We start from the raw sequence: 144,179 nt of genomic DNA on the forward strand, positions 1-144,179 counted from the left end.
GAATTGAAAGAACAAAGCTAATAAAAACCTTGAGGAAAACTTTGTGTAGTGTGGCCTGAAAACACTTAGGTAACCTTGTGTATGATTGTGTCTTAAGTAAACAAAGCCGAACACAGTTTATGTCGATGTCTTCTGCTCAAATGTTGCCCTCTGCTTAGAGCACAGTTGCATATGGTTACATTTCAAAAGATTATTTTCCATTTGTTTTGCTCCTCTCTTTTAAAGGTACTTTCCCCATTTCTAAGGATTTTTTAAAATAAAAAAACCTGTTGATTTTTGCTGAGTGCTTGATGCTACACCACCAACAAAGCAGGCAGAACAGCAACCCTTATCTGAGCCAAATTGTTTTGGGTTGTGTGAAAGGGCTTTTAAATCCTTGCTTGCATACTGATGCTTTTGTAGACTCCTGTGACCCGTTTTCTAAGCACTATGTAGTACACAAACTTGTTCACATCTGTTCTGATTTGAACTCTAAGCCATTTGACATAGAACAGAGCTAGCTTTAGTATCATCTTGTCAAACTGTTTGGATGGGTTCCATGTTATTTAAACCGAGGATGGGAACAGGTGGGGCAAGGAGCGCTATGCATTCACCTGTGGTCTGGATGCTTGCCAGCTCACAAAATCATGCCAGGTGACGCTAACCTTTATGTTGAAGGTAGTTGTAAACGCTTTCTTAGTAAGGAAAGGAGCAGGCAGCAGCAAAAAATGTTGTCCTGGAGGCCCTTTTTAAAAAGTGTGTGAACAGATGAAGCGGCCTTATACTGAGTCAAACCAGTGGTCCATCTAGCCCAGTACTTCTTTCATGGGCTGACAGAAGATCTCCAAGTATCCCAAATGATGGGGGTAGATTTGAAACTGGAATACAAACTCCTCCAGTTCAGAAATCCATTGTGAACCCGGCCTAATTTCAGAGGAGTTGGGGAGTGCCTATTAATGGGTTTTGAATTTGCTTCCCTGCCAGTCTCACATCCATCCAATGTATCCTTGTTTTACTGTTTAAAATAAAGTTATCCTTGTGTAATAGTGGGCAAATTGATGAAAGGGTTTTTTGTTTGTTTGTTTAGTCGTTTAGTTGTGTCCGACTCTTCGTGACCCCATGGACCAGAGCACGCCAGGCACCCCTGTCCTCCACTGCCCCCCGCAGTTTGGTCAGACTCATGCTCGTTGCCTCAAGAACACTGTCCAACCATCTCGTCCTCTGTCGTCCCCTTCTCCTTGTGCCCTCCATCTTTCCCAACATCAGGGTCTTTTCCAGGGAGTCTTCTCTTCTCATGAGGTGGCCAAAGTATTGGAGCCTCAGCTTCATGATCTGTCCTTCCAGTGAGCACTCAGGGCTGATTTCCTTCAGAATGGATGTGTTTGATCTTCTTGCAGTCCATGGGACTCTCAGCAGTCCATGGGACTCTCATAATGAAAGGGTAGTTCACTGAAAAGAAGGAGAAGCCTCATTGTGTTTTCCTTGGCTTGGATGCTCCTGTCATTTCCCACTAGGAGCTGTACTTCTCTGTGGCTCTTCATTCAATCAATTGAAAAATCTCATGCACCACCATAGGGAATGATGCTCCTGAACATGCAGCTAAGCATGTTCAGGCATATCCGGGTCAATAAATGAAAATGGTGGTGAGGTGAGGTCAGACTCCCCTGTGTTTGGTGCCCAACCTTCTGAAAGGAATCTTGAAAAGGTCTGAGCTTTCCCCAAGAATCCTCATAGAAATCTCAGGAGAACTGGAAAAAGATCCCAATTGTACTCAAAAACTCAAGGCTCAAGTAAAAACAACAACAAAATATATGCCTTTGCCAGAAGCCTAAATGGCAGAACAACTTTTACTTGGTGTGCTTCTTCCAATATAACGATCACAATCTTCTCATATGATTTGAGTTTTGAGGGTTTTTTAACATTCAAGCAGTGTTTGAATTTTATGAATTATTTTTTTTTAAAATGTGATTTCAGCATTTTTACAGTAGCATGGCTTAGAATCCTGGAGAATTTGCCAACATCATACTCCCATAATGGAAGAATCAATGCAGGGTCCATTTATAGAACTGGAGATGTAAAAAATGAATCTTAAAGATTTGAAAAAGATCAGTACATACACCCATGGCCAATGTCTGTATTTTCTTTTTATTTCCATGGTGATACTAACTTTTCACATATATGTTGGATTTCCTAGGCTATCTGTGCAAATCAAGAGACTCACAGACAGCTAAACGAATTGGCATTAAAACAGTAACAACAAAAACTGCTGTCTCCTCTGCAGAGACAAAAGCAAGGTATTCAAACAAGGTATTTTCCTAAATATGAGTTTGATCCTAATCAAGACTTCATGCATTCCAATACCAATAAACATAAAATGAAACCAATATTGGACAATGTTGCTTTGTATTTATTTTATATACTAGTACTGGAGTAAATACATTGTTTTTAACAATGTATTTACAAAAATAAATTTATGTTTATTACATTTCCTTTTTTAAAAACAACAACTTTTATTTATGCAATTTTAACAACTTTTATACACACATCATACAGTATCCATCTCATCTCTTTTCCAAAGACTTCCCAATCCATCTCTCTGTGGCATTCTAGGGAACTCTTGATCTGCTGCATATCCTGATATTTCACCATTATCATGTCAAGTCTTCCTTTTTGATGTTATCTGCTGTTCATATGTTAACTCCTACTTGTAGATTAAATTGTATATTGTACCCTCTAAAACAATTTCCAAAACACCTCCACTCTTCTCCTCTCTTTAACTAATCCTTATTCCTTAGTTTCACGGCCATGGTTACTAGATCTATGTATTCTGTCAATTTGTTCTGCCAAATCTTCTTCTTTCCATTTTAAAATATATTGTGGTACCTTGCTTCTTGAACTTAATCTGTTCCAGGAGTCCGTTTGACTTCCGAAACCGTTTGAAAACCAAGGTGTGACTTCCAATTGGCTACAGGAGCTTCCTGCACTCAAGTGGAAGCTGTGTCGGACATTTGGCTTCCAAAAAACATTCACAAACCAGAACACTTACTTCCAGGTTTGCGGAGTTTGGGATGGGAGCCGATTTGTTCAACAGCTAAGCTGTTCAAGAACCAAGGTACCACTGTACTATTCTAGCTGCAGTGGTTGCATACAAAAAGATATTGAGTGCCTTTTTTGGAATGTCATTACCTATTATCCCTAATAAAAAGGCCTCTGGTCTTTTGGGAAATGTGAGTTTTAGAATCTTTTTTAATTCTGTATGAATCATTTCCCAATACTCTCTAGCGTACTTACACGACGACCACATATGAATCAAGAGTTTCCTCTACCTCATGGCACTTCCAGCACAAATGAGCCCCCTTTTTGTACATTTTCACTAATTTGCTGGGCGTCAAGTACTACCGGTATATCATCTTTTGTAAGTTTTCCTTAATAAGATAGCAGGCAGAGAAATTCATGCCCCCCCCCCCTAGTTTTTTCCCATGCAGACAATTCTATGTTGCCTTTACCATCTCGTCTTTGGTCTCTCACTCCAGTAACAGTTTATAAATTTTCGAGATTAATTTATCATCCTTTCCTATTGCAATTTTTTCAAATTCTGAACTCATTTCCACAGATCCCTTTTCCTTATCTCTTTTAAATAACTTGTTCAGGGAAGCTTTTAATGTATGATATTTTAGTGTTTTTTGGTTTCTGTGGAAGCCGCCCAGAGTGGCTGGGGAAACCCAGCCAGATGGGCGGGGTACAAATAATAAATTATTATTATTATTATTATTATTCACTTGAAAATACTGAAACCAATCTATAGTATCCGAAATCTCTTCTCTTTTTTCAGGTGAGCTCCTTCTTTAAATTCTATAAGGTCTTTAAAAGTGGTCCACTTCTTGACCATGTTCAGCCTTTTCACTGCCTCCGTTGGTGATACATTTTGGGGCTTTGCTCTCTAAAAGATCTTTGTGTCTCTGCCAAACCATGTATATATTTCTTCTAATGACATGGTTTTGGAAACCTTTGTGCACCCTGGATTTGATTTGCAGATATGCATGCCATCCAAAGCGTCGGTCAAAACCTTCTCAGTTTAAAATGTTGGTATCCCTTAGCTTCATCCATTCTTTCATGCAGCAGAGGCACACTGCCACATAATAAAGTCTGAGGTCTGGAAGGGCAAAACTCTCTTACGTCTGTCATATTTTTATAATTAATTTGGGGTTTTTTCGTCTGCCAGATGAAGTTTGTCATGTCTTTCTTTCATTGTTTGAAACAGTTTGGGCTATTTATCACCGGCAGTGTTTGAAATAAGAACATTTTAGGCAACACATTCATTTTGACTGCGGATATTCTTCCTAACAAAGAAAGGTTAATTCCACTCAATTTTTCCAAATCTTTTTTTTATTTCATTCCAGATTTTAACATAGTTATCCTGGAAAAGGTTTAAGTTCTTAGCTGATACCCATATCCCCAAATTTTTATTTTTTAAAATAATTTTTGTTTCAATTCCCATAATATTTTCAAGTCTTCCTTTTGCCTGTGAGTCTAGATTTCTGACTACCATTTTTAGGTTTATTACATTTCATTGAGAGAGTTCAAAAGCTGAGGTTTAAAGTATTACTTCATTTATTTGAAAATGTATATTCTAGACAAACTAGTCTGTAAATAGAACTGTCATAGTGACCTACAGTGAGAAAAACAGATAATGTAATATCAGTAAAATCTATTACATTAGAGTTAAAGAAAACAAACCAGAGGGCAACATAAATGCCGCAGAACAGCCACCTAATGGTGCACATGCTGTTCTACAAAGCTAAATATATTCTAAGCGAAAAAGACCAGCGAATAAGTAAGCAGGCCTCAACAAAATGATTGTGCCCAGAAAGCCTGTTTTATCACTATTTACTTGTCCTTTAAAAATAGGACCAAATAGAAGATTGTAGAGGCTTGGAATATACAGTGTTATGAATGCTAGCCTGCTTGGCCAGCCATCTTTTTTGTTACACAGATTTTGCTAACACAAGGCAGCATGAATTTTTTGTAAGAAAGCCAAATTCTTTTCCTTTTAAGTTAGTTGGAACCTCTTTCTTTCTTCATTTTACTACCAACAGATGTTTGCTGTAACTTCTAAAACTCTGTGAGTAAAAGCTTCACTTATTTGCAAAGCTAAGTATCTGTGATTTATTCTAACCTAAGCCTTTTTGTGGAGAACATTTAAAGGTGGATGAGGGTAGATGTAAATCTAACCAAGTTTTAATGTGCTTGGAGCAATCGTGAAGGTGCTAACTTTGCTATGAGAGAGTAAGGATTTCTTTTCCAAACCTCTTTTAGCAATACACATCTCCTCATTAGCCTTGTTATGTGCTCTTCCTGAGTGTTTCTGCCTGGTTGGAATGTGCTCTTCAACTCTGATAAGGCATATTGCTTGCCTGGATGGAAAATAGAGAATGTAACAGTATGAAAACAGGCATCATGTTGATGCTTAAAAGTAAAAAAAAAAAAAAATCTTTGAATTGAGTCTGGGAATTAGCAGGAAGTTAACCACAACTTGAGATACACCCAAAAGGAATGCATTAGTTGGATTTTTTAAAAAAAGTTTTATTCTCTCTGAAAATTAAACCCCTGTCTCCTTAAGTCTTCTTACAAACAACTTTTGAAAGCCCCCTTTAGCTTCTAGGTGGTCTCAGATTTGGCATGGGTGGGGTTTGTTCTTGGTCTAAAAGCTCCCTTAGCCACACAGAACTAATTGTACGATTCTGTGGATTTTGGTCAAAGACCTTTTGCATATAGACTGTAAATGTAACAGTTTTAAATCACTTGAAGCATCATTTAAAGTTCTGCTTTTTCCACACCCCACTTATCATTTTCACATGTAAATGATTTTGTGCTGAATGAACTGCCAGAGGTTTGTAGAGTAACTAATATCTATCAGGTAGATAAAATTATGCAAAATGTAAAAGAACATTTTAATGTTCTGCATGAAAAAGCTCTTGGCTTTTCATGCCTTATAAATTTGGAATTGAACATTGTCACAAAATGATGCTCCCACTATAAAAAAATCCACTCATTATGGAACCTCAGAAACAATAGGTTTTATACCATTTTTCAAATTATGAATAATTACTCAGCACTTAATAAGCAGATTTAAGTTTCTGCCCACTCGCCTTATTTTATTTGTACCAAAAGGAGTAGTGAGTTCCCCTGTGTCCCCCCTCAGGAGTTAACCAGGTAGCCTTAAAGGTCTTGTTTGAAGGAGGTGCTGGAAGTGGGGGACAAGGAAAACAACTGGCATTTAGTTCCAGACTCTCTCCATTCTTTCAACTATGCACCCCCCCTCCTTTCACATGGGATTGTAGTCACAGAAAATGGCTAGTATAGTTTTATTACAAATTATTCCACATCAGTAAGTATAGCAAAGGCTGTGTACACATTACATTTTATTCTAGAATCAATGGAGACTTGTTTTTTCTCTTGGAATCCTGGAAGCCAAGATCCAAGTTTTGGGCAAGAACTCTTGGTGAGAGAACCCCAGCAGAGATCTAATTTTGCAAAACATGCAGCAAAGAAAAGCACAGAAATATAGTCTGTAAAAACTTTAAAATGTGTTCTTCCAGTGAGTCCCAAAAATGTCCTCTTTTAAAAGCTCTTTCCAATTTATTCCACTGTGGGAAATGGCAAGCGAACCTAACTATGTATGAGTGCTAATTAGTGCAGAAATGCGTTCAGACCAGAGAATTCTGTTCCTAGACTCAGCTAGGTCATGCCTCCTCACCTCTGAGGGAGGAAGTGGTGCTGTTTCTTTCCCTTTCTCTCCTTCTCTTCTCACCATATAATCCACTGGGGCGGACATGTCTGAACTTGCTTCAGACTGCAGGTTTGAAACAATATGTTGTATTTTGCACCCAATAGTAGATTTCGACACAGGAATAACACATGAACCAAACTTTTGGATTTAGTAAGTAAAGCATTTTAAGCATACTTAACAATGTGTAGGTCTGTCCATTGTCAGAGGAGGAGAGAAGCGGAAGGAAGAGCTTTAAGGCAGACTAAATGGAATATGCAAAAGGGTTTAACAACCTTTATTCCATGCTATGCTGCTAGTTAACTCTGAGAGTGTTTCTAACACTGCTGGGGGGCTCTCTCCTGCTGGAGGGTGTGCAAAGCCCCATGTTTTGACACTAGGCGCCCAGCTGATTCTGACGTGTGGGTCAGATCTATTTTTCCATCTCCACACCCACTTCCCTAGCATAAAGATGCTACACAGAAGTGCCACATGGACAGGAACAGCCTAGGAAAAGGTTGCACCAACCTGCGCAGTGTCTGGAGATGCCGCGCTGCCCTGCACAGCCTCCACTTCCTCCTCCTCCTCCTCAGGTGCCACAGATTGAAGGAGCAAGAAGATTGGCGACACATAGGGGTTTCCTTCTGTTTTTTGGTTCCACTCTCTGGTGTGAGCCAACTGACTTGTGCCACAGTGTGGGACCAAAAAATGCCCATCTTAGGGTCTTGTGCTCTGAGCATGCAAGCCACAATGCAATATCTGGGGTTGGGATCAGAATCTGGGGCAGTTTCTGTCAATCTGCGATGTCCCTCTTAAATCGGGACGCTTGGCGTGTATGCAACATTAGTTTCATATCATTACACAGAAAGACACACTGGCTGCATTCAGATGTAACACTGACCATTAACTATTGTTAGGCAAGTTAATCTGTGCATGAGCTCATGCAAGGCCGTGCAGTCCAAGCCCACGTGCTTCATGTCTCCCTTTCTTTCAGCAGAGAAACACACCGTGGAGTTGCTGGCTTAGGGTTGCATCCAAAGCACCACTTAGAGTTTGTTTATCCCAAACAGCCCATGATTGGGAAGCCAAGTATGGTTTGTTTCTCCCAGATATGAACACTGGTTTGTACTAAGGCAGCCACTCCATCGTTTGTTTCCCCACTCAGAGGAAGAAAGGAGCAGAGTGGGAGTCCTTGGGCTGTGTGACCTCCTTCCATGCAGCTTGTATCTAAACTAATTTTCCTAGCCATAGTTAACAGCCAGTATTACGTCCAAACACAGTTTGCCATTGCTTTACATTCAGCATTTATTGATGGATTTTTATTCAACTGGATTTATGTGCTGCTTAATCGGCAAAGGAACACCAGGCGAATAAAACGTTAAAAACAAGCTGACATAAAATTTGTCAAAATGCAATAAAACCAGTAGTTTTAAAAATAAATAGATATAATAAGATCACACATTAAATTTATTTGTCTTGTTTTGCCCAAAGGCAAAAAGTTCTTAGCAGGTGCCAGAAACAATATTGGGGTCTGCCTGATATGAATGAGCAGGGGATTCCAGACTCGGTGCTGCCACAGCAAAGGCTCCATTCCTTGCAAGGGCCAGAAATTTGCAGATGTGCCAGTTTTGCAGATGGAAGCACATGAGTGGGCACATATGGGGCAAGTCAATCAAGCATTCACATTCAACAGCAATTGTTTAACAGGGCAACATTTTCATCAAATTGTGCATCTTGTTATTACAAATTGAGTCATCAGATCATGATATAATAACCTTTACTTCTCCGGTGCTGCTACCTTAATCCACCTGGTCTGCCTTGAGAAATGCTCTGCCCATTATCAGTCGCTGTCTGGAGCTTGCTTCCGGGACATTATGCATCTTGACGCTGCTGTATGAACCACACTGATTTTACAGCTTTGTGCCACCTACTCACATCACTCTCTTGCGTGTTCATCCAACCAGCAAGCCTTCACAACTTAATATCACTCATACTTAGCTTGGCACTGGATTGCAAGCTACCGCTTTTAATAGACTTCTGTTGTGTGACGCCACTGAAGACGGAACTCCACGTGGCTTTGGGAAGTGTATGCTTGCGCTTGTAGAGAAAATGAGCAGGTGGGAGAGAGAAGGGATCAGTGCCCCTTGTCCCCTCAGCCAGACTTAGTCTGCATGCATGCCATGAATTTAAAGCATATGACATCCCCCCAAGGATACTGGGAAGCGTAGTTTGTTAAGGGTGCTGGGAATTGTAGCTGCGAGGGGCAAACTACACTGCCCAGCATTCTTTGGGAGGCATTATGTGCTTTGGTTTAAATGCTTGCTGTGTCAGCGAACTTACTTCCAGATAAGGAGTTCATTGGGGTGGGGGTGGGAGAATAAAAATAGCATTTCTAGGGAAGATGTGGTCAGTGGGTCTACTTGTTCTCTCCTAGCCCTGCACCTGCCTTTTGAGGGAACACAGGGTCCGTGGCCTCAGGTTTCCTGCCCTGAGAGCATGTGGCCAAGCTTTCATGAATCACATGCTTCCCACATCCATCACCCTTGTCTTCTGCATTGGGGGTAAGCAGAAGGTAGATCAGGATCTACTGGCAGATCTGCAGGTGATTTAAAGTAGGTCAGCAAGGATTTTCTGTCCAATTGTTTAGAAACAAAATGACATTCCCCATTGTGCTGCTGGAATGAAGAAAGCTGGTGGGCAGGCAGTCATTGGGACAAGATTGGGTTTTTGTGTGGAAGGTCTGTGAGCTCAGTTCAGTTTTGTTCCTGAATGCACGAGGGAGTAAAACTAAGCCAATAAACCCCATGTCTGAATACAGCCTAAATATGCAACATTGTTCTTTATTTTAACCCTCTCCTGGTTGTTGTTTGTTTTCTGCCCCTCAGTTTGCGACAAAGTGAATCTGTTCTCTTCAGCTGAAAAGACTATGAACAACAAAACACGTATTTTGAACCTCTAATTTTCTTGCTCTGATACCACAGCAGTGAATGGGATTTAAACACCCGCTGGCCCAACGTCTTCACCAAATGCTGTTGCAAGCTCAGCTGATTGGTACCATTTATCCCAATGTCAAATTGTGCATTGTGTGATTTTGTATTCACATGCTCAAAAACCATGTGATGTACTCATTTTCGGTGATGAAAAATAAATTAAGCGAGCAACCATTCAAGAGGATTCAATTGCGCCATTGTACAGGCTGGGTTTTGTGCACAGAATGGTATTCTACAAACACAGTCAAGTAGGTTTCTATTTTCAAATGGTACAATTGACTCAGCAAAAGCTTCTCTCCCCCCCCCGCCCCGCCCTCTCCACTAATGATCTCTGTCAACAAAAAGGGCCCATAGCAACACAAACTGGTTGTCAATGTATCAGAAAGTGAGAGAATTGTAGGATGAGGCAATCACTCTTGCCTATTTCTCACATTAAAAAAAGAGAGAGAGTCCACTGTTATACTTTGCTGGAAATCTGTGTGCTCTGCAGTTTAGGAGCAAATTCATGGGTACCAAGTTAAGCAATAGGTCTGAATCTGGAAGGTTATTGCCTGGGAATCCCATGTATATTGCCTTGGGTTCCACAGCTGAAGACAGGAAGCTTATAAATGTCAGATAAATCAACACATACAGAAGCCAACATACACCCACATACTCTGCGTGCAGTACAACAATATCTCCTGCTCCAGAGGGGAGGACTCCAACCAATGGCTTCAAATTACAAGAAAGGAGATTCTGACTAAACACCAGGAAGGACTTTCTGACAGTAAGAGCTGTTCCACTGTGGAACAGTCTCCCTTGGAAGGTGGTGGACTCTCCTTCTTTGGAGGTTTTGAAGCAGAGGTTGGATGACCACTTGAGAGCCAGTGTGGTGTAGTGGTTAAGAGCGGTAGCCTCGTAATCTGGGGAACCAGGTTCGCGTCTCCGCTCCTCCACATGCAGCTGCTGGGTGACCTTGGGCCAGTCACACTTCTCTGAAGTCTCTCAGCCCCACTCACCTCACAGAGTGTTTGTTGTGGGGGAGGAAGGGGAAGGAGGATGTTAGCCGCTTTGAGACTCCTTAAAGGGAGTGAAAGGAGGGATATCAAATCCAAACTCCTCCTCCTCCTCCTCCTCCTCCTCCTCCTCCTCCTCTTCTTCTTCTTCTTCTTCTTCTTCTTCTTCTTCTTCTTCTGTCATGTATGATTTAGTTGAGATCCCTGCATTACAGAGGATTGGACCAGATGACCCTTGGGGCACCTCCCAACAATTCTACTATTCTACGCTTCTGTGTAGGTAGATCCCCTTCTCAAGGTTGCCAAATGCATGGCTACCAAGAGGTATGACTAGCGGTGGCAGTGGATGGGGCCAGTCCACATGATCACTGACAAGTGCTTTTAATGTAGGGGAAGTGCCTAAACATCACAGTGCAGTATAGAGAGGGGGGGAGTGGGGAGTGAAGCAACCCCTCTTCAATGTCTATGGATATTGAATGCACATCTTTGTGGGATGAGGGTGGCAGCCAGCACCTTCCCAATCTACACACATTTATTCAGACAACTCTGTGTGCTGACAGTTTATTTTCAGCAGGCAGTTTATAGCACAACCGTATTGATGGCTGTTCAGAAGGAATTCCCACAGTTCAAAGGGGCTTATTCCCAGCTAAGTGGGTTTAGAATTGCAGGCTCAGTTTATTGTGTAATCTTCTGTCTCCTACACAAGTGGCAGAAAACCTCTGGCCTGCAGGTCATGTACTTCACATAACGTAATGAAAAACCCTGATTCCAAATCTCCAAGTTGTGCAAAACAGACACCTTCTACCTCTAGATTATTTTAGATATTTCTAAATCTTCCTAGGAGGTCACACAGACCCTGAAAACAGTTAAGAGGAAATTTTCCAAGAAACAGTTAAGACCTGTTATTGACACTTCTTTTCTTTTTTAATTCTTCTTCTTCCATTGAACAGTAACATTTACTACAAGACAATTGATGTTTGCCTACCCAATGTTCTGCTTAGATCGCTAGTGTATATTTCTGGGACATTGAAACACTGAAGAATATACTTCAACATATAATTATGTTTGGTTTTTCTTTTTACAAGGAGTAAATATTTACATACAAATGTAGGGAAAGTGTCTTTATTATTGGCTTCTTGCACAATAGCTGGAAACGAAAGAAGGGCTACCCACGGTTAACTCAGAAAAAAGTGTTGAATATTTTATCACCATCCAGGGCTGACTGGCTGTAGAGATATAAACAAGCATACAAAGGAATAGACTGCCTAAGCAAACACACTGGGGCTTTTGTAAATATCCTGCGAATTGCTTAACAAGAGCTGTGGCATCATTTCAAGGAAAAACAATTTAATTTGCTTGCTAACAGAACTGTGGCTCAGCTCCTGCAGTTCTTCCTCATAACGATACTATCCAACCTTTTTCTTTTACCCACAAATACGCAGGGGTGATCTGTAGCCTTAAACCATCCAGTGTGTGATTAGAGTCCTGGCTCCTGTCCCATTTCTGATTAGTGTGGCAGCATAAGATACCGTATTTTTCGCTCTATAAGATGCACCAGACCATAAGACACATCTAGTTTTTGGAGGAGGAAAACAAGGAAAAAATATTCTGAATCTCAGAAGCCAGAACAACAAGAGGGATCGCTGCGCAGCGAAAGCAGCAATCCCTCTTGCTGTTCTGGCTTCTGTGATAGCTGCGCAACCTGCATTCGCTCCATAAGACGCACACACATTTCCCATTACTTTTTAGGAGGGAAAAGGTGAGTCTTATAGAGCAAAAAATACGGTAGTTTTTCTCTTTCATATGCTTTGAATGGCTTCCCTAAAGTAACACTGACTTTAGATAAGTGGTTGTCATTTCTCTCTAGGTCAGGAGTAGAGAAATTGTGGCCCAATGGATATTGTTGGACTAGAACTCCTATCAGATCCGGTCAACAAGGGCAATGGTCAGAGATGATGGGAGTTGTAGTCCAGCAACATCTGGAGGGACATTAGTCCCCCATCTCTGCCCCAGTTCAAAGGAAGAGTAGGCAAGATCCCTAGCATGCTATGTTTTTGGGAGAAGACTTTGAAGTGTGGGAAAGTATGCACACATTCTTGAGGAGGAGCACTTGGACTCAGCTATCTTTGTTGTTCCTTCATAGGAAGAAGACTTCACCTCCTGGTAGAACCTACACCCTTATTCATCAAGGTGACACTCTTCCGATCCAAATTAATTAATTCAGATAAATACGTATGATTCACTTGTTCTCTGTTTACCCACCAAGCCGAGTTTAATACCTCCTTTAATCCATTAGCATATATTTGAAAGAGTGAAATAATCTGCCCGAAACCAAACTGGTGAGAACGGTGAAAGCGTCTGATGGGCAAATTAATCATGGGCTTTCAGTGTATGAGCAGACAGGCAGGAGCAGCAAAACAAGCAGGAATAACTCATGCTTTTCCATTCTTCTGGTAAAACATAAAATATAACTCATGGCTCTCTCCTGTGATATTCAGGAGGCTCAGATGTCTTCTGGAGATGGAACAAATGTTCCTCATCTTTCTTGAACTGCTGGGGGTGGGTTGTCTACTTGGAGGATCACTCTGAGGAAATGATGGTTTGTTCTCAGGGAAACTAAATCCTTTCTTTAAAAACTCAACAGTTTAAACTCCAACTACTACTACTACTACTACTACTACTACTACTACTACTTCTTCTTCTTCTTCTTCTTCTTCTTCTTCTTCTTCTTCTTCTTCTTCTTCTTCTTCTTCTTTCTTTTCTGAATTTTCTGAATTTTCTGAATTTTCTTTTTTGCCAATTATTTTTATTTATTCCCCATATTTTAAACAAATCGTCACCAAATTAATACAAATTTAAAAGCTGACTTCCCGCCTCACCCCCAGATGTCCCCTCTATTTTCCTCCCTCCTTTTCTGCTCCCAATAAAATAACTTCCCTAACTATCATTTCAAAATACACTCACCCCTTCTCCGTACACATCGCCTGTTCAATTACCAATTTCTGCTATGGCTGTTATACATAGTTATAACCTGTCCTCAAAATAGTTGAGTAGAGTAAATCCTCTTTTACCTATAATAGTCATTCCTCAATTTTCAAACATTTCCTTCTGACACCTCTTGAGCAACACTTTGCCTGAGAAAGACAGTTCTTGTTTCCTCCCAGGCATCATACACACATTCCTCCCTAACATGGCCTTGAACATTGCTGTCTGACATCTGGCTCCAGCCTCACTGGTGCTGCGTGCAGAGGGTGAAAATGAAACCCCTAGAATTTTTTCCCTATAAATATATAATACACATTACCCCCTCACACACTGCCAATCTCCCAGTGTCACCCACCCCTCACTTTTCGCCAAATTTAATCCTCAATTTTACATACAAACAGCTCATTAATAAATGATTAATAAATAAACATAATCCATCTCTCTTCTTCTCTGTCTGAAAGTCTCAGAAGCTGTCAAGATGGTATACCCTGTGGTCCATCCTATCGCTTTCACTGTTCTCATTTCCAGCTTCAAGGGGTGTGTGATGTAATCTCAACAAAATCCATGTTTCCTCTCCATCCTTCCCCCCAAACTAATAAATCTTCCTGCAGTTCATTCTACCAATCCTCTGTTTACATCCAGCTCCACAGTTTATTGTCTTCCGAGTGCTTTACAGACAGTCAATCCAGTTGTTACCAATATTTTCTTCTTTATTATTTTAATTTCACAATACAAAGTTCCAAGGGGTGGTCAAAATCCCTCAAAAGTCCTTCAAGGTTGTTACTCTCAGGCAAAGTCCTTAGTTATAAAATAAATCCATCACAAAGAGGTATCTTTAAAGTCCACTCTTCCTGAAAACTTTACATTCCATTGCTTTAGGGGAGGATAGATAACGCAGATTCTGAAAAAAAAAACACTCCATGACTTAAAATATTGCCTCCCCTCCTTCCACTGTTCAAACAAAGCAGAAATTAGTGTCTTTCATTCTTTCCAAACCTTTCCAAACAGATTATTTTCTCCTGCAGCATAAATCAGGATCTTTTCAGGGGGTGCCTCTTTGCTTGCCAAATATATCCGAATTCAAAGGTATTCCACAACTCACATGGTAGCTTGTTGGGGCTGTCCTTGGATGAAGCCATTGAGCCCAGGGCCCTTGCCTTTTCGTCTGGGAGACGGGGATTTTCACCCCTGCTCACAGGCAAAAAAAGAGACATGAATGGACGACCTTGAGTCGGCAGCGGCAGCGGAGGGATGATGAGCGGCATGTGAAAGGGCTCCAGAGAGGGACTGCTTAAAATGGTGGACACTCAAGTGCTGCTGCTGCTGCTGCTGCTGCTGGCACCAACAAAGTCCAGCCCCCTTCCTCCTCTAGGCAGGACGGGGAGAAGGAAGGAGGGAGGGAGGAGGTGCCACCACCGCCGTGTGAGCGAGAGGGAAAGAACATGCACGCTGGTGAACCACACGGCAATTCCCGGACTGTCCGCAGGCTGGATCCAGAAGGCAATTGGGCCTGATCTAGCCCACGGGCCTTAGTTTGCCGACCCATGGGTTAGGGGAGGCATGCCCTTTACCCTCCCCATTAATCTTTGTCTGGGATTCCTACTGGGCACTGGAGTTCCCAAGAGGATGACTTGCCTGGTTCACTGCAAAACAGAAAGTAAGCCCCTCCAATTTCAGTCTACTCTCAGCCATCCCCTACCTCCCTGCCTCCCTATTTACAGCCAGTAACAGACCCTCCAAGTGTCCCTATTTTCCAGGGACGTCCCTGATTTAGAGAAGTCACCTTGGTTTCTGATTTGATCCTGGAATGTCCCACTTTTCCTTAGGATGTCCCTATTTTCATTGGAGAAATGTTGGAGAGTATGGAGTTATCTGCCTCCGAGCCGTCTGAAGGCAGTTTAAAAAAAAAATGTTTAATGCTTTATTATGTGTTTGTGTATTTTGAAAGCTGTCCAGAGTGGCTGGGGCAACCCAGTAAGATGTGTCAGGTATAAATAGTAAAATTATTGTTATGGAATGGGACATCCCTATTTTCATTGGAGAAATGTTGAAGGGTATGTGATGGTGTGTCAGCTTCCTCATCCTTGGTCTCAGTGTTGCCCTTCTAGGACTCAACAAGGAGGTGGATGGGGACAAAAACAGAACAGTTGACCCTGCCTATAATGGACTCTGGCTCCACCTACTGTTGGCTTCCCTGTCCTTATGCCATGCTAGTCCTGATGGGCACCAGCTACCACTGCAGGCCCTTAATAAATAACAGATTTATCAGTTAATAAATGGAGACAAAATGTGTGCATTTCTCTATACTGTTGCTATCCTGAAGTTCAGTGTTCCTTTCCCTTGAATAAAGCACCCAGCAATTACATGCAGTCCGGTTGCAATAGCCAGCTGGAGATTTCATGTGCTCCCTCACAGCAAGAACATGTGCTCAAATCAGGGATTTCCTGGGTCTGGGACGCTGCATCCTATCCCCCCACCCCAGCAGTCTCTGGACAAGAGCTTCTGCTTATGTACATATCTTCACTTAACCTGGCATATTTCAGATATAACCTTGAACTCCTGAGTAGAAAAGAATTCCTCATCATTGGGCGTATTGGCTGGGCCTGATGGGAGCTGTATGTGGAGGAGGAGGCCAGACTGGGAAAGCCTGTTTCACATTATTAACAGACTCTTTTGACCCTTGTGACACCATAAAGACCGCTGTGCCCGTAGCCTGCGTGGCACAGAGTGACTGAAAGCAAAAGGATGATCAGCGTTCAATAATTCCTCCTTTCTATTAGATTAACATGTCTCCAAGAATTGCACACAAGCAGCTACAGAGGGAGAGACTTTGGAGGAAAAAACACCAGTTAATGCATTATATTGGCACTTAGGTTTAAACAGTTGAGGGCCATAAGCAGGGGATCCATTAGAGCTACTGAAATTAAAGTCTAGTGCTAGAAGTCTGTAATGGGAGAAGGCAAGAAGACTCCTCTTTCCCTGAAAGGTTAAACACATTAAATTTTGGATAATTAAATTTGTCACAATCTGTTAGAAGAAGAACAGCACACTACCCAAAGTCTTCTGTTTTTCAAAAGGGGCTCAGCATTTATCCAGCTCTCCATCCACTGACAGCAGAATTCAGCCACTGGCATGACTTGAAGCTGAGAGAGGCCATTGGTGAGCCCTTTTCCTAAACCCTGCTTTGAAAGTGCACATTTTTTTGCCCATTGTCACCATCTGACTCTAATCTTTGCAGAATCTCTAGAATATTAATTAAGAAATGGAACCGTCAGAGGATAACCAATTTTTGATTCAAGGCACGTGCAGTCAGCGTCGGGATATGAAAGGCAGCTGTTCTATTGTGTATTTTAATGCATTGCATGGAAAGTTACTTTTTGATTTTTTTCTGAAGGAAGCAGTTTCATTACCTTCAAAGCTTAGGAAAGTCACCTTGCTGCTTTGACAAAGATAGTCAAACTGCAAGGGGGCAGGCAGAAAAGGACCAACCCCAGACCACATTCTCCTCTGATCCCAAATCATGTTTTAGCATGATGTGCAGGAGCTGAAAGGAGCCCAAGCAAAGCCTCAGGCTTGAGTTCTCTCTCTCTCTCTCCTCACCTCCTCTCATGCAACCGGGAGGAGGACTTTACCAGCATTGAGATGGCAATCCTCACTCCATTGACCTGGCAATAAGCACCACTGAATTCAATCGGACTTACTTCTGAGTGGACATGGTTTGGATTGTATTGTTCATTTCACTTTCCCCTAATTCTGGCTTGTCATTGCACTCACATTAGGGACCGTAATTGACAACAAATTCTAGTCACTTGAACAAGCCACCTTCATAACTGAGGGTTTGAAGTTAGCCTGTTTTGAAACTGGCTGGAGTGTGTGATAAATGATGGTCCCTAATTCACACGCAGTTAAAAGCTTAGTTTAGGAGACAGTGAAACAAAACACTGGTGAAGTCCTCTCCCTGTTGCACAGGAGGAAGAGTCCAAGGTTTGTGGGGTATCCAACAAAGTCATCCTGTTAGTTCAAGGACACCTCCCTGTGCTATGCCCCAAATCTGCTTTAGAGGGTTGGAGAAAACCCCAAAACAGATTGGGGGAGCGGTATGAGAAAACAGAAAGTTCAATTGCGCTGGGAGAAGTCTACATGCCAATGGGATAGCTAGTGTAGCACTATGCCCGAATGCAGCTGTTATCTTTCAGCTTCTCATAGTGGAATCCTGCTGTGTTTCAAAACTAAATATAGAAACACACACACACAATTAATGAGCATGAGAAAATTTGAGTTTTAAGAATAGCATGTTAGTTCTTTTATTACTTTACTCAACTCTGCCATTTAGTTGCTATTTTAGCTACAGGTGGCAAAACTATAATGTAAGAATCCACGGGAATCTTGCATGAAAAATGCAGATTTTGTCACTGACACTGAAGTCTGTAAGCATCCAACTGATGGTGAATACCTTGTGCTTGTGTCAGCCATGTAGGCTTCTGTGTAAAAATAGATACACACATTTCATTGAAAAACAAGAACTATGTACAAAATGCAAATCCCGTCCAAACTGCTTCCTTCAAAGATTGTGTGAGGGCTGAAAGGAGAACCTTGATTTAGAATGAAAAGAACTGATCTAGGAGAGCAGGGCAGGAGAGGGAGCATCAATCCATGCTCAACTAAACAAACCTAATCCATAGTGGCTATCACAGAATCAATAATGTAGTAGCTAGCATTTTTGTCCCTGGGGCTGGCCCTACCATTAGGCAGAGGGAGGCAGCAACTGCAGTGGTGGTGAGGTATTGGAGGACAGAGCTTTGTGTGCCATGCCAGTGTATGTTCTGTGTCTTCAGATGTGCTGGACAATGCTGCTCAGTTGCCTATCTGGTTCACTTCTCTATGTGGGATGGGATGGGTGCCATCTTGTCCTTCACCTCAGGCAGTAAATGCCTTGGGCCATCTCCTAATATTGTCCAGAAGAAGCAGGCATCTGAGCTTGACATGTGGCTCTACTAATGGAAGGGTCCTCCTCTAGAGGAAGAAGTCTCTTCTGAATCTCCTTCTGTCATGGGAAGGGACCTTATCTATCCAGTCCACTGAGTTTAAATACCTTCAGATCGGTTGGCAGTCACATATCCATGAGAGTGTGTGGGAGCAAGATTGAGACTGAGCCAAACAGAATAAGTTCCCATGATGCTCTGGGGACATATCAGTCGGCCCCTGACTGGCCCTGCTATGTAGGCATCCTTCTTCAAGTAGTGCCATGATGGCTGGGGAGAAGAGGTGAGATGAAATCAGGAGCTGGTGTCTGAATGATTTAACAAAACCTTTAAAGTGTTCATATCCCAGCTGGCAGGACCCTTGTGGAAGCAAAAGTGAGTTGGTGAGTTGAGGTAAATTCGGCAGGTGGCCAGTGTCATGGGGTGTCAGTGAAGTAGACCAACTGAAATTAATGGGCCTGGCTTAGTCATGTTTATAAATGAGTCTACAATGGGTAAAACTTAGTTGAATACCACCTGTGATGTTTAGGTGCCTACCGAAGATGCTTTTGCTCACGAAGACTTTCCCTTTTACATCTGTAGAAATGGTTTTAATTGTTTTTAGAATGTATATTATTTGCATTTTATTTTAATTTTATCCTCTGGTACACGGCCTTGATGACCTCAATCAATTACGATTGTGGAATATCCCCCCCCCCCAGTGTGACTTTCTCTTTTTTAAAAAGTTGCTTCTAAATTGTAACACTTTCTCCCCGCAGACAGGAAAGGAATAGTAGCATTTGTTTTAGGACCAAAGCATTTGAAAAGGTGAAAGCAGACTGCATGGAATTGTTTTTGTAATGATAATTCTAAGGGGTCCAGTGGGTCAGAATTAAGCTTTCACTGGAAAATTTAATTTTCTCCTGCCTCTTCCTTTTGTGTCATCCTGCTAAATAATATATTTCATCATATTCATCTGCCTTAGGAAAGCTGCCAGTTCAGAGGCTCCTTGTTGGATAGAGCTCCATGAAGGAACCGCATAACATTAAAAAGAACAACCCCTGATGCAATGCTTGAATTTTGAGTAGAAATATTAACAGAGCTGTCATGGTAAAATGTTTTTGATGCTAAGTTAGACATCACTCTTGCACCCAAGACGGCAGGTTCCTTTTTTTTTAGTATGAATGAAGTGAAAAAGCAGACTATGAAAAAATTATTGTTTTAAATGATTTATCCATAAAGAGGAGCCTCGATATCTACTAAAATGTTACTGAATATTTTAGAGGTTTCTAATTCAGCTATTCACAACTCAAACAACTATGCAGCAGAAATTATTGATGGCATTTTCACTTTATTTTATTTATATCCTACCCTTTGTCCAAGGAGCTCAAGTTGGTAAAAGTGGTGTTTCATCTTGCTGACGTTTTATCTTGCTAACATTCCTTGATCTTTGTGGCCAAGAGAGCTTCTGAACCCAGGTCTCCGCAGCTCAGATCTAATGCTCTGTCCTCTGCACCACACTGTGCAGCTCTAGAAAAATCCCTTTTTATATAAAGAATATGAAGGAAGCAGGAAGTTTCTCTAAATAAGGGCTAGATGATGGTGATGATGATGGTTTTTTTTTAAAAAAAAACCACAACCCTCAGAAAACTAGCATGGGAGCCCTCCAGCTGGCACCAAGTGTATGACATGAAGGAAGAAATAAGTTACACTCAGTGGGGTTCAATATTCTCTTCTCTCCCTGCACCAGTGCAGATCCAGTTCAGCAGAAATTACGGTAATCCTCTAGGAAAAGCAATCAGATTCCCAATTTTAGCCACCTAGTGGTGGGAAATGCCTTCAGAATTAAATGCCCTCTTATTTCCGAAGAAGGAACATCCTGGCTCACTTTGGTCTTCCTTGCAACAGAAAAGAATGAAGGAATCCAATATTTTAGCGTAGCTGTGACGAAATGATAGTATGTCACTCAGGCAGTCCCCCCTCCCCCTGTATGCCACCCCTACAGTGGCTTCTCAGTGAATAGGAAGGTGCTGCTGGGGTCTGCCATCTGGGGTCTCCTGGGCTCTGCACCCACCCAGCGTCATTCAGAGTGGGCTCATTTCCTCCCTGCAATGGCCTCTGATTTCCACTTCATTGGCCACATAAGGCTGATTTGGTCTGCACCCTGTTTCTGATGTACAATAGAACTTCACTCACCCTTTCTTCCCTGGCAGGGAAGCAGGGCTCTATTTTGTGATGTGCCTCAGGTGCCAAAATGGCTTGGGCTGTCCCTGCCTCCAGTACAGATAGAAATACAGTGGTACCCCGGATTAATAACTTAATTCGTTCTGGAGGTCCATTCTTAACCTGAAACTGTTCTTAACCTGAGGTACAACTTTAGCTAGTGGGGCCTTCCGCTGCTGCTGCTGCCGCCGCCACGCAATATCTGTTCTCATCCTGAAGCAAAGTTCTTAACCTGAGGTACTATTTCTAACCCTGAATAATACTGTACATGTGGGAAGTTCAGATGCTTTGTCTTATAACTCCCGTCAGTCCCAGCCAACAATATGGGATTATGAGGACTGTACTCCCACAACATATGTGGGGCACCAGGTGAGCAAGCCTGGTTTAGAAGATGGCTCCAGGTCTCTGTTTATTGCTTTTTTAAGTCTGATTTCTTCCTTGAATTTCTTTGTTTTCTCTGGCAGAAGATTCTACCAATGCATGGCAGCTCTAAATACAACAGACCGACACACCAATGGGGAAAGCCAAACCTGTTGAACTTCTACCTGACCCAAAGTAGCTAAAAGACACAGCTCTATTTTAAGGTGTGGGAGTGGGGACTCGCTAGGCTTTACCCAGTCCTATATCACATATATAGCAGAAACCATTAACCTTAGTTAGTCAACCACAGAGGTCAAACTGCATATTTATGAGAAAAGCACGGGGGGGGGGGAGGCTTGGAGGAGTCTCCACTTTTAACTGCTGCAAGATGTTTTGAGAAAAATGCCAGGCAGACAGTTTTCTTGTTTACTCGGCTGATATTATGTGCAGGCATCTTGGTGCAGGAATGCAAGCAAGGATACTAATGCAAACAAATGAAAAATTCTTGGCGCGCAAGGAGTCACCTGGAGGCTCCTGTTTATTGGCAGTGGGAAGGCAGACGTGAAATATATTTGTTAAACCTTGTGGTATGTGAAAAAGAGGAGGTTACAACCGCTGTGCTCCCTCTGGATCAGAGCACTTCAGACATTCATCAGAATGATGGTGCCATTTCCCAGTTGAAGGCACCATTTCTAGAGGATGTTCTGAGCCAGACAGTTTGCTTATCTATTTCATTGATATCTTGCCTTTCCCCCAAAGACTTCAAGGGTGTGTGCATTTTAGTCCCCACCCAATTTAGAGATAAATATTTCTGTCTGTTACATTAAAGGGAACTTGAAATGTCTGCAATTATTTAAGGATCACAAGGGAAGTTGTGACAAAGAATTGAAAATATTTCACAGTATTAGAGAAAAGCTAGACTTTTTTTTAAGGGGGAAAAGTTACCTACTGCAGACATAACTACGTAATCAACAAAAATAGATTTCATAAACAAGTGCATTTGAACATCCTTCATACATGGTACCTTGAAAGCTAAGCATGGATCATTGTTTCCAGACTTTGAAGTGCACCATTTCACATAAATCCCAGCCCCAATGTCACCAGTGAAGCAGCCGTCCTGCTGGGATCAAATAGTCTCTATCTTGTTCTCATCAAGGACACCATTTCTGATTTCAACATGCTTGTTTGGGGCTCTAGCAAGCCTTGAGCAGGGGATCTTCTAAGGATGGGGGGTGGGTGGCAGTTTCAGAAAGGGAGGGAGGGGAAATTACAGTCTCTTCTCCTTTCCCACCTTCTGGAAAACACCTCCGCTGTTCTGAAGATGTGAAAGACCCTCTGGAGATAGAGATGAATCTATCAATATCAGTTTCTCTCAGTTTCTCTTTCTTCCAATCCTAAATTCAGTTCTTCAGTTCTCCACATCAGTTTTTGGATTTTTTTTCCCTATAAGAAAGCCTTCATGAAAATTTACCAGTATTTTAGTTCTTATTTCTACCAATAAGAACATTTTTGTATGCAATTTTGCCAAGATACACATTTTTGCAAGTGGTTTTCCTTAATACAATGCATTTGTGAGTGTTATTTTAATGAATGTATGCATTTTTCTGCGCACTTTATCCAAGTATGTTTATTTGTTTTTCATATTTACTTGGCAGAAGAATTGCATTGCAAAATTCACAGAAGAATTAAGATTGCAGAATGGTGGTGATCCAGTTTGGGTATTGCTTGGGAAAGTGCAAATTAGGTAAATTTGCCTTTGAATGCAAACTCATGGAATTCCTCCCCCAACCACTACCACAGATTGTACCCAGGTTGTCTCATGATCCACAGGTAGTATCCAGCCTTTGTATGTGTGTGTGCATGTCATCTGAAGGCTCTTGCCATTTTTAAAAAACTGAATTGGACTCTCTTCTGCTTTGTCATTGTGGAGCTTTTCTGCATTACTCAGCAATAACTCCCTCCAGGGCTCTAGTAAGATTGGGATACAATATGTTGTCCTCCCATTTGCAAGATCAATCTTCTGGTGAGCAAGGAGTGGGAAGATCTGAATCCTCATAGTCACTCTGAGATGGGTGGAAAAGTTCAATCATTCCATCCATTGAGAACATAAGAACAGCCCTGCTGGATGTGACCAATGGCCTATTTAGTCCAGCATCCTATTCTTACAGTGCCCAACCAGATGCCCATGGGAAGTCTGAAAGCAGGATCTGAGCACAAGAGCCCTCTCCTCTCCTCTCCTCTCCTCTCCTCTCCTCTCCTCTCCTCTCCTCTCCTCTCCTCTCCTGCAGTTTCCAGCAGCTGGTATTCAGAAGCATCGCTGCCTCTGACTGTGAAGGCAGAACAGAGCCAACATGGCCAGTAGCCCTTGATAGCCTTATGAATGTGGTGGCACTGCTGCAGCCCCCAGCCTTGCCACCCCCATTTCTCTCATGCCGCCCCACCAGGTGCAACTGGTGGGTACACCCTCTTGTTTGGGGGAAGTCTGGAACAGCCACCAGCCTCCTCTTATGCTATGATAGGCTTGGCTCCAAGCCCTTTTCAATGTCACGGTCACTGCCGCTATCACTAAGTGAGCCCATTTCCAAGCAAGAGAGCACACGGTGGGCCGAGGGGCAACGGTTGCTGCTGTCTGAAGAAGTACTGCCAGGGGCCCATGAGCCCTTGCAAATGCCTTTGCAAATGGCCAGGTATGGTGGCTGCTAACTGAGCTGTGTTCTTTTTTCTTTCTGTCAACATCAATTTGACATGGGCAAAGAGTTCCAGAACGAGGCCCGTTCTCCTGCAAAGCTGAAACTGTCAACGTGCCCATTTCCATCTCAGCAACTGACAAATGATAACATTTAACTTTCTAACACTAAAGCCAAAATATTTAACTTGACAATACACTTTTATTTTATTTTTAAGCCATTCTTTATCAGAAAGGTCAGAGAAAAGAATGTCTAAGCTATTGTATTAATCCTTCCTTGACAAAGCTTTCCATAATTTCTGGAAGTTAAGCAGGAAGGATTCCCTCCTTCTTCTTTTGACATTTAGAAAGTAGAATGGCTTAAAGGAAAGGAATAAGAAATGATGTGAAGATCTCCACACGGGCAGCAATACTGAGAAGCCATTGATTTCTATGAACTGATTTATAAGTATGAAAAATGTGTATTTATTGTGTGCCCTTGTAGATAATGTAAGTAATTGATTTATTGGTTGTTGGGCTTACCTCATTCCAGAGTCATGCCGTGTTTTCCCCTTAACAGAATGCCGTCTCCCAACAAATTGGATGCAAGGAAAGTTTGATTTCAAATGCATTTTATGATGTGCCAACTGAAGCTGATATTAAATCCTAGTCCTGAGAGAGATGTCTAATCAGATAGAATGCGCTCCCACTCCTTATTTTCACCACTTAAATCATATTAACGTTAAATAATATTAAAGCACAACAATAAAGTAAGAGTAGATCAAAGCAAAGTAAAGTAGAAAAAGTATAAACCAGTTATTAATATTGCTTTTCAATCTCTGTGTTTTTGCTATACAAGAAAAAACGGGGAAAACTTTGAACATGCCGCATATGTTGAATGATAGGTGTTCCACAAGACAATGAGTACATGGAGGGCAGTCAATAATAGCAAAAGAGTCTGGACCATGAGAAGAACATTGGTGTTGTAGAACATAAGAAGAACTTGAGGTCTTCCCTGGGGAACCAGACAAAAGGACCCTCCAGCTCTGCATTCTGCTGCCCACCAGATGCCTCTTGCCAGCTCCTAAAGAAGGCACAAAAGGGAGGCCTCCTGTTTGTCCCCAGTAGCCGATACTCTGAGTTATAGGTCTGGATCCAAAAGTATCATTTCTCCACTGCACAGAGCTTTTTGCAGTAGGAGGTGGCTTCTTCAGTCATTTGAATGCTCCTTGCACTGGAGGAAGTTTCTTCCAGCAGAGGAAGGGAACCCTGGATCCAACTCACAGTTCCTGCTCACCAAAGCCCTATGCTGCAGCAACAGGTTTTCTAGCTTAGGAAGCCCCCAATATGAAATAAATGAAGCATTTGCTGCTCTCTAGGCCTTTCTGGGCCGTAGAGACCATGGCACCATCGCTGAATCTGTCGGGTGACCTTGGCCTAGCAGTCACTGTCCCGTGGGGCGAATGGCTGCTTCCCTGCACTCAAACAGCTGCTCTTGAACTGTAGCATGTGTCCCTGGCAACTGCTTGATAGTGCCTGTGAGGTGCCACACATCTCTTGCCTACCTGTACATTTGTCTATTTAAATTCTTTCTTTCTTTCTTTCTTTCTTTCTTTCTTTCTTTCTTTCTTTCTTTCTTTCTTTCTTTCTTTTGTTTTTCTAGAGCTCACACACAAGCAGAATACATAGGCAGAGCCAAGGTGTGTACACTCTGTATGCATGTAAGGACTCCATACACCGCTTAATGAATGTGCTCTTGCCAAGACAGGGCCTGCCAGGCGTATTCTCCCCTCTACGAAGCATTTTTCATCATCATCATCATCATCATCATTATTATGCCTAATGCCAAATAGACTTCTAAGCCGTTTACAAGCATAAAAACCAATTATACAAACATTAAAATATATGCATCCCTAATCAATATACATGAAGCAACAACCCCATTGAACATTAAAATAAAAACATATATAATGAAATTATGCAATAAAACAATCCTATTAAAGCAGCATAGTAATTAAAACAGAAGACTCGGGTCAAGAGATCAACAGAACACCTGTGCAAACAGGTGCATCTTCAAAAGCTGGCAGAATAGACAGCATACAAAGCAAAATGGCTAACTTGACCCAACAATCCCTCCCCACCCCATGCAAGCAAATCTTACTGCAACCAACTAAAGACAACCAGCCAGTTGGATCCAATGTATTTTTAAACAAATTTAATTCTCGTGTGAGCTCCTCAATTAAAAAGCATGGTGGGTGAAGTGAAGCCATGAGATATGGAAGTTCTGTTTGTAGTGGCCTGTTCATAGATGTGGCTCATCATTTTAAGCTGCATTATATAATAAACATGCACATTGAGTGAACCAGCCCTGGTTGACTTGGAGCAGAATGAACTGACACCATCATGTTTGAGGGCAATAGGAGAGTTCCAACTGCAGGATGAAACCTATTATGCCACCTCATGATGCTGCAGTCAGGTGATTATTATGCACATAGGAACCACCCCACTGCCTCAGTCCTAGTTTCCCCCCTAAAGGCATCTGCTTGGAAGGAAGTACAGTACTCCTGATTTCCATGGGAGTAAGAGATGAGGCACACGTTGCACAGGCCACCTGAGTGCTGCCCAGACTGTCATTTCCCATGGCTGTAATTCCTCCAGCCTCTCTCATAGGGAGCAATGTAAACATTTTGCCAAGTAGGTCACCATCACAGAATAGAAAGTCTGTAAACGATCTACATTTTGGGCAGCTGTGGATGGGGTGTGTGGAGACTGCATGGCAGCCATCTGCACAGTTATGATCCTGTGTCATGGAGTACCAGGCCTGGCAGGATCAGGATGACCTAGAGAAGGGCACCAGCAGCTACTGGGATGTCCAGTCACATCCCGTACTTGTTTAAGTTTGCACCTCTAAACTGGGGGAGTGTGTCACAATTTGATCTGATGTGCATAAGAACCACTTGGGAAACTTATCAAATGCCAAGTGTCCAAATCTGAGGACCCCTTTGATCTCAAGGCCCTGGGTCAAAATGCCTCCCCCCCTCCATTGGCTCTGGCTGTATGCAAGTGTTCAGGCTGCAGGGAGGATGGCAACGTGGGCACTAAACTTTCTCCCCCACTTCTCATTACCATCCAATCTGCGGGCACCCGACTTCTGAAGTGGTAAGTCTCCTGTATGCCTGGAGATTCCCCATTGTGATTTAAAATCCCAATTATGCAGGGTTCCAAAATACACCGGAAGTTTCCATGAATATAGAAGCACGCTTTAGAAGTTTATGCGTAGCATTTACATTTCTATCCCACCTTTACTCTAAGGAGCTCAAGGTGGGTCTTCTCTTTCCCATTTTATCCTCTCAAGAACCCTGCAAGGTAGGCTAGCTGAGAGAAGGTGACTGGCCAAATGTCACCCGTGAGCCTCATGGCTGAGTGGGGGACGTGAACCCTGGTACCCCCGGTGCTAGTCCTACGCTCCAAACACTGCACTATGCTGCACGAGGAACATCTGCATAGGCTATGTACTAAAGCTTAAACTGAAGTATTGAAAATGTGCCTCTGGAGCTGCTTTTAGGGGCATCTTCAGACATTTAGTCTAGTTCTTAGTAAATGCAATCAGGTTTGAGGCGTTAATAGGAAAGACAGATATGGTGGCATTAGGATAGTAGTTCGATACACACAGCACCTTGGCTGTAGTTATTAAGGAAGACTCATATTAAAGGCCAAGCTTTGTATGAAAGAGAATTATGGATTAATGTTACAGTGCTCAACTTTTGAAAGAAATCTATGCTCAGATGAAAGCACAGAGGCATTGATTTTCACGTGAACATTTAGCTTACATCCATAAGCTATTTGCTGCTTGCACTGAACCTTGAATAAGCAAGCTGCCTTACATTTCCGTTAACAAGATGCATGCTCAAATTCTGAAGCTTTTGCAAAGACAAACCCTCAGGTCTGTGAAAATAGTAAATAATATCCAGCAGTCACATTTTCATCTATTTATTTTAATGGGGATGTTTTCAAGCAGCCAGTTTATTGCTGAGCAGTTTTGTGCTACACAATCTTTTCAGGATAATAGCCGACGCTAAATTGGGTCAAAACATTTAATATTAAATGGAAATGAAAAAGAAACACATTGTAGGCTGAATGCGTCAGAGAAAGCATGCAGGCTAAAGCAAGAACCCAACATGTTTAGACAGCCTTGATGTGAATCGGTACAGGAGGATGTCCAGGTGGAAAGATGTCAGGAGCCCTTGGAAAGGTGCCCCCTTGGGGTCCCCAGTGCTTCCTAGGCACCAGCTCCCAGCAAACTTACTGGGTGATAGGAAATTGCAAAAGTAGGACCAGGAAAAGACAACTGCAACTGCCCGTGTATCTTACTATGGAAAGAGCGGTCGGGGTGGACAGACTAGGCTGTTTTTAGGCAGTGCCACAACATTGACGTCCAGAAAGGTCATCACATGGGCCACGCTGGTTTCAGCTGGTAAGCTTAACAGGCACAGAGACAATGATCTTGCCCAAGCCAGCACAACTGCTCCCAACTTTTTTCCCAATGGCCTGCAAGTGACTGTCGCCTTTCTTGGGCATGCCTCTGCTTCATTTTACGCTTTCATTAATGTAGATCCTGCAGTACCCTGTCATACCCCAGATCAGAAGTGACTGCTTTAGACCATTCAGAGTGTACAACACTTTTGTAACAAGGACCACCTCTCCGCCATATAATCTTACAGCAGGCTTAAGGGCTAGTCTACTCTTTATTTTCATGGTGAATCAGTTGCTATCCATGATTCTCTTGTTTCCACCATAGCGTCCAGCACGGAATACATATATCTTACTTGCTTCACATTTACCACTCCAGTTGCTTACGGTACTGTTAGAAAAGTTGGGTTCCTGCCCTCTCTCTGCCAAGTGGTAGCAAGAGTTCATGGGGTCCCAGGCACTCACCCAGGGTTTGTGTTACTTTGGAGAATTGAAACATGGTGGAGACTGTTGTAGCTTCAAGAAATATGGTTTATTCACTATTTACACCTTTAGTCTGCATAGAGGGAATTCAGATCTTACAGCATGGTCATTCCAAGCCTTGGAGTCCTACAGGCATCTCTCCCAGCTAGCCCAAGATGGATCTCAGTCCTTTTCTCTCTCCCATCTTCTTCCCAGCACAACTTGCTCAAGAAGACACTCTTTCCCTGTCACCTCACACCCAGTTACCCTGGCAACCTTCTGTCTGCCCAGGCCCGAGATTCCTCTTAGTTGGGCCACCAACCCCTTTTGTCATGTTAACGCCTCTATCCCAGGTGAGGCCCTGGCTTGGGAAGGAAGCTTAGCCTGTACTTTTCCAATGACCTCCAATGTTCCCTCCAATACCCCAAATAATCAAGATCCAACCACTTACCGTATTAATTTCTTGGGTTTAAGGGGGGCATTCCCCCAATCTATAACAGTACTTTATGCTGGCAGCACAGACTTGGGGTACTGAGCTGTTTGATGGGAGAACAGTGAATGAAGCAGACCTCTGTTGTCACATGTGCCAAGGCCACACAAATCCGCACAGGGTGACATTTCCTTGCTATCATCCCAAGGCAATTTGACCCCAAAACTTTCTCCAGCTTCCTTATACCGCTCCTCATCATGGAATTACCCATGTCAAATGCAGCCATTGAAACCTGACAAATGAATTTCCTATGGTTGCATCTTGATTTCACCACTGGGGGGCACATAGCACATGCATGCCTGATGCTGATATAGCATTTTTAATTTTATTTTTAAACACCATGTGGTTGGCAGTATTTTTTTTGCTTTCAATGGAGGTTTTGTTTGATGATGCAAGTTTGGCTTTTGACTTGTTTTCAGCTTGTCTTTGGCACATGCTTTTTATTAGCATAGCTATCTTATTATCATTCATGCACTCCCCTCCTTTGCCAAACATTTGGGTTTGTATATGCATGCCACATTGGACTCTACTATGAAACCTGGCAGGTAAGAGGAAGAAGACATCCTGTTCCAAACTCACAGCTGGTTTTGATTAGAATTTCCAGCTCCTCATATAGCCAAGCTGTATACTTGATGCCTTCAGTACAAACAAGGTTCTGCAATCTTGTTCTTTAAAGGGAGCTTTCAGTCTAGTATCCCTCCTGGAAAGAACTCATAAATCTCTGTGTGCTGATAGGTAAATACATGATAGGTTATTGGTAACTGCAGAACAAGAAAAGAAAATCAATTGTGCAGCAACATTTTAATAGACCAAAAGCTAATGAAACAGACGTAGGAACAAAATGAAGGAACAAAGCTTCTGCAGTGGTAGACTATCTAACCCCATATTGTTGACTCGGACAGTTTTCCAAAGTGCCAGGCAGAAGTCTTTCTGTGCTTGCTACTGACTCAGGGATCAGTAACCTGTGCCCCCCCCAAATGTTTGGACTCCAGCTTCCACTGACCGCCATCTGCATTGCCAATGTACAGAGGAGGGGAGGCAGTCTGTGAATTTCTGGACATACAAGCGATAGAGGGCTGAAACCACCATTCTCTTGGTTTTAACTGTCAACAAGAGCTTTGTTAAAACCAGGGAAGATGCACAGCAACATTAGAGAGTGATCTTTAAAAAGAAGGATTTTTTAAATTTTTAATTTTTAAAAAAGCAAATTCCATGATTCCGTAATCCATTTATTCACCTTTGAGTCTCCTAACGTATTCTTGTCATGGATTATCTTCCTTGGACAGAATGATTTATAATATCTGCTTTTCCCCTTCCTCAAGTTTCTTGTTATTAAACCTTCCCTTGAACAGAGATCCAAAAGCTGTTTCAGAGGCTTTAGCTGGAAGTCTCTCCAGCGGTCTTCAGGAACACTTGCTACGCTTAAAGTTTACGCTTTGTCTACGTGTAAAGTGCCGCTTGCAACAAATCATGCAAGAGACAAAGCAAGAAGCTAGCCTTGCTGGCATTTTGCCAATCAGAGGGGTTTATGTGCTCATAATTCATGACAGCTCTTTAATTTTATTAACCGAATTAAGTGGTGGCTTGTATTTCCCATACTCCAAAACCACATCCTTTGATAACAGATTTAGCACATTTCTTTGCTGTATTCACACCACACTTTACAATTCTAATGCCGTGATCTTATGAAGAGTTGGAAGGGACCCTAGGGGTCATCTAGTCCAACCCCTGCAATGAATGCAGGAATCTTTTGCCCAACATGGGGCTCAAACCCACGACCCTGAGCGTCTCATGCTCTGCCGACTGAGCTATCCTGTGTTGCAAAAAGCACTTCTGAGGCACATTTCCCACCCTCAAAGAATTCTGGGCACCATAGTTTGTGAAGAGTTGATGAGAATTGCAGCTCTGTGAGGGGTAAATAACAGTGTCCAGAATGTGTTTTAAAGGAATAGTGTGTGCAGCCTGCATGCAGCTGTAGTGTGGCACACATGCACACACTCACACCCACATGTGTGCCAAAACCCTACCAAATTTGTTTTCAGACAGTAGGAAGACAGAAACTTCTATTCTTCAAGACATGTAACCAGAGACAAGTTTAAAAAAAATCAATTTTAATCCAATAAAACACTGTCTGGTCCAATTGTTGTGAAGCTACATAGAAAGAGGGGGGGGAGCTCTAAAACTATAGAAGTTGGGATGAAACAAACAGAAAAGAATGTACTCTGATGTTATGGAAGAATGGCCCACGCATGAGGAACACATCACCATTTACAACACTACTCTGTGTGGATGGCTGTTTCCTTATGAAAATATGGTGTGTGCTGTCCCCTTTTGTAGAGTGAGATGTTTTCCTCTGTTTTTTAATATGTCTTTCTGTCATCTATTTGGACTTACAAAGCAGAGAGAAAAACAATAAAGATTAAACAAATAACACAAGTTCAAGGGCTGGGTGTGGTCCCTGAGCCACAGGTAGACCACGTTTTTAAAAGGTTCATAGGTTGCTGTCAGGGAACTGACATCAGAGCTAGAGGCGGAGGGAAGGCTCTCAAATGATGCTGGAGAAGGGCCCAGCAGGGAGAGAGGCAGCTCCGCAGATGGGGAAGCAAATCAGCGCAACACCAGGGATATAGAGGGGCTGATGGGGGAATCGGCGAGAGGGCTCCAGGACTCTTCACCGGACACCAGCGGGGAGAGCACGGGTCCTCCGCTACCCACGCCCATCCTGCGCAGAAGACTTCCACGCAGAGAGAGTAGGAGGAGACTGGGTGTCAAACAACTTTTATGTTGGAAAAGATTTAAGAAACGCCCACTGACGGATTCTGCCAGTGACTGAGGCAGCCACCATGAGAAGGGGCTGTGCAGTCAGAAAGTTTTAACAAGGCAAATTAGCCGAGAAAGGCACCAGTTTACGCACGAGTAACTCATACCCATTACAGTTGCATTTCCAACAGTATATTATATTTGCAAGGACCGATTTTTAGATAAAAATGAGCATCCTACTTAAAACAATATTAACACTTACCTAGTAGACCCATAGAAGTTGGTAGGTCTTTGTTCTGATGTAGATTTGCACTGTAAATATTCAACTTTTGTTGGTTTTCTACTCATGTCTTACTCCCTCCAGTTTCTTAAATGTTAGATTTCTAAACTGTAGTTACTAAATGAGGTTTGGACCTTGAGTAGCATATTTTACTTCATTAAACACAGTAATTTTGCTCCCTTTGAAGGAATCCCACAAATTTTATAAAAGCATGATTCTGACAATGACATCACTTGTTCTTCTGGCACACTAAAATCCTTATAATGCATTACTGAAGATACTGTTGGAAGGGCGGAAACTGACACATCTCTGATTATGCTTCTGTATACTGTATTCTGTATACTGCATTCCATCACATGACTGCAAAAGAGGTTTCCACATAATTTTACCAATAACATTTAATAAAATACACTGAAAATACCATGAATAATAACTATGCAGAAAGAGACTCAAGACAAAAAAATAAATAAATCTACACAATGAGAAAACAAGGTCTTCCTCATGTAACAAAATCCCATCAAGACTGGGGAGTTACACAACTGGGGTGACATTATTCCCAAACTTTAGTAATTTTCACAGGCCCCCCATCTGCCTTGCTCTGAGAACCATCTCTAATGGGATCTCAAAGCTTTCCTGCTCAAGGTTAATACACAAATTATCTATCCAATAGCACATTGCTATTAACATAACAGCAAGGTTGTGCTTAGTTATATTGGGCATTGGCGCACCTCGTGATAAGGTTTGGCATAGATTTGATTTCTGCTTTAGGGGTGTTCTGATACTTTTGAGTAAGTTATCACTGTAAGTTCAGTATTAAGTAACAGAAAAAGTGGCACATCTTGGATCTCACTAAGCGGGAATCTGTTTACTTTCTCAGGCAGATAATGTAGTCATTAACAACAGAACTTGGGTATATCTAATCAGCTGGAAGTGACATCTTATTAGCACATAGTATCTTTCAGACACAGGATGTGATGAGTGTTTTGCTAATCACACCCAAAGAACAAGGCTGTGAGATATAGAAAGTTAGGCTGCACCAAATGCATTCTTATTTCAGAAAACCACTGAACTAATTAGGACTTACTTTTGCTGAGTAAACATGCATAGGATTGGGGTGCAAGGCTACAACCCTATAATAAATGAATAAATGCATGCCATCTTTGAGGGTAGGACTATAGCTTGGTGGTAAAGCACATGATTTGTATTTAAAAGATGCTGGCTCAGTCCCAGGAATCTGCAGGTACAGTTTGGCAAGATCCCTGTCTGCAGCTCTTGAGAGATGCTGTCAATCTGTGCAGCTCAGGGATGCTAGACTGCAACTCCACCCCCCCCCAAATCTCCTGGACATTGTCCCTGCTTGCTGAACCTGATGGTAGTCCAACAGCATCAGGAGGCAGGAGAATCTGGTGGGAAGGAGTGTCGCAGCAGAGCTAGCCTTCCAGCACTGGCAATTCTGCTACAAACTGGTCTCGTGTGGTAGGGGTAGTAACCCTGAATTTGATGGCTTAGACGGACAGATGGTTCAAGTGAGTCTCAGACTGCTTCTTATGTTCTTATGCTCCGGGTGGGTATAATCCACTACACAGACCCAGACTGGTGCAGGAACAACTGCGGAGGAAGTAACCCTGAAATAGGTAAGGATTAATGTGAAGGGGAGCTTACAAACATTGCCTGCAGGGGTGACATAGACAGTGCAAAGCAGTAGCTCTTACACCACTGCTAGTCATATTTGAAAGATCAATCACGCAGGAAGAGCTAATGATTTGGCTCCTTCCCATGACAGATTTCTGGCAGTAAATCTTCTGCCGTTCAGATGCACCCTTGCAGGTCTAATAAACCACCTTTGTGCTTCCTACTATATCAGAGCTCCTAGCAAGGAAAGATATAGACAAATTCCCAAAAAGACAAGATGTGTGGGCAGAATGGGCATTCATTCTTTGGCACTTCAACTGGGGAAATTTTCTTATAATTGTTTTGGACTTTTGTTTACAGTTCCATTTATAGCAGGGCAGCCTTAATCCCCTGGAGAACCTTATAAATGGTATGAGAGAGAGATTTTTGATTTAGTTTGCAACCAAATTCCCAGTTCATTTTTGTTATTAGTGAGGCAAAATCTTTCATTTTACACATAACTGGATAAATTATTGTGCGCTACCAGAGGCACAATGTTGTGTAGACGTATACAGATTCAATCCACATTCCCTTCTACATTCTATTATCATTTCTTTTCCTCCTGCTTATTAAAGTATCTTCCATTCCCACAACCACACTAATGATTATAAAATAGTTGTATGACGCACCAAGTGAAAGACGCAGGAACTGTAATTGTACAAAAGTGAAGATACGGCACGTCTTTGTTGGGTCTCTCTTGTTCTAAGATCTAGTTCCCAACATTCTGTCCCATTTCCCTGCATTTAATTAAAAAACCTAACATGGAATTCGAGGGGAAGGAGCTAGTAGGGATCCACTTGTATACCTGCTGTTTCAATCCCCTCCCAGTCCATCTGCTGGGTACCTGTTGGGAGTTAACCAGTGTAAAAGACCTACTTGTGGTGCAAGCCAAGCCTCGGGGAACCTGCAGGCAACCTGAGGCAGGTGACATCAGGCTCAAGCCCCTAAGCTAGGGCTGGAGTGAGTGATGCTGCTCCTGTGACACACAGGTTTAACACACCAGCACCCACAAGTCATAACAATATGATGAGCTGTTTGCCAAGGCTTGCAGATCACGCTGCACAGAGCTTTTGCAAGCCCAGACAATAAGCTGTTTGCCGCTGTTTATGCACAGGGCTTTACAGGTGGTCCCAATCCGCTGAAGGGCAGCACCTCTAACCCCGCCTCCTGCAGGCCCAGCTGCATCTTTACCTGCCTCACTCCAGGTGCCATATGTGATGTCAGTAGTAGGGCAGCAGGGCATGGCTTGACTGAAATGGCCTTGCAGGCCTAGGGGATCTACTTTGACCTGTGGACTGGTTGTTCCCCACCCCTATTACAGAGGCAGGAGCAGACCTCAAACACTATGTAACTGGATTGGCATTCATACCAAGCTTCATTTTCCTGGTGTGTGTGCGCAAGCACACTCGCATGTGTGTGAGAACAGCTTTTGCAATTTTATTTGTTGTTTTAATGTAGGCATGAGAGAGAAAGACAGGTTCAATTCGAAATTTAACAGGGGGAATTTGCTAATAAATCTCTCTCTGGCAAAAGCAGCTTGCCAGAACCTTCCCTGGACTAAATGTTGCCTGGTGACTATCACTGCCTTTGTGCTTCCCATCTGCTCAGTCGGGTATATTTATAAATAAGCTGAGATATTGTGAAAATACCACAGGTCTCCAGTACTCTCCACTCACAAAGAAGCTAAGCAGCTTCTGTGGAACGTCTTCTTTCTGAGGAAAGGTAGGATTTGTGAGAGAGATATAATTTAGTGCTACAGCCCATAAGCTTTTACCCCCTCTTGAACAAGCAGCCAGCAGGCTATCATCCCTGTAAAACATACTAAATATTATAGTTATGTGATACTAAGTGTTAATGGAGGATCTTCACAAAATGGCTGCTCAAAAATGGAAAGTTGCTGCCTCTAACCAAGTATTATTTAAAACACTGGAATAAGGTGTAGGACACAAATTTATTAATATCACATACCCCTCAACTGTCCCAGTAAAACAAGGACATCTAGTTTTTGTGTGCGCAAGAGTATGGTGACCAGTTTGTGTGGCACCCCAAAACACGTGTTTTGGGCTTCTGTGCTCTCATGTGAGAACATGGCCCCCTCAAAGTGCATCTTTTGGGGTCGCAATCTCACACAGATCACATGACTTGTGCAGGAATCCAGTCCCAGAAGACACACGTCTCAGTAGGAGGGTAAATTCAAGAGGAGTTAATAAATGCCTTTGACTAATCAAGTAATTAGTCCTATAATATACTATTCATATAAGGTTATAAAGAATTGAAAGTAGTTCATATTCATGCTAATTTTCTGCTTTTTATCTTTCTCAGATATTTCTTTTTTAGAAACTACTTAGCTCCTTGTGTGATTCTAAATGCCCAACTGCGCACAAATTTATTTCACACTGCTCTTCTTCTTTTTTTGACATCGCACAAAATGTGTTTAGCTGCATGTCAGAATAAACCTTGCTACAGCCTGAGAAACAGTTGAGCTCCTACAATATTGTGAAGAAATTCCAGTTTGAATTGCAGGCTTCTGAATGGTAGACTTCTCGCTTTGTCATGAGTTGCCTGTTAGAGACATGTGTCTCATGACAGTTGCTAATTCTGGACCTCACAGCAGCATAGCTAATCACAGACTGCTGCTTTGGCAGCTGCCAATCAGTAGTTGAAGGCTACAAGTTTGGACTCTGTTCCATCATTGAGCCTTGTGATGCAGTCTAAACATACAAACCTTTGGGGATGTCACCATTATACATGCAATAGAACAATGGTTGTCAACATTTCCTTCCCCAAGGGTGCATTTGAATACTGTGAAACTGTCCTGATTTTCCCAGGACCACCACGAAAACTATTAAGCCATCACGGTTTCTAAGTTTGTCCCACAAAATCCCAGTTTTAAATGTTTTGCCCCTTGTTTATCCATTGCAATGAAGGCTTTCCACCAACAGGAGGTGCTAGACCCACCACTGCCTTCCCCAGCATCTCCTTGCAAGCCCCCTCTTTGCTCCCTTTGCTCCTCACTCCCCACCTGCAGAGAAGAACAGGAGGAACTTGGGGTAGGGGAGAGAGTTGGAGATCTCAAAAAGGAGCTGCAAAAAGTTTCTCTTTCCTTTTCCAGCCTCAAACACAACTTGTGCCTCTAGGTCTGCCCAGCAACTGAGTTGCAATCTGCATTTGGTTTTTTGATTGGTGGGCACCTTACTAAGAGATAGGAAAGGGCTGCATCCCACCTCCCAGTTCTGTTAAATAAAATGAAATTGAACCCTCCAAAAGTGTGGGGAATTGAAAAAGTGGTCCCTATAGCCTGTCGTTCCCCCTCCAATCATGAAAACACACAGCCCTGAAAACAAGAAACAGGTGGACTGGTTCCCTTTCTTAGTCCCAGTTTAATTTCATGAGGATTTAGGAATTAGTTCTCATTGTCTTTGGGGAAAAGCTCCTCCTTTGAGTCTGCACCAACAAATACTAGACTGCTTGAATCCCTTTCTAATTACATCTTGTACCCCTTATTGGAATTTTGGCACATCCTTCTCATGATTTGTTGAGGATTGCCAGAATGCTAAGAAAACTCTGGCTAAACTTTCTGTAGACAGCATTCTAACCCAAAATCTTAAGTAGCCACTCAACAGCCCATCAAATTCAGATCAGTACAGAAATACCTCATACATTTAAAAAGAGGGTGGGGTGAGGAGATGGTAACGGAACTCTGTGGGAGGCCTTGGGCCTAGCTGCTAGAGAAACTAATTTTGGGATATTGCTGCCCCGGGTCTGGCTGAGACGAGAGGGACTGAGGCCCAGATTCCAGTCAATGACCAAACCAGTAATTTTAACGAATTATACAGCTCTCCATTTCTTTCCCCCCCTTTTGTAGATCCAGAGTTCTCCCTGTTTGGAACCCAGTAATCTCACGTACAGTTAAATCAATGACTAATCTGATTAAAGCCAAAAAGGACCCAGGTGAAGATTTCTTGTCCCCAGAACAATTTAAAACACACTCCAGTTGGTCTGAGAATTACAGACCATTCTCTCTCCTGGATAGTTCTTCTAAAATATACAGTAGTGCCCCGCAAGACGAATGCCTCGCAAGACGGAAAACCCGCTAGACAAAAGGGTTTTCCGTTTTTGAGCTGCTTCGCAAGACGATTTTCCCTATGGGCTTGCTTTGCAAGACGAAAACGTCTTGCGAGTGTTCCAATTTCCCCCCGCTTTCCCCCCTTTTTCTAAGCCGCTAAGCCGCTAATAGCCTTTTAGCCGTTAATCCGCTAAGCCTTTAATAGCCGCTAAACCGCTAATAGCGCTAATCCGCTAAGCCGCTAATAGGGTTGCTTCGCAAGACGAAAAAACCGCTAGACGAAGAGACTCGCGGAACGGATTAATTTCGTCTTGCGAGGCACCACTGTATGCCACTTTTTTTTACTTAATAAACTGCAGGTGTGCGTTTCCTCCCATTGTACTCTGTGTGAAGAGCAAGCCAGTTTTAGGAACTGTTATCCACCATCCATCATGGCTGTACTTTGTCCTACCTCATTGGGGAAATGGCTGAAAAGAATGCAAGGCTCTTTGAGATGTTTCTTGACCTATCACCAGCTTTTGATTCAATAGATAGAAACCATCTGGTGGGCCAGATTGCATGCCTTTGATATAGACCCAAGGCTGCTGAGGCTCCTCCAAAGTCTGTACCAATATGGTACTGCTAAAATCAGAGTAGATAGGAATGTCATGCTGTGCAACTGTCCCATTTTAAATGAGAGATCCTGGATTTACAGAAGCCACCCTGGCTTCTGATCCCAATCCTGGATGTCCCATTTTGGGTCCTGTGCACTGGTGGTGCCAGAGTGTGGGACCAAAAGACGTGTGTGGCACGAGTCAGGTGGACACTCCACACTAGAGGATGTAGGAATGATCTCTGGGTGTGGAGCACACGTCCGCCCGCAGGCAGCCTCAGCTGTCTGCACGCGTGACCTTGGGGTGTGGAGCACACTCCCCCTCACAGACAAAGCCACAGCTGTCTGAACATCATGCCCTCTATCTAACCTTTGCTCTCTTAGTGGTCTGCCGTGCCCTGTCTGTGACCTTTGTCTCCTTTATCATACACTGTGCAAGGGGAAAATGACGCGGTGGAAACAGGTGCCGAAATAACTTTGTACCATCCCATGATCTCAGGATTGGAAGATGTGTAAAGGTCACAGTCCAAAATGTATTTGACTGGTTTTGCATATTGTGCCAATAAAAGGAGCCTCCGCAGAGCTAGCTGGCAGCTTGCCTGTGCACAGCTCACCTGCATTACCAACTCCTGCCTCGTGTCCTTCACTTCATCGGGATGAAAAAACAGAGCCCAAAGACTCGCCTACTTGCCTTCCCCTGGGCATCACCCACTCTTCTTTCTCCTTCCACTGCAGCTTTCCAGCTGACATACTTCTGGAAGCTGGCACTACACTTCCGGAAGTGTGGTGCTGGCTTCTGGAAGTACGGCGGTGGTTGCATTGGCTGCGGCAGCAGGCGAAGGTGCGAGGGAGCTGAGAGGGGGGTGGGGCATAAGTCGTGTTGCCTCACTCTGATGTTGGAAGGTATAAAATGTTACTGACCCAATTCCATCTGGGTAGGGAGTCAAACAGGGATGTGTTTTGGCACTCCTGCCTTTTAGCCTGTATATTAATGATCTGACTAGATTAGTTAGAAAATTGGATGTGGACCCAAGTCTTCTGAGCCCACATGTCCATTTGCATGGCTCCACCATGAGCTAAACTAGGTTTACAAGGAGGAAAAAATGGAGGCCATCAGGTCACTGTATCAAACTTTTATAGTCAATCATGGCAGGGAGAGAACTAGGAGGAAGGCAGAACAAGAGAAGAAGGGAATAGTGCTATCTCAAAGGACTATCTCAAAGCTTCTGAAAGCAGGGCCAAGGGGTTGCATCTGATACACAAAACAGAGGCTGCTGCTCTCCTAGACAAATGTAACCCAGTCTTCTAAATCAGCTCATTCCACACAGTAGATCACCACTGGGTGGCAGACACAAGAGTCTGTGAAATCAGCACACCCACCTGTCGTAGGAAATGAAAGGGTGTGTTTTCTCCTATATGCAGATGATATGGTTATATTGTCTCTAACCAGGGGTGGTTTGAAAAAGCAGTAGACTTGCTGGCTAATTTCCATGAGAATAAGTAGCTTAACACCAATTTTACCATAGCTGAAGTAACATTGGATAAGAGATCTGTCACATTTAACTGGGCAATTTCTAACAGCCCTATTCAACAGACTTAGTTGTTTTTTATTAGGGGTCCATTTCACAGCTAATTCTTCTGTGGTTATAGCACTGGGATTCTCATTAAAGCAATGTATCTTATAGTATCTATCCTTATTTTGCCTTTTTTCATACAAAGGCATGGCAACTGGTTGCTGTGGTCCAGAAGCTGGAAAAGTTTCAAAATTCCTTTCTAAAGCAAGTATTGCCCCTACCTGTATTCCCACTGTGTACATCTGAGAAGAGAGGGTTGGCCTTGTGTCCAGGCTAGTATACAAGTTTGGCTCTTAAACTTTCATAACGGAACGCTAAGTCCATCATCTTCGCGTCTGGTCTCCATGGCTTATAGCTCACCCTTAAATTCTAAGTAGCTAATTACTACTTTACATATACTTCCTGGAGAACTTCATAGTGAGCTGATTATAATCTAAATGTCAAAATTGCAGGTCAATTTTTTTTGTATGACAAAGCTTCTGTGACTTGGTATGTTAACTATCCATTTCTTGAGCTTTTCTAGGTTGTATCCATGCCTTAATACATGAAGGCAGACCATCAGAAAGCTATTTGGAGTCAATTACACTGGCTGCACATAGAATTGCTTCTACAGAATTAAGACGTAGTTTTATGCTCTCTGAGTTTCTGGGTGGCTGCTATGAGAAATTACCCTTGGAACAGTGCTTCTGTGTGTTTTGTAAAAACTTGCAGAGGACGCTGCATTACCTAGTGTTCTCTCTCTCTAAGATCCTTGTGAAAAATATCTGGTTAAGTACTTAATTTGTTCCGGAGGTCCGTTCTTAAACTGAAACTGTTCTTAACCTGAAGCACCACTTTAGCTAATGGGGCCTCCTGCTGCTGCCGCGCAGCCGCTGCACGGTTTCTGTTCTCATCCTGAAGCAAAGTTCTTAACCCGAGGTACTATTTCTGGGTTAGCGGAGTCTGTAACCTGAAGCGTCTGTAACCTGAAGCGTATGTAATCTGAGGTACCACTGTAGTTGTTTTCTTGCTTTAGAGTCCTCCTGCCCCTCTTTAAAAGGTAATGTGTTGACTTACTTCAAGTGGTCTTATGCACCCCCTCCCACCTGTAATGTGCATTATTTCACTTACAGTGCTTCAAAATATGTGAGCCAGCCCTGGTGTATTTGAGGACTATCTTGCCTATTTTTCAAAGGCCTTCTGTCCCTAAAGTCCTGCCCTGAGTACACCACTGTACAGAGGCTAGTGCCTTCACAGATACCACTATTTCCAGTGTCTCAGAAATGTAAAAGAACCTCCATGTCTGTTACTGATGAAACAGAAGAAAAATTCAGTTGCAATAAAGATAAAAGCACAAAGGGAAATTGAACTTCATTGACTAGAGAATTTCCATAACAATATATACAGAGAAAAGGCTTTTGCCTCTGTGGGTTTCATTGTTGAAAAGCAGCTCCTTGGATGAAAGGGGGGAAATGAATTAATCATTTTAAAAAATAGATTTTTATGATCAGCATGCAGTATGAATAACACCTTTCTAGGCAGCAGATGATATAAGTTGTTTTTAATATTAAAGCAGAATGTCAAGTATTGTATCGTGTTGTTTGTGTGGATTTGCAACCTTTTCTTACACCAGGGAGTCAACATTGATCATAGATCTGAAGGGACTGTCGGTCTGTTGCATCATTTACTTTAGATGGAGGTCATTTCAGGATAAAGTGGTGTTTCGTCTATAATTCCAATACTGCGGATCAACTGATACATTAGGAAAGGACCTGTACATACTTATCTAATACAAAGATACATGAATGAAATTATTAGTCTAATACATAAACATTTACTTATAACCTAGCATTTTTTATAAATACTTTCTAACTATCATATGTGGGGGGGGGTTATGCCCTTTTTGTTTCCTTTTCCCTCTTTTCTTTTCTTTAACAGAAATATTTTTACTTAAAAAATGAAATAAAAGTCAACCAAGTATTGTCTGCTCGGACTGGCAGCAGCTCTTGAGAGTCTCAGCAGAGGCCAATCCCATCACTTACTGCTTGGTTACTTAGAGATGCCAGGAAACTTCTGAATGTGAAGCACGTTGCTTTCACTGCATTAGCTTATTTATTTATTTTTAAAATTCTATACTGCCCTTTGTCATATGACCCCAGGGTGGGTTGCAGAAAGAAAACACATAAAAATATCAGCAACAGCTCCATACAATTAACCAGATTCTCAGCCTCTGTCAATACATTATGTGCAGGCCAGCTCATTAACATTCAGCGGCTTGGATGAAAACACAGATATTCAGATAATGTTGACGCTTGATCTTGGATGTTTGGCTTAAACATGCCTGCACATAAATAAGATCATGTGGTGGCTATGACTTTTTGGGTTCGGTCAGTCAACTAGCTACAAATCCACCTAACAGCTACCTCGTTTAGTCCACGTTTTACCAGCTTCACTGCAAGAATGTCATTGGGGACTTTGTCAAAAGCCTTACTGAAATCAAAACACACTACGTTCACAGCATTTCCCTGATTCACCAAGCTTGTTACTCTATCAACAAAGAAAAGAAAAGAAAAGAGGTTCACCTGGCATGATTCATTTAGAAACACTTGCTGGGTCTTAGTAATCACAGCATCCTTTCCTAAGTGCTCAAAGAACGAGTATTTAATTATCTGTTCTAGGACCTTCCCTGGTATCGATGTCAAGCTGGGTCCTCCTTTTTCTCCTTTTTGAAGATGAGGACAACATTTGCTCACTTCCAGTCTGCAGGGACCTCACCTGTTCTCCAAGATTTCTCAAAGATCATAGACAGAGGCTCTGAGATTACATCCACAAGCTCCTTTACCACCCTTGGATGCATGCAGTTCGTCAGGCCCTGGAGATCTGAATTCATTTGAAGTAGCTAGGAGTTCCCTTACCATCTTCCTGCCGTGGGCTGCAGCTCCCTCCTTTCCATCGTTTATTATGTTATCATCCATTTGGGCACTGCTTTCCTTTTGGGTGAAGAAAGAGGCAAAGTAGGAGCTGAGCAGTTCTGGGCAACCTCTGACTCTCCAGATGTTGCTGGACTGCAACTCCCAGCAACCCTAAGGATTGGCTGTGCCGGCTGGGGCAGATGGGAGATGGAGGCCAAAAATTCCTGAGCCCTGTTTGATGGCTTTCAGTCTCTAACCTGAGGATTGGTTTAGCATACACAACCGTATCTGTTAAAACAGTCGGCTTGGACTGAGCGGGAGGATGAGGCAAGCCTCAATTCAGAGCACCTCAAACACCTCTGAAATTTGCAGAAAGAGACCCTCACAGAGAAATTCCAGCAGTACCTGAACACGCTTCCAGCAGCACAATACAGAAATGATAGAACAGAATCCATGCAGAGCCGGCCAGCACCCCTACTGACTGTTATTTACCCCAACCTTCATTTAAAGGAATAGTAATTCCTACATATTAGACCTTTATTTGCATTGCCCTCTACAAGTGTGTTTGTGGAATACTGTGTTTTGGAAAGATGTTCTTCTTATTTTTTAAACCCTCATGGTTGAACTCAGGATATACAGATGGCAAAGAATAATGAAGCTTAATTATGTAAATCAAATTATGCAAACTGGCAAATAAAGCAAGCAGCCCTTATGCGGCAGCCCCCGTTTTGTCCCGTCCCCCCCGCGAGTTTTTGTATGAGCCTAGCTTGTTTGCCACTACAGCTGAACTTCTTCCTGCCTAGCCATTCTGCATCCATTTTCAGTTGCCAGATTCTATTTCTCTCTCTCTCTCCTCCCCCCGGAATAATAAATAAAAAGCTTTCTCTATTTAACATGAATCACATTTTGTTTGTAAATTCATTAATCCAGAATAATGCCAAAAAGATTATTAAAAAGAAAAGGGAAAGCTTTGAACAAGGTTAATAAGATTAGCTCTTCAACATCCTGTGTTTCTTTTTCCTTTTTTTTTTTAAAAATCTTTCCCCTTCTTTTTCCTTGGGCAAGAATTCCAGAACTATCAAAAGGAAATATAAACCCAGATTGGTCACATTGAATGAATTCGCTTCCCTTTGGGAACTTAAAGCTATTATAATGACAAATTTATGAATTTCACTTCTGCTTTTTTAAATCCTTATCTGGGGGTAAGTTATAGTGCAACTTTATTTGGAAGTTAGGAAACTATAAACAAAAACTGTAGCAGTTACCCTGTAGCAGCAGAGAAGACAAAGGTGGTTTTAAAGCCTATGGACTTATATTTTCCTTCCAACTACACCTATGGAGTTAACATTTATTTTCTATCATTGGCTAAAATCAGGGTACATCTCAAGTCTAGAACTAATCTTCTCATAGCTTCAGCCTGTATCTTTGGCAGCTATACATCTGCCAACAAGGAACCCCTAATTTAAAGGAAACGACAGTCCAACTACCCAAAAGAGAACTGGTGATCATTCCCCTCAAAGATCCTGTGAAGGTGCTGAAAATTGCTTGTTGAATGTCATCCGAACCTCATTTCCCTGAATTCCTTGAGCCCCATGGCAGCTTCTGGAAACATTTGCAGGGTACAAAAATAAGTTGTCCCCCTAGTAATGATGGTAATTTCCCTCTGCTTGGGGTCATGATAGCACATTAGCTGACAAAGGTGGCCAGAGATTCACATTGTATCTTTAAAATCGCTGTCACAAATGAGTTTTCTTGTTTATCTGTTTGAATGGTCTGAAATTCAAGGCACTTGGCTGATAAGACAACCTTGATTGATCATATATCAGTGTGATTCTGACTGAGATAGGGAAATTTAATTTTAGAAAATGAGGCATGGTATCCAAGTAACAGGCTGAGAGGAGCTCTTGCTTCATTTATTTTGCAAAATAATTTATTAATAGTTTGTGTTTTATGTGATAGAGACTAAAGAGTAATTGATATAAATGGTAAGTTACTAAGGGTTCCTGCAGATGACCTGTTTATTGAGCGTTATCTTGATTTCCTTGCCAAAAGCTTAAGCAGAAGTGAGATGCTGCCTGATCTTTATTGAATATTCATTCTGATTTGTTTTGGGGGAGGTTATATGATAATGAGCATTCAGCCTGACTTGCTTGGACAGTGGTTATCTGTCTTCCTGTTAATTGTTGGTTCACCCCACAGTTTTCAGTGCCTGCCCCCATCACAAAAACTCTGGATTATTTTTTTTAAAGGGTGACAGACTGCTTTAATCCACTTTAGTTCTGCAAACCTAATTTCTGGGACAACCACCAATCCTTTTTAGAGTTAGAAAAGGTAAAGGTAAAGGATTCCTGACAGTTAAGTCCAGTCGCGAACGACTTTGGGGATGCGTCGCTCATCTCGCTTTACTGGCCGAAGGAGCCAACGTTTGTCTGCAGACAGTTTTTCCAGGTCATGTGGCCAGCATGACTAAGCCACTTCTGGCGAAACCAGAGCAGTGCACAGAAACGCCATTTACCTTCCCTCTGGAGAAGTATCTACTTTACTTGCACTTTGACGTCCTTTCGAACTGCTAGGTTGGCAGGAGCCGGGACCGAACAATGGGAGCTCACCCCATCGCGGGGATTCAAACCACTGACCTTCCAATCGGCAAGCCCTAGGTTCAGTGGTTTAGACCACAGCGCCACCTGCAATGGCGGGTTAGGTGCACCTAAACCTAGCAAACATTGGCAAGGACCACTTGTGGTTCGAGGACCCGACCCCGCAAAGAGAAATGAAAACACGAGGACACGTGATATAAGGTTGATGGGCTAGAAAAGGCCACAACTTTATTGATTACAGCAATGGAAAGGTATTGGCTTAGGCATTGGATCGAAACAAGTGGGTTTATTCACCAGGAGGTGGAGCCTGTTGATGCTAATCCAACTATAGGCTCACCCCTGATGTCACCGAGGGTCGTGCCATGGCCTCCCGCCAAGCAGGCATCGGACAGAATACACGACCGCCAGATTCCTTTAACGGAATACCCCTATAAATTGAAGGCATAGGCGATGGCCACACCTAGCACTTCGACACACCACAACACATTATTCCAATGCCTAACCTACCCACCAATACCACAAAAGTTGTGACGATTGCTACGAGGTAGGCGAAAAAACCAAAAAGCCTAATGCCAAATGGAAAAATTCCTACCAGGCCCCCCGGGCAACCAGGGCGACCAACCTAAGGTCCATAGCAAGGCCAATGACCTAAGCCCTAACTAAGGGAGTGGAGGGTGGGTGACTCGCGACGGGACTACGAAGCGGAATGAGGCTAGGGAGCGGCTGGAGCTGCAGCAAAAGGCTGCTGAACACGCCCCCTCTGCGGCACCTGGTTGGGTGACCACTGGGGGGGGGCGTGAGCGCCAGCCAGGTGAGCCAGAGGCAGGGGGCAACGCCCCCTGCGGGGCGGAGCTCGGGCTCCCGGCCACAACCACTCCCCTCTCTTTCAGGGAGGAGAGTCTTTATCACCAGCTGGAGGGGAGACATGCACTCCAAGCTCCACATGGTCATCAGATACCTGGGTCACATGGCCACAGTCTGTACAGGTAAGCAGTGCAGGTGAGTACTTTGGACTGGGGTATGGTGGTGAGATACTACATTGCCTTACTCTCTCTGTGGCATCCCTTATCCCATGCTAGGCCCCCTAAAAAGGCACCATCGGCTGTGCGCACTGTCTCCCTTCCAGGACTCAGAGTTAGTGTGTGCATTGCCTCATTGCCTACATCCTCCGGGGAATGCTAAGGGATCCATGGAAGCTAGGGGATTAGCTCAGACATCCATCAAGAGAGCTAGGGGATTAGCCACGACAACAGCACCTAGCAGGCCCAGGGCAAGGGTCTCCTCCTTGCAGTTTTGCGCTTCTGCAGGTTTCTGCATTCTCTGCTTCATGTGGCTACCTGTCCCCCAGACATCGAGCACAAGGCACAGTGGCCCCCACCTGTTGCACATCCAATACGTGTTGCAAATGCAAATCAACATTAGTTCAGTAGCCAGCACAACATTTTCAGCTTGTAATCATTGTGGATTTAAAATCTAAGTTCCTGACGTGATTCATTTCCATATGCTCTCAGACTTATTTTTCCAACTTATTTTTCTCTCCAGTGCCCGTTCTCCTGAAGCCCATTTCAAAGCAGACATTTTGCGAGACACAGTCAGATTGATGCCACGGCCCCGAGAGCGCAGACAAGACAGAAGGCTAAAAGCCAAGTGTGTCACTTGGCTGCCTTCCACACTTAACACGTGGCGGAAAATTTAGATCTCAATTACAAGGCACTCAGAGGCGCTTTGTACCTCACAAGGGTTTAAGTTTCAACTCTTGAGGGATATATTTCAATACTGTTATCATCCCTTACCATTTTGCTTTGTGGGGAGTGTAGCGTGATTTCTGTAACTTGACAATTATTTGTGAACCTGACTGTCACTTCCAAACATTCAACAAAGCAAAAATGTGGACCCTTGTGGCTTGGCTGGCAAGATGCTCCAGTCATGTTTGTGACACAAGGGGAGACGCTGTTTGTATTAGGGTTTTCTGGCTAAGCTGCTCTACTAGCAGATCAAGAAGGCAGAGCATCTAATTTACATGGCACTAGGACAGATGCCTTGAAAATGTAGATGAGGAAGTCACATTAGACTTGCAGATGATAAATCTCCCACTGTTGAGACTGAAAAGGAACAGACACAGAGATTCAGCTGTGACCAAGCTTTACCTAAAATATTCAGGTTGTTTTAAAATAAAAACAAAATGTGCTGTATACTTGAGCACTTGGTGTGTGTCCACAAACGGAAAACATACTAATTATATATATACAGAAAATGAATTACTGATGTTCGCAATCAGTTGTGCTGTTAGTTACTAGAATGCAGTTCATAATCTGCTCTTTTAATAGGATATCACTTCCTGCATAGCTTAGCCTTACTGTTAAATCTGTATCAATAAGAGTCAGAACTCTGAATTTAGGTCCAACATGGACAATCTGTAGCCTCACTTGATGCTTCTTAGACCAAAGGCGCCCACTAGGTGTTCTCAGACCACAATTCCCATAATTCAGTGTCTGGATGCAGTAGTGGACTATGTTTAAATCCTGGGAAGATGGAGGCTCTTTGTGTAGGTGGTTCCCATGTTGGGGAATCATAGAATCTTAGAGCTGAAAGGGACCCCAAGGGTCATCTAGTCCAACCCCCTGCAGTGCAGGAATCTCAGCTAAAGCATCCATGACAGATGGCCATCCAACCTCTGCTTAGAAACCTCCAAAGAAGAAGATTCCACCGCCTCTCGTGGGAGTCTGTTCCACTGCCAAACATCTCTTACTGTCAGAAAGGCCCTGTGTGACTAGGAGTGCCTTTTACCAGCTTCAGGACCAGTGGTTAGGGATGATGGGAATTTTAGTCCCAAAGCAGCTGAATACCCAAGTTTGGGAAACCCTGCAAGTTGAGCTTCATTTTGCCTGGGAGGTGAGGAGGAATGAGCACTGCATAACACTTCCTCCCCTGTTTGAGGAGCCCGCCTGAAAACTGCTGAAAGCAGGTGTGTGTGTGTGTGTGTGTGTGCCCTTTTCAAATTTCACTAATATAGTGTGGTGCATTTTCCTTCGCAGAGTCAACACGGTTTATTGGGATGCATTTGTAATGTGCATCTTGAGTTCTTCTTACCGTTCAGGGAGTTTCCACAGGAGGCTTATTAAAAGCTTACAGGACACAGCAAAACCTTTTAAAGTGGAGGCCTGCTAATGCAAACATTTGAAGAGCACAATAAAAGCTCAGGGATGAGCAGCAAGAGACATATCAGCGACTCAAATTGCTGGGTCTCTTCTCAGTGGTAAATATTCACAACCCCTTTCTAAGGGATTGAAATGAGAATTAGCTTTACATCAGTTGTCATTTGCTACCTGCATAGTGTAAACTTTGTTATTCCTACTACTTGCCAGCCAGAGCCGTATGAGAAGCCCACAAGCGGGACCTGAGTGCAACAGCCTCCTATCGTGGTTTCACTCCAGTAACTGGTATTAAGCCCTATGTAAATACACATCTTTCCATAAAAAATGTCTCCATTTCTGCACCTTACCATTCGTATGTGTCAGGGGCTCAGGAACAGAGGCACAGGGGAGGAAGGAAATGGAGAGCGAAGGGGAAGAATCTGAGGGCAGCATAGGGGAGTATGACAGTGACCCGAGAGATTCCATGAGCTTCTCCAGCGAATCGGAAGATTCCCAGAAGGAGGCGCCGATGGTCAGGGCAAGGGGGGTCCCAGGGGGGACGCACCAGAAACAAGGGACCAGCGGGGACTCCCAAAGCAGAAGCGGGAGATCAGGACCAGCTTCCCCACCAGAGTGTAGTGGGGGGGAAGAGTCCCATGTGTCAGGGCCAGCGTCTCCTCCAGCAGGGAGAGAAGATGAGTCAGGGCTGACCACGCCTCTATCGGAGAGTGGGGGAACGGAGGGGAGGTCAGGTCCAGCTAGCCCCCCTGAAGGGGGAAGCAGTGACAGGAGCAGTGTAACGGTCAGGAGGAAAGTTGCCGGCTGGGCGCGTGCGCCAAGTTCGAATGTACAGGCGTGTGGGACAGCAGAAAACCCGGATTGGGAACCAGGTCCTAAAGCCCGCCGGAGGCAGGGGGAAGACTCAGGGGACTCAGCGCCAGAAGAGTCTAGGAAGGGCAAGACCCCAGCGGACAGGCGGAACCAGAGGAGGAAAGAGCAAAGGAAGAGGTGGAGCAAGGCTAGAGTCTTAAACTGGTGTCTGGGGGGAGGAGATTCAGACGGAGCTTCAGCGGTCTAGAGTTTCAGACGTAGAGCTGCGTGCCGCGGCTGTGAAACCGAAACTGAACTTCAATAAAGACTTTTGTATATAACAACGAACCGGCGTTGGTCCTTTGTGAGCTGGGACCTCGGGCAGCTCTGACAGTATGAAATATTCAAAATGGCCTGATTCCACAATTGCTGCAACAGACATCACTGAACTCCAAGGATGCTCATGCTTGTTGATAATGGATCACAACGAATCCTGAAGTTCTGCATCTCGCCGACAAATCAGGTGCCACCAAATTGGCAAAGCTGAAGGTGGTTTTTGCCCACCATGAGAAATCGTGCTGCATATGAGCCTGCAATTGTTGAATGTGAGGCTATTACGGGCAACCCAGCCCCCCTTTACGTGGGGGTTGCGTTCCAAGGCACTATGTGTTTAAGTGAAATTGCGTATATTTGAAACGCCCTTGAAAAAGCCTGCAAACATCCTGTTCTGCTCCTCCCCACTCCCGCCCTGCCCTGTTCTGCTCCTTTTTGTGATGTTTTCTGGGTTCGGTACATTAGCTGTCAACCTTTCCTGTTTTTGTGGGAAATTCCCTTATCCCAGCGCCGTTTCCCATTGCTTCCTGCTGCTATCCCGGATTGTTAGATATCCCGTAGACTGTCTCCAGGACAGGTGAGGCTGCTGATCCCTCATTTTCAAATCTGAAAGTTGACAGCTATGGGTCACACACATATTGTATATGTGTAAATGTGGAGTTGCCTCTACAGTGAGGGATTTAATTGCAGGTGCAAAGCACTGTAGTGAAAAGGAGAAGTGATTATTGGCTAAAGGAATAAACATGTATGGAATATATATGAGACCATATTACTGGAGTATATCTATTGTCAGGAGATTATTGGGGAGTATCTATTGCTGTATGTATATTATAGTGGATTGCTAAGAATAGTTGCTAGATTGCTCCTGTTGCATCAGCAAATAATTCAGATCATTTTGTTATTTTAGAAAAATCTTATATTCTCCTTCAGAAGAGTTACTAATTAACCAGATAATTGTGGTGTGGGCTTTTTTTTGGGGGGGGGAGGGGAAGTGACTGACTTTTATCAGCATTTATAGTCCTTCCTTTGAAAAAGGTCAGTGACTCCCTAGAGATATTCTCTCCCTTCACTGTTTCAAAGTTGCGCCATTTTATCAGTTAACCTTTGAAATGCAATTATATCCATTTTGTTAACTAGAAAGTTCTATTTGCTTAAAGCCTGTGGTGTTAGCTTGACATGACTTTGCCATTTGAAACAGTTACCCAGTTCTTTTCTAACTTGTGACCTCCTGCGATAATGGCAGTGTGTGTTAATCTTCTGGGTCACACACAAAGTACATTGCCTTTTATAACCCACAGGCAGACTGAATAGAATTGGTATTTCCCCCTGTAATTCAAATCATGTAATGGCAGCCTATTATATATAAAAAGGCTTCTACATGTGTTTCTGAGGTAACCTAGTAGTTTTAGCACAGAGGCTTCAATTCCCTTAAGATTAAATACTGTGCTTGAACCCCCTCAATACCTTCATCAAACTCATTTATCAAGATGTTGAAGCACATCAGGCCCAGGACAGAACCCTGCGGCATCCCACTTTTTCAGGATGATGAAAAACTGTTAGTGAACACTCTTTGGCTTCAATCAGTCGACCAGCTACAAATCCACCTAACAGTTACTGGTACTTTGTCTTGTTCACATTTTACCAGCTTCTCCACAAGAATATCATGGGGGACTTTGTCAAAAGCCTTACTGAAATCAAGACACACTATGTCCACAGCATTCCCCTGATCCACCAAGCTGGTTACTCTATAAAAAAAAGAAATGATATTCATCTGGCATGACTTGTTTTTGAGAAACCCACCCTGGGTCTTAGTAATCACAACATCATTTTCTAAGTGCTCACAGACCAACTGTTGAATTATCTGTTCTAGGACCTTCCCTGGTATCGATGTCAAGCTCACCAGTCGGTAGTTACCTGGGTCTTCTATTTTCTCCTCTTTGTTTTTTTTTTTAATTTTTAAAACCTTTATTTTATTCCAACATCTAAAAGCACATGTACATCATCAATAAAATAAAACAGAACAAGAAAAGAAAAATAAGAAAATTATACAAAACCGAAATCAAATTCCAAACCATTTAGATACAAAATCATTATACAAATCTGTTGCGTTATTTGACTTCCCACCACCACGACGTGAGCTATATCTCAACAATATGTACAGCAGTGTCTTTTGCTAACCGTCATTTCTACCTCGCGGTTTTTATATTATACCTACTGTGATTTTGATGTTCCCTAATGTCGTCTCCATGTATGAAAAAAATTTATTCCAATCATTAATAAATTTGGTGTTTTTCTGTTGCCTGATCTTCTGTGTCATCATTGCTAAGTCAATATATTCAATTAACTTGGTTTGCCAATCCCTAATTGTTGGCATGTTGGGTATTTTCCAATTCTGCGCTAACAGTATCCTAGTATTTTCTCCTCTTTGAAGATGGGGACAATATTTGCCTATCTCCAGTCTACACGGCCCTCATCTGTTCTCCAAGAATTCTCAAAGACTACAGACAGAGGCTCTGATATTACATCTGCAAACTCCTTTAGTACCCTTGGGTGCAGCTCATCAGGCCCTGGAGATCTGAATTCATATAAAGTAGCTAAGTGTTCCCTTACTACCTCTTTTCCTATCTTGGGCTTCAGCTCCCTGCTTGCATCGTTTGTTCTGTTATCACCAGGTTGGGTGCTACTTTCCTTTTGGGTGAAGACAGAAGCAAAGCAAGTGTTGAGCAGTTCCGCCTTCTTTCTGTCACCCAATAGCATTTCTCTGTCTTCTCTGTGCAGAGGACGTACTGCTTGCTTGTTCTTCTTACTTTGAACACAGGTGAAGGAACTTTTTAAAATTAATTTTAATCTCCCCTGCAAACCTGAGCTCATTCTGAGCTTTGGTCTGCCTGACCTTCTCCCTGCAACTGTTGGCTACTTGTGTATACTCTTCCTTCATGTTTTCCCCTTTGTTCCATTTCTTATACAGTGGTGCCTCGCAAGACGAAAATAATCCGTTCCGCGAGTCTCTTCGTCTAGCGGTTTTTTCGTCTTGCGAAGCAACCCTATTAGCAGTTTAGCAGATTAGCGCTATTAGCGGTTTAGCGGCTATTAAAGGCTTAGCGGCTATTAAAGGCTTAGCGGATTAGCGGCTAAAAGGCTATTAGAGGCTTAGCGACTTAGAAAAGGGGGGGAGCAAAAAAATATCGGAACACTCGCAAGACGTTTTCGTCTTGCGAAGCAAGCCCATAGGGAAATTCGTCTTGCGAAGCAGCTCAAAAACGGAAAACCCTTTCGTCTAGCGGGTTTTCCGTCTTGCGAGGCATTCGTCTTGCGGGGCACCACTGTACATGCGCTTCTTAACTCTCAGCTCATCTGTACGCTCCTTAAGAAACCCCCATCCATCTTGGACTCCCTTCTCTTTTAGTATTTCTGACCATGGGATCAGATTAAGCTTTTTGAAATCAGCCTTCTTAAAGTCCAAAGTGTGTGTGTGACTGTCATGGTCCGGTCTACAGGCGATCAAAGTCCCAGATGTTGGGACCAGGGGCAAGATGGTGGGGTGGGAGCAGGAACGAGAGTCCAGAAGCCAGGGACCCAAGGGTCAGGAAGCAGAGAGTCACAAAGTCAAGGGTCCGAGGGTCGAGAAGCAAGGAGTCAAGATGCCAAGGATCAGGAAGCAAGAAGCCAAACACAGCAAGGCAGGAAACAAGTTGCTGTGGCAAAGAGCCAAAGGGAAATGCTGACCTTCTATCCCTTCCCGGCTCTTGCCACCAGGTGCAGTGAGTTACCAAGCGGCCTCACCTGTGTGGCCGCGACTTGCCTCTCCAGAACAAACTTAGGAAGGCCCCAGTCCTGCAAAGCCCTACTGGTCACAGGGCCTGGCTCCTGCATGCACTCCTGACAGCAACTACACTCAAAATGCATATTTTGAAATAATAAAGTCTAGAAATTTGCCATTGAAAAGAAAATGAAAGATGAAATGTCTTAGGAAGCTGCATTTTTCAGCCCAGGGCCACTTTCTGAACTTCTCCTGCACCTGAGTGGAATTGTAACATCTAGTCCTGCCAAGATGAGACTGTGTTGAAGACGCATAGGTGGTCCACCTCCCCATTCTTATCCTCCTCCTCCTAGTATAGTTTATAGCTTGTCTTTTGACACTGCTGTATTATAGCAGGGGCATCCCTGTTTGGAAATACACCTGCACTTTCTTGACTTTACTGTAGGGCTGAGGAACCTGTAGTCCTTCATATTTTTAAACTCTACAGCTCTCACCACCCCAGACCATTGCCCACACTCATCTGGAGTCCAACAACATCTGGAGGGCCACAGGTTTCTCAGCCCTGCACTGACTGCAAATGCGCCAGGCAAATATATTATTCTAGAGGTTGAGTCAATCTTGTGAGGCAGAATAGTTGCTCCCTTTGGATGAAGAACATAAATGGAATGGGTTACTACAACACACAGTTGTTGTGCACTCATCACACTATGATTCTTATATGAAAATGACATTGTCTAGTTTAATTACCACACAGCTTTGCCTCTTGTTAGTTTGACTTCTCTCAGCTCATTGCTAATATGAATCAGACGTGCCATTACAAATCTCCTGTTGTGAGGAACCCTTAGCTTTTGTGGGCAAGGGATTCACAGTGACATAGTTTGTAGGCATCTTTATGGTACCATATGAATGCAAAGTTGCTTATCAGTTGTTCAGATCAAAGCACAAAATTCTGCATGTGGGTTTCTTTTCACCATGATGGTTGTGAGCTGGTCTTCTTCATAGGCCCTAACCATTTTTTATGGATTGGAGATCTAATGGTTAGGAACACAGCATGCAAAGGCACAAGCCAAGCCCATTGAATCTGGGATAGCTCGGTTGGTAGAGTATGAGACTCTCGATCTCAGGGTTGTGGGTTTGAGTCCTATGTTGGGCAAAAGATTCCTGCGTTGCAGGCATAGCTGTCAACTTACAGATTTGAAAATAAGGGACCAGCAGCCAAAATAAGGGACCTGCAGCCTCACCTGTTCCAGGCACTCCAGTCTCCCTGTCCTCCTGCAGTCTGGTCAAACTCATGCTGGTAGCGTCAAGAACACTGTCCAACCAACTTTGTAACCAGAGGTTCAACTGAATAGAATCTGAATCACATGCACCACAAGGCCTATGCACCCTCAACTTAAGATGGCTCCCCGGCCTGGCTTTGCACTGCAAAGTTTGCAGCAGCACGTGCAACAAAATGGCGTCCAGCATTCAAAACCCCCCTCAGCTTGCATTAACTAGCCACACACAAGGCATGCAAGCTCCACGCCCCTGTCGTTCTTAGACTTCTTATTGGGTGAGCAACACAGCCAAGCAACACAGTTGGAGCCTCCCTCCTCCCTGGCTGGCAGGGAGGGAGGGAGAGGAGCTGCTTCCTTTGAAATTTAAGGGACATCATTTAAGGGACATTTAAGGGACATCCATCAATAAGGGACAGCAGCGGGACATGGCGCTGGAATAAGGGACTGTCCCTTCAAATAAGGGACAATTGACAGCTATGGTTGCAGGGGGTTGGACTAGATGACCCTTGTGGTCCCTTCCAATTCTATGATTCTATTATTTTTGTCTACTCTGAGATTGTTGGATGTCACTCTTTGTTTGATATGGCTTTGGGAGAGTGCAGCATTTGGGTTTTGCCTTCTTATCCATATAGTGTTGACAGGGACGCGGGTGGCGCTGTGGGTAAAAGCCTCAGCGCCTAGGGCTTGCTGATCGAAAGGTCAGCGGTTTGAATCCCCGCGGCGGGGTGCGCTCCCGTTGCTCGGTCCCAGTGCCTGCCAACCTAGCAGTTCGAAAGCACCCCCGGGTGCAAGTAGATAAATAGGGACCGCTTACTGGCGGGAAGGTAAACGGCGTTTCCGTGTGCTGCGCTGGTGCCGGTTCGCCAGATGCAGCTTGTCACGCTGGCCTCCGGACAGCGCTGGCTCCCGGCCTATAGAGTGAGATGAGCGCACAACCCTAGAGTCTGTCAAGACTGGCCCGTACGGGCAGGGGTTCCTTTACCTTACCATATAGTGTTATCTTATCCACATAGTTGTTTTAAAACCATCCTGTCAAAAATAAAAACAAAACATTATTATTATTATTATTATTATTATTATTATTATTATTATTGGTTATTATTGGGAGTTGCTTAATGAAATCCAGCATTCTCTCTAATTGTTCCCAATTTTAGCCACATCCTGCCCTCTCGAAACAAAATTAAGAAGGAATAAAGGGGAAGGGGGATGATTGTAATAAGTCTTATACCCACATCTCTCAACTCCCCACCCCAGGGAGAGATTTCTGTCCTCCCTGAGTTTGCCTTATCATTCAACCATTCTAGCACTGAATAAAGGCAAAAGAAAGCGCTTCTGAACAACAACTGAAGCCACATCAGTTGCAATACCACAATGGAAAAACAAGTAAAAGGGAAGGATGGTTTAAACAATGGGGTGATAGAAGAAAATGGCTGGAATATCTGTTGGTGCTTCTTGTTGCTGAGGTCCCCAAGTGCTGAAGGCTTTATTTTTGTTGCTAAGCAATGATAATCTAAAATGGAACCATGTGATTATCTCGCAAATAAACACATTTTCCTGTGGTTTCCTTATGTCTGCTGAATATACCTGGGAATTGTAAGTGTGCTGTTCTGAAAACATTTAAATCCCCTTGATTAACAAAGCCATTCAGAGTTACAGGGCTTATCATTCCCGCATTCAGAGCCTTTCATATATCTCTAGATGTTATTGAGTTGACTTCGAACAGAGAGATCGAGTTCAAATCTCTCAATCTACTCTACCTCACAGAGTTGTGATGATAAATGTGGGCAGGGGAGAATGAAGGCTGCTTCCCAGATTCCATTGATGGCTTTTTGTTTTTGGATTGACAAGGGTTCAGTCATGCAAGCCTTCACCTGTGGTACATAGTTTTGCCACCTCAATGAGAACTAGGCCAAATTAATCAGATCTTATGAACAACATCCTGGAGGACAACTAAGCATACTTTTATTTTTCAGGTTCTTGTTTGGTAGTCATATATTAATATCTTGAAGCTTAAAGGTGCCCCAGTAGATCTAGAGTGAGAATTACTACATGTTAATAAGCTATGATGAGAGAAATATGCAGAAGTAGTCTTCTGAAGTATTCTAAAAACAAATTTGTGTGATAGGAAATTATTCCTGAGGGATTTTAATTAAAAAATATGCAAATACTCTTAGATGGAGAAATGTTCCTAAGTGTGCCAGAGATTTTAATGTGGCAATGTACTACAACAGTGCTTCCAAAAAATGCCCCTTTCTAAATATCATAAAATGACATTATAGTGCAAAGAATGATTTTATGACTGTTTTGCAGTATGCTGCTTACAAAAGCTACAGCAGTAATACGTGCATTTTTGTGGCAAGTTCTGTGCTAATAAACCAATTATGCATTGCTTGAATCTAGCAAATTGCCTCATTTATACTTCCTCCTAGAATCTTTGTTTCTTTCTCTCCTTTTGAAAATGCAGGTGTTGGAGCTTAGCTCTAAAACAACTGCAGTAAATAACTTGAGAGCATGGACACTCTTGTGCACCTTGAAAGTGCAGCTGAATGAAACATTGGTGCTGACATTTGCATTTTACAAACTGCTGGGGCAGGGTGGGGAGGGGTGACAATGGAGAAAAGTCATTGTAATCCCTTTTGCTGGTCCACCAGGCCATTTTGTAAAGCTGTCTTAAAAACATTGTGCACGATTATACCACATTACAGTGGTGCCCCGCAAGACGAATACCGCGCAAGACGGAAAACCCGCTAGACGAAAGGGTTTTCCGTTTTTCAATGCGCTTCGCAGGACAAATTTCCCTATGGGCTTGCTTCGCAAGACGAAAATGTCTTGCGAGTCTTGAGATTTTTTTCCGCTTTCCCCCCCCTTTTTCTAAGACGCTAAGCCTTTAATAGCCTTTTAGCAGCTAATCCGCTAATCCGCTAAGCCTTTAATAGCCTTTTAGCAGCTAATCCGCTAATCCGCTAATAGGGTTGCTTCGCAAGACGAAAAACCGCTAGACAAAGAGACTTGCGGAACGGATTAATTTCGTCTTGCGAGGCACCACTGTACAATGTTTGTGTTTTGCAGACAGAAAGACTCCGTTTCCACCTCCAGTTGGAAGAAGGTTTTCAGGAGCAGGACTGGGAAAGACTGCCCATCTTGGAGAGCTGTGGCCACTAAGTAGACAAAAAACCCCAAAACTTTTTGCTGCATGGACTAGGGGTATGAACCAATATAAGACAGTTCCCTGATTTTTCTCTCTCTGTCCTCCCCCTTTATAGAAGTCTCTGCATATATGCAAGAGATTGGATTGCATGGGGCAATGGCTATGCAAAGCTGGACACCCCATATTTAACTACTTCTTGCTCTTTTGCTATCATGTTATTTTGCATTTACTTACCTACCATCTGTAATGAATTCATAGGGAATGATATGGTGGGCTCTGAATCTTAGTCCAGACTGAAGCTCAGGCGAACAAAAACCCACTACGTACATAACAGCAATGTTTCACAATGCTTTAATTCCTTTTTACAGTTTAAATCTACACTTAGGATTGATTCACAAACAAACACATGCAGCGTGGCAGATATTGAAATAATATGGACTTGCATGGATGCAGTTTCATACTGGGGCTTATAGGTATGAAAAAGTGCCCCACGCTGCAATCACCGTTTTCACTATTTGGGGAAAGGGGAGGGGTGAATGTGTTAGCAATGAAACATCTCTTTGATCTCATGACTCAAGTCTCCTGCTTTAATTACTATGCTGTTTCCATGGATTATTTTATTATATATTTTAATCATGGACATTTCTATTTTGATGTTTGAATTGGATTGCTTTTTGCAGTATTTTTTTATTATGGTGCATTTTAGCAATGTTGGTTTGTAAACTGCTCAAAAACAAGCTGGGCATCAAGCAGCTTATAAATAAATAACAACTATATTTTGGGGATTGATCCACACAAAAAGCCTCCAACAGGAAGCAGCATTAATAAGTCCTGCGTTTAAGCAGATTCCATTCCACACAAGTACTCTGTTGCCCCTGCTAGTATCATAGCTCTAATTGTGCAGGAAAATATAAAAGACCATCATCTTCCGGTGCTTTTGGTAAAAACCACCCAGAAGGGGCAATCTCTGTGGCATGTTGAGCTCATGTGTTAAGTTCATGTCAGGCACTGACTTCAGAGGTCTAAAAAAACAGGTCAAGAATGAGGAAACTACCACTTACTACTCTGGTGTTGAACTCCCCCACCCCGAAGCACAGGAGCCAATTCCTAGGGGCAAGGTCCATTCGACCCCCAATAAAATGTTTAAAGGGGCATTGATGGGAATTGCCATTCAAATGGTGTTTGTGTGTTGTAATAATAATAATAATAATAATAATAATAATAATAATAATAATAATAATATTTATACCCCGCCCATCTGGCTGAGTTTCCCCAGCCACTCTGTGTTTTGTGCGGTGGGGCTTACCTGCCCCCAATATTTTATTCAAGTTGGCACCACTTCCCCCAAGAACTACCATTCGTTTACCACTCATTATTTGGTCTGCTAGACAGAAACTCAAGAGATTTTTCTGCCATGGTTCCTGGGTTAATTACAAAATGTGATGTGGGATTGCATCCTTTAAAAGTGATGTGCTGTACTTAATCAGATACATTCAGCAAATGAGCCTGTATTTGCCTATATTAATATGTTCACTACTTAAGAAAAGTTCACTAGGAGCTTTCTTATTTTCTTTAGGAAATGGTGTGCAGCAGATGGTTGTTACCATTCCCCCCCCTCTAATATAAAATCAGTATTTTATATTCATTTACAGCCACAAAGGATTTCAGAGGGGAAATGCATAGTGGAAGTCTTCATAAGAATGTTCTAGGCAAGACCGAGTTTGGGTCATTGTGTTGATGACAGTGTAGTGCAGTGATTAGAGTATTGGATGAGGACATAGGGTTGCCATATTTCAAAAAGTGGCCAAAGTTGTTGAGGGTTGTTTTTTTTTTTTTTTTGCAAAATCTAAAAACAAACAAACAACAACAAAAACATGTTTCTGAGCCAAAATCTACACTTCTGACATGGGTTGCCATATGTCCGGACATTGCAGCAATTTCCAGCTGTGTTCAGGAAATTTCGGGGGTAGGCAACCCTATGAGGACATCTTGGTTAAAATTGTGGGATAAGCAGCCTCATAGAACCAGCATGCTTAAGTCTAATTAATGCATGAAGGGGTTAATACCATAGAGTCCAGCTGTCCTGCCATGCTTAGCTATGTTATTTCCCTATGTCCTGGTATGAAATTGTTAATTGAGTCTATTAAAAGAAGGGGAATGGAAGAATCATGCAGGCTGCTCTGAGCTTTTTGGAAGAGTGGTGGAATAAAAAGATTAATTATCTCTAATTTTGACAGAAAATTAAGTCATAGTCAGTTTATTTGTATGTTGCTATTTGGTATAAATTACACTCAAATCACTTCCTAGCAACAAAATGTAAAAAGAAGAGAAAAAATGAAAGAAATGGGAACAAAAGGGGGGGAATGCATGGAAATATTTGTGTTAAGCCTTTATAAGGGACATTTTCATGTTTAAAATTAAATAGCAACTGCTTTAATAAAGTATCTTATTCTGAGCAGGCCCCATGAATAAAGTGGCCTGTTCTTTCTGGATTTGCAATACTGAAATATCAAACAAAGGCAGCAAAGCCGACAAGCGTCAATGGCTGCAGTTGAGTTCCATGCTGATAGGAAAAACAGTAAAATTAGAAACAATTAGATTTAACATTGAAATTAGGATGACAAAAAGATTTCATTAGTGGAACAGGATCTCAGCTGTAATTTGGCAGTTGACTCACTCCGACAATGACAGGTTACAGTCTGGAGAATAACAGAAAATTGCCTCTGGAAATAATTTTCCTTTGCATCTTTCTGCAACCACATTATCCATATAAATTATTTATCAGCACATGGATCTTCTCTTAACAAACTCCCAAACTCTTATCCAGTGATAGACTACTCTCATCACACCACCGAAGGAGGTAATCATTCTGGGAGCGCCTCTGTGATTAGGCGTCTTGAAAGCTGCAGTCTGGCTTGCTGAAACAAATGTGAAAATCTCCAAGTTGTAATGCCTCCATTTGCCAAGGTAACTGTTAGGCATTCACACCCAAGGACTGACAATTGGCTAGTACCTGGAGCAGATAGTCTGGTGGTTGGGATGGTAGCCAGGTGTCAGATGTGAGCCAGCAGTAAATCACACTGCACAAGATAGAGCTAACTCTTTATTAGCAAAAACACTATCTGCCTGGACCTGGCGGAGTGTCAGGTCAAATGAGCACAGCAACACATCTTGCTCTCATAAAGCTGTTGCCTTGACTAATGGTCCCTGCTTTCCCACAGCCCTCTATGTCTTCTCCTGCCCAGGGTTTTCCCCAAGGAATCTGAGACTGCCCCTACATAGCTCTCTTTGCTCCTCCCATTTCATGCCTCTCTTGATTCTGGGAGCCCAGGGGGAGAGGAGCTTGTTGCAGCAGCAGGGATGACAGCTCCTCTCCCAAGCTTTTCTCTCTTCTCCCTATAACCACACGTCGTTGTCCCACCACTAGTCTCTGGGATCTGAACCTTCTTATTTTGGTGGTTCCCCAGCTGGTTTCTCCCACCATTCCTCTGTGTCCAACCAGTCCATGACATCAGGCGAGCTGGTGCCACGAAACAACAGCCTACTTTAGAAGTGGGGCAGCTTTTTCACCCTGAGATACCCATTCCATTCTGAGCAGCCCTCCATGGCCCACATGTCACTGATGATCAAGGCCCAAAGGTGGGCAGGGCAGCCAATGGATTTTTAAAAAACAATAGGCTGGTTCCTAAACACACCCACTCTTTTCTATCTTCCTCCTTCCAGGGAGGCTGGGAACATTATCAGAGTTCAGGGACAGATTCCAGCCAGGCAAAAAACAGACAAGTAAAAAGATTCAAGGATGGTCCTACTCAGAGTAGATCCATTGAGAATAATGAGCCTACGTTAGCCATGTTTATTAGTTTCAATGAGTCTGCTTGAGGCTACTAGCATTGAACCAGGGATTTTACATTTTTGTTGAATACACCAAATCCTAGATTTTCTCAAACCATGTTGTTGTGGATGATTTTCTCACACCCCTCTTTCCCATTTAGCTGCCACATGACATTTTGCTGTTGTAAGGACAAAAATAATTCCTTCTTTCATTTTCAGGACAACTCTTACTGTCCGGAAGTTCTTCCTAATGTTTAGGTAGAATCTTCTTTCTTGTAGTTTGGATCCATTGCTCCGTGTACGCTTGTCAGTGTCCTTCTTGAACTGTGGTGCCCAGAACTGGACACAGTACTCCAGGTGAGGTCTGACCAGAGCAGAATACAGTGGCACTATTACTTCCCTTGATCTAGATGCTATACTCCTATTGATGCAGCCCAGAATTGCATTGGCTTTTTTAGCTGCCGCGTCACACTGTTGGCTCATGTCAAGTTTGTGGTCAACCAAGACTCCTAGATCCTTTTCACATGTACTGCTCTCAAGCCAGGTGTCACCCATCTTGTATTTGTGCCTCTCATTTTTTTTGCCCAAGTGCAATACTTTACATTTCTCCCTGTTAAAATTCATCTTGTTTGTTTTTGCCCAGTTCTCTAATCTGTCAAGGTCGTTTTGAAGTGTGATCCTTTCCTCTGGGGGTGTTAGCCACCCCTCCCAGTTTGGTGTCATCTGCAAATTTGATCAGGATGCCCTTGAGTCCATCATCATTCCTCTGATGAAAATAGGGACGTCCCATTCCATAATAATGATTTTACTATTTATACCCCACATATCTTATTGGGTTGCCCTAGCACTCTGGGCATACATATAAACCTAATAAAACACTAAACATTAAAAAAAACCTCTTCCCTATTGCCTTCAGATAGCTCAGGGGTTGGATAGCTCAATACCCTCCAACACTTCTCCAGTGAAAATAGGGACATCCTTAAGGAAAAGCAAGATCAAATCAGAAATTGGGACGGCTTCTCTAAATCAGGGACATCCCTGGAAAATAGGGACACTTGGAGGGTTTGCTCTTACACATATAGGATAGACATACCTTGTGACTCTGGTACCTTTTAGATGTCCCTAGACTACCACTCCCATCATCCCTCATTAGCCACGGTGGCTTGGGCAGATGCCAATTGTAGTCCAGCAACATCCAGAGAGCACCTCTGCCTTATTGCATTATGCACCTTTATAATACACCTTATAAGGACCAGTTTTTGCGGCTTCCTATGTGTTTTGTCTAGTTTAACCTTGTGCCCAGCCCAACGAAAATGGACTGCAAAAGCACCAACAAGCACCACTCACCTCCACGGTGAAGCAGCATGAGCTGATTATGCTGATTCTTTTGCTTATTATGACTTGCAGTGGAACACAAAATTAAGAGTCCACTCATTCAACATTTTGCCACAACGTGGCATTGAGTGTCCGTGGTACTTTTTGCTTTTCACCTTGGTCAAGGTGATTCAACAGTTACAAAGTTCTAACACCTCCAAATAAGAGCATAAGAGCCTTTCGAATTTGCTCGGCTTTTTCATCCATCTTAAAAAGTGAAAGTGAAGCCATCCGCTTTAGAAACACCAAAGGGGTTCCCAGTGGTGCTCAGGGTAGATTTCAAGGCTATTTTAAATAGTTTTAGCTGTACTAAAACTAAAGAAGGCCTTTAGAAAAAAAGGACCTAATTATAATTATTACTCTGAGATATGATGATAATATCAAAGCTGTTTCAGCGTTTCTGTTTAAGAGAACAGAAAGTTCAGATATAATTCTTAGTCTTACAGTGAGAAAAAGACCACAGAGACTGTGGCAGAGAACATGGCCGGGAGCACCATGCTCACCATGACTCAAGCAACAGTCACTGCTGCTCCACCATTTTGAAAATGGATACATTAATATTCCCCAACTTGGAAATTTGTATGATAGGAATGAAGGTTTCATCCAACTAAGTCAAACTCAGAGAATACACATTGAAACAAATGGAATGAAGTTAGGCATAGCTAACCTAAGTCCACTTATTTCTATAGGGTTTACTCCAACTCCCTATCTAGCTTTTATAGCAGTATCACACCACTTTAAGCAGCCATTCCTTCCCCCAAAGCATCCTGGGAACCTAAGTTTGTTAAGGGAGCTGTTAGCTGTTATTCCCCACAAAGAGCAACAATTCCCAGAGTTCCCTGAGAAGAAGGATTGACCATGAAGCCACTTTGAGAACTGCAGCTCTGTGAAGGGAACAGGGCTTCACCAGCAAAATGCAGTTTCCAGGATGCTTTGTGGAAGCCACAACTGTTTAAAGTGGTGTGAGGCTGCTTAGTCAAGACACCACCCAGAGTATCTGTGGGTGGGCCTGTTAACATTACATTTGTACAGTGAGATATGCAGTGCAGTCTTATGGGTGTCTAATCAGAAGTGTGTCACACTGTGTCCAATGAGATTTAATCCCTGGCAAGAGTGCTTAAGAAGGCAGCCTGTCGTTAATCATATACCTTTGTGGAAAGATTAACTGAGTAAAATTGCGCTTTCCCACATACATATCCTGAACTTCAGTAAAAAAGAACTCAAATATTTGTAAGTCCCGATTCTGCTCTCAGTTACCCCTTCATTTCATGATATAACTGACGGTTTCAGTTGCTAACTCGTAGTTTTATGCAATGTTAAAGCAGACATAATGTGCCCAAAGAGCAAACCCAATGCTGTTGCAAGTCTAATGTAACTGAGAGTTTTGGGGAATATCGTCAAGTCTCTGGTTGTTTATTTCAGTAACATTAAAAAACATTTTAAAAATGTTTCTGCAACATTAAAAAACATTCCTTCCAGTAGCACCTTAAAGACCAACTAAGTTAGTTCTTGGTATGAACTTTCGTGTGCATGCACACTTCTTCAGATACCTGAAGAAGTGCATGCACACGAAAGCTCATCTGAAGATGAGCTGGTATCTGAAGAAGTGCTGGTATCTGAAGAAGTGTGCATGCACACGAAAGCTCATACCAAGAACTAACTTAGTTGGTCTTTAAGGTGCTACTGGAAGGAATTTTTTTTATTAAAAAACAGACATTCTGTTCATTAGGTGCAGTCCCCCCCCCCCTTGTAGTTACACTGATCAAAGTAAATGCAATTGACTCCACTGGTTCTATTAAGGAGTTTGCAAATGTTACCTGAGGGGGAACTACTCTTCAAAAAGATTTGAGACATTTAGAGTGGCAATATTCAAGTCGCAACATTGTCTATGCAGGAGTGTGTGTGTGTCTGTGTGTGCAATCATTACACTTTTTTTCAGTTACCGTGGTACCTTGGGTTTCAGACGCTTCAGCTTACAGACTCCACTAACCCAGAAATAGAACCTCGGGTTAAGAACTTTGCTTCAGGATGAGAACAGAAATCGCGCGGCAGAAACGGGGCAGCAGGAGGCCCCATTAGCTAAAGTAGTACCTCAGGTTAAGAACAGTTTCAGGCTAAGAATGGATCTCCAGAACAAAATAAGTTATTAAGCCACGGTACCACTGTACAGTCATTTGAATCTAGTAGGAAATAGAAACGAGTGCCTTTTTTAAAAGAATGTATTGGAGCAATTTAGCCTAATTTTGGACACACTGGGATGGAAGGCAGTGCGAGGATGACAGTTACTGTGACAGGACTTCCCTCGCTCTGCAGCTCTCCAATGTGCTCTGGAGGATCAAGAGAACCCCGGGAACAGTGCCTGAGGCAAGGAAAGAGGAGATTGTTGAATTCTACTCACTGGGTTGTGTCCAATACTTGTCCTACTCAGAGTAGACCCACTGAAGTTAATAGACATGACTAAGGAAGGTTTATTCGAGGCATGTCCAACTCCCAAGGGACTGCAATCTACTCCCACTATAAAAAACTAATAATAAATAACAAGATGAAAGATGATTTTTTTTTTATAATTCCAGTGTCACCTTTAAGATCGACTAAATATAAGCTTTCAAGGTGTGAGCTTTTGTGTGTAATACACCATCAGATACTCACTATAAAAAACTGGCAGTGATGTACCCATTGGATTGACCAAAGTTGTCGAGCTTTTTGGAGGGAGGAAGACCCACAGTTGTTTGTTTGTTTTCTGGCTTTTGGGGGGGGAATCAATCAGGATTACGCGATCAACCAGGATCAACCAGGGTCACCCCACAAATAACTGGCTGGACATCCCTGGTTTATTCCTTTCAGTGGGATTACTCTCAGGTTAATGTTAATAACCCCCTTTAATTAAAATATAGGTGATGGCTTGCGTCCAGTGGTGTCATTTTGCTAGCACAAACCCTAGACTTGCCTACTTGGGAAGTCCCATGTTGGTTTAGCCTCACTCAAGATGTTCTCCAATCACTAGCACTAGTGCACATACGAAAATCCTCCTTGCCACTTCATTATGCTGAGCAACATCTGCAGAACTAGCGCTAGCTGTGATGTTTGGCACGTTGGTACTTACACAACCATTGCCACAAACAGAAACTGCTGGCAGAATTGTGGAAGCTCATCACCCATCCATCCATGAGAAAGGTATCATTGGGTATCATTAAATGTTAGATTTATGCAGATCAGCAGGAATTAATATTCTGGAAAATGTCACATGAATGTAAGTAAACAAGCCTATCCCTTATATTATTCTTTTCAAACTCGCAAGCAGCATGGGCTTTTTTTCTCCAGACCTGTCTTACATTAATTCAGTAACATCATCATTAGTTTATTCCAGTGTGCAGATGGTTGCTTTATTACTGGTATCAAAGAATGAAAACATTTCTGGCTAAAACATACTGAATGTTAAATGAAAATAAGTCTTTGAACAAGTTACAAATGATAGTTTTATTAAAGAAATCTTTAAAAAATGCTGAAGTCTTTTGAAAGGCTTGCTCTCACTATTCATAGAATCGTAGACTTAGAAGGGGCCATCTGGGTACTATAAATACACCTAACAATCTAGAGGGCCAGCGCTGCAAGTGGCAGTTTTCTTCTGCCACCATTGGAGCAAGTCCTTCTGTGTTGGATTAATTTCTGTTTCGGCAGCCTGGGAATGTAGACAAGCTGCTTGAAGTGTGGCTGACCACTTGCTCCTTTGACCATTGTCCAAAAAGTCAGCCCTTCTTAAAGTCAGCCCTGGGGAGAGAGCAATTCTTCACCAGAGGAGGGGGAAAGTACCACTTGCCTTGAAGGAGGCTGAGGTGTGCACCCGCCTAAGAAGACCTCCCTGGTCCATCAGCTGGCGCTCCCTCTTGGGGCAAGGTGCTCAAGAAGGTGGCAGTGGCCCAGCTTCATGCATAACCAGAGAAGAGTGAATACCTGGACCCATTTCATTCTCACTTCTGGCCGATCACAACACTGGTCAGGGACACACCCTGATAGCCTTTATTGGGAGAGCTGTGGCAGGGAGTCTGACTCTGCTTGTTCTTCTTGACCCTGGTATCCTTCTGGGCTGATTCAAGAGGTTGGGTTAAGGTCACTGTAGTGATTCTCCTCCTACCTCTAGCACTATTTCCAGAAAGTAGTTATGGCCTGCCCCTGTTTGATGCCATAGACCAGGCATAGGCAGACTCGGCCCTCCAGATGTTTTGGGACCAAAATTCCCATCATCCCCGACCACTGGTCCTGTTAGTTAGGGATGATGGGAGTTGTAGTCCCAAAACATCTGGATGGCTGAGTTTGGGGACGCCTGCCATAGATGTTATCCTCTGCCCAATTCTATTTAACCTCTATAGGAAGCCTCTGGGAGCTGTCACCAGGAGTTTTGGAGTGAAGTGTCACCAATATATGGATAACACTCTGTCACTCTTTTCTGTCTGAATCAGGAGAGCCAGCTGAGGTGCTAGATGGGTGTTTGGATGCAGTGATGAGCTGAATGTGGGCCAAGAAAGCAAAGCTGGACTCTGAAAATCAATGTATCTATTTGTGTCCAATATTTTATTAGCTTTTTTACATGTCCACCAAGCATGATAAAATGTCCCTTCATGTTCTTGCTGCAGTTCTATTATGGATACTAAAACTGCAAATGCCTCCCTTTTAAAATTACCTTCAGAGTGATAATTTATAACCTAAAAGAGCTTCTGCATCTGTCAGCAAAAACAAAGAATGGGTGAGCGAAGAGGACTTACTTCTGAGTAGACATGTATAGGATTCCACTGTAAAACCCAAAAAATACAATAATTACATTTTCAACATTTAAGTCCTAGATTAAAAAGGAAGCGGGGGGAGATCACCCACAGCTTTAAAAAAAAACAGCAGCATCCAGAACAAGCTGTAATTTTCCAGCACTCGGGCTTTATTTATAAGCCTCATTTTTAATCTCCTTTCTGGCAGAGCTAATTTGAGGCTCTCTGGCATCCCTGTTCCTCTGTTGTATTTAAAACAGTTATCATTCAGTGCTGGAAAGGAAACACAGCAGTGATGACAAATCAGCAAAATAGCTCTCCTGATCCTGAACAGGCCCTCCAGCCACTCGCCTCCCACAAGTCCAGGGCAGCCCTCTTCAGGCAGCACAGAAGGGTAGGGTAAGCGCTTAGAAGGGAGTTGGGACCATGGGTGCTGGGCTGACTCATGACCACCATCACCATATTTATTTTATTTTATGTATTGGTTAATAATATTATATTGCATGAAACACATATGAGTATTCAGTCAAAGCCACAAAATTACAGTGACTCATACACAAACAAGAAGCCGATATTAGCAAAACAGATATATATATACCATGTGCACATCACACATAGAGATCATATGCACATGCAAGCTGTAGGCTGTTCTGTCTACACGATCTGGACCTGGTTTTAGTTTTAATTTTGCAGGATATAGATCACACAAAGCTTTTAGGCACACAACATGCCTAAATAAATTCCGCTGAATTTATGGTATAGGTTGGGGCCCTTCATTCTACATGTATCTGTCACCCAGACAGGAATATTTATTGTTCCATGTTTGTCTGAACTTGCACCTTTCAGAAATACCACATTATATTCCATACATCTTCCTCCTCCTCCAGGATTGGATAATGCTCCTTTGAATATTCATATGCATTATTTGTGTTGTCTCCGCAACAGGTCTTGCTGGCAGGCCATTGTTACAACCCGCATTTTGCAGAACAGGGGAGGGGGAGGGGGCTGTAAAATTGAGACAACAGCAGCTTCTGTAATTGTGCTGATGAGTTTTTAATTTTGAAACATATTCCCACGTCATCTCTGTTTTCGTCTTCTTCGATGGACTGCCTTCCTCTTCCGACGGACGTTCATTGTATTTGCGGCAACGAAAAGAGCCTTCCATCTTTATTACGCCTTGCGGCTTTGCTTCTTCCACCTCATCTGCCAAAGCAGATACCAGGCAGCGTAACTCGTATGTTATCTTGTAAGGCCACGGGTAGCTTCTTTGCTCTCACTCACTGCATTTTTGTTGGTGTTCCAGTTATTCTTTCCAGCAGAAGTAGTTGACAAGTTGACAAGCCAATATGTAGTCTCTTCAAAAGGCATATTTTCTTCTTAACCCTGCATTGTGGATAATTTCCTGTTATCTCAGTCACAGTACAAAGTAACATCTCACAATTTTGAATGTGTATGTGAGACAGAGATAGATGGCCTGGATTCCAACAGGTAATAATGACCACCATTTTTGCTGCATGAGAAGGGAACATAGCAAGCTGTGTTTTATCAAGTGAGATCATCGGATCATCTAGCTCAGGAGCCCTACACTGACAATATAACTGACTCTTCTTGATTTCACACAGAAGTTTTCCCCAACCCTAGTAGGAGATGCCAGTGGTTGAATCCAGATCTATTGTATGTGATACATGGAGATACAGCTTTCCTTTGACACAACGAGCTGTTGCACATAGGGATTGGGACAGCCAGAAAATCCTGGGACATACTGTTAGAAAGTACAATTCCAGCATCTGCATCTTTCTTGGTTTTTGTGAAAGCAAAAAAAAAATAAAAATGAATTGCAAGCCTAGTTTTGATTTTCTGTACTCTTTGTTTTACTTATTTGTGCCCACAGTCAAACTGTCAATGCTAATTTTTTCAAAAGGAAAAAAAGGCCTTTGGAATATTGGCTCACAATACATCATTCTGTCCCTTTTTTTGGCCTGTCTACTGTAATTTTCAATTCCTTGGGAAAAACAACTGGATTTCTTTTCTGTGGTGGCAATCACAATGAATTATAGGGGAGAAATGCGCCCCAGCAATGCCCTTTAACATCAATTTGCTAATCATCCTGACCATATAGGGTTACAATCTTTTTATGATGATTATACACCATAAAATCACATCAGTATTCCATGGTTCAATGCTATTTTGATACAGAAACAATGTATTGGGCGGCAGAAGTTGAGGGAGAGGGCAATGGAAGCAGCTGCAATTGCCGTGCAAAAAACAGCCCCACCTTATATTTCTGAACTTAAGTATCTAAGGCTGAATTAGTAAAGGTAAAGGTAAAGGGACCCCTGACCATTAGGTCCAGTCATGGCCGACTCTGGGGTTGCGGCGCTCATCTCGCTTTATTGGCCGAGGGAGCCGGCGTTCAGCTTCCAGGTCATGTGGCCAGCATGACTAAGCCGCTTCTGGTGAACCAGAGCAGCACACGGAAACGCCATTTACCTTCCTGCTGGAGCGGTACCTATTTATCTACTTGCACTTTGATGTGCTTTCAAACTGCTAGGTTGGCAGGAGCAGGGACCGAGTGACGGGAGCTCACCCCGTCGTGGGGATTCGAACTGCCGACCTTCTGATCGGCAAGTCCTAGATTCTGTGGTTTAACCCACAGCGCCACCCGCATCCCTATGGGTGAATTACAGCATGTCAAATCTTTTGAAAGACTTCACTTAGAACAGGCATGTCTGAAGTCCACCTCCGGGGCTTAATCTGGCTTGCTGGTTGGTTTAATCCGGCCCCTGTGGCAGTTTATTTTCTGGGGTAAAATCCTTAAAAAAAAAACCTCAACAATGTCAGTCCTGAAAAAAGCTCAACAACTTCAACCCTAAAAAAAGTTTGGCCCCTTGGTCAGCCCTCACGGCCCTTCACTTCATCAAATCTGGCCCTCTTGGAAAAAAGTTTGGACACCACTGACTTAGAACATGGCAGAAACTGCTGGACCAAAGTCCATTTAGTCCATAAGAGCATAAGAAGATTCCTAAATATGGATCAGACCATCTGGTCCAGGATCCTGTTCTCGCAACAAGATGCCCCAATGGGACATCCATTGTCCTGTTTCCTGCAGAAGCCTGAAAGCTTCTTAGAAAAAGCAGTATCCCTGCCCTGCTGCTTGTCTCTCAGCAACTGATAATCTCCTTTTACGAAGGTTTCATTTAACTGTTATGGCTGATAACTGTTGATGGACCTACCCTGCATGTCCAATTTCTCTTCAAAGCCTGCTGAATTAGTGACCACTATCCCATCTTGTAGCAGTGAATCCCACAAGTTAATAAGGCCCCACCCCCCCATGTGCATCCATTCTGATATAAAGATATGAAGAGAGGGAGCGGATCCAACCCCTAAAAAGTTGAGGAACACCTTAGGCATGACTGGAACAGACGTTAAGCACTTGAAAGGCTATTTGAATGAAACTTTAAACACAGGTGCTTAAAGGTGTCCAGCTGTGGCTGAATTGTGCCACAGTTGATAAATACATGTAAATGAAGAACTAGGATATCTCACCTGGTGTGATATTAATAGGGATTTCTGTACTTCATTTGTGAATGCCTACTGCTCACCACTGAACTGGAGCTGCAAGCAGGCTTACAGGAAATGGGTCTTTATCCATGCAAGGAGAGCTCTCACAAACATATGACCATGTCAAATATCAAAATGAATTGATATTGAACAGCGATGGGTGAAGGGATCAATTTCTGGTCTATGTCTCTTTTGCATAGCTTCACCCATGAATCTGTTCTATCTCATTTCCTCACTAATCTGCAAATTTTCCTTTTTTTGGAGGAGAGTGGGGGGGTTAAACGTGAGGATGTGCATTTCACCATGTGATCCACACACAGATTTCTAAATGTATTTTCTCTCAAAACATACACTTCTAAAACATATTTTGATACACTTAAGCTGCTAAGAACCAACTTGCAAGGTTCAGAAAAGTGCAATCATTGCGTCAGTATGAGAGGTATAGATCAAGTCAGTTCATGTCGGAATATACAAACGTGGACTTTGTCAAGCATCCCTAGTCTTGAATTCTGCTTGATCCAGGTTTCTTTGTCAGCTTTAACTCCCCATCATTAAAATGGGACTATTTCTGCTCTATTCTTTATATCCTTCTGTCATTTCCATTCAGTGTCCAAATTTCTTTGCTATTCCTCTATGCAGCTTCACCAAACTAAGAGCTCTAAAAGGCCAGTCATCTAGTATACTACAACCATAACAACCAAACTTTAATATTAGCACAGTGAGAGAACAGCAGTAGTTTTGAAATATTAGACTTCTGATTTAGAGTAAGGAGAAGCAAATTTGGGGATTCTAGTCAGCAGTTAAAGAGCCATGTAAAATATAATTCACAATGCAGCAAGACTCCCATGCAGAAACAGACTAATATTACATGGTTGGCTGCATATTTATTCTTGTTTTGCATTTCCATGTAAATGTAAATTGCAAAACAAAAGAAATCTCACTTGACTGATATTTCCTTCCCTAGAAGAAACAAATGAAAAACAACTACAACTGCAATGGCCATGAAGACTTAGCACAGGGGGAGCTATAGATAAGATCTGATATTTCAATACCCTCCCAGTAAGTGACTTGGGGAATTAACACATTTCACTACATGCTTCAAACCTGGAGAGAAAGGAATTTTGGAGGCGGAAGAAAAATGTAGCTGACTTCATGATCTATGGATTCATTATCTTCTGCAAATTAGCCTAGGGTTTGGGCTGCTTGAAAAGCTACACCTCTCTTCCAAGAATCTGTGGAAAGGGTAGGCAATCTATGGCCTTCTGGATTTTGCTAAACTGCACCTCAACCCTGACCACTGGCCATGCTGGCTGGAACTTTCTTCCAATTTTGCCTTTCACTGTGTATTTGCAGTCAATAAATGTGTGTGTGTGTGATTTGCAAATATTAAAAGTGGAGAGAAAATTCAGCAAAATTTTCATGGCTGGAGTACGGTCAGGCTTTGGGGAACACAATCCCTCCCACGGTAGCAGCCAAGAAGCAGATAAACAATAAAAGTCCTTACCAATATATTCACACACAGAGAGAGACAAAGGAATGCAGTCTTCCCTAGATAACGGCATTGCTCCATATAAAGTCTCTCTCCCCTCCGTCTCTCCTATTCTACATCATCTCTGTGTCGGCTAATCTGAGCTTTCTGCCTCTGAGCTTTCTGTTCTACTACCCTCAATGCTCACCTGGTTCTGGGAGGGGGAGGTCAGGAATGCTTTCCAAAGACACTGAGTCTGTCAGCTGTTTCTTCCCTGATGCTGCTTCTTCCTGCTGCTCTCCCAATATTTCCCAGCTTCTTTCCTCTGCAGCCTCTGAACTATGAGCTTCTGCAAACCACTGTTCTAAATCTACACTGTCCTTCTGTTCTTGGGAAGATATTACACTTGATCTTAGCCAAAAGGCCGAGAAGCGATTCTTGGGATTCTGTTCTTGGGAAGGTTCAGGAGAAGGGGGGCAGCCCCCACCATTCCTCCTCAGTCCAGCCCCTGACAAGTACTGGGTTTTCATGGCATTTAGCTTACTTTCAAGGTGACTAAGAAACATTGTGAGTGTCTTCCTTCATTCCAGAAATAACCACTCCTGTGATCTGCAGTCTGAATTTTTTCTGGGGGTTTGAACTTCCTGAAAAAACCACAAAGTATAGGAGAGAAATCAGCTTAGATTAAAAAGTTTTGAGGAAGTCTGAACATACTGACAAGATTGGCTATATTATCACCAACTCAATGAGACATTTAAATTAGACAAAAGGAAGGGTTTCACTACAGAACCATCAAGACTAGAAAAATAATTAATACAATCTAAAGAGAAAACACTCTCCAAAATGTATAGACTCCTTGACTGGGAAGTCAAGGAGGAGGAGGTTAAATCAGTGATGGTCAAATGGGCCCAAGATTTTGGATATAATATCCCAATGGAAGCTTGGGAAAGACTGTGGAAGGAAGACCTGAGGTTTACTGCATGCTATACTTTGAAAGAAAATTTTATAAAAATGCTCTATTGCTGGTATCTAACACCATCAAAGTTAGCAAAAATGTATAGAAATAGCTCAAGCAGTTGTTGGAGATGTGGAGAGGCGAAAGGCACAATGTTACATATGTGGTGGAAGTGTAGAAAAGTAAAGCAATTCTGGGAGATAATACATAATGAGCTTAAAAAGATATTTAAGATCTCCTTTGCAAAAAAAACAAAACCTGAAGCCTTTCTATTGGGGATAATGGGCACAGACACCCCCCAAAATGTGAGGAAAATGTTTTTTTTTACGCCACAGTTACAGGAAGAATGTTAATAGCCAGAAACTGGAAGGGAGACTCAATACTGACCAAACTGGAGTGGCAAGCGAAACTGCTGGAGTATGTAGAATTGGCATGAATGATGGGAAAACTAAGAGAAAACACAGAACAAACATTTAGGAGAGAATGGGACATGTATAGAAAATATCTCAGTGAGCATTGTAAAAATATGAATTCATTGGCAGGTCTGGAGCGACTTCTGAAGAAATGTTTAAAACCCTAGGAAAATAAGATAATGAAGATTGATTTGGACTGATAAAAGAAAAGCGTGACACGTTAAAAGATTTTAGGACTCACGATGGGGTGACGAGAAGTCATTATAGAAGCTATTTATGACGAAAGAAGTTAATTTTGTGGAAAGGTGTATTATTCTTTTCTTGACTGTTCGCTTTCTTTTGGAATTCAATAAAGCATTTAAAAAGAAAAAAGAAAAAAAAAAAAGAAAAACCCACAATGTTCTTGGTTGGGCTCTCTTGTAAACGTGGGGAAATGGTGAGCTCAATACTTCACCCAGTGAAATGCTAAAGCACTCTGCAAAGAGGCAGGGAAATAGAAGGGGAGAGAACTTTCAAGAAATTGGAGGACATGTTACACCACGTCACTAATCTATAGACATAGATTACAAGAAGCAGACGTTAACAATTCTTACCATGTTTATATCTGTGTGATGGGAGTGATACAGGAAGGAATAAGACCCAAAATGTTTGTGCGAAGTTATTCTGGAGGTGATCTAGCTAACTGGTGAGAACCAACATCATGCAAGTGGAGTTTGACTCACGAGCAAGATCCTTCCCCTCCCCTGCAGCTTCTAATCTCCCCCCCCCCCAAAAAAAATCTGTTCTGCAGGGTCCCTCAACCCTCTGGAAAAGATTTTGGGAGCATACAAAGACTATTCAGAAAAATGGGAACTCCTTTCCACCAACATTTGTCTGTTCTACTGGTGGACAGCCCCTGCTGGATTTCACCCATTGATTAAAATTGGACTTATAAGTGGTTAGCTTTGGCTGGATCTTATCCCTCTGGTTTAGAGGCTGCACCATTGTAGTCTGTGGGGCAAATTAAAACTGAACAGTCTCAGAAGACAATGAAAGGCAGACCTCTACTGTCTGACAAGGTCAGGCAGAGAGTAGTTTAATTTGCAGGGAGCTGTAAGAAGAGCAGTCTGCATTGCTTGAGTATAAACAAGATCTGAAAACTTCAGGAACTCCACCGCTGAAACAATTAGAATTCAGACAAGACTCAGCTAATTTATTAGTGCCTTGTTGTTCTTGTCAGAGAGGCTCGCGATGCTTTTTCGTTTTGCTGCACTCTGCTGCATGACTAATCGGGAGCTGTATCTGTGCCCTTGGTCCAGATGTTTACAAATCAGGGAGACCAGGAGCATTTGACTTGCTTATCGTTATTGGTAAACATGATGCACACAGGAGTCGGCAACCAGCCATGTCAGCCTAATCTGGTGCTGTTTGCAAGTATCACAGAGGCATTTTCTGTGCGGACAATGAAGTAAAGGAAAAAACCAAAATGAAACAGAAACGGGCTACTCCCCTCCCCACCTTCCCCCACCTAAGAGTAAATATCAATAATATCAATAATTGCAACATATGCTCCTGGAAAGGAGTGCTATTCTTGCCACATTTGCAATGCTGCTGAGTAAACACATGACCGCGTTCTAGCAATTAGAGCCGTCACAAAAATTTAATTCATGGACCTGGGCAGATCTGTGGCAGATGTTAGTAGGGAGCAGGGTAAAGAGGGAGTGCCTGCAGGTTAATAAGACACTCTGTGAGAGAATACCAATGCCCATTTCTTAAGTGGCAAGTAAGGCCCCTTCTAATCTGTTTTGGCCTTAGTACAGTGGTGCCTCGCAAGACGAAAAGAATCCGTTCTGTGATTCTCTTCGTCTAGCGGTTTTTTCATCTTGCGAAGCAAGCCCATTGACGGATTAGTGGATTAGCGCTATTAGCACTATTAGCGGCTTTTAGCGGCTTATCTGCTGATCGGATCAGCTGATAAGTGGCTTAGCGGCTTAGAAAAAAGGGGGAGGGGAAAAAACCCGCAGGAACTCGCAAGACATTTTCGTCTTGTGAAGCAAGCTCATAGGAAATTCGTTTTGCGAAGCACCTCCAAAATGGAAAACTCTTTCGTCTAGCGAGTTTTCCGTCTTGCGGGGCACCACTGTACTGGATGGTAGGACCTGAACCAGTGTATTCAAATTACAAGAAAGGGGGTTCCTTCCTGACTGACAGTAACACCATTTGACAGTGGAATGGTCTCCCCCAGGAGGTGGTGGGCTCTCCTTCCTTGGAGGTGTTCAAGTAGAGGTTGGAAGGCCACCTGTCATGGATGCTTTAGCTGAGATTCCCACAATGCCGGGGGGGTTGGACTAGATGACCCTTTGGATCCCTTTAACTCTACAATTCCATGATTCTATGATTCTTTAAACATTTATATTCATTAGTTGATTTTATACAAAAAAGGTCTAAAAATAACATAATGAGATAAAACTCACCAAGGCTTCCCAAAGGGGCGATCCATTTATGGTGATATATTTATTTGATCTGCAGATTTGTGATGTATTTTGTATTTGTGCACATCCCTAATAAATACAATAACCATAAGCATTCATTCGCTGCCTTTGAGAGAGTTGGGTGTCCTTGGGCAGCGCTTGGGACCCCGGAGCTCAAGCCTAGGCCGTCGCCTGAGGCTGGAAACTAGTTTAGCAAGCTCCCTGAATGTGAAGAGGTGGTGGAATTTTTTGAAATGCTTGCAGATCCTGGGAAGCTGCCTGAGTTTCATCTCAGAAGCTATTCATCCAAATCAAACTCAATTCAATTTGCACAATGAAAGTGGTGCCCAATATTTATATTCATTGCTTTTTAGAACTGGAGGAAAGAAATGGTGGACATGGCAGGGTTGCCCATCAGTGCAAGACTTTTGATCCAAAGGGTTTTTGGCACTATAGCTGAGATACTTCAAAGCAGCCAGACCTCATGCTAGTGCTCATGTCCGTCTCTGATGACTCCCAGCACCAGATTGTGCACAAAGACATCTTTTTATTTTTGTTGCTGCCCAAATGGAAATCACCAGATGAAAACAGCCAAGTGCTGAAATCCCTGCCCTAGGAAAACAACACAAGGCTGGCATACGGAGTCTGGCAAGCAGGGCTTTCAAATAGATATATAGACAGATCAATCCTGTCTTGGAGAGGAGTGAAGGGTGTTACTCATGCAAGCCATATATACGTGAGGGGAGAGACTTCATCAGGCAAGGCCTTCTTCCACCTGCCTTGCTCCAACCTCCAGTCTCTGCTTCTCAAGTTGTATTGTATTATTTTATGCACTGTGGCTTGCCGTTGTTTTATTGATTGTAGTTTAGAAATTATTTATTGTAATTGTTAAGAGTAGATTTCTTTATAATTTCCATATGCTGATATACTATTCTAATGATTGTTGAATGTTACTTTATTTGATGTAGGTTGCTTATTTTAAAGTTGTGTTTTATTATCACATTTTTGTAGATAGAAAGATAAACTTTATTTGCATTAGCCAATGGCCATAGCAACATAAAACAAGCAATATATACAGTTAAAAAGACAACAATGGGTAAAAAGGGCAATCAAATGACCAAGATTATCATTCAGATAGCGGCCCTTAATCTCATTGAACCCTCGATAAACCTTTTTTGTATTGTATTAGATTGTTATAAGGCGTACATTCTTTGTTTCCTCAGCTTGTAAACTGTCTTGGGTATTGTAAGATAGAAAAGACGGTATACAAATTAAAAGCGATGATGATGATGATATATACACACACCCAGTGTGCTGGTTACACAGCTAGTTGCAACGTAATTGCTTTTGGGCCATGATTAAACAGAATGGAAAGGCACCACTATCAAAGGGACTGGGGCTAATTTTGTATAAACATGCCCCTTACAGGGCACACAGAGTTGTCTTGTTTACCAAGCTGTGGCCATAATGAAAAAAGCAAATAAAATGTGTGTGTGTGTGTGTGTGTTTATCAAAGAAGAATGGAAATCAATTGATCCTTTAGAGCCAAAAAGATTGTTACAAAGAAATGCATGTAGCTCTCTTGCAAGGGCCTTTTTTTGTTTCTAAGATGAAAAAATGGGAGCCTGTGAATTGGATTGGAAGAGCAATGAGGGGGAGGTCTGCTTACCCTTGTTGGCCCTGGTTGATTTCTCATGTACAGTTGTTTCATTTTTTACCTTTAAGGCAAAAGATACAGGTACTTAACCTTAACGAATTGGAAAAACCTTAATGAATTCCATCCAGCGTTGGACTTAATGCAAGTAGATGCTTTAAAATGAATAGACATGGCTACTTTGAGTCACACTTAGTTGTATATAACCTTAAACAGGCAGAACACCTACACCACCCCCCACCCCACAATGAAAACTGTGCATGCTCAGTAGTCAAGAAATCATGCAGCTCAGTTCGTTAGAGCATGGTGCTGATAATGCGAAGGTCGAAGGTTCGATCCCCACATTCCTGCATTGCAGGGCTTGGACTAAATCCCTCCCAACTCTTCAATTCTATGATTTTGTGATTCTATTAAATATAGTGTGAAATGTGGAAAGGAAAAGGCTAACATGGTTGGGTGTGAGAAGTGGAATGTCCTGCTTGAAAGGAAGGCCAGCTGCAATCCTGAACAGGAAGGTTCTTTTTAAGAGGGAGGATGCACTGCAACATTTTGTTGCAGGGTCCACATGTTTTTTGAAAAAAAGGGGGGTAATTTCTGGGTTGACAGAGCCGAACCGCTCTGTGAATTGACCCAAAAGGAATGATTTGACTTACTGAGTCGAGGTGAATCTCTAACTTTTCCTTTTTCCCACACCCCCACCTTTCAGATCTGACTACCAGGCAACCTTCCTTCCCCAGTCTCTTTGGAAATCTTACATTAAGCTCACTAAAGTACTCCAAAGAGGCTTCCCCCTCCCCCTCTCTCCTTGGGTAAATTGGTTAATCTTGCTGAGAACAGAGAAGGGAGAGATCAAAAACGCCGGGCGAAGGCATATTGCTGTGATCAGAATTCAAGACACAAACGACACAAGACACAAACATATAGTACATCTAATTACCACTCTTTAATTAAACCCCGGGGGATTTCTCAGCGAACAAAATAAATGGATTCCCAGCATTTTCTCTTGCTTGGAAATTGAACTTTATGACAGCCCCGTTGAAAGCGCTTGCCAAAGAGTGGTCTGGCTCTGGATGGTGCTGAGGATGGTACTGTAATTAAAGAATCAGCCCAGACAGAGATTGCAGGGTTCAAGTAATGCATTATTTATACTTTCAGGAGCAGGGATGGGAAAGCTCTGAAATATTGCTATCCATTAACCCCTAAGGCTCACAAGGGCCAAATGTTATGGGGGAAAACTATGGCTTGCAGAGCCATAAAGCTATAACTTGCAGGTCTGCATGCATGCAGAGGAGCCGACAGACTCCTTCCACCCACTTCCTGCCATTGTGGAGGTGATGTGCTTCCCTGTATCGACAAGTCTGCAATGGGGCGCATGCGTCATATAGAGATTTCTGGGTGCTGTTCCTCTCCTGGGTCCTGCAGGGTCACCTTCCATGACTACTATATGTCTAAAGAGTATAGGGAGGAAACATAGAACTGTCTCTGCATCTAGTCTCTGCAACGCAAGAGCTGGTCCTGGGAAGGTCTTTCTATTCTTTTCTTTTCTCTCTTTGTCTTATTGTTGTTACCCTATCCAGTCATTTGACCTCTTAGATACAACAGCCAAATGACATCCTTCTAGTCTTGAAAAACAACATCAATTACAGTATTGATTCCCCTCCCAGCAATGTTGCATTGACAAAAGGCAGCACGGCGCTCACTCCGGCAGTTATGCTCTAATTGTTGTATGGTACCGAAAACATTTGGAGCAGAGTTCAGAAGACGCAGACAACCATTTCTGACCAGAGTATCATTGGTACCTCCTGCAGAGAAGTGCTTTATTCATACGCAAAGCTACCACCCAACAGAAATCATAGTGGTTCAATGTCTCATCTCCCATAAAGGCAACCAAGTAGTAAACAAACTGGGGAGTATTGGGGGAAATGCCATTGAAGCCTTTGCTGGAGCTTGTCACTTCTACCCTTACCTCTGACCATGAGGGTGACATCCTCTGGCACATTGATAAGGGACACATATTTCAGGATCTGTTGTGGGTTAGACTCTCTACAGCCCATCCTAGTCCATCAAAATCCAGGCCAGTGAAGGGGGAAATGTAGGGATGGTGGAGAATTTTTCTTTTCTTTTCGTGTTTTTAAGGAGTTCCCAGACTTTTACCCAGTTTGGAATGCACTTAATCTGAATTTTGCAATTCAGTTTCAGTTCGTAAAAATGTGCATCAAGTGCACATTTTGTAGAAAAAAATGCATACAAAATGTGTGTTTTTAGAGTGAAAACACACAGAAAAGCATTTTGCTGGGTGGGGAGTCCATGGGAAATGAATACAGAATGTATAGGAAAGGCATATTTTAAAACACTATAATACAAAAATGTATTCAATTTAAATGTGGATTGTTTGTGTGGTTTAGGAAAAAAATATGCAGAAAACAGAACAGGATGGAATTAAGACTGAAAGCAGATTGAAGACTGACATAGAATGGAAACAGGCTGATCTATCCACCTCTAGGAAAACATTACTCACACCCACCTTTATATATTTTTTATCAATTCCTCCCACATTTCCACTAAAAAAAATGCATAAGACCCCTAAGAATCAAATTACAGCATTGATTTTAAAAACTGTCAATCAGTAAAAGAAATAAAAACCACCCCCACCCACATATAAAGTATATTATACCCTTATCTTAGAGGCAGTGAAAATACCAGTCTCTTAATTCTGGTTCCAGCTTTCAGCAGCAGAGCTGATAGCAGAGGCACCACCTTGTTAATGTGACTGGGGGGGACAACATCACACGGGCCAACATTGCATCCAGAAGTCACAAGTGCTGACGTTGCACGTGCGATGCCTGAACATCACACCAGGTTGGAAGAGCCAGGAATGTGGTGGAGGCACGGCTTCCAGGGCTGGTAGCTTCTTCACTGCTGGCTCCACCTGCTGCCTCCTCCGGCTGCTTCCTGCTGCTTCCCCCTCCTTCCCCTCCATAGCAGAGAAGGAGGAGACAGAGCTGGCCACTGAAGCCATGCTGCAATCGTGTTCCTGGCTTCTCCAACCTGATGCAATGAACATCGAAGGGCCCAGCCCCCTGCAAACAAATATGGGGGGAGGGAAGGGTTTGACCTCCAGGAGTCGGAACCCCTGGCTGATTGTGACACTCTGTTTATGTGACAGGGCAGGATAGTCTGGTGCTTGTGAAGTCTGCTGTCCAAATTCCCAAATGTGGCAGGAAAACAAAGACTTCAAACTTAATATGACCAGTGTATGTTGTGCAAATACAATGAAGTACACAAATCGGTGCCTGTAACATTGCCTGAGCTTGATAAATCCCTCTCAGATTTAGTAATTTTAGCCCTCCGTGTCCTGCTGGTAGACTTCCCCCAGGCATCTGTTTGGCCCCCTGAGGAATGCAGGTTGCCAAACTAGAGAGGGCCTTAGCCTGATCCACGAAGGCCAGCAGTAGACAGCATGGTGGGCAGCAGCACTCAACTGACCTCCAGATGGTTGCATCACTGTTGCTTATCAGGAGGTAGAGGAGAGGGGTGAGGCATCAATGAGGTCAGAGGGGTGCACTGGACTGGCTCTGCATCATTGCCCCACCTCCTCAATCTCCCAGTGAGCAGCAGCAAAGTGGCCAACAGGTCAGGTGAGTGGCATTGCTCCACCATGTTCCAGCTACTGAACTGGGGTCTTCATATGCTCTTATGTCTCACATGCTATTAGAAAGTCCAGTGGAAGCATTTGATCAGTGGAGAAAATGGCAAGCCCAGGACATTATTTTGCCAGGACCTAGCTCCCATGGACTTCAAGAAGATCAAAACTATCCATTCTTAAGGAAATCAGCCCTGAGTGCTCACTGGAAGGACAGATCCTGAAGCTGAGGCTCCAATACTTTGGCCACCTCATGAGAAGAGAAGACTCCCTTGAAAAGACCCTGATGTTGGGAAAGATGGAGAGCACAAGGAGAAGGGGACGACAGAGGGCGAGGTGGTTGCACAGTGTTCTTGAAGCTACCAGTATGAGTTTGACCAAACTGCGGGAGGCAGTGGAAGACAGGCGTGCCTGGCATGCTCTGGTTCATGGGGTCACAAAGAGTCGGACACGACTAAACGACTAAACAACAAAGCTCTTAACAGTCCATGAGTATTGCTGTGATCCTGCGACTCTTGTGTGAACATTTCCCAGTCTTCCCTACAATCCTCCAGTTACAGATAGGTAGCCGTGTTGGTCTGCCATAGTCAAAATAAAAAAAAATCTTCCAGTAGCACCTTAAAGACCAACTAAGTTAGTTCTTGGTATGAGCTTTCGTGTGCATGCACACAAAAGCTCATACCAAGAACTAACTTAGTTGGTCTTTAAGGTGCTACTGGAAGGAATTTTTTTTATTTTGACTACAATCCTCCAGTTCTGCTCTAAGCTGAAGAGAGGCAGGAGAATTGCAGAGCATTTTCTATTTATCCATTCCTAACTGTTATACCTTAGTCAAAGATCTGAGGTAGCTAGCAATAAGTGTAAAAGCAATTAAAACAAATCAGTGGGGATGGCTAAAACACTTATAGCAGAGTGGGCAAAATGAAGCAGCAATAAACAGCAACACAACAAGGATGAAGTAGCAATATTAGATCAGACATCCACTAAAAGCCAGAGAAATGTCTAAAGGTTTGATTTAGTGCCTAAGATCTATTGAAGTCACCACTGTACATCCCTGGGAATGGCCCTGTCCCCAGTCACATGTACTGTAAGTACTGGCAGCCTCTGTTAAATATCTCAAAAGATGGGCAGTATCTCAAAAGAATAAATCTCAAAAAATATCTCAAAAGACGCAGAATCCCAGGGTTCCAAATGATAATCTATCCCAAGGATGATAATAGCAAGTATTTACTACATGAAGATGAAGTTTCCACTCTGTGAAACATTTTCATTTACTTTACCCTTCAGACTGAGGTCCCAGGTAATTAACTATTAATTTCTTCTCTAATTGACTGTCACAACCACCCTGTGAAACAAGTTACTTATTTTTTCCAAGTTTCCAGATGGAGAACTGAGGCGGAGTGACTGTGATTTGTCTGAGGCCACCCAACAAACTCATGGTTGAGCTTTAAATGCAAACATCTAAAACTTAATTAGCATTCTTAATATTTTGGAAGTCTGGGTCACATATAAATGGAGCAGCTGAGTTGAAAACCAAGCACAGCACGTTCGTGGTAGTGGCACCCACCCTGTGGAATGCCTTCCCATCAGATGTCAAGGAGTTGAGTAACTATATAACCTTTAGAAGACATCTGAAGGCAGCCCTTTCAGGGAAGTGTTGTCTCGATCAATACATTTCTGTATGAAATATATACCCCTCAGATGGTTTTGTTTATGAGCAGCTACTCACAATTGAAAAGTATCATGAGCTTTGCACTCATAAGGCTGCAGAAATAATAACATGAATGCAGTTTGTTCGCAGTCATGGAATTTGTAGTCTGCATAAACAGTTGTGTGCTAGCATATAAAACATCCCTGGGCCGGGGGGAGGGGGGAGAGAATTAGGATTGCTTGTTGTGCCAAGAATGAGAGAAGACTTTTAGAACTGACATGCAGCGGAGCTGACAAATGTCCCTCTACAGCTTCAGAATGAAACCCCACGTTAACAGAAATCCTAATAATAAACCAAATTTTCTTTTGGATAAAAATTTAATGGCCACCCTACTTCTGAAGTAGGTGTCATATTCTTGGTTTTGAGTATCAGCCCCTATTTCACACCAGAGCTGCCCTACTAAGTCCACTACTCTCTACATGGAATGCTTAGAAAGTTGCTCCAAAATAGCAGTCTTAAGTTCAAAGCTACTGTGGCACATAGTTTATTGCTGAATAAACTGTAAGGGATCTAGTGCTTTGTTTAGTGCTCATACAGAAGCTGAGCTAATCTAAAAATCTGGCTCTAGGGGACACATTCTAATTCCACAGAAGATGATTGCAATTCTCATTGACTTCAGTAGGACAGCGATTTGGCCCAAAGGATATATTACCATTTTTTAAAAGGATACATTATTACAGTGCACAGATATTATGTATTCAAGAAATGCCTATCACATTTGCAATTTAAAATTACACCATAATGATGCTTCAGGAATCTACACAGAGAAAGAAAAGAGCACTGAGCATGCACACACACACACACACACACACACACACACACACACACACTGCTCAAAATGATTGGAAAAGGATTAGGTACTGGGAAGCCTAACAGATACAATAGCATGTCCACATCTGAGTTTCTCATAGGACTGTGTGAAATTCTGCCCAGATTTGCTACCTTGTTTGTATCTGTTGGCAAATTTGGGGAACAATTACAGCAATTTTTGTGGACCGTGGGACAGGGCTCACCATTGGTGGCAAACACAACACTCCCTTTTAAATTATATGCCTGTTTTTAAATTTCTGCACCCACTCACTGGTGGGCACCATTCTTCCCTCTAAAGTGCCCCACAGTGGAAGGGGTGGACAGCGAAGCCACAAGAAAAATGTACAACATGGACTTGGGGGCACCACAGTTGTAAAATGAAGCTGGATTGGAAACCATTTTTTTAATTTATTGAATTCTATCAAACACAGGCTAGAGCCCACCTCCTAGGTCACTCTGTGACAGTGATGACATAGAAGAAAGCTGACTTCTGTGTCACCATTATATCTTTTGTGTGCTTGTAGGCCTCTTTTACCAAACTGTCAGTAACCTTATTGTAGCCTGCTGTGAGAAGTTTGTATTGCCTCTAGTCAATGCAATTGCCAATTTCCATCCATTTCTTTCTGGGCTCAGTTTACTGGAAACAAAAGTCTCCCTGCTTCTGGCACCTTCCATGAGTTAGGGGGGCAATGGCAATACTAATAGAGGGAGGGCAGAGGGCACACGTCCCATCTGCTTCCCACCCCACATGTTTGTTTCAGGGTACTTACAACGCCTGCATTGGGCTGGTGATATGCAGTGATATGGAATATTAGCCTCAATCCAGCCAAATTTAAGCACACAGTTCATGCTTTATCATTTTAATTAATTGTACCTAAAACTGTGTACAGTGGTGCCCCGCAAGACGAATGCCTCGCAAGACGGAAAACCCGCTAGACGAAAGGGTTTTCCGTTTTGGAGGTGCTTCGCAAAACGAATTTCCTATGGGCTTGCTTCGCAAGACGACAATGTCTTGCGAGTTCCTGCGGGTTTTTTTTCCTCCCCCCCTTTTTCTAAGCCGCTAAGCCGCTTATCAGCTGATCCGATCAGCAGATAAGCCTCTAAAAGCTGCTAATAGCGCTAATAGCGCTAATCCGCTAATCTGTCAATGGGCTTGCTTCGCAAGACGAAAAAACCGCTAGACAAAGAGAATCACAGAATGGATTATTTTCGTCTTGCGAGGCACCACTGTACCTATGATGGGATCATGTCTATCATTTCTTTTTTTTGATAGAGTAACCAGCTTGGTGGATCAGGGGAATGCTGTGGATGTAGTGTATCTTGATTTCAGTAAGGCTTTTGACAAAGTCCCCTATGATATTCTTGCAAGGAAGCTGGTAAAATGTGAGTTGAACGAGGTAACAGTTAGGTGGATTTGTAGCTGGTTGACTGACCAAACCCAAAGAGTACTCACTAATGGTTACTCATCATCCTGGGGAAAAGTGACAAGTGGGGTGACACACTTTTATCTCTGGAAGGTTGCCCAGATAGGACTGTGACCCTCAAGCTAAAAAACAGCATTCCTCCTTGCATTACTGGTTTTTAAAGATCCAAGTCTCCTGGTAATATCATGTCAACTACAAGAGAATTATTCTTCCCCCTCCACAACCACTCTCTGCCAGCTGTGGTCAGTGGGAGCACATAGGAAAGTATATGACTGGAGAAAGGTCTCATTCTACCTCCCCCCCCCCCCACTTCTGTCAAACTGTGAACCAGGGATAGTGGCCCTGTGACCCTGCAGATGTCGTTGGATTATGACTCCAATCATCTCTAATTTTGACCAACATCTGGCAGGCCTTAGGTTCCCTTCTGCTGCTGTAGATGCAATACTTGCACAAAGGCAAAATCTGTGCACCAACATCTCTTCCCACCATCAAACATGTAGTCTTCTAACCAGGATGACTGCCAGTGAACCCATCCATAATCAAGATAGATGATGATGATGTACTGCAATTAGTTTTCAGTGAGAATTTTGTCTCAAGGCGTTCCACGCAAGACAGCAGATTCACTTTGATGCCATCCAAAATCCCACATATCATTATACAGAGAATATATATTTTTCTTTTTCTGAATAAATTATTGTTCAACTTTATACATGGTGCCCCCAGGCCATCCAGATGAATGGGATAACAAAGCATACAGATGAAATCATCAGTTTCAAAGTGGTAGCAGTTCTAGTACAGGGGAGTGGAAGATTGTGTTCGTTCGTTAATGCACTCTGCCACCCGCCACACCCCAGATGATTGCCAGAGCAGGAATAGATTCTGCTGTCCACTGCAGCCATTCACAAACTAGCATCTTTTCTGGTCAGGAGCAAATGATGAAGTGGGTTCCAGGATACAAAAGTTAATTCCTTAAAAATGTGTTCATTCAAGACTGGAGTCTTATTCAATCTGGAGTCCTTCCGATGATATGGACTACTACCTCACAGTTGGGGTTGATGGGAGTTGTAGTCCAAAACGTCTGGAGGGTGACAGTTTGAGGTACTTCAAGACTCTCTGGGCTGCCTTTTTATTTCATACTATGGGTCTTTGAAGAATATGAAAAATAAATGCTGAATTATAGGTTTCTGTCAGTATAATCTTATGCATGTCTCCTCAAATCTTAGGCACATCTGCTCCAAAAGGAGTTAAGTTCAAAGAAAGCACATATAGGATTTCTCGTGGCCGCAGTGTAAGCACTCATAGATAGAAGTAAATTGACTTGAATTCATTGGGGTTGACTTCTGCAGAGATCAAGCCGTATAGGGACTCCTTTTACAGTCAGCAGACTGAATTTACATCACTGAAAGAGCAGTTTAGAATTGTGAATAATTATGCTAAAAATCCAGCAAGCAGCATAATTTGTCATAAAAGGAAACAACATCCCTACATCAGTACAGTGTCTACCCAGCATAACATCCAATGGCTCAAGCTAATGTTCCAATAAGGCAATTTGATGTAGCAAGGAGGAGCTGAAATGTGCACACAAGATGTGCGCATATTCCAAATATTGTCTGAAAATATCACAGGCATTGCTGGGTGCATGTAATTCAGCTGTGAGATACTTGTTGATAACATTAAGAACAAGCTTTTGTCAACTAATCAGAAAGATAATAGGGCATTGATTATAGTTTAGAATCTAACCTGCATTACTTTTCAGCTACAGTAAATTAGAGGATTTTTGTTGTGGTGGTGGTAGTTTTATACCCTTGCTGCAGATGTGGATGTTTGGTTGTCCTTTAATGACATTGCCCATTTCACACTACACAGATTGTGTCTGTCAGAATATTATTTTTCAACAGAATGGTACTTCATTACAATCTAGCAGCATACAGGATATCCTTTCACATAAATGTGTACTGCAAATAAACACATGTTAACAATATGCTGTTCATTACAAAATCAATAGCGATGGGGAAGGCGCAGAGCAAGGGACCATATACTGCAAGACTTCCTGTGAAAAGGCACAATGTTTCTCTGTCTGCTCTGTGCACAGAGAGAGGTTGACCTCTCTCCTCAACATTTCACCGACCAGTGAGGCCAGGTTGATCAGCTCAAGGCTCAGGGGGCAAATTCTGGCCCTGTCATCTGTGCCCCGGATTGCTGCCCATTTATTTTGCTTCCACAGACCAAGGGCATTCCATCTTGGTCTTGCCTTCTGCTTGGTTACAAATACAATTCTTACAGCACACAAGAGAAGGCCTAATCAGGCCTGGTTTCATACTCAGATTTCCTAACAGTTGGCTAGGTGGCACTTAACTCACCTCCCAACTGGCTTACTGGGAGGTAGAATGAGTTGGCAGTGGGAAGGTCAGGACTTTTGATGTAAGGGAGGCTCTAGTTATTTATCTTTCTACTTTCCCTAATTTTCACTAATTTCCAGGGGTGGTGGTCCTCCTGTACATCTATTTTAACTTCTTAACATTTGCCAAACCCTTTTTGTGCTACTGAGCTTATGCAGGCAATTAAGAACACATCTATCTTTAATACTTAGTTGATGATCCCTGATTTTTTTAATGCGGTTTTTATTGCATCAATACAGTTGTTGTAAACTGCTTAAAATGGTATAATAGTATATATATACATTTATAACCCCCCCCCAAAAAAACCCCAGAGCTGGAATATTTAAACATTTTAAAGTATCTTTCTGGGCATGGTACAGCTCATTTTATGCTGCTCATATACGCCAACTTGCTTAATTTCCACGATTCACCCTGTTGAGTCTAATCAAAGTCTCTAACTGTAGAGAGAGGAGCACAGTTCAGAGTGCTGGTGGGCTAGACGTATGCTTTGGACTATGAGCAGGAGTTTATAATTTAATGTAGCTGGCTGAACAGAAGACTTCGGGGTCCCACTTCCAACATCATTTAATGTCAATCTAATACATTAAAAATGGGGAAAGTCTGTCTTAAAACAGAAAATCCCCCTCCATCAAAGTGGAGTCATGTCTAAGAAAAACAAGTCTTTATAAATGAAAGCATGATGGAATACATTGAAATGAATCATTTCCCCCCAAAGCTCAAAAATCACAGAAATTGGGTTTTTCCTTAGCAAATGGAAAAGTCCAGCAACTGCATAAGGAAATATTGAGAATACAGAACTACCGTATTTTGCCATGAGTGATGCTTTGTCTCATTTGGTTCTCTAGGTTTTTGTGGGAGGAACCAGCTTTGAAAACTCTTTTGTAAAGTCAATCCCTGATTTAGTGCTAATAAACATGAAAGGGCTGCACCAGGAATTCAGTTTCTGTCTGGTTACAGATTATTTGTTTATGCACCTGTAGTCCTTTGTACCTGTGAAAGCCAATGTTGCATAGTAGCTACGTAGTACTGGACTAAGATTGGCAAAACCTGGGCTCATTTCTCACCTGGGAAAGCTTGTGCCAATTATGCTCTGTCAGCCTAAATTACCTCACAGGGTTGTTATGAGGATAAATGGGGAACAAACCAGGTCTCAATTTTTCGCCCCCTCTCCTCGGCGGTCTCTATAGGGGAACCACCCGCACCACCCTAAATCTGGCACTGTCACTGGGATCTCAGTGCAACTAACTGCATCTAGATTCAACACATAATAAATTATAACTTCACAAGAATGATGCTTTACAGAGCTGGGGCAATGATGGTGGGAAGACTATCCCAGGTTCCCGGCATACTGCATTTCTTGAGTGGGAGGCTTCTGTGTGGCAACACCTTGAGCACACACAGCGATCTAGGAGGATCAGGAATGAGGGTGCAAAGATACAAAGAATCATAGAATCATAGAGTTGGAAGAGACCACAAGGGCCATCGAGTCCAACCCCCTGCCAAGCAGGAAACACCATCAGAGCACTCCTGACATATGGTTGTCAAGCCTCTGCTTAAAGACCTCCAAAGTAGGAGACTCCACCACACTCCTTGGCAGCAAATTCCACTGTCGAACAGCTCTTACTGTCAGGAAGTTCTTCCTAATGTTTAGGTGGAATCTTCTTTCTTGTAGTTTGGATCCATTGCTCCGTGTCCGCTTCTCTGGAGCAGCAGAAAACAACCTTTCTCCCTCCTCTATGTGACATCCTTTTATATATTTGAACATGGCTATCATATCACCCCTTAACCTCCTCTTCTCCAGGCTAAACATGCCCAGCTCCCTTAGCCGTTCCTCATAAGGCATCGTTTCCAGGCCTTTGACCATTTTGGTTGCCCTCCTCTGGACACGTTCCAGTTTGTCAGTGTCCTTCTTGAACTGTGGTGCCCATAACTGGACACAGTACTCCAGGTGAGGTCTGACCAGAGCAGAATACAGTGGCACTATTACTTCCCTTGATCTAGATGCTATACTCCTATTGATGCAGCCCAGAATTGCATTGGCTTTTTTAGCTGCCGTGTCACACTGTTGGCTCATGTCAAGTTTGTGGTCAACCAAGACTCCTAGATAAAGGGCTGCTTTTGTTTAGGTTTAAGAGCACATTGCTAAAAAGCAAGGCATTTCTAAGAGCATTTCTGATGGCAACATTTTAATGCCGCAAAATAACTGAAAGATAGTCCATAAAATAGGATAGTAGGGAGGACTGGCCCTGTTGTGCTCATTGGATAATAATTTCATCAGTGATACATACCCAGCAAAAACAAAAACAAAACACTTGTGAGCTCTTTCTTTACCAGATGAAGAAGAGTCAGCCTGTGGGGCCCAAAAGGCAAGGTGAATGTCCTTCTAGTCTTAAAGGGTCTCAGGTAGAACAGAAAAAAAGAATAGAGGCCATGGGCCAGTCAGAGTGGACATGGCAGGGAGAGGTAAACCAAGACAGTTTGCAGGCTGAAGAGAAGGAATTCCAATTCTCCAATTCTAACTCCATGTGGGCACTTACTGTTCCCAACCCTAACCCTGCGGAAAGCCATCTAATTAGACTTTACTTTGACCTGTTTTTAGGAGGTAATTTAATTATTGTTTGATTGTATATTAATGTTTTATACTAAGGTTTATTGTTGTTAGCCACCCTGAGCCCGACTTCGGCCGGGGAGGGCGGGATATAAATAAAAGTTGTTTATTATTATTATTAAGGGAGAATATGTGTGTATAAATCTATTGTTGTTTCATCAAATATGAATCCCAATTTAAGAGGCTCTGAAGAGATTTCTTGAAGCTTCATTTTGAATGTTAAAAACTCCAAAGTTAAAAAAAGGACAAAGTAATAACTTTAGGATGGATTTTAACTGTTACATTCCTTTTAAATATAATGAGAAGCTTTTTGGACCACAGAAGGAAAGAGTCCTCCTCCATTTCTTCTCTCCAAATTCCATTTTCGGATCATAGAAATGATTAAATGCACGTTCCCAATGGTCTGGTCTACGTACAATAGAGATACTGAAGCAGAACTATTGATATTCTCTCATAAAAATGAAAAGGCATTTAAGAAAGGTTATGGAGATCTCACAAAGAATACAGAGTGAACCTGAATAATGATAAGAGCAATGTATGGAACCAACAAAGCCACCAGAAAAATCCAATAGAGCAATGGCTTTTAAAGGTAATAACATTTATGGATCCAGCTCAATTGTCTGAAATGGTATAAATGGCAAAGCTCCTAACAGTTGAGCTCAGGTTTTTGAGAAGGCATACCATAACCAGCTGGTAGATTTAGGGAGGGGAAAATAGTATTGTGCTAAAATTAAATTGCTTAGGATCTCAATGGCTTCTTTTATAGAGAACAAAAAGCAGTAAGCGTGGCATTTAATTAAAGGACCCTGTGTTTATGGGTTTTTAAAATGTTTTCTCTTACTGAGCAACTAGAGATTTAACCATATACTTACTAATTATACATTATGATCTGTAAGTAATTATTTTATCTACAAATAATTTCAGTTGATGGATGTTCTACATAAATGAGGTGTTCACTTGTTAACGAACTATCTGTTCTAAATTACTACATTGAATCTCTTCATGTTGAAGACAACAGGAGTGAAACACTTCGTTTGAAGGTACTATGAAATATCTGAGAGCTCCACATCCTTTATCTCTCTTGCATCAGACAGCTGAGGAATGGAAGAGGGAGAAGGGAGGATCACTTAAGAATTTCCCTTCCTTTCTTCCAGTGCCCCCAACTTGTTCTTCCAAATGCCCGCTTTAACCCCATCCACTTCCATCTGTCACTCCCCAATTCCTACTTCTCTCCAACATTCTTCCCCTATCACCAGAGCCCTAAAACTGTCTCTCTCTCTCCGACCTTTCTGTTCACTTCCTTTTATTTCCCAAAAAGCCACCTTTACCCAATTTCACCTGCCCCTTCCTCAGTTCCGTCTTTCTGTTCTCCCCTCCCCCGTCACCAGAGGACTAAAGCGGTCACACACAGAAAGGCGTTCCCTTGACCCCCAAGTATCATTAATTACAGACATGAGTCCCTTTCTTTATCTTCTTCCCTGTTCCTTCACCCCCTGCCCCTGCCTTCAGGACCTTGAGAAACAAGAAATGAAAACATATCATTAAGACTGTGTCTTATTGTCCCACAGGAAACATAGTCTGACACCCCTGGAATCTCACAGTACTTGAAGATGGGGCAGAGTGTAATGGTATACGTAGTAAGATTTGCATTTGTCTGTTGCATCACAGCAACCCAAGTTTTCTAGGTGACGTATGATTAGGTTTAAAACAAAAAATAAAGACATAACCTGTGGCATATTCACTTTCTTTTACTTTCGGATTGTGGGGGCTGCTGACTATCTGTGATAAAGTTTGTGTCTCTTTGTTGCAAAATGAGATGGTCATATAATGTTTCTATTATCTGTCACAGGCCAATTCCGACAAAGAACTTCAATTGCAGCAGTTATTGTGATTGAAGTGAATACTGCTAATGACGGAGGTATTTGAGCATGAATACCCTACTACTAGATTAATTCAATCACCAAATGCTTAAATTAGGTTTGCATCCATTGTTAAAGGCCAAGGAAACAGCAAATTAAATCCAGCCTGCAGAGTAGCTGATAGAAAATGAAGGATGGGGTAAAATATTTTCAAGAATTATACTCAATCAAGGGGAAATTGTTTTTATTAACTTCTGACATCACTTTGATTTTCACTGGAATGAGAGTCACTGATGGTGCTTCTCTGAGACAAGATTGTGGGGCACTTTTGAATTAATAGGGTAATATACAGATCACACTGTCTTTCATTGAGGGCAACCTTAGGCATAAATAGCTAAAGAATAGTCAGGCAGGGAGACACATTGCTTGAACAGGAGAACCTATGAGCTAAGCCAAAAGTTGCATTTCTCCCTCTCTCCATGAAAATATTTCCAAGCCAACACATTGGACTCGATGGCCCTTGCGGTCTCTTCCAACTCTATGATTCTATGATTCTATCTTTTCAGCCTAACCAACCTCTCAAGGTTGTTGTGATATAAAACAGGAACAATCAGAGCCATGCACACTGCCAAGAGCCCTTGAATCACAATAATTAAAATCTAATTAACCAAGTTAGTATAAGTTAACAAAAATTCCATGCGGGCAGGTGTCACATGGGCAAATGCAATTCCAAGAGCAGTGCCTGTGATTGCAATGCCCCCCTTGTGATCAGAATGATGGCAATTGCTGCCAGGCCCCCTTGAGACCACAGGATTCACATACTATTTTACTCTGCATGAATGTGCATTCAGGGCTGCCCAGGGCCACTTACAGGACAAATGTATGAGTTGTATTGTGTGCTGCTGTTCTGCTAGTGCAACAGAATTCCACTCATGCAGCGGAACTTCCCTCACCTAAGTCTCATCTCCATTCACCCTCCAAATCAGTTCCAGAGGGTTGGGGAACCCGCCAGAGCTTACTTTGGGGGTGCACAGGGAGAGGGGAGGAAAGGGAAGTCTCATTGTGTGAGTGGAACTCTGTTTGCACAGCGTTGATTACAATTAATTATGAGCAGATTTGCACAGTAGAATATCCGATTTCCTTCTGTGTGTTTGAAGAAGTAGGAACCTCTCAGGCTGCAATCATATGCGCCTTTTCATCATCATCAAACCTTTGTTGGCATCACTTACAAACATTCAGAATAAATAGGCCAATGCAATCTCGTCACCATTTCAACAGTACAATCATTTGCCAAAGGGAAGAAGAGGCGAGCAATCTATTTCACCTCTGTGGGTCTCCTGCAAGGGCAGGGTCCTGTAGTGTACTTTGGCGGCAAAAAACCATTTTCATGGAAGTAAGCCATGTGGAACACAATGGGACTTACTTCTTAGCAAACAGACAGAGAGCCATGCTGTTAATAATTTTATAGATAGATCAAGGGAGAGAGATTTTTGTCTGAGCCACATTGCCTTTCTGGTGTGCGCACACCCCTGAGCATGTCGTCTTGCCTTCTTCAATGGCTTTTGGCAGCTTCCACTTACTTGAAGAGCTGGAAAAGTACACAAAGTTTCCTTCCCAGCTTACATCCCAACTCTCCAAGCAGCTGAGAGCTGCTTCATAGTCTGGTAAAAGAAAAGAATGAGTAACCCTGGTGTTGGTCCTCCATTCTCTTCTAACTGGCACACCTTGGAGTCTCCATGGAGGTGAAGGTGTGGATTTGGAAGGTTTCTTGAACGTCCGGGGATTCATTAAGCAGGCTTAGTAATGCTTTCGCTCTGCTGCAGTGCTGCTGTTTCGGAAAGCTTAGGAGGGATCTTGGAGAGTCTTCATGAATGGCCTTTAGCTGATCTTGAAAAAGTGCTGCCTATTTTCAGAACAACTTGGCTGAGATAAAATGAAAATACATTTAGGGACAGCAGCCAAAACAAGAGACTGCTTGTCTCTGCCAACCAGCTTCTCGTGTCACTGAAGGGGGGAGGGGGTACTGAACACAAGATTCCATTCGGACCTTGATTTTGACATTCAGAAAGCAGCCCAATTTGGCTTGGTCTGCTTTGGAGACTGACCTCAGGTCCAAATCATAACATCACTCAGGAAAACCAAAGCTTTGTGCATCCACATTCATTATGGGTGTGTGTGTCAATGTAGCTATAGTTCCTTTACCTTTTGATAGAGCTGGATAAAATTTGCAGGTGCAGTAGCTTCGCTTAAGTTTATAAAACCTGCCACATTCCAGACAAATTGATCCAGGGCTTTTTTGTTTGGGGCTTCTATCTCATCTCTATCTTCGGCTGTGTTTAGACGGACACAGATGATTTCGTCCATTATTTCCAGGTTATAGTCTATATAATCTTGCTGGGGAAGAGATCCTATTCTCCTGTCTCATCCAACGTTGGTCTGCTTCTCAAAAGCCTGGCGTTTTGCTCAGCTGAAAGGAGAGGACAGTCATTCACAAGGTGGCAATTTGTGCAGCAGCTGCTACAAAACCTAGAGGGACGTTGCTTGAAGCCAGCCTAGTCCCTCTTATGCTGCCTTTTAGATGCAGCATTTTATTATTGTGTTGTTCACTGTAATTGATTTGTATGATTGATTGTTATGGTCTAACCACTAAAGCAATAAAGTTTGTTTATTGACTGTACTGTCTCAGACATTATGCAAATCTGAGTGTTCAGGTAAACTGGTCCTTATTTTAACCTAGCGTGAAAAACTCAACGTTATTATGCTTCTGAGATGCATAAAATTCAGCAAAGTTTTACGTACCATGTAACATTTACTTGAGTGTGCAGGAGTGATAAAACCAGGATCTTAATCATGTCAATTTCCGCAATTCTCAAAACATCTTCCATGCTCTGGGCTTTGATTTCAATAATGCAACACTGACGTTTGTTTGCAGGATCGGAGAATTATATGCTAGCTGAATTATTTAAGTAAACATACTGAAATGGAGGCAAAGTATAGGTTTCAAATCATCTTTGACATACATTTAAAGCAGATGGCTTCCCTCAGAGAATCCTGGGAACTGTAGTTTGCTAAGGGGGCTGGGAATGTACATCTGTGAGGGATAAAATACTGGTCATCGGATACTTTGGAGAAACCCTGTGTTTTAAATGCACTTTAAATGCATGATGTGGCTCTGACCCTGGTCATGATCAAAAAGTACAGAAAACTGTTACCGTACTTTTCGCCCCATAGGGCACACCGGCCCATAGCACACACCTCATTTTTTGGGGGGGGGGAATGAAATGAATTAAAAAAAAAATTCCCCCCAGCCGCGGAGCTGGGGTGGGGGAAGCCCGAAGTTCCCCCGACCCCAGCCCCCAGAACAGGCTGCTATCCGCAAGCCTTACGCGCCCAGCAGCAACTCCCGCTGGGCGCGCAAGGCTTGTGGACACCTGCACGAAGCACGGGGCCCCCTCCGGAGAGGCTCGCAAGGCTTGCGGATAGCTTCCTGAAGCCTGGAGAGCGAGAGGGGTCAGTGTGCACCAACGCCTCTCACTCTCCAGGCTTCAGCGAAAGCCTGCATTTGCCCCATAGGACGCACACACATTTCCCCTTCATTTTTGGAGGGGAAAAAGTGCGTCCTATAGGGCGAAAAATACGGTATTCAATAATGAGTAGGTGGTATAACTATCAAGAAACCCTGACTCAAAATACAGGATAGAGTTTTCTTGGGGGTCAGACGTAACTAAAATCCAAGTGTAAAACGAACCCTGTAAGGCCGTGCACTGCCCACTGTTCCTGCTTTCTTTTCACCATATCTGAGCAAGGAGATCTCAGACTGTACTCTGGATGTCCCAAAGATTTCAAGGAGCAAGAGCTAACCTACCAGTCTCTGCTTCTCAGGCAAGAAATGCCATTTCACACTTGAGCAAATGTGACCAAGAGACCTAAGACATTGGTTTCACCCAAATGAAGAGGTGGATATTATATTGATAATAATTAAAAAAGCAGCATAGCATGAAACCTGTTATCAAACAGGAGGAATAGGAAAGGAAAACACCACTGATTTGAAAATCACAAAACGACAAAAGCAATAAAACTAGCCAACTTAGTCTAATGAATCCATGGCCCCATGAAAGGATGTAACACAGTTGTCGGCCAGAAAGTGAGGCAACTTCATACTTTTCTCCTTAGTAAAGAGCATGAGTCTTCCCAACCAATCTGAAGATGTTTAGGCTGCAATTTCATGTGACTGAGAGTCCTGGGTGTTCGTGTGATTCCACAGTTGTGGGATCCCTATCAGCTATGTGGCCAGCTTGAAGCACTGGTGCAGGCAAGAGAACACAGCTGCAATTAATGAGGATGCTAGCAACTAGCTGAGAGAAATAGAGAGAACTGCTTTCTTATAATCTAACCTATCTACTCAGAAGCCTGTGCTTCTCCTGTCTGTGAACATGCCTAATGCAAGACCCCGCTCCCCATTATCTTGACAAGCTCCAAGAACTCTGGAAAAAATTGCCGGTTCACTTACTGAGATATGTGGGGAGTGTAAAAAAGACAAGCAGATCTACGTTAATATATGGTGGTCACGTTAACTAGGGAAGACCTGCCTGTGCTGTCTTCACCTCCACATTTTAGGTGTAGGCTTACAACATTTCAGGTACTACCACACGCAAAAGGGCAGCTGCCTGTATGTGAGACACTGGCATGTTTGGCAGGAGAACCTCCTGACGCCAGTGTCACTGATGTTTACTGGGCTAGGCTGGGGCAGAGCAACGGAGAGGGCAAGTTGTGGAGCTACCCTGGCAGAGCTGCTACCATCCAATCCACTGGTCCCACCAGCGCAAGAATGCAGCCCCAGACTCATGGCTGCCCCTTCTCTGCCCAGGGAGGGGAGTGGCAGGAGGTGGCTCCCTCTCTGCACATGTTCTGCTAAGGTCTCGTATGTGTTTACGTGACATTATGGGTAAACACCGATTGCACAGGAAAAGCCCCTTTGTGCAACATTTCATTGTTTTGTTCTTGTCTGACGCCAGAATACACAATTGACTCTGTTCATGGATAAACATCACAGCCCACAAAGTCATTACCTGGAGTGGGTTTGATTGATTATGACGACTAGCATCTGGCAAGAGAAAGTCTTCTGTGACTGCAAGCAGCAACAATAATGGGAAGGTTCATCTTATTGTTTTTATAAAATGTGATCTATGGCATCTATCAGAAGAACTTGGGAAAGGAGAGCTATTGATTTTGAATCATGATGAAAACTCAGTGACTGATTCAAAACTCACACTTAATAGAGCAGGAAAGAGGATGAACAAAAAATCTTGCCCACAGCCTTTAAGTATTGCTCCCCCTTTCACAAGCTCTGCAGATTTTAGCGATTCATCAACTGAAAGACCCGCCTCTGTGGCCTCTGCTACACATCCTGCTTCCTTCTCTTAAAGAAAACACCTCATGAAGTGCTGCATATTGTATAGTACCTGCCAGGGGTTACCAAGCCATCACACTGTGAACAAAAAGTGATGGGTTTCTTCAGGACCTGTTCTTACAGCCTCCACTGAACAAATAGCTGACAGGCTAGGAAGAGCCAAGGCAAAAATTTAAAATGAACCAGACAACTGTATTTGCATACCACCAAAGGGAATATTCTGTATACGTATTTCTACATTAAAAATGCCTCTAAAGAACCATCTTTCAAACGCCCTTGAATTTTGCTAGGGAGCCAGCGGTTGCAGACAGGGCACCCAGAAATCTGCCCAGCATTTGCAGGGACGTTGTAAAGGCATTTGTGGGAAGATGGAGTAGCATTTGAAGTCACTGTGGTTCTTTCCAAAGGAGGGATTTGGAGTGCCAAAGGTATGTCCCCCTCAGGTGCATGGGGAGGGGCAAATCTGTCCATTTCAGCCTTTTATGTTTCCAGTCTTAAATTCACTTCTCTACATTTCCACTTCAGTTTTGATTTATTTTTATTTTTTAAAAAACACTCCTGAAAACTCACTAGCAGTGTAGTGAGAATTTCTCCCAATGTGCACAGTTCACATGCAAGTTTTCCGGTGCTGGCAGAAGTGTGGGGGGGGCTGCTTTACCAGTGTCTTCCCCTCAAGGAATGTGTTGGCAAGGCTGATCCCAGCAGGATGGCCCTCTCTGCTCACCAGCTGATGAGTGGAGGGTTCAATCCTGCTGACTGCAGTGCATCCAGAAGAGGATATAGTGGTACCTCGGGTACCACTTCAGGTTACATACTCTGCTAACCCAGAAATAGTACCTCGGGTTAAGAACTTTGCTTCAGGATGAGAACAGAAATCGGGCGGCGGCAGCGGGAGGCCCCATTAGCTAAAGTGGTGCTTCAGGTTAAGAACAGTTTCAGGTTAAGAACGGACCTCTGGAACGAATTAAGAACATAACCAGAGGTACCACTGTACAGGGTTTCTTTCTTTCACCTTCTCCTTCTGTCTGCATGTTTAAAAACTCTGGTTAACCATGCAGCTGCAGGTGGGGGAGGAGACACAGCATCTCCTTCTTCCCCCACCCCCAGTTGATTCAGGGCCCAGATCCATGTTGGGCCAACTCTGGATTGACGTGGGGGCCACTCCAGATCAGGCCCCAAACTGGATTGGGGGAGGCCCTGCACAGTCAGTACATAATCAATTCACCAGTTTCAATTTCAGCCTGTTTTCTGAGGTACTCCCATTCCCTCAACATTTTAACAATTCCTCATTTTTACCCAGTGGCCCAGATCTTCCCCCGCATGCCTTTTCTCTTGAGGGAGCAATGAGCTTTGCAATTTTAAACTGCGCCGACGTACATGTGTAATATTGGCCAGCATTTTTGACATTGGCTTGTTTGGTTTTGGAGGGGACCTGGGGGAGGAATTATAAAATAGCTTATGAAACAGTTAAAAGCTTTCTTTTCTGGTAATGCTTGACCTCCTAGTGGTAAGCAATAGTATAGAGCATATTTGTGGGGCCAAAGTGCACAGCTTTAATGCAATGACAGAGCTGTAGTTGTACAGCTGGAGATGCCAGGGATTGAACTTTAGGACCTTCTGCATGTGTAAAGCAGATGCTCTCCCAAGGAGTGACAAGCCTTCTGCTCCCCCGACATACCCCTTTCCTTCCTGGCACACCTGCTTCCTTCCCCCACCCCTCAGCTTGCCACTCAGGGATGACGAGTGGTAACTCCTTTCCCTTGCTGTTGTTCTACTGAGATTAGTAGTAAAGAAACATTTGACTCACAAGTTCCTATTAGGGTCAGATATTTAGGTTGACCAAAACAGCATTCAACTTAGATATGGCTCTGGAGCCTGGTCTTTGGATCTTTGCACAATGGCCAGAAAATGCTGGCAAATGAGGGGAATATTACTCTTAAACACTCCCCCCCCTTTGGAATCTGACTACAGAAGGAAGCAGATACTATTCTACTTTTGCATTCAAGAGCTCTGGCTTATCATATTTTTGACTTGGCAATGGAAACAGGATACACCTCTTACTAAAAGCCACCAACTGCTTTTACAGGAACCCAAAGGGACCACTGCTTCAGGGCTGCCAGGGGCCTTCTGCCTTGTACCACTGGGCAAGAAAGTGTGTTTTCCCCCAGGGGAAGATGTCACGTCATCTCTTATGTTATCTGTTGGTTCATAGTAGGCCAGAAGAATAAAAAGAAAACCTTAAATGCAAATCATTATCACCACCAACATGGTCTGGATAACGCTGAAGGCTAAACACGAAATTAAAAGACGCTTGCTTCTTGGGAGAAAAGCAATGACAAACCTAGACAGCATCTTAAAAAGCAGAGACATCACCTTGCCAACAAAGGTCCGTATAGTAAAAGCCATGGTTTTCCCAGTAGTGATGTATGGAAGTGAGAGCTGGACCATAAAGAAGGCATAAAGAAGAATTGATGCTTTTGCATTATGGTGCTGGAGGAGACTCTTGAGAGTCCCATGGACTGCAAGAAGATCAAACCTATCCGTTCTGAAGGAAATCAGCCCTGAGTGCTCACCGGAAGGACAGAGCGTGAAGCTGAGGCTCCAATACTTTGGCCACCTCATGAGAAGAGAAGACTCCCTGGAAAAGACTTGGGTAAGATTGAGGGCACAAGGAGAAGGGGATAACAGAGGACGAGATGGTTGGATAGTGTTCTCGAAGCTACCAGCATGAGTTTGACCAAACTGCGGGAGGCAGTGGAAGACAGGAGTGCCTGGTGTCCATGGGGTCACGAAGAGTCAGACATGACTAAATGACAACAAATACCATCAGTATTATTTGTTTTGATAGATTTCAGGCTCACCAACTGGGCTGGAAATAATTATTTGAGCTGAGAATATCTCCTTCCCAACTTATTTTAATAAAAAAGATCTGCTAGCTCTTCCTTGCTTATGTATGCGGTATGTAAAAGCAATTCCTTAGATACTCACAGCAGCCCAACATCCATGAGTGTTACTCAGTTCATTTTACTGAACTAAGAGGGAACAGGCAGGATCTAATCTCCAAAGTAGGATAAGACTTAAAGCTACAGCGCATTACAATTTGTAAGTCAGATATCGACAACATGGCACCCTTCAGATGTTTCAACTCCCATCATCCTTGACCTTTGGCCATGTTGGCTGAGGTGGATGGGAGTTGAAGTCCAGCAAAATGCGATGCTCTTTCAGGAAATGTGGGCTCAGAGTCAATGATGACCATGGTCAGGCAACTCCTTAAGGCCTGTGGATTGGCAGAGGATACAGTGCTAACTGGAGATGGAGGGGTGATCTTCCACTTGCTTACAGGGGTGCTTGGTGGCTCCAGAGAGAGCATCATCTGCAGAAAAAATAAATAGATTCAAATATAGATGGCCACTATCTGCATTGTAATAAAATAAAAATATCATCAACATGAACATTTTTCAAACATATACATTGCCTCAGATACCAGTGACTGCTATGAACCATGAACTATGGATCACAGCCATCCATCAGCTGAGAAAGGTCTTAAGGAGACCCACAGTGGTGGTTGATAGTAGTCCTTGTTATTTGGGGTTTTGCATGCCGTTATAACATTTTCATGTTGATGATCTTTCCTATTAGTATAACACAGATATTATTAATATGCTGTAGATATTTAAGTCTTTTTATTTATTGTGTAAATTGTTGTGAGACTCCAACAGGATGAATCCTTAGCCAGAGGTAGCATAACACGGCAGAGTTGGCCAGAATGAGTAGAAAGGAGTTTGATATATAGTTGTGCTTTGTTGCTGTTACACGTGCATCCCATTAGGAAATGTAAGAAGATCACTACCTGGGACAACAAAGGGTCTGTGAGATTCTCCTATCTTTGTTCCCGTTATGGGTGTATTAATTACAGTAGCTGCTCAGCTGGTCCCAATTCACCCTGATGCTTCCAGGGAGTGAAATCCTAGTGTTGGACCTTCACATAAAGACAGTTCAGATACCAAGGCCAATTATTTGCAATGTTGGTCAGAAGTAAGTGGTACTCCGCACTATGGATCTTCACAGAATTAACTCAATACAGAGTGGATAGAAGGAAAAGGGAACTTGATGCTTTCTTGGGCACAGCAAGAGGCCGAAAGAACAGCGGAAGCTTTTGTGTAAGCACTATCTGGTTTTTGGCCGTGCTCAAAAATGCACTTTTTCACCCACACTTTTTTGGGGGAAATTGATTAGGTAGAGCCAGTTGCAATTGATGAGGTTTTTTTGCTGTATTGATATGGCTGGGATTTTTATATTGTTAGATGCTATTGTTTTAGAGCAGGCTTGGCTAGTCTATGGCCCTCCAGGTATGACTCCCATCAGCCCCAGCCAGCAGAACCGATGGCCAGGGATTCTGGGAGCTATAGTCCAGCAACATCTGGAGCAGGCATAGGAAAACTCAGCCCTCCAGATGTTTGGGACTACAATTCCCATCATCCCTGATGGTCCTGTCAGCTAGGGATGATGGAAATTGTAGTCCCAAACATCTGGAGGGCTGGAGTTTGCCTATGCCTGATCTGGAGGATCTCAGGATCTCCATCCGTAACGCAGGTGCTCTGCCTAGCCTTGCTGAAATACTTCCCTCATTTCCCACAAGCACTTGGCTCAGTTTCTGCAGATCTGCGTATTCTCCTTCTTCCTATTGATCGCTTAAATGGAACCCAAGCACTGCAAAAGGATTACACAAGGCTTTTCCTGGTCCATTTATCTTCTAAATTGTGAGCTCAACAAGGGGAAACAGAAATGATATTTCTTAACACCCTTTGGTTTTCGCTGCTAGAGGCATCATTTGTGGGCATTTTGGCAGCCCCTGGCACACCCACTTGGCATTTCACATCATTTGCTTCCATATTTTCATATGAATTTTTAATCAGCAGCCTGGACCTTCCTGATGTTGCCCTGAGACTGGTGCAGCTGTTTGGTTTTGATGTGTTAAAGCTTTGGTTCTGTGATTGCAGTATCACAACTTTTTATTGCTAACACTTCATTAGAAGACTGGGCCAGTGTTGTTAAAACAGAAACCTTCTGAATGATTCAAAAAATGTGGCATTTCTAAAGGGGCAATGTTCTACAGATGTTATCCCAGGTGTCTCATGCCAGACCGTAATCAGCCAGATCTTTTTTTTTTTAAAAGAACATAGACTTCCCTGTGTTACATGGTCTCTGCAGCATTAGAATAGATTGCATTGTTTTCCTGATTTTTCTCCAGGTAGCTCTTGCTATGTAGTGTTTCAGCACTCTATATAAAAGCTTTGACACAAACTGTTGACACCAGCAACATGACCTTCTGTTTCTTTACTGCAAAGTCAGCAGCTCAGAGATCAGGGACCTGGTTCACCTCCAGTTTTTGCTTTATTTTACTTCTTAATTACAGAATTTTAATGGCTAGGGTCTCTCTGTCTCCTAACACCTTGCTGCGGGAGTCATGATTTATTTGGGTTTTTGAGAGCAAATCTCTTAGGTTACCACTCATCCCTATGAAGGTGTACCTAAGCTAATGAATGTCAGTGAGTTCCAATATGAGCTTCCTAAAGAATACAATGATGTTTTTAAATGGTTGGTGAAAAACTGTGAAATATATAGAAAACAGAATCATAAAACTATGGAACTCACTCCCATAGGGGGCTGTGATGGCCACTAACTTGGATGGCTTTATAAGATATTTAGACTTCCAGACTGAGCACCTTCAAAGTTGGTTGCATCATAGACAATTAAAGGATATCTTTAAAGAGGATAGTAAGAAAGGTTTCTCATACTCGGTTTCCAAATTCCAAATGGAAGTGATAGAAGAAAACACAAAACTACTAAAAAAGGCATATAATATCCTTTTGGAGTGGGAAACTAAGGATGAAGAAGTAAAATTGGTAATGATTAAATGGGCACAAGACATAGGCCATAACATACAATTTGAGGATTGGATAAAATTGTGGAAAGTAAACTTGAAATTTACAGATTGCATATTATTGAGAGAGAATTATATGAAAATGATGTATAGATGGTATATATCACCGGTTAAATTGGCAAAAATGTATAAAATGAAAAGAAAGAGTGTTGGAGGTGTGAAGCAGAAGGTACATTTTATCATATGTGGTGGGATTGCAAAAAGGTAAAAGCTTATTGGGAAATGATATATAATGAGTTGAAGAAAATGTTAAAAATAACTTTTGCAAAAAAAACCAGAAGCCTTTCTACTAGGTATCTTAGGCCAAAATATACCGAAAGAAAAGAGGACTATATTCATGTATACCACTACAGCTGTGAGAATGTTGATTGCACAAAACTGGAAGACTGGAGAAACACCAACTAAAGAAGAATGGCAAGAGAAGTTGATGAACTATGCAGAACTGGCAAAAATGACAGACAGACTATGAGAAAAAGACAACAATGACTTTGAAAAAGAATGGGAACCATTTATATTATATTTGCAGAAACAAAGAAAGTCTATAGAATTGATGGCAGGATTTAAATAAACATTTACATCATTAGTATGAGAAAATGTGTAGAAGATAGAGAAATAATATGGTGTACTTATTTCCATCTTTATGTTTTTTAGGTTAGATGTTATTGTATAAATATGTTATTAGTACTTTTTTCTTTTAGGAGGTAGCAAGGTGGGTGAAAGGAGAAACAAACCAGAAGCGGAAGTTGGGGGAAGCCTAGGAGGGGAGGGAGGAAGGAATGCGTAGTAAATGTTATGGATATGAGATGTATGTAATGAATGAAAAAGAAAACTGACCACCGTATTTTTCGCCCTATAGGACGCACTTTTTCCCTCCAAAAATGAAGGGGAAATGTGCCTGCGTCCTATGGGGCGAATGCAGGCTTTCGCTGAAGCCTGGAGAGCGAGAGGGGTCGGTGCGCACCGACCCCTCTTGCTCTCCAGGCTTCAGGAAGCTCTGCGCAACCCTCGGGAGACCGGCTCCGAGGGTTGCGCAGAGCTGCCTGCAGTCCCGGGATCAGCGCACTTCTCCCCATAGCCAGCCCCACAAGCTCGGGGGACAGCGGGGATGCAGAGCGCGCCTTCCCGCTGTTCCCCGACCTGGTTCTTCCAGCCCCGCACCTGGGGGGGGGAAATAATTTTTTTTTTCTTTATTTCCCCCCAAAAAAACTAGGTGCGTCCTATGGGCCGGAGTGTCCTATGGGGCGCAAAATACGGTAATTTTATTTTTTTTTTAAAGTTATTTAGACAAATTCATGGAGGAGAGGGGCATTGATGGCTACTAACCATGATGGCTCTGCTCTGCCTCCATGGTTGGGGACAGCAAGGCTTCTGAACACCAGTTGCTGAAAACCACAGGAGGGGAGAGGACTCCTGTGCTCAAGTTCTGCTTTCTGGTTTCCCACAGACATCTGGTCAGCCACTGTAGGAACACGATGCTGGACTAGATGAGTCACTGGCCTGTTCTAGCAGGCTTTTCTTATGTTCTTAACCTGTGGAAACCGGGTGTGACTGACATGTTATAGCAGCTAGGAAATGCTTCCATGTGGCAGCACTTCTAAGGTTGCACAGTATATGGTGCCAAAATGGGGAAAATCCATAGATCTATGACTCTTCACACAATAATTATGTGAAGGGACTCTGTGTGTGCAAAGAAGCTGCCCCTGACCCCAAGTTGTGCCCTTTCATGCTGATGATGCCCAAATGTTGAGTGTAAATGTCTGTATTGGTGAAGCCTTTCGGAATAATCCTCTATGTGCACAGGCTTCCTCAAGCTGGAGTCCTGATCTTGTGGAGTTCAACCTTCCACAGAAGCCTACTCACATAGAAGTCTAGGCACATGGATGTTGGATGAACTGCTGAGGAACATGGCATGTATACATAAAGCCAGTGAATGTTTAAAGGGGACACATGTGAGTCATGGCTCCACATAGTAAGCATTGTTGCATAATGTATGGATATGTTTACTCATTCGATTGCCACATGTTCTGAAAGGATGTTGGTATTGTTTTGCATTCCCAGATCCCAAGAGTGGTGGAAAGTTCTAGAGTGGTTGCGCAGGATCTGTTTCCATTAAAAGAAAAGAAGATTGGAGACTTGTGTTTTCATAATACTGGATCATTTTTAAAAAACAAACAAACAAAAACTCTTAGCACCTAAAGACTGACAAGGATGGTCCAGGGTTGTCAAAACATCAATGCAGGTGTGAACAGACCCACTCCCATTGAAGCACTTGCATGCAAGACCAGGCTACTTGTTTGGGGCAAGAACCATCACAGAGATAGGCCTGTCCCACATAAGGAGCACACCAAGTGGTGGTCCGTGCTTCACGTGGTCATGTTTCCCACCAGCACTTTAAGTTATTGTTGTTTCTTTCTAAAACAGATGCACAGATTTGTAAGGATCATTTGAGTTATTTTTCTGTATACCAGTATCTCCCACAATATTACAGTCACTGATTTCTTAATTGTTTTAGCTTCCTTTCATCCACCCTTGAATTCATCCAAGAGCTGGAAGAGAAGAAAACAGCCCAGTCCATCTTGAAGACCGCTGACAACATCCAACACAAAGCCCAGTCCATCTTGAAGACCGCTGACAACATCCAACACAGAGCTCTAATGTAATTAAGCATAGGTGGTTCAGATCTCAGTGGGAACAGGTGTACCATCTATGTCAGCTCATAACAAATAAGCTTTTGGTTAAGTTGGGACTATGGGATATATAAATTGCAAGTCTCAGCTGTAACACTGATGGTACTTTCTCATTCTCATAGATCTACTTAATGTACTTTGCCACTGGGAAATTAAGTTTGCCCATATATTATTAATACAATTGGTGAATTATTTAAAATAGAAATGTACAGTATATGTACAATACACATTTTGGAAAACAAAGGCAAAGTGGTAGCAAGTCATACTATGTGTAAAAAACTGTTGTTTCTTTCTAAAACAGATGCACAGATTTGTAAGGATCATTTGAGTTATTTTTCTGTACACCAGTATCTCCCACAATATTACAGTCACTGATTTCTTAATTGTTTTAGCTTCCTTTCATCCACCCTTGAATTCATCCAAGAGCTGGAAGAGAAGAAAACACTTGCATTTTCACAAGGCTATAGAAGCTCGTTTGAGAACATAAGAATCCTATTCAGAGAGACTTTGACAAAGAGGTGGAATGGGGGAGAATCATATAGTTTTAAACCTTTTGTCCCTAATTGTTACTTCAATCCTTTGCATGTTTACTTAGAACTCACTTCATCCATTAGTGGCTTCAAATGAGACAGATTGTCAAGTGACAGCCTAATCTTAGATATATTTAAATGGAAACAAGTCCCTGGGGTTTATGAATGGAACTTATTTCAAGTAACCCTAATTATGATTGTGCATTTAAACACCAACACTGGATGTGATCAGTCCTTTATGAAACATTCCAAGTAGAAATTTAAGCGCACACCTAAGTCTCCTCTTAACATCAAGAGGATATTAGCAGTGTAATCTTGAACATGCCTACCCAGAATTAAGCTCCTTTGAGTTTAAAGGGATGCATTTTTAGGTAGGTTAAGTGCAGGGTTGCTGCATTCCTAATCCCACTTACCTTCTGCACCACCCAGATTCTTTATCGAGTTCAACTGCGTCATGAGACCACTGGTCCATGTGGGACATCGAGGGGCTCTTGCTGGGGTCCATGCAGGTGTGCTCTTGCGGAGACTCCCGGCTGCCAGGCTCCTACTGAGGTTCGTACCCCAACAGTGATGGCACTTCTTGCTGTTCAGCAAGTAGTAGTTCTTCCTTTTGCTGTGTGACTTAATGTTGCTTTCTTCTCCATTAGGTTTGCACTGGTGATGTTTCTTGCTATGGCCTTCCTACCGATGCTTCTGGCTTTTGCTAGAACTGCTAAAGTCCAGCTTGGGCCTCTTCTCCACAGAGGCCAGCAAGGGCATTGGGTCATCGTTTGCGGCACCCATAGTTGTTCCTGCCTCTCTCGAGAGCTCAGAAAGGGTACAAGCAGGCACCAGACATGGTGTCAGAGACTGGCAGGGTGTGGCAGACACAGCAGGATGATGGGGTGTGTGAGCTGGCAGTGGTGGAGCATGTCACCAAGGCACCTGGTGTGTGCATGGGCACACTGGGGGAGGGGGCAGATGCAACTGGAGGGATTGGAAGGGTGCATGACTGTTGTGCCCTCCTCACACTGCCCTACCAACACAGTCTGGAAGGGTGATGTCAGGAGGATGTTGCAGGCAGGCCGGCCATGAGTTCTCCCCATGCACAGGGGGACATGGCTTACCAGCTGGGGATCGTCCCCTTGGTTCCCGCTTCTGTGGATCTCCAGCCCTCTTTTCATGCGTTCGTCATCTTGGCCTTGCTAAGGACGCTGGTTGGTCATCTGTTGAGGGGGCCTGGTAGGAATTTTCCCACTTGGCAAATTGGCACCAGCCACTTGGTTTTCACCTACCTCGTAGCAATTGTCACAACTTTGTAAGGTTTGGTGGTTAGGCATTGGTAAAACCTGGTTCATGGGAGGGGAGGTTGTAGCCATCACCTGCCCCTCCCCATTTAAGTGTATTCCATTAAAGGGATCCTGCGGTATGGATCTCATCCAAAGCTCGGGTATGGGCTAGGCCGCAGGGGTCAGCAAACTTTTCCAGCAGGGGGCTGGTCCACTGTCCCTCAGACCTTGTGGGGAGCCGGACTATATTTTGAAGAAAAAAAATATGAGCGAATTCCTATGCCCCACAAATAACCCAGAGATGCATTTTAAATAAAAGGACACATTCTACTCATGTAAAAACACGCTGATTCCTGGACCGGCAATTGGGCCGGATCCAGCCCCCGGGACTTAGTTTGCCTACCCATGGGCTAGGGTCATGCCATGACCCCATCGGGGACCCTGGGGGAGCTCGCAATTGACGTACGTCAACAGGGCTCCCCCTACTGGTGGTTGACCCTTACTGGACTCCCTGCATGGGGGGCAGGAGTCAGATATAGTCGGTTCAATTCCAGTGCCTAAGCCAATACCACTCACATTCTGTAACCAATAAAGTTGTGGCCTTAATTTGCCCATTAACCTAAAATACTGGTGTTCATGTGTCAGTCTGATTGGGCTGATTTGCATCTTCTTCAGCCCCACACTGCTTTGCAAGCCTGGGATGTGGGATCAGACTCGCAAAGCAGTGCAGGGCTGGCAGGGGAAGCGTGGGGAGCAAAAGGCGACCTCAAAGAAAATGTGCCTGGGGCAAGAGCCCCCCTCACCCCCGCCCATGCTGTGAGCTGGCAAGTAGCGGGATGCGGGGAATGGTGTGATCCAGCAAGAGGGTGTGTGGGTGAGCTGGCAAGTGGCAGCCACAGGATGCGGGTGGGAGAAATGTCCCAAATTCTTTGTGGAAATGTTGGAGTGTATGGACTATTTGCTCAGTGAGTGATAAATATTTTTGTGATGTTATTTTTACAAATCACCACAAAGTGTCTTTGGGATTTGTAGTGTAGCAGTTTCAGAGAGGACAGGTGCTGGAACACACAAATGCAAAAATATATTTGGGGGGGGCGTCAGGAAAAAGTGGCAGGCAGGGAAATGGTTAAGCATCCTTTTTTTCCTTCTGAGCCAGTTAATTGGCTCCCCATGGAAAAGCAATGACCACAGTAAATATTACATATAGCTGTGTTGTCAGGTATAGCTTGGCCTCAGGTGAGAAACAGAAGTTTGTGTAAAGTGGCCCTTTGTGCTAACGCTTTCTTGTCTTTTAATAGGTGCTTCTGTTCAGACTAAGTCTCCCATGATAGAGTCTCTGCCTGATTGCTCTCCTATGTTCTTGACCTCATTGCAAGGAAGACGAGGCATTCCTTCACAATGACATTATTAAATGAGAACCTAAATGCAAGAGCAGTTTATCATGGTGGACTACACTGTGGGAGAGGCACAGCATAAGCTCTGCTTTGCAAAGACTATAAATTCTTTTAAAATCTTGTGAACCAAATGTACTCTGTCAAATATGTACGGAGCCTTAAAGTTCTTAAACATTGGAAATGCCTCTCTGTCATTCTGGCTGAAGGGGTCATTGTTTTAAGGGGCCAGCATGAAACAAGGCCAAGGTGGTTTTCTCCTCCTCTGGTTTCTGTTTTTTGTAATAAGAACCAGAGCTCAGAGCTTCCTCTGCCTGCCTATCCCTGCATTTCCTAATTCCCACCTGTCATTTCTGCTTGGAAATTCATTTATCATAAGTGGGAGCTGGAACAAAATGTTGCAGCACAGCAACATTCCAGGCATTCCATTCTCCATGCTCCTGTTTCTGATCTCTTCCTCCCACAACAGTCAATTAGCATTCAATGGCCACTGAGAACTCTCGGTCCTCATTGCACTGCCTGAACTTCCTCGCCCTTTGAAATTGGCCCCACATTTTGTGGTGAGAAGCAACTTCTGCAGATTTTGGTGTTCTCCAGAGCCTGCTTGTATCTCCTTCTTGCGTGTGTCATTTTAGCTACATAAGCACTCACAGCTGCGCATAGAAGTTAGGATGTTACAAGCCAGGCTAAGCTAGACACTTCTTGACACTGAATGTGTCTTATCACCTGCAAGGTTATGTGAACTAGGACTCAGGGGTTGGCTTCAAACAATCCACTCAGCTAAAAACTCAAGCTTAGAAGGGGCAATGGAATGATGTTAATGCTGTCCTGCCTTACAGGATCATTGTGAGACCTAAAGGATAGTTTTTATGCAGACTGAATTAATCAATCTGTGAGCTAGAATGTGAGAGCCAACGAACATCTTCCCCAGTGTCAACGAACTAGAAATTATAAAAAACACACACATAAAGAATACTTCTGTACTGTTGATTGTTTAAGAAAAGTAAAACAAAACCAAAAGCTTAGGGCACTGTAGACACAATGCAGCAAATAATAAGCCAATTTGGACTTGTTACATATCATTGTAAGGTGTTGGAATATAAATTTGCAAGGTATTTCATTGCAATGTATCACCAACCCACCAAAAGACAGCTTATGTTTCCCAGAATAGAGTTTTCCCATTAGGCCTGAGTTGATATTTGCAACTGCCTCGTTGAATTATGGGCAAGTAATGGAGGACAACTGGATAATGGATGATTAATTGGTCAGCATTTAAAGTGAACTTTTCAAAGCCACCTAGGAAATCTGCATGCCAAGTTCCCATTAATTTTGGACATCCAGGAATAGGACTATCCAGATGTCCTAGACCGATATGCGAATCTCGGTGGGGAGGAAAGAAATCCCCAGGTGACAAGTGGTTTGTCTCCATTTGCTTCCTAATGAAAGGAGAATTTTTTGTGATAATTTGAGCATACTGTGGAATCTGAAGCTAAAATTGCAGCTCCCACTCCTTCCTCTCTTCACCTAAGTACCTTTGAAGGGAAAGTTATTAGAAGAGATGTTGATGGCCCTCAGAAAAAATCTGTGTGAGTCTAACCACATTATCATATATGTCAGTGATTCCTAAACTGTGTGCTGGTGCGTGCACTGCATGAGAACTCCTAACACACGGCAACGAAGGAAGAAGTTAAGTGGATAAGTATAACAAAAGGAGGACAGAAATGAAATCATGCTCTGAGCGAAAAGCAGCCACTCGCCAAAGAGCCTTTTCCTTGCACCTCTTGGTGTCACCGACTGCTCTGAGCTACGGAAGTGAGATGATGGTTAGATGGTTTTAAAAGGGGATTAGGCAAATCCATGGAGGACAGGTAATATGTCTGACCCCTAAATTGTAGTAGTTATCATCATCATCATCATCATTATCCTTCTATTTATTTATATTGCACCTTTCCCCCAACAACTTACAACAAATTAAAATACAGGTTAGATGAACCAATGGGCTGACTCAGTCCAAGACAGCCTTGTGGGTTGATCTGAACCACATCAGCAAGACAGTCAATATACCATTTCAACATCCATTTGGTGCCAAACACCATCCATTAGCCACAGATCGCTACATCTTCCATTAAGCCATAAATACAATCCTGTTCTTTACTTCCAGGAACTGCAACAACCAACCACTGGATATGGAAATGTGAAATATAGCTAGTTGAAAGAAGCAAGCTTATTAAACTATGGTTTGAAATTAGCTTGTATCGGCTTTAAGGTAAACCACAATTTGTCGGGTTCAGGTGACACAGCGAGCTGTGGTTAATTAAAAAAAACTTCTGACAACACATGACATATAGAGGGCAGTGTGCAATGCCAAGGCTTTATTTGGCTCATTCCTGTCATGACAAACCATGGTTTATTGTGAAGTATGAATGCAACCTGCACATGAAAGAGGTTGAGAGGAAAACGTGACACAAAGCTATAGTTTTCAGTGGTCTTATGTTTCATATAACGAGTGCTTCCCCCCACCATGTTCAGACTCAAACAGCAGGAACACTGCATGTGCTACACAAGAGGATTTGACAAATTCATAGAGGCTGGAACTCTAAATGGCTACGCATCGTGATAGTTGTCTACTGTTTCCCGGATTGGAGGCAGCATACTACAGTGGTACCTCTGGTTACGAATGCTTCAGGTTACGAGCTCCACTAACCCGGAAGTAGCTGCTCCTGGTTTTGAACTTTGCCCCAGGATGCGAACAGAAATTGTGCACCAGAGGCGCACGCGCAGCGGGACAGCCCATTAGCAAAAGCGCACCTCAGGGTAAGAACGGTTTCAGCTTAAGAACGGACCTCCAGAACCAATTAAGTTTGTAACCAGAGGTACCACTGTAGTTCCTAGGGAATAACGATGGGAGAGTTCATGTCCCGTTGCGAGTTTCCAATAGGTGCCTTGGTTGATTAGCTGTGGGGAACAGGATACCAGCCTAGACAGACCTGTGGTCTCGTCCAGAAGGGCTCTTCTTGTGTTTTTAGTGAGGATGCTATCATTTCTCCAAAGGAATAACAGAGGAAGCGGGTACTGAACATCCAGTGACATTCAGCAGCTGTTTGCTTTGTGCCGTTCTGCTGCAGCGAGTTCCGATTTGCTTAGATTTTGAATATGTAGCATATTCCCATGAAAGGCAGAGAAAAAGTAATATTTAAAGTGAATTATCACCCAATTAGTACAGAGAGCCGAGCCCCAGCGTAATTGAAAAAAAAAGCATACATCAATTTATTAAAGCCAGGGTTCTAATGGGTAAGTGCTTACAAGACCCTCCTAGAAGCTGTCCACATGTATGTAAATATATGCTAATTACTGTTCTCCGCAGAATGCTTGAAAGACAATGAGCAGAATATACAGTTGCGAAAGGTCAACTGAATGAGAGTTTCCCCAGTGCGCCTCTAATGGCAGAGTGCCCGTTTTGACAGAATGGATGTCACTTAAAGTAAAACTCATTTTCCTCATCACCATTTTCTTTCAGAAAATAAAAAAACAAGCATAAGCAACATAATATTGCCAGAGGGCTTAAGCAGCAGACTCTCCAATGACTTGAAGGCGAAAGAGAGGCTACGAAGCGCACCAAATGTAATGGGAAAAACAAACAAGGGGGAGAGGAATACGGGCAGCTGCTAATGAATTTAGAATAATGTTATGGGCAATATTTGTAAGTTAATTGCCCAGCTATGTCATTTCACCATTTTGTTCGTTACCAGTGCTAGTCCTGCATTTTAAGTGAGCAGGCGAAGGCTGTGGTCTTCTGCGTGCCTTGCAGGGAGCAAGAGCTCAGTAGGACTGATTTCTGAGCCATTAAAAATATGCAGAGGGGTAGATGGTACACGTTTTCAAAGCAGCCCTTGCACATTATGCCAGTAATCCTTACAACAGCCCTGAAAGGGAGGACATTCTAGAGACACAAAAGTCTTCTGGCACCTGAAAAACAAAGCTGATTTGTGAAGTTATCACTTCATCTGATACATGATGCATTTTGCCAGGTCTCCCTCTTGTTCTGCACCTTATGAAGTCAATAAAAAATGCTGTAGGTTAAGGTCAGTATTTATTAATTACACAAGTGAGACCTGCAACAAAATATTGCAGTGTGGCATTCTCTGGTCAGGGTTGCAGCCAGCCAGTCATGCTTTCTTCCAGGACATTCTTTGCCTCCTTCCACTGGTTTCATGGCCCCTGAGCATGCTGCTTTCGAGTACCCCCCTTAAGATTTCCCCCAAACTTTTGAGGGGAGGGCTACTTCTGAAAACCCAGAAGCAGCTTAATGGGAGGGGGCTGTGGAGCAGGTGGCTTACTGGGTCTACTGGGAGTTTACTGTAGTTTACTGCAGTTTACTGGGAGAAAGAGGGGCAAGGTGGCAGGGATGTCCGTACAGTGACAATGTGTTGATGGAGCCATTGTGGGACTCCGGACAATGAATCTACATTGTGCCAACCTGCCTGCTGCCTGGCCCCACCACCTCTCCCAGTAAGCATCAGTGACCCACCTACTGGGAAAGTAGCATAGCAACTCTGCCCCACCCAACAGGCTGCTTCTGGTTCCCCCCAAGCCTGCTGATGGTGAATTATGTCTTTTTGGCTGCATCAGGCTCCACACTCAGAGAACGGAGTTTGCCAGTCATATATATGACATTGCAGAAGGGTAACTAGGTCTGATGGACTTTGGCTTCCCTAAGGCCATTTCATGAGTTTGTGGCTGGTGTGAGGGTTGAATTGGGGGCTTCTTCACAGCTCCTTCAATGCTGTGTCCTACACCATGTGATGAACGCATTAGATTATCCATCTGTTTAAGATTCATTCCTCAGTGGTGGAAAAAAAGAGAGGGAAGCCTTTCCCCGCAAGATATATGGAATGCAGCTATGCTGCAAAATGTGCTGTGCACATGTATCTGTGAGTGTGCGCACAATAATGTGGTTTTGTGAGATAGTGCCCTTTCAGTTAATGTAATGACAGTCGGCGATAAATGGATGGACACTCTATGCTGTTTTATTGCTAGACTGCAGAATTCGTCTAATGTCCTCTGGACAAGGGTAAGCGCATTGCAACAGCCATCCAAATCCCTTTCCTAATACTTAATGTTAGCTTTTTAAAAAAATCTTGATAGTTTCCTGCTTCCCTTTTAACAGTCTTGCCTGCTTTCAACACCTCCATCTCATTTCAGGTGCTTATGTATGGAATTCAGGTTTAGAGCTGAGAGATGTATGCGGGGGGGGGGGGATGTTGCAGCATTGGGGGGACTTGGTAAATGTCCTTAATGCCTTTTTTGCTGACAAGGAGGTTGCTGGCCAGTAGCCAGGTCTTCCTAGCTGGCCAAGCCACTGCATATGTGATTGGAATGGTGAGCACAAGAAAGATTGCACAGCGCAAAGCAATTTTGCAGAGCAGAACTGCATCATCCAGGTGGCTGTTGTGTGAGGGGGAAGTCTATACATGCGGCAGTTGCCCATGCAGTTTAGATTTAAACACTCCGATTGACAGGTGATGGTGTACCGGGGAAATTAATGCAGAAGTCTGAGCTTCACAGGAAAGTAAGGGAAAATAAAGGGAAGCAGGATCTACAACAAAAGAGAACAGTGTGATAATGCTGACAGTGAGAAATGCTTCAGATATTCGTGTTTTAGTGAGCAAATGCAGTGAAGGCTTATGTTGAAAATGTACACCAAACCAGCTCTTAAGTCTCCAGCAATCCAGTATAGCTACCTTCTTGTAAATAGCATCAAGGGGGGAGTTAAGCCCGTTCCAGTCCAGGCCCCCTAACCCACTTCTAGGTATGTGTAGTGGTTAGTTGTCTTTGATGGGGATGGGTAACACCATCTGCATGAATTGATTCAGTGGGGCCCATGGTGCAGGTGTGCATTCGTACTTACAATCTGCTGTGCCTGCATCAAATTCTTTTGGCATGCAGATCTTGGTTGCTGCAACAGAGAAACTGGGTTTAAATGCACCACACACTTAAGTGCAGGGAGCAGTGGGGAAGAGCTGGTGGTCTCTTGAGATGCTGATACCTGTGCCATTGGCAGGGGAAGCCAATGGGTGGCAATGGGAGATGGCCTCATGGCAAAGATGATGAGGATGCCCCGATGATTTCCTGAGAAGATCTGGCTAATTTTGAGCAAGGATGTAGAGTGATTGCTCTTGAATGAGGAAAGTGAAATATCGCTGGGAACAACAGTGGGGAAATGAGTAGTCTCCTGCAAACCCTTGGTATGAACTGCATCAGAGGAGACAAATGATGCCTGTCATTCTTCCTTTCACACACTGAAGGACACTGGGAACTATTGTAGAGTTCAAAGAGGGGGACAATAACTGTCAGGGGCCCCTTTCCCTCCCATTGTGTTGGATCTTGGCTTTTGTCCACAGGGAGGGATTGGAATTAGGAGTCCTCAGTACTCAGCCTGAGGGCTCATAGAACCATAGAATCATAGAGTTGGAAGAGACCACAAGGGCCATCGAGTCCAACCCCCTGCCAAGCAGGAAACACCATCAGAGCACTCCTGACATATGGTTGTCAAGCCTCTGCTTAAAGACCTCCAAAGTAGGAGACTCCACCACACTCCTTGGCAGCAAATTCCACTGTCAAACAGCTCTTACTGTCAGGAAGTTCTTCCTAATGTTTAGGTGGAATCTTCTTTCTTGTAGTTTGGATCCATTGCTCCGTGTCCGCTTCTCTGGAGCAGCAGAAAACAACCTTTCTCCCTCCTCTATGTGACATCCTTTTATATATTTGAACATGGCTATCATATCACCCCTTAACCTTCTCTTCTCCAGGCTAAACATGCCCAGCTCCCTTAGCCGTTCCTCATAAGGCATTATTTCCAGGCCTTTGACCATTTTGGTTGCCCTCCTCTGGACACGTTCCAGTTTGTCAGTGTCCTTCTTGAATTGTGGTGCCCAGAATCTGTGAGCATGGGAACTCACATCAAAAAAGAACATGCATATAGATTCACTCTTGCCACGTATAAGGGATGTAGTCAAAACCTTTTAAAATACAAAGTTTCCAAACTGTGCCATGCAGTGTGTGTGTGTGAGATGCTTCATAATACAGTGGTACCTTGGTTTATGAACTTAATCCGTTCCAGAAGTCCGTTCTTAAACCAAAGTGTTCTTAAACCAAGACGTGCTTTCCCATAGCAGCGGGAGACACAATTTACAAATGGAACACACTCAACAGGAAGCGGAACATGTTCTGCTTCCAAGGCAAAGTTCACAAACCAAAACGCCTACTTCTGGGTCTGCAGCATTCTTAATCCAAGTTGTTCATAAACTAAGCTGTTCTTAAACCAAGGTCCCACTGTATACTGATTTGCAGACATATGTTAGGAACCCAGTGCCATTTCAAATACAACACATTGTATTTTATATAATGTCAGGTATGTAGGGCAGGTGGGTGTGGCTTAGTCAAAATAACCTTGCTGACCAAATGGGGATGCCTGATGGACCTAATGAGGCCCGTGGGCTGCAGTTGCCCCACATCTGGCTTACAATATAAAAGACACAACATTAAAGGAAAAGGGATTGATGAGGGGGGAAAGCAAACCCAGATACTAGTTCCTAGCTGCAAAATTCTTATACCAATCAGCCCTGATGGATGGAGGAGCCTGATTGACTGGTGTCTCAGCAGAACTGGCATATTGTCTCAGAACTGAACCCCAAGTTGCTAGCAAAGAGCAGCATCACATCACTGACCACACACCTGGCTTGATATGTCAGTCAGAAAAGAAATTAGATGTATAACAGTGAAACCAGATAAATGTGTTAAATTCACCTGCACACCGTTGCTATGCTGTTCACCCTTTTATCCTGTAAGCATACAGGGTGGTTATTTCTGCAAAATAGCTAGAAGTTTTGTGTGTGACAAACACACAGGGGAAAGCACCTTGTATTTAAGGTGAGGAAGCCTTTCGGACTTCCTTGTTCTTCACCAAAGTACAGAAAAAGGCATAAATACAGGATTTTTTGTGGGTCACCTTTAAATTTGCATGTATGAGAACAGGTAATCCTAAAAGCAGAAGGTGATCTTCCCCATTCTGAAAAAAAAAATGTGCAAAGGAGGCTATTGTTTAAGGATTAGACACAGGAAAATAAGGGAATTGTAATTCTAATCTCAAAAGGAAAATAAAAGACAAAAACAAGACTCTGTGATAAACACCATACACTGAGCTGTAAGCTTAACATAGTTGTGTTTAGCAGAGGGAAGGTAAACAGATTAGAGATGAAGGTGGCAGTGGGATTCAATCTGACTTAGTTGCTATGAATACATATTCTTTGCAATCTAGAATGTGTAATACTTTTTGAGGCAGCAGTCCTGCTGCTAGCGTTGTGCGTGGCACTGCTAATATATAGGTGCCAAACTACAAGGCAAAAAAGGAACAGACATAGATGTGGCATCTTGATTAAAAATATTTGCTTGGTAGGTAAAATCATACCCCACAATGTTGACAACAGTCAATTCTTTCCCCTCGTCTTCAAGCCTGAGGGATTTTCCAAGGTGCCTTCTGTTCTTTTGATGGAAAAGATTTTTGGCACGCCTGCCTCCGAACAGGCCAAAACACTCTGGCTATTAATCTGCTGGTACCAATTCCCTCATTTGTTGCTCAGGTGAAACTGAGCATTATGGAACCTTGCCTCAGTAATCTGCTGGTGGGTGCTTAAACACAGACTCAACATGCTGCCTTTTGTGGGAGGTGTGTGGCTTCTTATTTTCCCATCTTATAATAATATAACAGGGGATTGCAGTGTTAAAGAAAAAAGGCCTCTGTTTTCTACCGACGTGGAGCCATTAATATGTTGTGCACCATACATGTCATGAAAAGATCAAGCATTACCAAGTACAGTGGTACCTTGGTTTATGAACTTAATCCATTCTGGAAGTCCATTCTTAAACCAAAACATTCTTAAACCAAGGCGTGCTTTTCCATAGCAGCGGGGGACGCAATTTACAAATGGAACACACGCAACAGGAAGCGAAACATGTTCTGCTTCCAAGGCAAAGTTCACAAACCAAAACACCTACTTCCGGGTTTGCAGCGTTCTTAATCCAAGTTGTTCATTAAACCAAGGTACCACTGTAATACCCATCTACCCAAAGAGAGAGATCTAGTGCAAGGAGATAGTCAGCACCAAGGACAGGGCCATGGATGGAGCGTTGTGTAGCTCATTAAGTCAGACTACTTATATAGATAGCAAGAGATGCCAGTAAATTACTTACTTTTCTTATGTCTTTGAGGATAATTATTTGCAGATGCTTGGCATTTTTAATAGCATTTTTTAAAAGCAAAAGCAGTGAAATACCAAACTTGCTCATTCACTCAGTTTACACAGGCATAATCCCACCTTCAGGAGGCTTTCTCTTTTGTAAGGTGAAGTACATCTGTCAGCCGAGTATTCTTCACATATTATAAAATGAAGTATCTCAACTGTTCATCCTGCATCCTCAAGGGCTGCCACTTCTCCCACCACAGCTATTACATCTTTCTGACTGCACCAAGAGGTTGCTGCTTCCCACTTCTGGAATGCTTTCCTGCTGTGAAGCTATGCATATTCCAGAAAGAGTGCTAGCTCTTTACTTTTCATATGATCCAGGAATGGATAGCTGTGATTCCCCCCCCCCACACCTACGCATCACCTACTGAGAAGACTCTGACCTATGAAATAGTTGCCCATAAATTTAACTTAATTCATAGTTGGATATCACCAGTTAACACCCAAGTCATACTCTGAGTACCATTGAAACCAAAGGCTTTAAAGTGATTTAGTTTAGTGGGTCTTCCCGGAATATGACTTAGTTGGATTTAAGAGTCCAACGATGTAGTTTCTGTTTACCTGGACATGCTCGGTAAGTGTTTCATTATAATTTGTTTTACTGACTCTGCTGAGATGACATGTCAACAGCTGCAAAAAAGTGTAGTCCTAGCAACAAAAAGCTATGAACACAACAATGTCACTTGGTTAAATCATTCACCCCCACCCCCAAAAAGGGTCCCACAGTGGTTCCAATGTTATGCTAATTAGTGATGTGTTGATTTATATTTACTCCACATTTTGTTGTTTGCAAACTCTACCCCTCCTGCACCATTGCAGTGGAACTCCAGAGGATCTTCTTGCTTTGAACTAGTGGCACTGACAAAAGGTGACCTGCCAGCTACATTAGCCAGCAATTCCCAAACAGGCCTAGACAAGATAGATCACATCCCCACCTCTTTTTCTAATTGCATGTCTGCAGACCAAGAGTTCCCAGAAACTGTTCATCTTGCTGCATGGTGGCACATTCTGGGCACTGAGTAGCAATCGGGACATTGACCTAAATGAGCTTGCAAAACTGTGCGTGGTCCTTTCTCTCTTGTTAAGGAGTAGGGCCTGCAATACCAGGGCCAGGGCTCACATAGAATAGAATAGAATAGAATAGAATAGAATAGAATAGAATAGAATAGAATAGAATAGAATCATAGAGTTGGAAGAGACCACAAGGGCCATCGAGTCCAACCCCCTGCCAAGCAGGAAACACCATCAGAGCACTCCTGACATATGGTTGTCAAGCCTCTGCTTAAAGACCTCCAAAGAAGAAGACTCCACCACACTCCTTGGCAGCAAATGCCACTGTCAAACAGCTCTTACTGTCAGGAAGTTCTTCCTAATGTTTAGGTGGAATCTTCTTTCTTGTAGTTTGGATCCATTGCTCCGTGTCCGCTTCTCTGGAGCAGCAGAAAACAACCTTTCTCCCTCCTCTATATGACATCCTTTTATATATTTGAACATGGCTATCATATCACCCCTTAACCTCCTCTTCTCCAGGCTAAACATGCCCAGCTCCCTTAGCCGTTCCTCATAAGGCATCGTTTCCAGGCCTTTGACCATTTTGGTTGCCCTCCTCTGGACACGTTCCAGTTTGTCAGTGTCCTTCTTGAACTGTGGTGCCCAGAACTGGACACAGTACTCCAGGTGAGGTCTGACCAGAGCAGAATACAGTGGCACTATTACTTCCCTTGATCTAGATGCTATACTCCTATTGATGCAGCCCAGAATTGCATTGGCTTTTTTAGCTGCCGTGTCACACTGTTGGCTCATGTCAAGTTTGTGGTCAACCAAGACTCCTAGATCCTTTTCACATGTACTGCTCTCAAGCCAGGTGTCACCCATCTTGTATTTGTGCCTCTCATTTTTTTTGCCCAAGTGCAATACTTTACATTTCTCCCTGTTAAAGTTCATCTTGTTTGTTTTGGCCCAGTTCTCTAATCTGTCAAGGTTGTTTTGAAGTGTGATCCTGTCCTCTGGGGTGTTAGCCACCCCTCCCAGTTTGGTGTCATCTGCAAATTTGATCAGGATGACCTTGAGTCCATCATCCAAGTCGTTGATAAAGATGTTGAATAAGACCGGGCCCAAGACAGAACCCTGTGGCACCCCACTAGTCACTCTTCTCCAGGATGAAGAGGAACCATGAGCACCTCTTCATGGTTCCTGCCTTGCAGTCCAGAGCTATCTACTTCTGAGAGGCTCTTGCTTTCAGCCCAGACTCAGTCCTAGCCTCCCTTGTGGTCCTTCTTTCCAGCTGCCCACCATCTGTTTCTGCTGCTGAATCCCTGTTACTGGCTAGCACTGCCTGCTGCATCCTGCTGCCATTTCGCTTATTTATCTATCTATATATTCATTTCATGAAATGTATATACCACAACTGTAAAAAAAAGTTGTTTATAAAAAGAGTAAAACAACGAAATTATCAGTTTAAAAACACTTTAAAATTACAATTTTAAATATTCAAAAAAATTAAAAATAAATGATAAGCTAAAAGCCCCATGTCAGCATTCTACATGTCCAGATAGGTTTGCCTGAAGAAAAATGTCCAGCAGACACAGAAAAGAACACAGTGAAGGCACCTTCCTGATGTAATATTATGAGTATTATGTGGCCCCTGCAACAGTGACCATTTGGTCAGTCCTCAATACCTGGGTGTCCTCAGGATAGGGCATATGCAGGAATTTGAGCAGGCGCCAGGGATTCCCTTTAACTTTACAGACTGATTGGCAAACATTGTGCCCAGGTCCTTCTCTCAAGAAAACTGGAAAAGTTGTGGGACATGGTTGTCATTGGCAAGGAAATCTAGTCCCTCTCCCTTCCATCCACACTTTGAACTATGGCTTTTGTTTCAGATCACTGCATTCTGATACCCAAAGATTTCTGCAGGTGAAGACAGATCTATCTTAGGTGTGTGATGGAAAGTGGTTTGCACATACATTCTAATTTCTGCCTTGAAAACAAATGCCTGTAATTAATGTGCCTTCAGACAACTGTTTTCAGCACTGTCTCTCTCTCCCTCCTAAGACAGCCACACCCCAGTGTTAAGGTAACCGAATCTGCAGTTTGTAGAGAACCCAAAGTAGACAAGAAGGCTCCTAATCTCACTGACAGATTAATTTAAATTGATACTGGGAGAAAATGAGGTCATTTCTAAACTGAAACTGTGCAATGTATAATTTTTATTTAATCATGGTTTGAAATGACTAAATTCTGCACAGAGCTCATGTTTGTATAGAAGCAATATAAAGAGAGAGAAGTTCAAAATACGCCACTGCAGTGGGAAGGTTCTCAAAATGAGACGGAATGACCACCATCACAATCTATTCAGAGTAAACTATGCAAGTTAACTCTGAAGTGTGTTGTTCAAAGGGAATTTTCCCCAAGGTCCAATGTGCACAGGCTTGTGTGCAGCTTAAAAACTGCATAGAAAGATACATTTTACCTGAGAACATAATGCAGAACATAACTGTTTTGTTCCTTTTGAAACCCTCTTACCTGCTCAAGTGTTATAATGGTTTTATCTGCTTTTGTAATTGTATAGTCTATGGTTGTGATGTGCCCTGGGACCACATGGTGGAAGACATTACTACAAAGAAAACAACAACATTGAGAGTCCTATTTAGAGAGATGTTGATGCATATTCGTTCAACTGTAGTAGAACATTGCAGGTTCATCTACGATCATGTACACGTTGTCCGTTTCACCAATCATGCACTGAGAAAGCATCAGTGTGAGCACCGAGCTCTATCTAAATGCTTGGCCAAGTGGGTAATGGGGTCATGTCATGAGGCCAGCCCATCACCAGCACACAGGATTCTTGGGCAACTTCCAGGACAAGAGCCCAACTTGGCAATGATGCTGGCCTAGGAGCCACCAACCACTTGAATTTCCCATAACGTTGGGAATGTTGGGAGGTGGGGGCTTTTAGTTTCAGCAACTGATTTCATGGAGTAGGACCTATAGGGCATGAGCTGCTGTGCTCATTAAGCCCCAAACCCAGCCAAGCCTGTGAAGATCCTGTTTTTCTAATAAAGAGTTAACTACAGCTTTGAACTGTGTAATTTACTGACCAGCTTTGCTCTGTGACACTATGCTAGGCGTGGGGAACCTTTGCCCCCCCCCCCGATGTTGCTGAACTACAAACTCCCACCAGCCCCATCAAGCCTGGGCAACAGCCAGGGATGGGGATATTTGCAGTTCAGCAATGCCCAGAGGGTCAAAAGTCCCCCCCCCCGCTCTGTGCATTTGATCTAACAGTGGTGTGGGATGTACATGTCCCAGACATATACAGCCGATAATTTTAGGGCCCAGATTGGGGAGATAAAGATGGTTGGCTTTTATTTGGCATATGTATGCAGGAAGGGGTGTGTGGGTGTGGGTGTGTGATACAAATGATGGAAATACATGGATGCGGCAGGAGTAAGCAAGCTGCAAACCCATTGCCACAAGACTTGGTGAGTTTCCCCACATTGCTAAATTCGCATGAGGCTTTGGGGTCAAGAAATCAACCCCTCTTATTTTATCTGTATCTTATCACTAATGAGTGCTTTTCTAGAAATAAACATCCAATTAACCTTTCTATTTTATTTGATAAAGGAAGTCAAATCAATGCCCTCCAAACTGAACTATGAAATAAAGAATTAAACAATGTGCAGCAGACATTGACTTCTTAAAAGCTCTATTGGTGTGGTTTTTTTTACATTTAAAAATGCATAATAATATAATTTATTCTATGCTTGCATCTCTGTTTCAATAGATTTCAGATTTCATCTGATCTTATTTTAAGGTTAGTTATCTGACAGTATTGTTGCTGGAGTTCATAATGAACTGATTTAATTAGATGTAGTTATTAAAATCTGAACACTTGGAGCTATTAATACATTCCAACAACAACAAAACTTGTTAATTCACAAAGTACATTAAACAGCAGTGCACACATAAGAAAACAGGTGGATGATTAAATTGAACCTATGCAGATTGATGACAGAGATCTCTCTCAATTTAGAAAGATGGGCACTGCTTAGAAAGATGGGCACTGCTTGGGGTAAGGTTAATACACTTAAGAGGACTATCTTGCTGTGGACAGTTTTTATGCTTTTTGGTATTTCTTTATATACTGTCAGGGACCGGCAGGACTCTGGTGTGTATGTGGTGGATGCAAGGAAGCCAGCGGGTTTGGTGGCATCCGCAATGCAGGAGCCAGGGTGGGAGAAGAGAAAGGGCCGGGGCAGTAAGAGACCGCTTTGGGGGCACAGGATGTTTCAGGAGCAGAGAAAGAGGTGAGGGATGAGCCAGTCAAATGCCCTCCATCCCCTGCCCATCTGTCTCCTAGATCCTGGAGAGGCTTAAAGAAGGAAGAGCAGCAAGGATTTTGTGCAGAAGTCTCTGGTTGTGTGCTCACAGTCCATCAGACAAGGATAGATAAGCCTGGGGCAGGGGAGTGGTCCCAATATTGCTTTAACTGCACCATAGGGCATGAACCTGGGAAAGTTAAAGTCAGCTAAGTAGGCACTGGAAACCTGAATCCGTGTGCATCCAGTTCACCTTCGAAGCTGCTGCAGGTGTGTGTGTTTGTCAACAAAGAATTAACCATCAACTGGTTGCCTTCCTTGGCTGGGTGGGTACAGGCTATATATTCCTGAAAGGTATTTTCCAAAATGTGTTGTGACATTCTGGAAGTTTATTTGGTGGACTTCCCCATCTCATTTCTTCACTTAAATATGTGGTTGTCAGTAATGGAAGCAGGATTTGATTTTTATGCCTTATTTTAGGGCCTATTTTTTGACTCTTACAAATAACTGGCAAGCTTCCTTTCTGAAGATAGCCCGGGCATGAGGTTATGTACTTGGCACCACTTTATGGATGGATGGTTTTAGAGTCTATTTATACAAAGAGGAAAAGCCTATTTCCACCTGAAATTTCAGCAACTAAAGAGCTGTGGTGGATAATGTCTTACATTTCGACTCATCGGCTCATGCTAAATGAACTCCATGGGGGTTAACCGAGAGTTGCACATAAGAGTGGTGGTCCTTTCTGTGGAAGAAATGAGCTGATAGGGGGATTTATACATTAGATCAGTTAATGGAATTGTATGGAGAATTTTTGTCATTTTCAATACCACAGTTTAGGCACCACTTACCTGTGAGTGCTAAATGGAAGCATCTTCAGCTACAGCACCTTTTGGTGTCTATTTATGGACTGACAGCTTTGAGTGTTTCTGCATCTTTTATGCTACTGGCATATTTGGATCTTTACAGAAGGCTAAGCCCATAAAAATAACCCTAATGGTAAATTCCCTATATGTGAAATTCAGAGGGTGGGGGGTACAAGCAGATACATTTTGACAGTCTCATTGTTTGCCTCAAATCAGAGAACTACAAATTGTAGGGAAATTAGACTCTTTGGTATCCATCTCATCAATCATCTGTGTAATTCCCCAGTGCATATACACCTTCTTGCTAGACATTTTACCTGTGGTGTCTGTATATTCAGCTTTCACTTATAGTTACAGTTTAAAAACTTGCTGCCTTTGCACCACACTCCTAATTTATTTGTACCCCGCCCATCTGGCTGGGTTTCCCCAGCCACTCTGGGCGGCTTCCAACAAAGATGAAAAATACACTAAAATGTCACATATTAAAAACTTCCCTGTACAGGGCTGCCTTCAGATGTCTTCTGAATGTCAGGTAGTTGTTTATCGCTTTGACATCTGATGGGAGGACGTTCCACAGGGCGGGCGCCACTACCGAGAAGGCCCTCTGCCTGGTTCCCTGTAACTTGGCCTCTCGCAGTGAGGGAACCGCCAGAAGGCCCTTGGTGCTGGACCTCAGTGTCCGGGCAGAACGATGGGGGTGGAGATGCTCCTTCAGATATACTGGACCGAGGCCGTTTAGGGCTTTAAAGGTCAGCACCAACACTTTGAATTGTGCTCGGAAACATACTGGGAGCCAATGTAGGTCTTTCAAGACTGGTGTTATATGGTCTCGGCGGCTGCTCCCAGTCACCAGTCTAGCTGCCGCATTCTGGATTAGTTGTAGTTTTGGGGTCACCTTCAAAGGTAGCCCCACGTAGAGCGCATTGCAATAGTCATTGTTCTGCTGCTATGTGTTACCCCTGACTATTACCCCTGGCAACAATAGCATCCTACTACCATGTAACCCAAACATACTGAGGGTTAGGATGTCAGCACCACCACCACCGATGACATCAGATAGCATGACCATTGAAAGCTGAGAAGATGGCAGCTAGTAAGGTTCCTTGGAGATGTAGGAATGGGAACTAGGGTAGCAAAATGGTCTTACTCTACAATGCATGTTTATCATTTACATTCACTTCTAATTGTGCAATTCCAGCAGATGTTATTGTTCTCTTCAAAGAACACACCCAGTCTTGGCAATAGGCAGCAACTGTCTTACATTATACCAATGGTGGAGAACCTGTGGCCCCCTCAGACATGGTTAGACGCCCCCCCAGCTCCAATTAGCCCTAGGCAGCAGGGGCAATGGTCAAGAAGGATGCAAACAGTAGTCCAGCAATATCTGCAGGACCAAGGTTAGACTTTCCATTGCACTTTTTAATCTTTTGGTTTGCTTTTCATATAGTATCAGTTAAGGTAAGTTTATCAAAGTTGGCTGCAGAATGAAAGAAGAGGCTTCTCCTCTCTATGCAGAAGCAACTAAACAGAGTAAGATTCATACTCAACCTAATATGACTGAAGAGTGTTGAAACTACTATCTGGAAGAACTTCCACAAAATGCCCTCCATGTCAAGCTCTTCCTCTCCATTTAAGAACACTGACTCTCAACTTGTGATTTCTGTTGAATCACAACTATACTATCTCAATCTATTCATTATCAACCTGGAAGGTATGGGGGTAGTATTATTTATTTATTTATTTTGCGTAATGCCACCAGAAATCAGTATTGCTGCCCATATGAATGTAACTTATCATGAACAGGTGATAAGACCCTACATTTGTCTTTCTAGCAGATTGATGTGACTGCCACCCATCACAATTGTTTTGCTTCATTCATTGTTCTTTGTCAAGGACTGAGCTGCAGTCTGACAAACACTGAGAAATGCCTGGTGTGTTGCTGACAGCCCTGTCACTCAAAAGCTATGTGGGAGAAATGAGTAAGCAGATTCATTCCACTGAGATTGTCAGAGAGCATAGGATAAACACAGATTTTTCTTTCTTTCTTTCTGGGAGAGCTCTGCTCTTTGAATCATAAGGGGGGGGGGGTTTCCCCTTAAAATTTTCAGAGTGACAGACTGAAAACTTTGACGCTTCCTGTGGTACCTACAAGTTCTGCAGAGAAAAATGGCCAGCAAACATCTCTGTATTATTCTAAGAATGTCCAACTAACACAAGCCAGACAGAGCTCATGTGCACCTGACTTATGGGAAATGAATGGGAGCAACACCTAAGGAACATATATGGTTGGGCCCAGTATAAGAGAAAGTGGAGTTGGAGGCTCTGAGCAAACTCTCCAGTATTCATTGTGGACAGAAAGCCACCTAGCAATTAAAGCTGCAGCTCAGTTTGTGCCTCGGTTGAGCTTTCAGATGCGGCTGCCTCTCTGTGCGATGCTCTCCCCAGTGTGGTTCACCCGATGTATCCTCAGTGTCAGGTAAAAACATACTTCTTTCCCAGGACTTTTGATGCAGTAAGGTGTTGTTAGTTGTGTGGCTGAAGTGTTTTGCTCCTGTTATTGAGGGTTGCTTTGTGAGCTTTTAATGTGTTTTGTGTGTATATATATATATATATATATATATATATATATATATATATGCAGGTTTTGGTGTCTTCGGGTGTCTTCCCGTGTAAGAGTTGGGGTGTCTAGGCGACGTTTCTTACACGGGAAGACACCCGAAGACACCAAAACCTGCATTCCTGTACCCGTGAAAATCTACGAAAGCAAATATATATATATATATATATATATATATATATATTTGCTTTCGTAGATTTTCACGGGTACATATATATATATTCTATTTCTATATCTATATCATCTATATCATCTATATCATCTATATCTATATCTATATCTATATCTATATCTATATCTATATCTATATCTATATCTATATCTATATCTATCTATCTATCTATCTATCTATCTATCTATCTATTCTATGCTTCTTTTTTTAAAATATTTGTGGCGATCACACAGGGTCCCTGGACGTTTCACCGTCTATTGATCCCTGTGCCACCACTTTATTTCTCACTGCCACCACCCAGGCCCTACCCGGTACAATACTGAGTCTAGTCAGGGTTAAATTGCAGTTTAACAAGCGTGTGGTTTCATAAAAGGTATCGGTCAATTACAATCATGGGGTGCCTATCCAGACCTATAACTTCCGCTACCTGCTCTCACTCACTAAACCACCTCTCAGATATTTACTTGTCTTCTTAGCCCCTAACTGTTCCTGACTCAACTTATTTCACTACACTAACTCAACCTACCCACAGACTCTATCCCAATTCACTCCCACTCCAACCAACCACCCAACTCCCAACAAACTTCTCCCTTTCGCCCCTCCCAGAGCTGGTTTTATAGTCCCTCTGACTCCACCCCCGGGTTCTGATTGGGTAACTTGTATAACTACCGTATCTTTCTCTCCATAAGACGCACCAGACCATAAGACGCACCTAGTTTTTGGAGGAGGAAAACAAGAAAAAAATTATTCTGAATCCCAGAATCCAGAACAGCAAGAACGATCACTGTGCAGCAAAAGCAGCATTCCCTCTTGCTGTTCTGGCTTCTGGGATAGCTGCGCAGCCTGCATTCGCTCCATAAGACGCACACACATTTCCCCTTACTTTTTAGGAGGGAAAAAGTGAGTCTTATAGAGCAAAAAATACGGTATTTCACCTCCAGCACTCTCGTATGTTAATGTCACAATATTCAAAGTTACTTAGAAGCCTTTTTGTGGAATAAGCAACTAACAAGCAACAACAACATCAACAACAATGCCTAACTATTCACAGGCCAAGATTTCACTAAAATTGGAAATCAAATTCCTGCAGTGGCCCTCCTTGTAATCCCTTCCACCCCAGATTAGGAAGCAGTATCTCCCTTGTGCTTTCTGTAGTCCAGAATAACTACTTGACAACTCTACGGAATGAGCCAGCCCTGCCATTAGGCAGAGTGAGGCAGATACATTGGGCAGTGGATGCCAGGGCATGGGAGAAAGCAATGACAGGCAGCTTCGCTAGCTGTCCCCATCCTCCCGAACCAGTGCTAGAGAAGCGGGGATGATAGTTTGTAGCTGGTCTTGGTTGGCCAGCCATCTAGCCTAAGCCTCTTCTTCCAATGTGCCATAGTCAATGTCACTGGGAAATAAGTGAGCAAGCAGGCAGAGGAGCAGTCAAGCCTGGGTGCACTCTCCAGCTGGCCTCAGAGTGGTTTCTTCATTGGATGCATAGTGGTGCTGAATTGCAGTATTAGTTTGATCAGGTGAAATGCTGCAGGTGAACAGTGGGGGGCTGGTCAGATCTGTGTGTGCCACACCTGCTGTCTTGCATCCCCTAAGACAGCTTGCTACCCTGGAGTGTACTCAGGGCTTTTTCAGGGGGGACTCACAGGAACTCAGTTCCAGCACCTCTCATGTGGGCACCATTGCCATTTTAAGAGAATGAGGGAGGTATTCACGGTGAGTTCTGGAACCTCTTTTTCTAGAAAAATAGCACTGGGTGTACTGGAGAACTCTGTTTCATCGTCTTTGTTGTGGTAAAATTCAACTGCCAGTAGGGTCATCTTTTGTATGTGGAAAAGGGAGAATGGTACCATCTTGTTCCTTAACCTCAGGCAGCAAAGTATCTTGGCCAAGCCCTGGAATAATCCACTAATTAACAACAAATATAATGCCATTACAGACCATTGAAACAAATGTGTTATAATGGAAATTTGTTTAACTCTGTGAATTATAATTAAAGAGTTCCATTTTACCTGCTTAAGGATGGAGTGTCATCTCAGGGGCAAATTCCATGTCTAAAGAACTTTGCTTCATTTCACGGTTCTTGCACATAAATTGTACATGAAAAGTCATTACATTAACTTGTAAAGGTAGTTTTAAAAATACGCCTGGAGGGAGTTCTCATCTTCTCTTAGTAGAGGACCTTTGAGAAGAAACTGAAGTGTGTGCAAGTGGCTTGCAGTCACTAAACCAACAGCACTGCTAGAAACTCTTAAACTCACATTTTCGCTACAACAGCGGTCTCTACTAACTTTTTGGAACTGAAAGAACATTGGGATAGCTAAGGATCTGTCACACACAACCACAAAATACCCACTTCACAGAAGAAGAAGAAACCAGTGAGGCTCAGAACTTCCCTGCATCCTCAAAAAACTAGCAAAAATCTACACAGACTCTAAAACAAATAAAACAAAGAGACAAAGAGAAACCAGGCAGCAGATACTCTAGCAAAACAAAACATAAATGGCAAAACACCTAAATTTTTGAACAGACAAATGGCAGAGGGGCTTGGTGGCCAACAGCATGTGCAGGATGAATATAGGAAGCATTCATCCACAGAACATTCATAGAATTGTAGAGTTGGAAGGGACCTTGAGATTCATCTAATACAACCCCCTGTGATGCAGGAATATGCAGTAGTCCCATACAGGGATCAAACCTGCAACCTTGGCATTACTAGCACCACGCTCTAGCCGACTGAGCTAGCCAGGCAGGGATTAATAGCAATGTAAGTTATTAAGGATCTCCTCCCATAACATTGATGGAACAGTTTGCTATGGGTTTGCGAAACAGAAGAAACCAAATAGCTCTGTGATTCTCTCAGGATATTGCTTCTAGAAAGATGAAATTAGATATGGCTTTGCTACTTTTTAAATGATAAAACAAATGGGGGCTCTTTGCCGAGAATTGTTGGAGGCAACTGTAAATGTTGGAGCTGGTGGAGGGGAGAACCCGGTGAATTTTGCAGGAGAGTCACTAATGGAATGACCTTGTGTGGACTTCCCCCCGCCCTGTAAGCAGGTGCTGTCTTTGATAAATGACGCCTGTAAATCAGGGCTAATGTTCGACAATCCCATCTGACACGTAAAGTGTAAGTGCTCCTGATGAACTTTATAAATGCCAGCCAGCAGGTGCATTTTGTGCCTATTAACATTCATAGATTTTATTATAAATCCTGAAACAAAGAAATTTAGCTTAATGGAAATGTTGACCACCCTGTGAACACCTATTAGGACTGAGCCTTTGTCTGTGTGATCACTGTCGCTGCTCACTGAAGGGGAGCATCACTATGATGTATCAAATTACAAAGAACAAGCCAGCACAGATTGTGTAAAATGGGATGGTAAATGTGAACTTCTTACCAGTCAGTATGCCAGAAGCTGGGATTGAAAAACTGCACTGGATAAACTTTTTCTTGAAGGTTTTGAGCTCTCTAGGTCTGAAACTCTCTAGACAATTTATAGTACAATATGTATATTGTCAAGGAAGAAACATAACAATTTGCAGCACATCAGTTAAGCAGATAATAATTTATTATTATTGAATCGCTTCACTTCCAAAATGGCTGCCAAGCTGAGGTGGACATTTTTAGAAAAAGGTAAAGAGTCCACAATTCCTTTATCCAAATCCACATTCAATTCACAAGGGGTGTGTTATGTTGCCGGGGGGGGGGACATGTTGTTAGTTTTTGCGGCAAAGATGAAATTATTTGGGTGGTGTGTGGGGCGTTCTTATCATTTCCTTTTTTAAACTTTGAATGGCAAACACAGTATTTTGTCATTGGTTGTGGTGGCAGCAACAGACCTCTTCTCATCTTGACGTGGTCTCATTCCAAAGCATTTTGGGAAAAGGAAATGTTTTGGGAAACAACAACACACACTGCCACAAGTGACAGGAATAATACATTTAAAAAATTGTTTGAAGTTTCTTGAGCCTGCAGTCCTGTACACACTAACCTGGAGCAAGCCCTTGTGAATTCAGTGGCGCTCGCTTCTGAGTATACATGCATATGGACTGCACTGTAAATATCCCAGTGTAAAGAGGTTTACACAGGAAAACGTCTCTGTGGGTTGACTTGAAGAACTTACCCAGTAGGCGGGTCTCTAATTTTTTTAAAATTAAAATTTAATCAAATTATTCAAATATATTATCATTATAATTTTATAGCATTGTAAATGTACCCATGCTTGCTACCCCAAATTTGCTAGTGCTGCTAGGCCTTGGTCGGGGTTCAGTCTGATTCTTTTCTTTCTGTATAAGAACAAGCATTAAAGAAGCCTCCTAGCTCACTCGCAGGTCCTTTATAAGACCAGTAGTAACAGCTGACCCTGGAGAATATTAATCACTCTCAGTTCTACCCGTGGACTGCCATCTGTCCAGATTTTAATTTGCTCTCAGCTAATTTTAAGATGTATTTTAATTAATTGATTGCCTGTTTTTATGTTCTTATGTTCTTTGTATACTGTGTTAGTTTTATTATGTTAGCTGCCCTGAGCCCGGCTCCAGCCAGGGAGGTCAGGGTTCAGGGTACAAATAAAAAATTATTATTATTATTATTATTATTATTATTATTATTATTATTATTATTGAAACAAAATGCACTCAGTGTGTGTTCAGAATGTCTGGATAAAAATAAAAAATCCCCTTCTTGCTTAGCTGCCATTCCCTGGAAAGAATTCCATTCTGATTATCCCCTGACCCTGTTTTCCTAAATCCAAGCCTCCCCTCCTTGTGGAATGGGAAGAGAGCGAGGAAGAGCCTGCCAAGAGTTACAATAGTATTTATTGCTGTTTTGTTTTCTAAAATAGCTCCTTTGCCTTTCATAGCTGAATGTGAAGCAGAAATTGGAACTGTTGTGAACTTTGGCAGTTGTTCCTGTAGAGGTTAAAAACATTGCTCAGATGCTTCTATTAAATGGGCAGTGCTTTCTTTCTCCCTCAAACCCTAGATACAGTTTTTTTAAACTTAAAATGTTTATTGCCCACTCTGTGTCCAGTGGATAAAAAACCCCTCATTCCACTAATAAAACAAGCAAATGGATAAAACCATCATAGCAACAACAGTCTTAAAATGCTGAGCAGCTGATTTTCTTATCATTACACAGTGGAGTTAAGCATTCATAAATGTGGAGAAAATAGCCTGGTCTTAACCTGGTCCCAAAACTGAGTAAAGGCTGGTGCTAGTCAGAGCAGGAGCCAGTCTACTGCTATGGATAAGCCCCTCTCTTGCATCACTACACAATGTTTGGTTCCCACAGGTGGGATGGCCTCTCCAGAAGGTCCTCATGCCCAGGCAGAATGAAACTGAGTGAGGTGCTTCTGGGATCTGAGCCATTTAGGACTTTATACCTCACCATCAGTGTTATGTGATTCCATCAAACTGCTCTACCCAACAGCTGCAGTAGCTATGCAGGCATAGGCAAACTTGGCCCTCCAGATGTTTTGGGACTACAACTCCTATCATCCCTAGCTAACAGGACCAGTGATCAGGGATGATGGGAGCTGTAGTCTCAAAACATCTGGAGGGCCAAGTCTGCCTATGCCGGAGCTATAGTTTCTGGGACACCTTGTTTTGCATTATTTTATTACCAATAAAATAACTCAAGTGGTACTTGCTTCTGAGGAAGTTGCACTACATCTTGGTATTGCTGGCATCAGTTGGGAGGGATGGACTTGTCAGCAGCCATGGGGTGGCAAATCTAAAGTCACTCAAATGCTGTCGGGACGCCAACTCCCAGCAGCCTCAACCAGCACAACCAATTTTCAGGGATAATGGGAGGGATTATTCCATTATCTTCAAGCTCTGGAGGGCCACAGCTTCCTCGCCCTGGGTCTGAAGAGTGGTTCTCGCTGTCAAGAGTAAAACAGAGTGTCTCTCTCTTTCCTTGGAAAATTGTGTTAGCCCCTCGACAACAGAAGCAGCTGCTGTTGTGCTGGATCTCTTCAGCAGGACTGAACTGTAATATTGCTACACAGCAAAGCCAGCAGCAAAATCTACTGTGAAGCTTTAAAATACAGAGAAAGGAAGCTGGCACAAGGGGGTGGGGAATCACATTATTTCAAAGTCACCCTTCTGCTAATCATCCCAGCAGGAGATGGACCTTGGTTGACCTCCTGACAGAGATATCACGGAAGCAATTTCTCCTGACACTTTCTGTAATTGTCTCTCTTCATTCTGTCTGAAACAGTTCAGACTCCTGAATATTTTATATATTTTGGGTGATGTTGGTATTTACGCTGCTTAATTGGAATGTGTTTTTAAATTTCTCCCAGCTTTGTAGCAGTTGATCAAGATTTCCACTTCTGACAAAGGAGAAAGATGAATCTACATTTTTTTTAAACGCACCCACCCCACAGTTTTAATGAGTTCACTTTAGAGAAGAAAACCAACTCGAGGTTCACAGATTAGTTTCAAAGAACTCTTGCTTCCTTTTGCTTTAAGGTAGTGCTGTGCCAACCCTCCTTTCTCCTCAATAATCTTTGCACTCTGCAAAAGGGGTGTCATGCCATCATATCTGGAATTGCTGATCACAATACTGTCAAGCTAGAAATGCATTTTCTGAGCCTGATATGGACAAGGGAATGTGTATGGAACCTGGCTTCCATGTGCTTCCCTAAGTATCAGGAACTGGCATTGTTTGAACCTGCCTGACATCTTTCTTCTTTTAGTGCTACAGCAATTCTTTGGATCCTTCCATTCACCAAACGTATATAGTCTTCCAAGGGAGGTCTATCTGGCCTCATCACAACTCACTTTTAGAGAGCAGCAAGAATGGCCTCATCACAACAAGCTAGGTAGCATTTCATTCTTAATAGATGTTCTGCTGTTGCTTGCTTTCAGTCATTGAATTTTTAGATTATTTCTGTGACTTTATGAAGAATAAATACAGCACCACCTCCACCACCACCACCACCACCACAACAACAACAGTTTAGCTCCAAACCCACAGTTGCTGTTCTCCTCACTCTCCCATTTGTGGAGGGCAAATCTGAAGCTGGTGGGAGTGGTTGCCCAAAGCTGACCTTTGGGCATTTGGAATGCTCCCACCTACAGTGACATACTTAATATTGTTCTTGTGAAGGCTCTTTGCTTTCAGAAGTTTTCCTTCCATGAATTGGAGGGCAAATGGAACAGTAATGGGTTGGAGCTCATCCTCACAGCTGCCCCTGCTCCCTGGTTACCTAACATGGGATTAGAATGTCAGATCCCTTCATTAAAATTTGTCGTTATTCTGACAAAGGGGGCAGGATAAAATGCCACAGGTCAAAATAGACCTATATTCTCTTCAGACTACCCAGCAGCGTAGAACCACACACTGGGGAAGTGGCTCCCACAGCACTCATTTGTGGGAGAGAGAAGGGGGTGAGCTCAAAGGACGCCACTATGGTTAACTAGGAGAGTTCTGAGAATATAATAGGGAAGAAGATTTTCACCTCTTGATGCATTCCATAAGTGAAGGGGGCACGGAGCACCAATGTTGGCACAGGGCATGCAAATCCACAATTAGGTGGTTCCAGAAATGAAGAGCAAGTTGCTAAAGTTCCTTTATTTAAGGAAGTTCCTTTATTTAAGGAAATAAACCCCTCATATCTCCAGGTAGAGCTGGGAATGTCCTCAAACTCACACCATGGAAAGCCATTTCTAATCAGTGCAGACAGCACTGAACTAGATGAGCCATTGATCTGATTCAGTACATGGCAGTTTCCTATGCTCTTCTGCACATCAGAATCAGGCTACCAGTGAGAAGGCAATGCAACGTACAGCTGGGGGAAATTGCCTAGAAACGAAATGCATTTTTTTCCCCGTACGTCCCATCACTGCTGAAGATGTCAGTAAGAGAAGCCTGCTAGAGTGTTTGAGCTCGATAATGGATAAAATATGTATGGGATCAGTGTCACTTATTATTAACTCCATTGCCAACATGTTGGTGGTTTGGGAACTGTAATTGCCAATGACTGATTTAAAATACTCTCTAAATAGCGTGTCATTTGAAAGCGATCAAAGAGTGAGGCACTAGCTAAGCAGATGCTTCGTGTCTGTGGCATCTGTGTAAGGATCTGTTTACACTCAGGTAGCTCAGATGTGAAGCACTGACTTTAAAAGGTGTCACTGAGGAAACAAATTCATAAACTGAAACAAGACAGCCACACAAATTATTTCTAAAATTAAGCCAGTAATTGCTACATGCCTTTGTAAACTTGCCATGTTGGGGTTTTTTTGTTTGTTTGTTTTACTACACTGTTATGTACAAAAGCAGTTGTGATTTAAAAAAAAGTAAGCTGAGGCAAGGCAGCCCAAATATTTCATTTGCATCATATTTCATTTAATTCAATATGCCCAACTTGGAATATTCCTTCCCCACCCGTTTTGTGTAAGGAGGCACAGAATTCTCCACAAGCTCTGCTGGGCTTATCAAAATACCTTTCACGCTTATGTTAATAAGTCTTTCTCCTTAATTCAACCACCTGAGATACAGTAGTAGATAGGTAGCCGTGTTGGTCTGCCATAGTCAAAATAAAAAATTCCTTCCAGTAGCACCTTAAAGACCAACTAAGTTAGTTCTTGGTATGAGCTTTCGTGTGCATGCACACTTCTTCAGATACTATCTGAAGAAGTGTGCATGCACACGAAAGCTCATACCAAGAACTAACTTAGTTGGTCTTTAAGGTGCTACTGGAAGGAATTTTTTATTTTCACCTGAGATACAAGCATTGTTATGGCTGTTGGGAATTGTAGCCAAGCAACTCCTGGGGAGCACCAAATGGGGAAGGCTCCTGGAACCGTATAAGAAACTTCTCTGAATTTATGGATCCTCCTTTCTCTTCCCATATAATTTATTAAAATGTTTCTCTTGGACCAATGAATTTTGCTTGATGTGATGTTAGACTGAGTCTTGTTTTGAGTCAATTGCATCTTTTCAAGCATATTGTTAAAAACTAATTGCATTTAACCTGCGCTAAAAAGAATCTCAGCATATCTTTCCCACTGTTCTAAATGTTTATTTCCAAGAAACCGAGTATCACATTCTAACCCCCACATCTCCCACTTAACTAAACTGGAGAAATGTAAAGCTTTATGAGAGGTCAAGAGATCAGCTGTAACCACATAGTTTCTCTTACAAGGAAAAAGACCCTGCCAAAATAAAGTCTCATGAAAGAATTAATATCATGGTTTATTATCCCTCTCATCAGTTGGCTACAATCAGTGTGGCTAAAAGTTTCAGAGCTGTTGGTTATTATGGTTCCTAATGTCCTTGATGTGCTACTTTGCAATATCCCAGCTGAGGAGTTTCCTCAATGCATTCCTTATTCGTTCTTATGTAGCTGAAGCTGCAAGCATGTGGGAGTTGCCTGCTATAAATCTCTGACGAAAGAGCTTTGGAAAAATATTTTTGCAAGCAAGGATCTAATTAACTGCAACAGACATTTGCCACATTTTTAAAAGAATGAGTGATTACATGAGTTTAATGTAAAACCAGTGGAACTAATCACGCAGAATTTCATTTTAACCGGCACTTTCCCTTTTGTCTTGCTACAAGCTGCCACAGCTGGTGGTCCAAAGGCAAACAGGCAGCTGAATAGCTTGGTCTGCATCTTGGCAACATGATTCTTAGAATGAGGAGCGTGGCCGGAGTTAGAAATCTTTTGGGCTCCTTTCATCACTTGATCTTTACTGGATCAAAAGCTGCAGTACCCTTCTCAACCATCAGTAGTGGTAGTGCTGCAGCACATCAAAAGTTCTTTTCCACTTGTAAGCTGAACCTAAAGGCCCTCTTCAGTTACATAGGCACATAGGCCTTATACTTAGACCATCAGCCCACCTAGCTCAGTTTGGCAGCTGCTTTTCAGGGTGTCAGACAAGGGTCTCTCCCAGCCCTATCTGGAGATTCTGAAAAAGAGATGTGGCTCCCTAGACACAGTCATGGCTGCCACCAGGAGGTTACACCAAGTTGCACACAATAAAGTTAATGGAACATGAGCTGCATTCCCGGCAAAATATTTTCTGCATTAGGTTAGTGGTGCATTTCAAAAGTTGCATATAATTCTGACAAGCTTATCTGTAGCTCCCACATACTTCCCCTGCTCTGCCCTCTTGCTTGTTGGATATGTTTCTTTTTCTTCTTCCCCATCAGTTTTGGCCCAATATGATATGAAGAAGACCTGGATGAAGCTGTTCTGAGAAGGGAAACAGAGATTCCTCCAACCAGGAGCCAAATGGATTAGGTGTGCTTGTTCCCTTGGGTTGTGGTCACAGTTGGATGAATTTAAATCCCACATTTTCTCCCTTGAGGCTAGACATGTGTTTCCCCCTTAAAACTGGGGGAGACCCTCTGAATGCCATTCATTGGGGGGAAACAATGGGGACAGGAACAGCCCCTGGGGTGGGTCATTGCTGCCTCATTGGCCACTCCTAATAGGAAAGGGAGGCTTCCTTCATACGCTTGGGTCAGGGGTCAGTGAACCTTTTCAGCAGGGGGCCGCTCCATTGTCTCTCAGACTTGTGGGGGGCCAGACTATATTTGGGGGGGGGGAATGAACGAATTCCTATGCTCCACAAATAACCCAGAGATTCATTTTAAATAAAAGCACACATTCTACTCATGAAAAAACAAGCTTATTCCCGGACCATCCACAGGCTGGATTGAGAAGGCGATTGGGCCAGATCTGGCTCCTGGGGCTTAGTTTGCCTACCCATGCTCTTGGTTATGAACTTTTCAGAAGAATGTCTGCTGGGCTGGAGTGACCCATGTTCTTCACCCTGAATCTTAAGTATAATTAGGGTTGAAAGAACCTAATTTTTGGTTCTCTCTGTTTCTCATTCTTTGCAGTCTTAAATTCCATTCTTCATAGTTCTGCAGCAGCTTGAACTTTTCTTTTAAAAAATGTTCAGCAATGTGAATTTCTCTTACTAAACACAGATCTGTTTTAACTAATATATTTTTTGCATGACATTTTCACTAGTATACTAATTTTTATGCACATTTTCCTTAATATATGCTATTTTGGAAGCACTGGTTGGAGAACCGCATCACAGTATTTGGAAAAGTGCGAATTTTGAAGGATGGCTGAATTTCACAAAATGTTAATTTGATAAATACAGCTTTAAATGTGAGCTGAGTCGATTTTCTCCCCATCCCTAATTTACAGACTTTGAATAATCAACACCACTATGTAGACCCTTAAAGGCAAAGAGCCAGGTAGAACCAGTGTGTATTTGTATATTGTTGATTAAATTGTTATTTCTTCTTGTTCAAAGCTGGCAACATTGCCAATTAAGGGAAGAAATGCAACTGATGTTCCGAAAGTGCAAAGCCACATAGTCTTCAGTAGTAAATATCACCACCAAGACATGTGTCCCACTTATTCTTTAGTTGGCCCAGCCCTATTAATTACTCAAGTCTTATTTCTACTTGGTGGCTACCTGCTTTGGTTTTAAGATGCTCATTGTCTTCTTAAAGTCCTCCTGTTAGTCTTCTCCTCTCCCCTAAGATTATGAAAATGCTAGAGCACTGTGCATGAATGGGAAGGAGGGAAGAAGCATCCCTGTTCCTAACCCACTTACACCAAACTGGATCTGGATCAGTCAAGACTTAATAGAAATGTGTTCCAGATGTTGAAAAAAAAACCTATAGATATGTAAAAGAAAGCAGATGGAGGATTTAAATGCAATTGGAATGATTCCATATCTGGGTGTTTTTTTTAATGGATTGAAAAGAAATCTGGGGAGAAAAATATTTCAACAAGCTGATAAATCACTCCACCAGATAGTCTGTCAACAGAGGTTTAAAACATCATTTAGATTTCCGTGGAAGAGGCGAAGTGGATGCCATAAACCTGTTGACGATCCCCCAAGAATATGTAAGTACAGTCTAGAATTGGCCACATGAGTTAAAGATCAGTTGTGCTTGGGTGAAAACCCAGTATGTGAGATACACTTAAACATAATCTTGTTGCCTGGGGGACTCTTTGACTCCATCTTCCGCATTTCTCCTGCTGCCTCTGACACTATTCCATCTGTTCCATTTACTGAGACCCAGTTAACATGATTGATGGGCCTTATGTACGGTTGTGGGGAATGAGGTTGAACACAGTCAAAAGTCTGCTAAAGTAGCTTGAGATTGAAAGGCCATTCCTAGAAATATGCACTACATCCAATGGAGATTTTATTTACGATATAAATTGTTTCTTCTGTCGGTTTCATCATGAATATCACAGACAAATTATGAGAATTGTACTGAGAGTATAGGGACGCAGGTGGCACTGTGGGTTAAACCTCAGAGCCTAGGACTTACCGATCAGAAGGTCGGCGGTTCAAATCCCCGTGATGGGGTGAGCTCCCATTGCTGCCAACCTAGCAGTTTGAAAGCACATCAAAATGCAAGCAGAGAAATAGGTACCACTCCAGCGGGAAGGTAAACGGCGTTTCCGTGTGCTGCTCTGGTTTGCCAGAAGCGGCTTAGTCATGCTGGCCACATGACTCAGAAGCTGTACGCTGGCTCCCTCAGCCAATAAAGCGAGATGAGCTCCGCAACCCGAGTCGGTCACAACTGGACCTAATGGCCAGGGGTCCCTTTACCTTTATTGAGTGTATATGTAGGCAAAAATTGAAACTAGCTTCTTTAAAACACCCACCATCCTCACCCTCTTTGTTTCTCTTTCTGGTTTTAATCTGTATGGTTTAAGCATACGGAATAGACACTAGGATGAACAGAAACCAGAAACTTGATGTCTATTTGGGATATACAGGACTAATAAGCACCTGTAGCTGTGAAATAAAATAAAAATATCAGCAGAAATTGCCGTAATATTAGATCGTTTACACCACAATTCTATACATGCCTACTCACAAGTAATCCCACCTACAATCTCACACACGCACACAATAAGTGAATGGGTGAGTTCAAAACATTTCAGAATGGTCAACCTTTTATCACAGTATCCAATGTGGTGCCCTGCATATATTATTGCAGACAGCTAGACCAGTGATCAAGGAAGATGGGAGTTTTAGTATGATGACATCTGCAGTGCATCAAGTAGGCTACCCCTGCTTTCTACTGTAAAATATACATGGAATATGAAGTGGTCCATTTTTGCGGGGAGTGGGGAGTTCTTATACTTGACACCCCCTTGGAGTATCTTATTATTCCAAAGAACAGAACAACTACTGGACATAAGAAGCATTTCCACTTTAAAGCCAAAGTCCTCCCTCCCAGCCAAGCATAATATGGAGATCAATTCTGTGTGCAGTAAACGTGATGGAGGATAACCAATCGTGTTCAAAAGGTTCAACACTGGGGTGGATTTCAGTCCTTGCTTTGGACTCAAGAGGAGTGTGTGAACCAACCTTCCTATGGGTCTTTCTCAGAATAACGGTGTTGCTGCTGATTTTAAAAATGGAAGGGAACTCTGCGCACAGATTCTTTCCTACCACATCATTTCTGGTTTGTGATCAGACGCCACAGTGGTGTCCTGGTCCAGGCACACTGTTCCCAATCCCACCTCTCCCACCCTCATTATTACAGTCACTTAAAATGTATTCCCCAGCTGACAGCGGATGCCTCAAAGAACAGATAAAAGTGTCCCTTGAGCTCGCTTAGAATTTAATGTGTACGAGCAAAGTACTTTCCTGTGGCCAGACTTTGATATTTTATGACTGAGGTTCACTTCATTTTACTGTTTAGCCAGCACAATTTGTTCCAGCTGGAGATTCTCATTTGGATTACCCAAGGAGAGTGGCTGACATTGTCCTGTGTTCATGCCACACATATTTTGACATGAGTATGTTGGGTTGGATCCAGGCTACGTTAGTTGTACTCATGTCCCACTGACATCAATGAGACGGACAAGGCATTATTTAATGTGCCCTGCAGATTTTGATGGAAATTAAGTGCAACTAAAAGTCTGGGTCCAAAAGCAATATCATAAAGCAGGGAACCTTTAAAAATATGTTTCCCATAGACAGCAATAGACATCACTCTCCTCCTTCCTCCCAGAACCCAATTAATATTTCCTGGACACACATTCTTTCTCTCACTCATCCTCTTCCCACTCAGCCAGGCACATAAAAAGATCACATTAATTAATGGAAAGAAGATAAATAGTCAGGAACAAAGTAGGGGGTGAAATGGGGAGAGAGAGCTTGTCATACGGAGAGAAATGAGCACTTTCTAAAGTTAAATTCTGAGAGGTGGGGAAGAAAGGCATGGCTTGGCAATAGGTCCCAGCAAGTTCAATGGGATTTGCCTGTAAATCAGAAGCCCCCTCTTCACATGTAACCAGTGCAGTGCTGAAAAGAGTCCTTCTGTTGAGCCCCTTGCTCAAAGGCACTCTTCCTCCTGCCCCCACACCACTGCCACCATCGCGATCAACACAATGCCAGCAGCAGTGAGCCAACTGCTTTAGCTGAGATTCCTACATTGCAGGGGTTGGACTAGATGAACTGTGGGGTCCCTTCCGACTCCACAACTCTATGATTCCATGACTGTATGAACAGAGCATCCCTGTGTGATTTTAACCTCTGGAAGATCAAGCTAGTGACACCATACAACTTAGTAAGGAACTTTAGTTCGGTTGAAATTCATTATTTTCAGAAACAAGGGAGGGTGTCTACTGGCTGGTTACTGACTCATTTTGGGGAAACAGATCCACCCTATTAGAGTTGCTAGGCACATTCCCTAAAGTGGAGGAGGATATGGAGTGTCTGTGTGCATATATATGGGGGGGGGGGGAGGTTTTGCATTCCAGGGAAATGAGCTGCGGAAACTGTAGAACTAGGACTCCATGGGAACTTTTAAATGATAGACTCACATTCTTCTCCCCCGTGTAAATCAATCATTTTTCTGACATAGGACGGGTACCCTTTTTCTCTATCTGCCATTCATTAAGTCCAGAGACACAAAAGGATAGCCAGTATTCTCTTATTGTCTCAGCATTACGTTTGTGAAGACAAACACAACAATGCCACTGTTTAAATAACTCGGTGCATAATATTTAACATCATATTAAAAAGTGTGATACCCCCCCCCCAAAAAAAAGAGAGGGCAAAAGAGGACATAACCAATTTTGCATAAAATCTTCACACACAAACAAATCTGTAAATATTTACTGTAAGTTACAGAAATATATAATAAATCTCCCCAGAATGGGGAAGAAGACTGTGTGTGGATGGCACATGTGCCTATTGATGCCTGCAGAGTCTGCTGTTCTGGTGCTGATGGGCAACTTTAAGGTCCCTTTACCTTTTTATACATTTTGCAAAGCAATTTCCTTTAATATGGTGCATTTTCATATTTTATTTTCGTTAATATATGCATTTATTTGCAGACAACATCTTAGTATATGCATGTTACTTGGCTGGAGAACTGCATTGCAAAATTCAGATATGTGCCAGTCCGAAACATTTGCGTATTGTTTCGGAAATGGCAAGATAGGTAGGTTTGCCTTTAAATATGAACTGAAATGATTTTTTCTCCCATCTCT

Source organism: Podarcis liolepis (assembly GCF_965112155.1).
Source record: "Podarcis liolepis genome assembly, chromosome: 10".
Taxonomy (NCBI): domain Eukaryota; kingdom Metazoa; phylum Chordata; class Lepidosauria; order Squamata; family Lacertidae; genus Podarcis; species Podarcis liolepis.